The following is a 144,179-nucleotide window of genomic DNA, read 5'->3' as shown; positions in this document are numbered from 1 at the left end:
TCTTGCTCAACCAACTTGATTGCCTTCCACGATGAAACAACTACATGGATGGACAAGGGGAGAGCAGCAGATCTTGTCTACCTCAACTCCAAGGCTTTTGACACTGTCTCTAACAAGGTCCTCACAGGCAAGCTCAGGGGCTCAGAGACAGTGGATGAATGGACAGGGAGGTGGATTGAGAACTGGCTGAACAGCAGATCCCAGAGTCAAAATCAGTGGCACAGGCTCTGGTTGGAACCCAGGGCATCTCCCAAGGTTCGATACTGGGCCCAGTCTTGTTTAATTTATCCATCAATGACTTGGATGAAGGGGCAGAGGCCTCCTCAGCAATTTCACTGACAACACAAAGCTGGGAGCCCAGAGGGCTGTGCAGCCCTTCAGAAGGACCTCGGAAGCCTGGAGAGATGGGCACAGAGGAACCTTCTGAAATTCAGCCAAGGCAAGGGCAGGGTCCTGCAGCTGGGGAGGAACAACCCCAGGCATCAGCACAGCCTGGGGGTGACCTGCTGGGAAGCAGCTCTGTGGAGAAGGAGCTGGGGGTCCTGGTGGACAACAAGCTCTCCATGAGCCAGCAGTGATAACCTGGAGTGTAATTAGGAAGAAGATTTCCAGAAGGTCAAAGGAGATCCTGCCTCTCTGCTTAGTCCCCAGTGAAACCATACCTGGCATGCCATGTCCAGAGAAGGACTTCTCAGTTCATGAGGGACACAGAGTTCCTGGAGTGAGTTGAGGTATGAGCATCAAGATGATTAAGAGACTGGACTATGTCTTTAATTAAAGGAAAGGCTGAGGGAGCTGGGCCTGTTCAGCCTCAAGAAAAGACAACTGAGAGGGAAATTGAAATTGACATTGACTTCATCAATGTTTATGAGTATCTGAAGGAAGGGTGTCAATAAGATGAAGCCAGGCTCTGATCAGTGGTGTCCAGCAGTAGGACAAGAGGCAGAAACTGATGCACAAGAAAAATCCACTTGAACATGAGGAATAATATTTTACTGTGCAAGTGACCACATACTGACCAGAGAATGTATGGATTCTCCCTCACTGGAGATATTCCATACTTGTTTGGATGCAGTCCCATGTCAGATGCCCTGGGTTGACCCTGCTTGAACAGGGAAGTTGGACCAGATGACCCACAGTGGTCCTGTCCTACCTGACCCATTTTGCGATCCTGTGAAATTAGGAACCACTATTTATTCTTTCCTGTGTAAAGCCAATCAGAAATTAACATGGATGAAATTATATTTTATTTCTTAATAACTCTTTCACACTCAAATATATCTTGAATCTTTTTTCAAAATAACAGACTATACCCTATCACATGTGGGAGGCATGGAACCACCACAGACAGATCCAAGTAGACCAACCTGCTTACTGGTCATCTGGGAAGGTTATCCAAGCACTTGCCTACCTGAAAGTACATATATGTTAAGCCTCGTTTAATAAAATGCACAGTATGAAAATTATCACCCCACATTCTTTGCCATCTTTGAAAATATACAGTGATGACATAATACAAAGAGGCCTAAAGCTTCTGAAAAGATACTAATTTGAAATTACAGATTTACAGTTACAAACACAGAAGTATTAACCTAGCTTTTCTTTATAGACCTAGAGAAGATCTATCTTTTATGTGTCTTTTCTCTTCCCCACCCCCCCCACCACTGCTAGATTAGCTGAAATACATTTTTTTTTCCTTTTTTTCTTTCCTTTTCCTTCCCTTTGTTTTTCAGAGGCCTGCAAGGTTCTCTTTTTGTGTATCAGTTCAAGCTATAACCCTGCAGTTTGCATTTATCTTGGCCATAAAATGCAACAGTAATTTATATGCTCCCTTACCCCATGCTCCTCTGAGGCATGGCCAGCTGTCTAGCCAGCAGTTTAAAGAAAGAGCTGTAATGAGCACAAGTGTGCAGGGGGTAAGGAGAAAGCACACACAGCACACAGCCGTGCTCTTTCTTCTTTGACTGGTAGTGGTGATGTCTAAATGGCATTACAGCAAGCTGCCAGCACAGAGAGATTCTCTGTGCAGGCACTGCACATCTCCTTCTGTGGATTTCTCATTCCTTTCTTTCATTCTTCAGTAAAGAACAGATTAAAAGGATGAGACAAAGCTGTTATGTGATATGAAATGTGAGTTATGAGTGTAAAATCTTGCTTCCTCCTGCCTTTCCCCCCTTTATCAGGAGTAAGCTCTTTTCAGCAGCCAGACAAAGTCTGATAGTGATCTTGATGTACTTGACACAGGCTTTGATTTTTGCTTGCCTGAGCCCCAGTTTTTGGTGTAATACTGTTGTGACAATTTCTTCTATAGCCATGCAGTATGCTTATTTAAACTTTACCAACACTGTAGTGTTAGTGGAAAAAAAAGGAAATTAAAAATAAAGAAATTAAAAAATAAGTATTTTTCCTGTAAGTCACTTCTGTCAAGGTCATTTTTCCCTACTATTGTCTGTAAAAGGTTGTCATATGCACATGTAAAGAAAAGAATGTCATATACACACAGTCCATGTGTGTTGCAGAAATCCTTCAAAGAGTGCCAATACTTTCCCTAAAGTCCACTCCAAAAATAGAAATTTAGAGTCTGATCTCTATAAGTCCAGTGTGAATCCAGCAAAAAATCCCATGTCGTTGCACTAGGATCAGTAGAATTTGTTTAGCTTTACAGTGATGCAACAGATGAAAACCTGGCTCAGTGCAACATTACAAGTACTATGCAGCAAAATACTTTCTTTTCCTATAAAGATTCTATAAAATCAAACCACTGAATTTTTAACTGGAGGTTTTTAACTCTTCAAAATAGCAGGAGAAAAAGATGGGAAAATATGGGAAAAATATGAGAAAAATATATTTTCTTACTGTACAAATAATCTGTGAGTTAAGATCCAACAAAAGATGCTTTCACTGCAAAGTTCCAGATGTCCCTCAACTCCCACAAATATTGACAAGCTAGAGATTAGCTATTTAGCACTGCAGGACAGCAAACTAACTTCCTAAAAAGGCAGAGTCCCCAGAAAAGCTGGAAGGACATTAATTATGACAGAGGACTAGGTACAGATAAATTCTTTCCTATGTGGTGTTTTCAATTATTGTTCCCACATAAAAGTGCCTTGAGAAGGGAAACTCCTCTTCAGTCACTGCATTCAACCTGCTCAAATCCATGGTATACAAAGGCTTTTGAAATATCTGAACCAAAAATAATGAGGAACTAATCTAGACTGATCTAAGATTCATTAATCAGAGGAGTTATAAGTAGATAATGCATAAGTCTGTATATATTTTGAAGCAAAATTTAAATTGAGATCCCATCTGGAAGGTCTTGACTCCAAAGCTGTTTATTTTTAATAAATCCTGGCTAAGTAGTTAAATGTAATAAAGCCCTCCCTCAAGGTGCAATTTTCACTATGATTCAATAAAAATAAAACACAATCTCTTCTTTCATGGAGCCTATGAACATGTTTGTTTGATCATAAACCAGAGTGTCCTAGAAGGGTCAGAAATATAGGCAGGAAGTCACAAAATGAGAGTCTTGTGAAAAAGGCAAGTTAAAGTGTTTGAGGGAAAATAAATTGAAACAGATACCCACCAGGGGGGAGGTATTTGCAAAACAGTGAATGGAAAAAAGCTCAAGAAGACTAGTAGGAAAGTCAAAATTAGCAAAGAACTTGTAACCAGAAAATTGGTGGCAAAAGAGATCAATACACTTTATGAAACCATATGAAAAAGTCATCATTTCTCATATACAAGAAGTGACAGCTCTCTGTATAGTAGTGGTGTGACTGAACTCAAACATCAATATTAATTTCTTGGCAACTCGGGTAAAACAGAAAGTTGCTAACATGTCAGAGAAAGTTCAGACAACTTCCATAAATGAAGGATTAAGCAGCATGATCAAAAACACAGGTCTTGAGCTTTCATGTGTGGAAATCAATTTCATTATTTTCATAGACTTAAAATGCAGCAAGATCAGCTAAATACTGCTATGATTAACTGCAGGATGCAGGCACCAGGGAGACATCATAATTATGCAAGTCAAGGACTGATTATAAGTGACCCTTCCAGCCCCTCTTCATCATCTACAGAAGGCAGCAAGTTCAGGAAGTACATGGTGGTCTGAAGCATGGAGCGGCGCAGGATTCTTAGTCCACGAAGGTATAACTGGGAGTCAGAAGGTGGAAAGACGCCAAAATAAATGTAGACTGAATAACAGAAAAAAACTTCCCTGCTCTGAAATCTAAGTCTTGGAAAAATGTATCACCATCCATTGTATGATTTAAAACAAAAGAGTATAGCACACTACAAAATAAATATTTTTGCAATTTATATGATGGTTCTCTCTCTACATGTCTCATGATTGTTGTCTCTAAACAGCACTTGTTGTTTAGATCCCCACCTGATGCATTTGTGTGGCAGAACTGGGGGTGTGCAGCTTCCTGCTTTGGCTGTAACAGTCTGCTGGCCTGCCTTGGATTTCCAAGGGCCAAGTAAATTCCCCTACATTTTTCCTCAGTGAAATCATTGTTTTAGGGCCCCTTTCACACTTCTGTTCACAGTCTTATTGATAGAGGTCATTTCTATTAAACTGCCAGTACCTCTTTCCCAAACTGAGATGTATGGGAGAATCCCATACCGCCAATCCCTCTCTGCTGAGGGGAACTAATAAGTGTGTCGCATTCACCAGTATAACATGGGAGAAGTTTAATATAAAAGAAACACAGACCACATTTTTCATTCAGGAGGATGTGCATCCTGGATAAGCCAAAAGACTATAGACTTCCAAAGGCTGCTGGAAAAAATCACAATAGCTCTGAAGCTAATTTATATTTTTGAATTTCATCTGAGACAATTTACTTGTACAATTTATGGAAAGATGCTTGTATGAAAATGAAGAAAAATATTTCACACAGTTAAGGTTTTATTTACCTTATATAATCACTTTATTACTTTTCCCCGGAAAGCAATAAATGACAGGACAGAGCACTCGCTACAGCAGTGCAAGAAAGGAGAGACAGGATTAAAAGGAAGCTTTGTGGATACAGCAGCTTCATTAACGTTTCCTTCCTCCTTTAAAACTTGAACAAGCAAAGATAAGACTGAATTTCAAAACCAGACTGACATATTTTTTTCCTTTGAGTTCATTATCTACTTTTTCTCTCCATATCTGTTCTTAGATCCCATAGATTTCTAAAACTTAACATTTTCCTGAGTTTCCTCAGGCTCTTTCAATTCCAAAGAAATATTGATAAAACTGCTGGAAACACTTCTGGCTACTTTAGATGGATTCAGAGGTGCCTCAAGCTTTGTTCCTTCCTCACAGAATTTGCCTGTCTGATCACAACGAAGAAATAAAATAAATGAAAACTTTTAAGTGGCAGCTATTTAAAAATCCAACATTGTTCTAGGACAATCATATATTGTATTTTTTTTTCCTTCATATTTTACTTGTTTTCCTCATTTTAATCAGGATGAGTAGACAAAATATGTATTTAAATTAGTTTTTGGGGGATCACCATAACACATTGGACAGGAAGGTGGCAGTTTTAGTAATCATAGGAGATTTAGTTTTCCTTTACTTCGTAAACACAAGCGAAAAATTACTGTCTTCCTTGGAAAATTCTTGTTCATATTTTGAAGACTTTTGCACCATCAAGCACATTGATGCATTGGGAGATTTTTAAATAACTACTTTTTTAGAATCAGTACTCTTTATGAATACTTTTCATGCTAAAAAATTCAAGGAAGAATGAGAAAGCTTTTAGGTTTTCTTATTTTGATCCGAATTTTACTGGGTTTGGTTTTTAATTTATTTTTTTTAAATAGAAACTGATTTATAGGGAAGATGGCAGTCAGCTATGTAATGACACATAAAGTCTTTGAAAGGAAGCCCCTTTCATTCCCTACAAGAACTTAGTCAAAATGAGTAATTGGATGAAGAGCAGATGTCAAAACTAGAAACACCAAAGTTATGGCAGCAGGCAGAGAACAAAAGAGTTAGAGGTGTTTTTAAAACCATCAGCCACTTTTCAGATGGCCACCTTCTAAGTAACCTCCTGTCCCCTGATAATTGAGACAATCCACACAAAGACTCCTGACCAGTTTCTGAAACAAAAACCAACAAATGATGCAGAGCTGCCATTAGCCTTCCCTGATTGAAAGCAGATTGTGGCCTTGCTCTCCTCTTCCCAGTTTCCCCCTTCCCCTCCTTGGATTTTTCATCTTCTGCTGTGAGTCAGACCTTATTGGATCCTCCCCTTCAGGACAGCTTTTATGAGCACTGGGAGATCTTCACTTGTTCCCAATACTCTGCTGCACTTTCAGTTTTCAGTCTTTCTTCAATCCCTGTAAGTTTCGTTCAGTGGAAGCTGGGACCCTTGCATGCCAGATTTAAACTGCCAACAGGCTTGTTTCCACATGTAATTCTTTGGCTTAATTCTTTGATATATGTCTACGCCTATCGATGATTGCGGATTAGAAGGTGTAAACTGCTATGAAGAGGATTTCAGACTCCTGTGCTCTTAACAGAGCCCCCTCCTCTCACCAGATTTACACCACTGTTTGGTTTAAAATTCTGGAAGCACAAAAACAGGAGTTGAGCCTGGCAACTCAGTTACTGCTCTGGAGGTAAACAAAAGGAAGGAAGTGAACAAATCAGGGGGAGGCAGAGACAGATTAAGTTACCAGAGATTCTGACCTGAAGGCTCAAGAAATAAAGTCAGGGAAATCAGAGGCACTAGTTAGCTGGAAATTCCTTTGAATTCCTCTAATCCCTCAGGTCAATTTAAAGGGAAATGGTCTGACCATTCTGCATCTGTGAGTGATTGAAGGCAAGTAAGAAGCATTGTGTGATTTCCAGTTCAAGAAGTATATAGTACACACAGCTTTTATGAAAGCAAATACAACAAATCTCAGTTGACCTGGGCTGACTAATAAGCCCTGAGATGCCTCTAACATATGGGAAGCTGATGCTGGTACAGACTCCACAACATTATTGAAAAAAAAAAGAAAATTAAAAAAAAAGAAACTCCCAACCTTCCAAGTCTCTAAAGTGAAGGAATGAAAACAGGGAAATAATTTATTGCAAGAAGTGTTTTTGGCTGAAACACTCTAGTCCCCAAATCATCCTCAATATTTAGTCTGTTGTAATGTTGATGGAAAAAAAAGCCTAAAATCACATCCTACTGGGCCTCTCAGATTAAGCCTTCTGCTACACGTCTGTAAGTAGAAGCAGTCTTCCAAATCTTGTTTATGTAATGACACCGTACAATAAGAGCCTGGCTACAGAGGAAAGCTTTATTGGGTCTTCTAATAAATATTCTTAATGTGTAGCACTGGAAATGGTCCCATTTGGGCTTATAACATGCAGTGATTAAGGGCTAGACCATGCCTGTAAAAGGAATAGTTTGGCCATGGGTGTCAACTAACACAAAAGCGTGCTTTCCAGAGACAACACCTCTCCAGACTCACTACCTATTTCTCTATCATTCCCCTTAAATCCCAGAGATGCCATACATGGTGGCCCCACTTCTTCCCTTCCTACACTGCCCAGTCTGAGGAGGCTCATTTCCCAGGGCCTGGGGCTTAGGAAATACCCAACAGAGATTAACATTTATTGGAAGGGTCAGAAGAAAGGCTTGCCTCTTAAATCTGTATCAACACATGGAAAATAAAACATGTAGCTGCAAACTGGCAAAAACTGAAGGGAAAGGATCAGCCAGTTGCTGGAATACACATGTAGGTGTATGCAATCCTTGTAATTTTTTTTTTTTTAATGCTTGAAAAATAATATTAAGCTGAACTCACTTCACAAAAATATTCTACTCCTCCACGTTACCAATTTTTTGCCCCATCCCCTACAAACTTCTGAAACATCAGGTATGTCTGTAAAATTCTGCTCCTACATGGTCAGGTCTGCCTGACCATCTCCTTATTATTGCCTATCTTTTCAGATGAAGAAAATAGATCGTAATTTTCCCCAATTGTATTTATCTACAAAAGACTCTTCCTTCCACATTTATGTATGTCACTTCACTCTGCAATAGCAATTTATGGAGCATCATCATACAAATGCGTGAACTCTGTATAATGGCTGAGCCTGGATAGAGTTTGGGTGTGTTGAACAGAAGAAGATACTTGAAGAAATCCACATTTCCTTTACTTAACAATAAATTTCTGTGCTTTATTAAACATTAGTATGACCCTTACAATGCTTATAAATTTGAAGAAAGTAGAATATTATATCAGAGCTGCTCTGTAGCAGGTTGCCTGGCCCCCCTTCTAAGTACTTAATTTTTGATTCTTTAAGACAAGTATTGAATTGCTAGTAAGTCTTCTAGTTACTTGTGGGAAAAAATTCTTGATTCTTTTCCTGCAAGTTGAATGATTTTGACAAGACAGGACAAATAATAACACAAACAATATGAAGAGAATTTGTAACATTAATTTTAAAAGTTGTATTAGATAAACAGATGGATTTTTTTCCTGGGGTTCCAAAAACTGCACCATTGCACAAGTTCTTGGCAATGATCAAAATTATCCCCTTACTCCTTCATGCTGCTGTGTTTCCTACAAATCTGCTGACATTTTTGCAAACTGTTCCAAAGAAAACAAAACAGTATGTCTGCAAAGTTTTGCCTTTTTAAAAACTGGCTTCTAACTGTACCTCAGGATGGTATGCAGGAAGATACCTCATTGAAATAATTTTGAATCCAAGAAATTCACACACAAAAGGAAAAGACACATAGAACTCCACAAAAATAATAAGAAAAAAAGTGTAAAAAAAAAAAAGCATAAAAAAAAATTTGCAACCAGATAGTCCTAAGTGCCAATAATGGTCCGCAGCAAGATATTATCTCACATACAATTGGGAAAAAATATGAGATATTTCTGCACTGCAAGGATCTTAAAATATTTAATTTTACAAATAAAATTTACCTCTTTGCAAAACTATGAAATAAACATGTCTGTTTGAAAGTAACTTAATGTAATATGCAGGTGATATCAATTTTGGGAGAGAGAGAGCTTATCAACATGGAATAAAAAAATTAAAGGTATGCTTAATACAGTCTTATGTGTAGAAATGTGGAGAAATGTATTTTCCAGAAGATATGGACTTTTTTGAAAAAGTCTGTAAATACATGCAATAAAAGAAAAGGATCATGAAATATGCCACTGTCTTGATTCTTTCTCTCTTTTTGTACTTGGGAACATTGAATATGGGGTAAACATTAAATGCAATGAACTCCTGCAGATTGCTGAAATCAGAAACTAAGAGTGTGGAGAGTGAAATAAAATGGAAGAAGGAAAACAGAGCAGATGGCCACAGAGGTGGATGTGCTTGCAAATGGAAAGTTTTTAGACAGCAAGAAAAATCGGAAAAAGGCTTATACTAAAAGAGCAAGAGAGCTGGTTGATACTCAGGGGTCACTTCCTCCAGGCTCAAGAATGGTGCATCCCCAGGGAAGAAATTGAGCAAAAATGGCTGAGACCTGGGTGAAGAAGGAATTCCTGTTAGAGCACAGATGTAAACAGAAGATACACAAGGTGGAAGCAGAGATGAATATTGAGAGGTTGTCAGAGTATGCAGAAATGCAATGAGGAAGACCAAGGCCCATCTGGAGTTAAACCTATCATACACAGCAAGCAAGCCTTGTTCAAATACATCAATAACAAAACGAGTAGTAGAAAAAAATGTGGATTTAGTGAGAATACAGTAGGAACCCTTGAAACAGAGGTTGCAGATAAGGCAAAGATACTGAGCACCTGTGCTTCAAACTTCCCTGCCAAGGCAGTGATGAGGGAACCAGGGAGAAGGTCTACAGAAAGGCAGACTTTCCCATATTGAGAATTACAGATCAACTCCCTGCCCCATAGGGACATTCCAAAAATCACACCATAAGCCTCTGAGCATTGCCTTCTTGAGCTCCATCAGGCTTGGTGCTGCAGCCACTTCCTTCAACTTTTACCTGACATCCCACCTAAACCTGCCCTGTGTCAGTTTCATCCCTTTTCCTTGAGTCCTGTCACTGGTCACCACAGAGATCTGTATCTGCCCCTCCTGCTTGCCCTCATGACGAAGGAAGGTTTCCCCTCAGTCTCCTCTTCTCCAGGCTGAACAGACCAAGTGACCTCAGCCATTCCTCACACGGCTTCACCCCAAGGCCCTTCACCATACTCGTGGTCTCCTTTGACACTCTCTAACAGCTCAATGTCTTTTTTGTGTTGTGGCACCCAAAACTGCCCCCAGCACTTGAGGTAAGGCTGTCCCAGAGCAGAGCAGAGCAGGACAGTCCCCTCCCTTGCCTGGCTGTGATGCTGTGCCTGATGCACCCCAGGACCTTCCTGGGGAACCTCCTGGCTGCCAGGGCACTGCTGGCTCATGTTCCAGTTGTCACTGAGCAGGACCCCCAGGGCCCTTTCTGCAGTGGTGCTCTCCAGATATTTTTCCCTTGTTTGTACACCCAAACAGGGTTGCCCAATCCCAGGTGCAGACTCTGATACTTGCCTTCATTAAACTTCATATGTTGGTGACTGCCCTTGTAGTTCTCTGATTTGTTGAGATCTCTCTGCAGGGCCTTTCTGTTTTTGAGGGAGCCAGCATCTCCTCCCAGTTTAGTGTCATTGGCAAACTTACCTTGTATTCCTTGAAGTCCTAATCTATTATTTTATTTTATAAACCTTGAATTATGCACAGCATCAAAATCACTGTTAAAAACATTTGTTTAGAATTAGATTTATTCAAGTTCTGTGGAACTTCCTGTCTTTCAAAAAATATGGAAAACCAGAGGATCAGAGGTCACCAGCTAGTTTTTTTTCATCGATCTTGTTTAAAATACTTTAAAACATTTCAAATGCTTTAGACCTGATGGTTTGACTGCTTAAGATCCCTCAGAATTACTTAGATTATCACATCCACTCCTGCCATCAGATATACAATATATGATTGTGACATAACATTTATTGAGCACTTCTTCTACTTTATTACTGACAGTTGCATGCTGTAATTCTTGAGGAAGCCATGTGCAAGGCTGAGAGTTGGACTCCATGATCCTTGTGTGTTTCTTATAACTTGGAATATTCTTGGGTATTCTGTGATTTCTATGTGATAATGAATAATACAGTTTTTAGGCTTCATTTTGATCCTTGCAATCTCTAAACACAAATTATTTAATTTAAAAGACATTTCAGTCAATTTTTTAACAATTCTCTCTCCTACTTGCTGTGTATTTTAAATAATTTTTACATGTTGCTGAATATTTAATGATCAACTCTAAATGATACATCTACTTACCTCTTATTATTTTATAGAATAAACGGTCCTGCTTCTTGTGCTAATGCCAGATATGTAGTTTGGAGTACTAGGATACTTTCATATCAGGATTAAGTTACCACTCATATTATTCTTCTTTAAGACACACAGATATGTTATTTAAAGATGAGCATTGGCATTTAGTCATCTTTTTTTTCTTGCCCAGAAGAAATACATTGGCCTTTAAACATGTACCATCTTTTAAAACTCTGCTAAGCTGATGAGTCAGTTTCCATCTGTTGAATGTAGCTATTTTTAAATTAGCAAACTGTCAGTAATAACTTCTAGACCTGTTTGAGAAACTTACATCCTCACAGCACTAGAACCTAAATGTCAGTGATAGAACCTCAGAGATCATCTAACTACACACACACACACTTCTCACCATGGGTAGGGACACTAGACCACTAGACCAGGAAAACCAAACTGGACTAGAATCAAAACCCCATCACACCTGGCCTTGAACACTTACAGGGATGGGGAATCCAAAACTTCTCTGGGCAATGCCAGTGCATCACCACCCCACATTAAAGAATTTTTTCATTGAATCTAATTTAAGTCTACGACCCTCATTCAGTTTAAATCAGACTAAATTCTTCACCCCAGTAATGCAAGCTGGTTCCTTCTTTCACTATCTATATAGAAAATTCAGATGCTGCCATCTTGTTCTGGAAGGCAATTTGATGGCTTGTTGCATACCTCCTGGTGTCTGTTCTACAGCAGTGTGTCACAAGTCTGCTCCACAGCTATTCAGTATCACCTGAAACAAAGCAAGCAATGCTCTTTGTCAGAGATATCTCTTGGCTGTCCCCTCCCGCAAATCCAGTTGCAGTGACAAACCTCCTTCCTGCCCTACAGAAGCAGCAGATGAACCCTCTTTGAGAAATTATTCAGCTATTAAAGTAATTTTCAGTTTCATTTCTTCCTTGTTTTCTGGGTCTTCTAGACCTAGCACAATTGGTTACTTTTTCAATAGACATCATAAAATAGAACAAAAATTCTTCTTCCTTTATATAACATAATAGCCTATCATAGAAACATTAAGATTGGAAAAGACCTCTAGGATCATTAAGTCCAACCTAGCAGTAACATGTTCCCAGCCAAAACTGTATTCCCTTCCTAATTCATGTCTTATAAACAGTCTTTAGTTAATTTCCTTTGACATAGGAACATGAAATATCTCAATTAGAATAACTTGGATCTTCTTTTCTTCTGCTTCCTTTGGGACAATACATTATCTGATTCTTAATTTTATTAAGAAGGAATGAAAGTTTACCTGGCTCAAGACTAAATTAGCAATTTTGTTTAACATTTTAACCTATCTTTAAGAGTAAAACATTATACTATTTTAATTAAAAACTTTTTTGTAGTATTTAAAAAAATTAATGGAACTTCTGAAATAAGTTGTATCATTTGGAAAATGTTGATGAAGTGTCCGAAAACTAAATCTTAAACTAAAATATCTTCCCTTTGATTCAGGTGTCCTCCTAAAGGAATTCAACCTTTGTCATTGATTGAGTATTCCATCCTTACTCCCTGATATCATCATTGTTACCAGTGGAGAAAAATTAATATACATTCTATTTCTGTATATTTAATACCAAAGGCAAATATTGAAAAACATTACTAGCTAGAAAGCCACAGCAACAAACACCCTACAGCATAAAGATTATTGCAACAAGCTGTGTCTTTTCCTGAAACAGTCAAATTTTGATTGCCAGCAAGCAGTAAGAACAAGATGTGCAGAAGTCAACATTTTAACCAAATATGAAGAAAATTTGGTATCAACATGAACATTCCCGCATTTGTTTGCTATAGTTGTAAATAGATAAGAATTTAGTTAAAAAATAAGGATATAAATGTTAAGATGAAGTAAAATATTATCCTTGGGAGACTTTATGACTTCTCTGTTTAGACTTCATTCCTGATCTTCACAAAAGTAAATCAAGAAATTTTCAAGTTTTGCAATCTCCCTGATACTCATCCATAGCAGTCACATCTTGACATTTCATGGTGTGAACAAGCCAGTTCTCACACACTGACAATGAGGAACTACTGAGGATCAACTACTAGAAAACAGTCAGTCTTGGCTTTTTAATGAAGGACTCTTGCATCAACATAGCATGAACTAATTCAGACCAAAAAATGCTACCTTATAATAGTGTTGGTGTGCAAAAAAAGATTTTGCAGTGTCCCCACAGACAGGGCAGACAGGTAATTATTGCACGGAGACTAATGACAAATTCTTAGAAAAACTCTCCAAATTGGTTATTCAATCGCATACACTATTGAAGTGAATGTGATTTAACAAAAGACCTGAATGCTAACAATACTGCTATGAATGCCTCTAAATGGATCAAAAGTGACAATGAGGCTCAGAGCAAGGGTGAAGAAGTCAGAGGTTCAGACAGTATTTTCATTAATCCTTCTATCAAGGGTCAAAGGATCAAACCAGGACAGATTCATCCTACAGATGAAAGCAGGGTTGCACAGATGGTTCACCAGGAGGGCTTTAGTTTCCTTGACTTTGGGAAGATGGTCCATAAGTCATTGTTGGAGGGTGGTTTCTATGACATGAAAGGGGTTTACACACATTGCGTGACATTCATTAGCTTTAGAGAAAGATCTCTTCAGCTGTGACTGATTGGCAAGGAGAAGCTGCAACATTCTGGATAAAGTCCCTTAAAAGCAAGAAGGATAACATTATTCATAGCAGCATCATATAAAGGTAATAAGTTCAGTGAATGAACTCACTGTTACATGTTTGTGATTTCTGTGCACCACTGGAAACAGATTGGGAAACAATCAAGATGATGTATAAAAAGTAGTTTAAGATAAAAGCTGTGATTTAACTGACATAACAGACATTTGTTAGGAAGAATGATATGATTAGAAAGGTTGATTTAGAAGATATTGATATGTATCTCAAGAAGCAAGCAAGTCCCAGCTGTGGGAAAAAACAAACCTTCTAATGGTTCTGGTAGAGATCAAGGCAGAACATGGTAGCCCAACAATCAACACATTCATATGAATAAACTGCAGGATTTTAAAAAAAGCAGAACAAGCAAGGCAATTATGAAAGAAAATACATTAAATTATCAGAAAAATTGAAGATTGTTAATCTATAGGTCTGATGTGTCTTACCATTCTTTGTTTACACGGAAGCATTATGATCTGGGTACCATGAAGAAAATGTGGAAGGTTCAAAGGACACCAGTAAATGGTGCCAGACTCTTTTCATTCACTGCCCAAAGACAGGAGAATGGTCTTAAAATAAATCACAATAACTTCCACATCAACATGAGGAAGAACATTTTGTTCAGGGTGGCAGAGCACTGGAACAGATTGCCCAGGGAGTCTCCCTCTCTGGTGGCATTCAAAACCCACCCAGACCGATTCCTGTGTAACTTGCTGTCCTAGTGGTCCTGCCAAGATCCACTAAATGATCTACAGAATTCCCTTCCAACACTAACTATTCTATTATTCTGTGATTCTACCACTATGGACATTACTGAAGCACAGTGTAATATGATCAGTTTTAGGCAACAAAGATTCATGGAATCATTTAAGCTGGAAAGGACCACTCAAGGTCATCTAGTCAAGCATCAAAGGCTGTTAAAATTCCTGATGAGATGAGTCTTGAAATTCTCAAGGATGGACAATTCACTGCCTCTCAGAGTTTCTGTTTCAATACTTCACCATTCTCACTCTAGATATTCAATTAAAATTTCTATTGGTTCAATTTGTGATCGTTGTCTCTCATCTGTTCACAATGCACCTTAGAAGAATTTGTCTTCTCTACGTAGTGTTACATCATTGAAGACAGCAACCACTTCTGAAGGGCTCAGTACAGGAGACATGGAGCTCCTGGAGTTGGTCCAGCAGAAGAGTGTGAAAGTGATTAACAGACGGAAGCATCTCTCTTGTGAGGGAAGACTGAGGGGGCAGGGTCCATTCTACCTTGATAAGAGGTGACTGAGATGGGTCCACATCATTGTCTATGAGTATCTGAAGGAAGGGCGTCGAGGGGATGAGCTAGATTCTGCTTGGTGGTGCCAAGGAGTAGGACAGGAGGCAGAAACTGATGCACAGAAGTCCTACTCAAACATGAGGAAGAACTTTACTGTGCAGGTGACTGAGCCCTGGAACAGGTTTCCCAGAGGTTATGGATTCTCCCTGTCTGGAGATATTCAATAAAAGTCTGGACACAATCTTGCGCAGGGTGTTTTAGGCCTTGCTTGAGCAGGGAGGTTGGACCAGATGGCCCACTGTGGTCCCTTCCAATCTGACCCCTTCTGTGATTCTGTGAACTATTTCCCTCCAGTCTTTTCTTATCTTGGTTAAACATATCCAACTTCCTCAGATTCCACATAGGACGAGGCCTATATAGGCATAGGAGACACATATACATATGTGTGCATGTTAGAGTCTGGAGTGAGGTAGTGACATGTGGAAGAAAGGAAATCCAAAAAAAGGTCTTAAAGGAAAAAAAGGTTGAAGAGGTCAGAGGAGAGAAACTGGAAATAATCAATTGTCTAGAAAACATGATCCATGGGGAAGGATTAAAAGAACTGGCATTACATGTCTCAAAGATAAAATTGATAGTGGAATGTTTTAGCAGTGCTCAAATATGTTAGAAAAAGGTAGACAAAGAGGAGAATACCTTGTTCTCCACATCAATGGCAGTTAGAACAAGAGGCAATGCACTTAAATTGCATGAGGAAGAAAAGAATTAGATTAGGAAAAATTTCCTAGGGATAAGAAAGTTGAAGTACCTGAACCAATTGAGTGGGGAGATACTCAAATATTCATCACTGGAGTTTTTGAAAGAGATTTGTATGATTTGTCTTGTCATGACAGAACAACCTAGTATTCAAGTCCCATCTTCTGTGCTTTTATGTGCATGGCTGACTGAAGAACAGTTCTGAAGCCCAGAAACATGGCAGCTGAACAAGAATAAAGGAATTTAGTCTGATAAAGTGCATTAATCAAAGCAAATGTGTGTTGCTTTCAAGGTAGGGACTAGAAATAATTTGAGGGGAAATAAACCATCAAGGTTTACTTTCTAGCTTTATAAAAAATACAGAACATTTATGATGAAGGTCTCACTTCTATCTTTCTGTCAGAATAAGCAGATACCATAGGAGGAGCTCCATCTGCTTCCTCAAAGCATTGATGCTATTAGGATGAGGTGTCTGTACAAAAGAGTACCATATATGTGTGTGTGTGTGCAGAACAGAGAGATAGAGGTACTTCAGCAGGAACAGAGACACACTCACAAGAGATGCCAAATCCATTCTGGAGTAGAAGTCTGTAGCTGGAATGCCACAGGCTCTGTAGAGGGGCCAAGTATGATCAAAGGCACTAGCCAACTAGGGAGCAATTAAAATTCATGTGTGAGGATGTTAAAAAAAGCAGATATTTAGACACATCACCTGGCCATGGTACCACACCAGCCAATTCTGCCAAAGTAGGAATTGAACTTGCTGAGTTTCTATTAAGGCCAAAGAAGGCTTTGATAGGCTAGTACATCACTTGCCCATATGGCAGATGTGTGTGACTTTCATCTATCTACAGAAACAGTGCAAATGGCTGAGCCGGAAGGACTAACAAAAACAAACATAAAGGTAAGCGGAGAGGGAGTGGAAGAGAGTTGGCAAGAGAGAGAGAGATGATTAGAACTGCAATCCATATATCTGAAGAACCTCAAAAAACTATTTATTTCTGGCCACATCTATAGGCTTAGAAGAAAATGTCTTGTGATGAGCATATCACTCCTGGTAAAACATATGTATTTGAGCAAACTTGCATTTATCCAGTACAAATACATGGCAGGAATTGGTGTCGTGGTGGAGATTTCTCAATTTGCATAGAATTATTCACAACCTATGGAAAGAAAAAAGGTGTAAATCCCTTGAAACATCATCTCTTTATCAGAACTAGAGGAAAAGCAATCTTCTGCCATCAGAGGAATTATCCTTGCCCCACCTGAAATGTCCATTGAGTGCTTTATGCAATACAACAATGTACATTACAACAGGCTTCCAAATTCCCAAGGGAAATATCTGCTTTCTCAGAAATAATTACTTAGCAACACATTTTTATCAAATGCAGGCCAAAATATGCTTGGATAGCTTTCATCACACATTTTTGCATATGTTGGATGAGATTCAATATCTCTGACACCCTCATGGCCTTCACTCAAACTGTGAGCCCTCAGAGATGTCCCCTACTCCCTGGTCATCACTGAGGGGACTCAATTCACTGTTCACACCAAATATGAGCCCTGCTCAAGCACTGTGTAGAAGTGAAGTTTTCAAAGTTTGCCAACCAGAACACACACTGTGTGTGTGCGTCCCTTGTCTCAAGGGACTCTGACAACACAAAAAAAACCACTAGTGCTTTTTTTTTGTGTTGTCAGAGTCCCTTGAGACAAGGCATTACAACAAGATTTTTAAAATTTCTGCTTCTTTCACAGAAAGAAATATCAGAAGAATACAACATTAATATTGCTAAAGTAGAGATGATTTACTGATTTTGATTTTAGATGGATACTTCTTGGCCCCGTACACTAACTTAAAAACCTGAAAATTTGCATTTGACATGGGTTATTTGTATTAGAAAGTGACATAAATCATCTATTTAAAATGTGTTCTAAAAAAAACACATCAGAATTTGGTACTTCTCAGGTTAAGCTATTCCATATTCCACAGCATAAATATTGTGTCCATCAGTGCTCAATTTGTGTTTTTAAAAAATAATTTGTATTCTCTCAGGTTCTGGGGAAAAGCAAATTGTCTTAGTTGCTGACTGACCATCATTTTGTCTCACATTGGTCACACAATGATACAGAATGTTTTTAAAGTGCTGGTGTATACCTCAAGGCAAGAAACCATCACTGTCTTTCACTGCTGCTCTCCTCCTTCTACATCTGGTAAATATGATTATTGCAATCCACAGAATCCTAAAATTCTTGCACAATTAATTTTCAATAGCCCTTTTTTACCTGGATCTGAAATACAACTGTTAGTAGGCTCCTAGATGAGAGCCTAGAATCTTTCCTTGAGTTTCAACTAAAAAGGTAAACTTCTTTTTTCTTGTCTGGTTGCATTTCATAGATTATAAAGATGATGATGATGAGGGAACATGGCACAACTAGAAAAAAAAAAGTTTTGGATCTCTTCTGCATTTAAACTGATACATAAGAAAGGATAAACAATATGTAATTAGCACACTTAATCCTCTTAAAACTTTAAACTGTGCTTATAATTTAAATGCAAAGATAAACTTAATTTTTTGTATAACTTGTTAGAATTATATTAAAGTATGAGTTTAATTATTTGACTTTAAAAGCTCATTAAACCACAATGATTTTTATTTTATCCCCTAATTTTAACATGCTTGATGGAGGAGCTGGAGAAAAAAAGAAAGGTTTAAGTAAAATACTATGAAAATAGCGTAAATGAATGGCCAGTGTGAGGTGAAAAGTGAAAAGCCATAGAGAATGAGAAATAGACAGAAGTGGTATGTATAAGTAAAAATAGTTAAAAAATGATGAAGCTTCACTGTGATTTCTAGTTGTGGAGCAGAGCGTGGTTAGAGGTCAATTAGGCAGCCTGCATTCAGAAGTTCTTGATCAAAGTGACAAGAGGGCATGCCAGAGTAGTTACTCCAGGTATGGAATGATGGAGGACATCTGGAGGTTCATTCCTTGTTTAGTTACATTGCACCTCACTAATGTGATCTATTTCATTTTATTGTCCACAGCAAAACCCTAAAAGAGAGACATGACAGCATGATTCTCATTTGCACAGGGGGAGGGAAGACACAGAACATACACATAGATACTTTTAAAAGAAATTTTATTTAAGCCACCTGTATGATAAATATAATGGGAAGGTTATAGCTTCCAGGAAATAATGTGTGCTTTTGATAAATAAAACACTTGTCACTTCAACATTAAGCATCTGGACAGCTAATCACTAAAATCAAATGTCACAGTGGTGTCTGTAAATTAAAAGAATTTATGGTAACCAGATATTCCTTTGGATACACACATGCCAAGGTGTAAACATCTTCTTCAGTAAAGGTGCCTTAAATGCCACACATCTTACATAAAATTTGCAAAGATAAATGTTCTGTTAAAACAGGCATGTAAAAATATGGTTTTAGATGAAGATTCCTGCATTTGCCAATATTTAGTTAAGGTTTATGCCCAATGCCTTTTGTTTCTGTTGTAAAGGAAATCTTAGCATCAGCAAAATGAAATTTCTGGATGCTGTAAAGAGGTAGCTGGCAACACATTGGGCTTTTCTACTGCAGAACTTCACCTAAGAGCAATGAAAAAAATTGTCAGATTTTGATAATGCTTCTATTCCTGTATAAATTCTGTATAAATTTGTAACAATGTTTGCTCTAGGTTTTCAATACCACAGGTGACTCATCAAGGACATTTAGGCTCTAATTAAATTATGTAAAATAAACTTTCAAGAGTTATTAAGTGCTTCATATATTTTGATGCTCATAGACCACTAATACATCATGGAATTGTTAAAGGACTTTCTAGGACTGAGCATGTGCTTTCAAGAACTATTAATATTATTTGAAGACCATGCAAAGTTTTTTCCCTTTGTTTTGTATGACCTTGCAGTACCCAGAGTATAATAAAATGAACTCAAGAGAGCTAAAAATAGTGAGAAAATAAAAAGGAAAATATTTTTTCCACAAAAAAACCCCAAAAAATCCCACAAACAAACAAAAAAAAAACCCAAACAAACAAACAAACACTAAAAAAAAACAAACACTCCAAGCAAAGATTTCCTGCAGCTCCCATCAAAAGAGCCCTCATTATAGGACCCTTTTGCTTTTGATGTGAGTATGGACTCATCTGTTTTCAACAGCCAGTAAGATATTGATGCATTATTATGTAAATGAGCTCATTGCTGGTAATATTCTCTGACTCCTGCTCACTAGATGGCTAGTGAGCTGCTGTTTCTTTAGATATTTTGTCTAATGAGTTCATGTAGAAACGGAGATATAAAACATGCCTAAGATGTGGAAATAGGACGGACTGCTGAAAGTTTTTGTATTGTGATGATTTACAGGTATCTTGTTTGAGATTTGTTAATTCCTGCTTTACACTATCATTTTCCAGACAGGTGAGGCATGTAACTTCTACTGTAGGGAGTGGGAGTACATTTTCAGATTTCATGAGGACTAAGTTCAAAGCTAATTTATAAGACCCACACCTAGCAAACAACCTTTTCTATTTCTTCTAAACAGCCCTTGAGAGGTTATCCTTACAAAATGCAGAGATGCCTGGAGAAGTCCTTTTCCCTGAAATCCTTCTGGTCAGTATCACCTGAGATGCAAGTGTGATTGACATTGTGTGTCAGCACAAGGGCTAGGGAGCCCCATGCTGAGAGATTACAGAGTGAGATGAGAATAAAAGATTTGATATCAAGCTGGTGTCATGTCTCATCTGAAATCCATGAAACGACATCCTGACATGAACATCTGCTTATATAGCAACTTTTCCACCAACAGTTAGGACTTGCCTTTTTTAAATTTAGAAGTATTCTGTGTCTGTTCTGTTGGCTTTCTATCTGGTAATGTAGCAAATTTATTGGTAATAATGTTAATCAAAAATATATAAAATTAATTAAATTAATTCATTTTCAGAGGGAAAAGAATAAATCCAAATGGGCCTCCAGCTTGAAGAACCCAAGAATTTTGTGCAGAAACATAACTTCTGTTTCCCAATCTGAAAAATGGATCTATCTATCATAGCTAGGTCATTTTGATATCATGAGACAAAACCAAACCTCCTCATGTAGAGGAGGAGGAGGAATACATATGTTCATCAGAGCTATAGAAGGAAGCTCCATTTATTTTTTAAATATACATGTAACAAACTCAATTACCTTTTTAAAGTATTTTGACTTAAAACTACTGAACTCTGTCTGAAAGCATCAAACTAAATTTGAGTCCAATATTATTGTTTAAAACCAATTTATATTGAACAGAATTAGTTTTACACATTTGAACTGAAAGACTTTACTATGCCCAAATGGGATTTTTTTTTCCTTCCTTAATTTAACCTTTTGTTTGGTTGGGTTGGTTTGGGGGTTTTTTGGTTTCTTTTGTTTGTTTGTTTGTTTTTTGTTTGTTTGGTTGGTTTGGGTTTTTTGTGTGTGTGTTTTCGTTTTTGTTTTGGTTTTGTAGGTGTAGCAGTCTTGCTGCAACAGCTGTCTGGGAACAATCAAGTCTGCAGCAGCAGCATTCCTCAACAAGATACAAAATTATTTGGCCCTTGTTCCACCAGCACTTCAGAATGGGCTGTGACACCTATAGAGGAATGACTGGTGGGGTGCTTCATCCCTCCAAAATGCTGGGATTTTTATCCTAAGAGGAGTCTTCTGGTTGGGTGGTTGGTGCACTTTTCTCTCAAGAAATGATGGCTGGTGAGTGGGCAAAATGTGAGAGGACAGAAAGGAAAAATCCCAGCAGTATGCTACCAGGGTCTGTAAAACAGCCACCTAGGAAACTACAAGACTTGCAGAGGCTGTCAGGGGTTTAGGGAATAAAAAGTAATTTGATTACAGGTGCTCAAGTAGCATTCATTTTATTCCTATTAGCTGAGAAATGTCTCAAGGGATTGCATGCTAATCTTCTCTAAAGCAGATAAATGGCTTTATTAAAAGTAGTGTAATTTGTTCATAGCTCTGTAGCATCAAACTATTTTATGAAGACAGGGAAACTGTAAATACAAGACAAGAGAGAAGAAACTTCTTCTTCAAACCTTCTATAAATGACTGTATATAGAAGTATTTGGTGATTTATAATCCTGAAAAGTTTATAGGAACATATAGAAAAATATTGACGAACTGTGCCAGTATTTCCCTTTATTTGCCCAAAGGTTCAGACAGCCTAAAAATGCAATATGAAGCATCTTTATTTTTTAAGATTGAAAGGAATAAAAAACTTGAAACTATACCTTATTCTTTGGCTTATGCACTCTGAAAATAGAAAGGAATAAGGAAAAATGGAGAGGAGGGAAGGAAGGCAAGGGAGGGAGTAAGGAAGGAAGAAGTGTGGGAGGAAAAGAAAGAAAGAAAGAAAGAAAGAAAGAAAGAAAGAAAGAAAGAAAGAAAGAAAGAAAGAAAGAAAGAAAGAAAGAAAGAAAGAAAGAAAGAAAGAAAGAAAGAAAGAAAGAAAGAAAGAAAGAAAGAAAGAAAGAAAGAAAGAAAGAAAGAAAGAAAGAAAGAAAGAAAGAAAGAAAGAAAGAAAGAAAGAAAGAAAGAAAGAAAGAAAGAAAGAAAGAAAGAAAGAAAGAAAGAAAGAAAGAAAGAAAGAAAGAAAGAAAGAAAGAAAGAAAGAAAGAAAAAGAAAAGAGAAAGAGTCTTCTATAAACACAAAAAATCAAATCTCTTTTTAGTTATATATGATGAATTACATAATTTAGATGTAATTATCTAATCAATCAAACTAACTTTTTCAGGTTTTAATTATTTAAAATATTTTGGAAAGAAACTTAAGGAAAAAAATAGTCACATTTTTGTAACCATGTGCAGTATACAAACACCATATGATGCACAGCCAGAGACAAAGTACAACATACTCTGAATACAGAGCACTGACTCCAGTACATTTGCACTTGAGGATTGTTTTGAACTTAGATTAGCAAGGCATAAGACTCTGGTTAGTGTAGAACCTTAGACATGTGTGTGAAACTTCCATGAAAATAATGAAAACAAAACACATATGTCTAAAGTTAAAACTAGGTTTTAAAGGCCAGATGTAAAACCTCGCTAAAGTCAATGGAAGTCTTGACTCAATGGAACTCTGGATCAATGCCAAGAGTTTACTTTGTTAGTGTTTCCCCAAGGAATGTTTGGGGTGCAAAATAAGCATTTCTGTACTGTTTTATTGTAATAAGCAATTCCAAAGGAAAACTAAGAAGGTATCATTAGTGGGCAGCTTTGCATGGAATTTCCTTTCTTTTAAGGAAAATATAGGTTTCAATCTGCAAAAAATGTCATTTCATTAGTTTCAAATACCAGTTATACACAAAACACTATCTGATGGCTGAAGAATCTGAGCCAAGAACATAGATCAAGGCGAGATCTGTTGAAGCTGTTATTTTACAAAGGGTAAGTGGAGCAATGCCAAAACCACAAAGCTGCAATCAGGCTATGAACTTCTCTGAAGTTCAAGGTCACTTCAGCTGGGAGGTTTGACTAAACCCAGCCCTGCCAGTAGTTCATTTGTTTCTCACACAACGTTTGGAGGTCTAGTAAAAGCAATTTGCCGTTTTAGGGACCTAATCATAAGCATAATGTGCATTGGTCCTTGTGTGCCAGCACAGCTCAAGCACAGTGACCAAAAGCCTGTGGCTACCCCCACACATCTTGTGAGTCTGTGGATGGTTGCAATTACATGTGTCAGCACAGCTGCATATTCTTTTTTTAAATGCTTCCCTGTCTGCTGGCAGTGACTGTAAATTTAATGAGAGCACCTGCTGCCCTCTTGCCTAGTTAATTCATAGTGATCTGCCTGAACTAAAGGAAATTTCAAAAAAGCCTCTGTTCTTCAGTAATAAATTACCAGTCTATATCATGGCCTAAAGGGCCTTTGATTCATGTAATATTACACTTACACTAAGCTCTGCTGGCAGCAGGAACATTTAGTTTCCCTGAGTAGAATGGGGGAAGGGAAAAAAGACAGAGGGAAAGGAGAGGAAAGGAAGGGAAGTGGCTGGTGAGATTAAATAAAACGAGAAGATCAATTGCCTGAATATTGACAGCTGAGGGAGATCTTTGTCTTTGACCTCTCACCCTGAACCATGTACTCACTACAGGTAAAAGCCCTGACTGCTAAAAATTCTTCGTTGACAAGTTATGGTGTAGAGCAATTAAAAATCTTTTTCTCAAACAAAAAAAAAAAAGTAATGACTTCTTTATTCTAAATTTCTAGTTTACTTCACATTTATTAGCAAAATGAGTGTCATTCTAGTTAGTAACATTGTAAACTGAAAGCAGTAATGCCATCACCAATTATTGTTTTATGCATTTCTTTAAAACAGAAACAATAAATCTGGAAGCTTTGAGAAAAAAAAATCTGCAATAAAGAATTTATTGAGGTGGAGGAAGAAAGGCAGGCAGCTAAAGTGAATATAAAATACAGAATATTGCAAAGGGGAATAGATCAATTATATTCCCTTGGAAAAGCATGTGGTGCAAATGAAAAGTTACAGCCACACTAAAATATCTGAAACCAAAAACATAAACAGTATCCAAAAAAGATTTATGTGAAAGTAGAAATAGTGGAAGCGCAAAGCATTACAAATAGAGTATTGTGTATCCCAGAGGGAGATACTGACTCCATCAAAATTTGACTTTGAGGTATTGTGAGGTTCTGACTACCACAATTTGGATGACTAATTTATGTTGGAAGATTAAGCCATTTTGTTAGATAAGTGGTAGGCAGTATACAGCTCCTGTTCTCTTTACTCACACCAAAGAGTATCTCCACACGTACTAACTGAATACATGCACTTATGCCTCAAATTTAAGCATATGCAGAAAGATTTTCAGGACAGACTGAAGCCCAACTAAGTGTTCTGAAGCAAACACTGAGTATGGAACTATACTGGGTACAGAAATGTGATAGAAACACAGACATATTAAAATAAAAATGTTTAAAATTATTAAGTTTCTCAGCCTCATATTTCATGCACTGAAAACACCCACGATAAAAAAATAAATCCAAAGAAGAATTTTATCCATTAAACAAACTATTAATCCTAAATTTATCATATAGTTACATGATATTTCATTGTATACAGCTTGAAAGACATCTGACTACATAATTCATGTATGTTTCTCCATCTGTTTTCAAGACCCTTTTATAAAAATATGGTTTATAAATTTTCTTAAATAAAGGTCAAGTTTCTCACTTTTGGCACCATAAGAAACAAAAAAGCATGAAGCTCAGTTACATCTCAAGAATTGGCAACACTACAACTTTTTTGCCTTCTGCTGTTCATAGGTGCTTATATTATTAAAATGCAGGAATGAAATATTACCCGTCTGGTCTGGTAACATGCCAAATCTACTTTGCACTCAGAACACAAAGGTGCAAACATTGGTAGCAGAACACTGTCTCATTTTTCATAGCACTCAAACATCTCATTCTCTTGACTCAGAATGACAAGTGCTTTCTGCATACACAGAAAAAGAATGCGCATAAATATTCCAATATTTTCAGGCTACTCTAAACCATGCCCTAGACTTAAGATCCTTCCCTTCCCTTCCCTTCCCTTCCCTTCCCTTCCCTTCCCTTCCCTTCCCTTCCCTTCCCTTCCCTTCCCTCCCCTCCCCTCCTCTCCCCTCCCCTCCCCTCCCCTCCCTCATTGGAACATGACTGACATTGAGTCCTTTTTTGCCATACTCAGAAACGGTGGTAGCTGCATTTCAATTATAAAAGTACCATCATTCTGGAACTCTGGAAACCATTAATTAAGTAATCAAATTAGAAAGTAGAAACCAAGAATTAGTCACAGTACCTAAACAGTAAGCCAGTTAATAGGAACTTAATACAATGGAACAAAAGAATACTAAAACACTCATTAGGAAAACAGATTTTATCAACATCAGCATATATTTACTACACGTGGAAACACAAAGGATATGTTGAGATGTATTGCAAAAATCATTTTACTTTCAGAAGAAAATCAAGTCTGATATTTTCCACATGTTCCTCTTTTTACACAGTAAATATAAACCTCACTTCCTAGCATTTTCAAGAAGTAGAAACTATCCCTCTCTAAATAGGTGAAAAGAACGAGATCAAAAAGCAAAAAAACTATCTTCAAACACAGAAATTATTTGAAAGAGTTCAACTTCAAACTTTTCAGCATGGAAATTCAGTCTTTAGAGGACTAAAATTGACAACACTCTTTGCCACAATGAGTTTCCATGTGAAACCAATAATCAGGTACATATGTACACACATACAGACACAAATTTAATTTCTCTTTCTGGCAGAAACATCTCTCTTATGATGTATGTTGTCTTCACAGCACAAGGACCGATGTATGTAACAGTTGTGCTCTGTAGCACCGGCTGGGTTCTGACTTAATTTTTTAGAGTACTTCACAGACACAAAGTTATAACTTCTGATCTGAAAAAAAATTGTAGTCAAAACAAAATAGGTAATACCTCCTTCCTCCTCAAACTGCAGCGGGAATCTGTCCAAAGCATACATCCCCAGTCTGAAAATTTATGCTGTAAATTTCTCTGTAAACCATGTGCAGTTCATGTACTTGTGGACTCTGCTTTTAGAGATATATGCAATACTCAGCCATCCTGAAGAAGTTAATAACTAAAAGAAACCTCAGCAGACAAGAGAAAAAGGATATAGCATAAATCTCTACAAGGAAAATCATGCATCTGTTGGAGAATGAAAAATCCTCACAGGCACTCGTAGTTCATGTTGCAGGTCTTTATTCCAAGTATTTCCTCTTTTCCTAGTATTTCCTCTTAGAATTAGGATGCGCATGTATTAAGTTTTATTTCATTTCAAAGACAATGTATACATTTAAAAAACACTCCAAAACTTAAAAAAAATTAAAATCTTTAAATTGTTTTTTAAAACTTTTACCATTTGAATATTAATTTTCACAGACCAGAGTTTTGACCTAAAATAGAACTCGTATATTTAATGGGCCAAAATAATAAACTAGTATGGGTGAGGTTTTTTGCTGTTAATTTTTCATCCCTTGTATTAAACACAAAGAAATTTGGAATAGAATCTGCCAACTATATGATCTGGTCAAACAGAAATGCTTGGGGAAAAATTTGTAGATGGCTGCCTCTATCAGCAATCAAAGACCCTGACTTTTGCCAAAGAATACTTTTCCAGCTACATTTTTATGGATTTTTATTAATGATTTGGGGGAACTAAAGCCACTTTTTTGGGACTTAAAAAAAATTTTAAAAAAGCCTCTTTTCAGATTACTAAAATTGCTTCCCCAAAAGCAAGCGTTAGCATCTGAAAAATGTATCTAGTGCTGCTAAGCCATTTAGATGTCAAGAAAAGTATTCCTACATATTTTTCCGCCTGCAGTATATGAAAGAACGTTAGCGTTGGTGACCTTGGACTGCAATTCGAGCTTTCATTCATGTATCTTTGGCATTCTAAAAATTTACATCTACCACTGAAAATCCCACACCACCACTCTTCCAGGAGCATACCATGCTGCTGTAAGCTTTTAAAACAGACCCAGTGGTATCACATAAAACAATTGGAATCCAAAGAATGTTTTCACAATGTTATGAGAAAACATTTCGCTTGTGCAATGAACAATAGAAGCAGCAATCAAAGAAAATCATTATTGTCAACAATGAGAAATAATGTTTCTTAGCAACCAAGTTTCAATTACTCTTTGTTTGCTAACAATTACCAAGATATTTAAGGCTAGTAACTTTATTCCAGTATGGAATATACTATCAAACACCATGATAAAGAGCTCCTATTTTAACTGTTTCTATTTTTCAGTCAAGCATCTTGCAATTAATTTTATTAGTGTTTTAGAACTAATTTACTTTGAATGAGCTGTAACTACGATTTGTTATTGTCATGCAGTAAATGGAATTGTAATGTGTAATAATTATTTGTTTAAATAATAGAATCATTGGCATACAGATGATAATCCAAGCAAGAAAAAAATTATTACCATTAATAATAAGATTAAACAAAATTGTATCCAAGAATAGATCCCAGGAGAACCCTTCAGCTATTTTAGGCAAAGTAGAAATAATATTACTAATTAAGACAGAACACTGCCTGTCATAAAGATAGCTACAAACACTGCTTCCTAGTGAAACAATGAGACTTTATCGTATTGTTAAAAATTACCTGACTTCAATCCACTGTGCCTGTGGCTGTTAGCAAGTCTCTGAAAACAGTTACCATTATTAAATACCCGACTTGGTTTCTTACTACTCCCCATGATGATCAAAGATTTAAATTATATAATGTTTGAATTAAGTATACAGTTTTCAATTTCTTGCTTCTTTTTCCCAAAAGAGGTTTCAACCAGACATTCAAGCATGTAATTTTCCTCCTGATGTAGTGGCTGGAGTAAAATCCAGGTAACTCAGTACAGAAAGCAGCTGGTCCATTTATTCCATCTGCTATGCCTCTGTGTGTTAATGAAAGGAAGGGGTTCCCACTCTCCCATTTCTTCTTGAGCAACACAGTGTTTTATTTAAAAGTCAATTATTTGAGCAGCACTGCGTATGAAATCAGAAGAATAGTAGAAGTCAGGGTAGGAACAAGTGCTGATGTTGAACAGAGCTTGCAGGTCAACACATTCACCAGTCCTGGGTGGTCATGCTGGGCTGCAGCTCCCATTCTGGAGGATGCACAGACTCTTGGCCATTCAAGCTTCCCAAATAAAGCCCTGTTGACAGTAGAAACACATGGCACTTTGAGAGTGCTGGTAAGAGCAAAGCACAGGACACATTGTCCCAGGTGGCAGTGACCATGGACATCATTGCCCAGGGCAGCTGTTTCCTCTGGGAGCCGTAGTTCCCCCAGCCCACACTGCTGATGCTCTGCTGGTCAACCATTCTTTCTGCCCCTTGCCACAAAAATTACTCCTTTTTTCAATTCTGCAAATATGTCTGGTTCTCAAAGCTTCTTCTCTCTAACCTGAAGACCTATTAACTTATTTTACTTATTTTTTCACATAGTATTGGTGGCTGAGGCTTCTCTGGAACAGTCAGACATTACAAGAGCCATGCTAACAAACTGCACAAATTGGCAACACAGAAATTCAACTGCTGCAGTTCATATTTTTATACTGCAAGAGTGGATTAGACCTTATTCTACCTTGAGAAAACCATTATTTAAGATGGCCTCAGTCAAAAAGTATTTGGATTGCAAACTCTCCTTGCCCTTAATGCAAAAAAATATTTATGGCTTTTTTTTCTCCTTCAATAAGAACAAAATAATTAAAATGATAATACTTTGTGTATTGATTATTTTTTTTTAATTCATTAATAATCCCCTTAAGAATTAGATTTAAATTACAGTAAGTGAATTTAAGCACCTGCATGCCTGGCCAACACAGAAGACAAAATTTTGTGCTTCTTTGTCCTTCTTCCAGCATCTGAGAGAGGGAAGCCCATTGCTCAGTCAGTGGTGGTATTGTATCTCTTCTAATTGCTCTGCTCACATGCTTCAGTCAATCTGGAGCTAACAATTCTAATATCCATTTAATCCTTGTTTGAGAGCAAATTAAGAAGGCCTTTAATAGAACCAATTCAAGAGGTTTTTTGGCCCCCAGGAGTGCAGAGGGACTGAAATGCCTTCAGTATAGGCTGTCTATACAGGATCCAGCTAGACAATAATATTTTTAGACTAATATTGATTCAGAAAATCCATGTTGAGTAGTGTTAGTGCCATGGACTTGTGCTTGTAAGCTGTTTGCCATAGCAAGACAAAATTTTGTGACACATTTTCACAAAAATTTCTCCTAAGGGACATCTGAGGAAAGAGAAAGTAAGGGCTTTGGCCATGTAAGAAACTAAATGAAGGGCTGACTGGAGTCCATGTGTTTCCAATCCGCTCTGTCTATTGTCCCCTGATATGAACTAACTCGTTATGTAAATTCAGGCACTTACTGTTTCTCATGCAGCAAATCCACTGCATAATTACTTCAAGATTTGTAAGGAAAGAGTATTTCTCCCCCTTCTCAGAAACTGAACTGATTTAAGGTTTAGTTAACAGCATAGTCAGGTCTGAATTAGTACAATCTCATAACTCAGATCTGCAGCTTGTGGTTCAGAATAATAATACTGTTTAAGGAGGCACAAGGACTGCTTTTCATTTTAATGGGATTTTGGATCAGATGCTGAAGAGCTAAGAATCCCTGCTATCCCAATCACACTGACCATTCTCTGGCCTTCCTGCTGACTATTGTAGTAGTATTTTTGCTTTAACCTGCCTTCAATGTCTTTCAGCTGTTCCCTGAGCCCTACAGGGACTTGAACTTTTGACAATGAAGGAGATGTGCCAAGACAGGAGTAATTACTTTATTGACGTCACTTCAGCTTTCAACCCACTTTTACCCAAGCTGCTACTGTTTGAAACAGTAGGTCATTTGTAGCACATTATGCAAATCTTAGAACTAATCTTTTGCATAATACATAAGAGCTCAGTTTGTGCATTAACTAATTTATCTGACTACACAGAAGCTATGAATGCTGATTTTTATTAACCTCTTCATTAAGTCAAAATGTATCTGAAATGTGCACAACCACACACACACACACACACACACACACACACATATATATATATATATATATATATATATATACAGTCACAAAATGAAATTGCTTCAAAGGTAGGAACTTGATACATGGTCTTATCCACTAATAAATGAGGATTCCTTTCACATGAGATAAGCATAATCTGAAAGAAAATGCATTCTCCCTTTGCGATAAATGGATGAATTAATGCACACGTGCATATCCTTTCAATTTCAATAGATTTTGAAATTGTGTTTGTATATGATGCAAGTAGTCTGTATAGATTACCAGCTTTCATGCAACTATTCCCTCTATTAAGTCACTGCAAATTGGATGAAATCTCATCCATCTCATCTGTAGGGTCTTTCTAACATGGAGAAGTAGAAGCAGCCGAGAGATTTCTTTTTATTTTAGAGTTAGTTACTTAAATCTCCTGAAGAAAACCCAGTGTGTTATTGAAATATTTATCACAAATTATATTAAAATAAATTATTATTTCTAGGTGCTGTATTGTCAATAAACACAGATGTCACTCTACACTACACTCTGAACTCAGTTATGTCACTTTTGGATACCTACTCTATTGATACAGATGGGGGGAGTATGGCACATTTTGGAACTAGTGATAGACAGAACTTAAGAAAGCACAGGACTGTGCTGAACTGTGCTGTGCTGAGCTGCACATAATGTGAGGCCTTTGGGGCTGTACCATGCAGCAAAAGTTCCTTGGCTGCAGCATAAACTAAGCCTACACATTGCAAGAGAGAATTTTGCAAGCAGATTCCACTGGGTGTTGTTTATTGAACAACCTTCATGGCTTTGCCTTTACCTAAAAGGGCAGCAAGAAGTTCTCATTAGAACAGAGTTGCTTGCTTGTGAAGAAATTACTTGTGAAGAAATTACATATACTACCAAAAGGGAGAGCTTTCCCTTATGGACAGTATCTGCTTTGAACAGGGGGATGTGTGAAATTCTACCTGGGCTCCAACTGATGCTGCACCTGATGCAGGGTGTCCAGCAACTGAAGGGACTTAAGATTTGCTGTGTATCTATATTCCTCTTCCTATTAAAACAGTTATTACAGCATTTGTTGTTCGATTCGACCTTCCTTATTAAGATCTGGACAGAGTTCTGCGCCAAATCTCTTTGACACACTGATCCCACCATCCTGTGCTGAGCAGCTACTGTTGGAGAAGATCTCAGATCTTTCATTATTATGTTCCATTCTATTTTCAGGATAATTTGCCAAGGCTATGTGCAAAAAAATTCCCGCAGATGATTTTCACGGTACCAATTCAAAATCATAGTTATGATCAAAACACAGTAATAGTAAGGTTTTAAAAAGTAAGAAACAAACACATACAGACACACAGACACACAGACACACAGACACACAGACATACACACACACACACACAAATTGCAGCATCTCCTTTCTCATTCTGTTCATTCTCATCCTCCTTCAAGAGAAATAAATTCACATTTTTCCTATTTGTTTCCTTCCAGGCAAGCACTGAGAGATGAATACTTGCCTTCAGTCTCTCCCATAAGATGAATATTGACCTTGCAGTCACTTTGCCTAGAGCCTAAAAGGTCAACACACTTCAAGAGAGGTAATAAGTGATGCTCTCTCCTTGTATTCAACAGCAGTACCTAACAGCCTGCAACAGATGGAAAGAAAGTAGGGGGATGACAACTATCTTCCTAACTCCTGCAAGTTCTTAGATGCAGTTTATTAGTACTAATGACCAATGACCATGTGTTATGGATAAAAACAGATCACTCTTCTACTATGTAAGTAAAGAAAAAATATTATATTAGTATTGTAATACTCTGTGCAAAAACCACTCTGGGATTTGGCTATATGTCCCACTTTACAGCAGTGTATTTATTAAATTATTAAAATTTGTGGGTTGATAGCAGTCTCAAACAATTTATTGTAAATGTAAAATATTTTAAGTCTGAAACCACAAAAAATTTGATTTAATAATCCCCTAATCTTATACACAACTTCCTCTAGACTTTTTTCATTACGCCTCATAAATTATAATTTACTGTATATTATAGAAACATTAAAAAATAAACAATTCATGAGAATTTCACCAGATGCATTTATTTTGTTAAGTTAACCAGAAAGCATAACAAATTCATACATGACCTCTGAACTCTGAGCACAGGGCCTCAAATCCAGTCTACCATCAAGAATATCCATCTGCCAAAGATAACAACTAAATGTTTTATTTAACTTGAGCCAAGATATTTGCCCTAATGACTACAGTATGGAAAAAGCAAACAAACAGAAAACTAGCAGAATTCTTTCTACTCTATAAAAACACCATTGAAGTTCAAAGAGTTAAAGAAAAACAAAAATCAAACACTGTCTCCTCTATGATGCTTGTTTAGTAAGGATGTGTCACTGAAAGTAGAAGCAGACAGATTCAGTAAAATCTAAATGCAAATCATTTGTACTATATAATTAAGAGATGTCATTCCAGTGTCAACAACATCACTTTAGTCAAGCACCTTATTAAAAATAACACCCTGATTTGTTGTAGTTGTGTTTGTGGAATTGTTTGGGGGTTTGTTGTACTCTGTTGTTTTACACTGCACCTCAATGTACCACCACTTTTAAAATGCCCCAGAAGAAGCCATGGTGAGTTTTGCAAGATTCAGAAAATGCAAAATGTACCTCTTCGTTCTGGCAGAGAGAAGGTATTATAAAATAGTGATTCCCAAAGGATCCTGTTAGGCCAAATGATTCCTAACAATGATGACCATTGCCTGATAGTGGATAGTGCTCCTGATAAGTCTTGATGATTTGATAAAATTTCCCAGTATTTAAGCCACCACACTTTACTTATATTCACCCTGGATCTCTCTTCTTCTTTAGTAATTTCCCCCCTCTTATGTGTGACAATATATAACTGCATACGATATAATACACCAACTCCTGTCACTTTTTGTTTAATTTCTCTTTTTTGTAGTTACCAGCCATTTCTAGAAGACAGGCAAACTCCAGTTTAAACCCAGAGCTATTGCATCGTATGATGATTATAATTAACCTTGTTGACTTTAATGACAGGGAATCACTTAAACATCCCACTCCAGCAGAAATGATATGATAATCTTGTTGTACCTATGCCTATTCCCAACAAGATTAGGCAGTAAGGTAGTTTTGCCAGGAGACAGAAAGAGAGGTTTAAAGCCATAAAAAAGTGTTTGGAGTTGCACTATTTCAAGTGTGTAGCAAATGAAAACACTTTGGCATCATGTCCTCTGTTAAAGGCAGGCTGGTTTAATCTGGAGAAGACCCAAGGAGACCTTATTGCAGACTTCCTGAAAGGTCTAGAAAAAAGCTGGAGACTGATTTCTTCCAAGGGCACAGGGAAAAATGTCTCTAAACTGAAATAGGGTGGATTTAAATTAGATATGATGAAGAAGCTCTTTCCTGTGGAGATGGTGAGGCACTGGAACAGCTTGCCCATAGGAGTTGTGGATGCCCCAACCCTGGAAGTGTTCAAGGCCGGTGAGATGGGGCCTGGTCTAGTGGAAGGTGTCCCTGCCCAAAAGGATAAGTTGGAACCATGATTTTAAAATTCCAGTTCAACCCAAATCATGCTATGATTCAATGATTCTCTGACCATACATGGGAAGGCCACCTCATGATGGAACTCAGAGGATCAGAGCAAGCAGCCTTTTTCCTTTAACAGCAGCATGAGAACTGGACACAGTCCAAGAGGGTCACCACGTATTCTACAGCATACACATAATCTTCCAAGAAAAACCCACCAGATTTTCCCTTATAATTCTATCTATTCTGGTTTTTACCACTTCATTTTGTGCCCATGGAGCACAATAAAAAATCTGGCAAATGTCACAGATATGTTCACATTTGCTGCTATATTTTCAGTAAAGTCCTTTAAGGTACTCAGCTTTCTCTAGAAACTCCCTCAAGAAAGGCATGTGGGGAGAAGGCACATCTCTTTCTACCCATAAAAATTCATGTACATTTCTATATCATACAGATACTTCCAGTTTAATATTAATTTTAGCAGCTACAGAAAATATCTTAGCCAACAACTTATTCTCATTTGTCTTAATTAAAGAAAATATTAACCCATCCTTTCACTAAGAAAAACTCAAAAAATATAAGAAAAATGTGCACACATAGATTCTGAAGCCATTAATACGCCAACGCAAAATTATACAGGTTTTTAAGACAGTAGAAAAAATTTTACCTCTGTAAACAAGCAGTGCTATTAATAATGCGCAGTAATCCCACTGTAAGGTACATTGACTGCTACCTATAACATTAATAGTCTTCAGAAAATATTTTTCTGCTGTGTTTTTCCCCCTCCTATCAAAACTTCTTCACTCTGAAATGTAATATTCCACAAGATCTGTTCTTTTGAGTGATACAGTCTTGCTGCAGTGTACACCCCCAGCAGCAATCTGCAGCAGCTTTGGGTGGGTCTCCATGAGCCCTCAGAGCAACAAAACTGCTCTGTGGAGCTGTAGCTGATGGCAAGAACCTGAAACACACAAAACACACATTTCAGGGGGTTTTGTGCTCTCTTTCTGACTTTTTCTTTTGGAGACTATTTCTCCTGGGCTGTGGCTAGGATGCATGAAGTGGCTTTTCTAAGCATATTTCATTTTAGTTTCATCTGAAAGAAAACCATACTGAGCAAGCTGATGTCTGTGTGCTATGAACCAAAGTGCAGTAAGTAGAGACAACCTGGCCATCTGCTTCAAAAGCACACTCCTGATGAAAACTAAAAGCTCATGTAGGCACATTCAATGTTTCCTCAAAGGAATACTGAACCTGTCTTTTCTGATTTGTTAGGTCATTTTAGGGAACACTGTTGAATTTATATGAATCATGTATTTATAACGTCTGCCTTTGTATATATATTCCCTTTTAGGAAATGGTGTTTGTCTTTTGGGAGCCTATACATGGTATGAAGTCAGCCAGTTTTTTCCTTCCATGAAATACCACTCCAGGTTATTGTACTCTCTCAAAAGTTTTCATAAGTAATGGATCTATTCAGTTCTTTCTGAAGGTTCTGCCTTAGGGCAAAATAAGTTATTACAGGAAGCAAGTTTGGAGATGGTCGGACTCTTTCAGGTCTTTTCTGCACTGTGCTGAGATGTCCTTGGAACACAGCATACATACTGAAATCTTAGAAAAGTAGTATTTGATCATTATACTTAAGGAACTGTAATGTAATACATAGAAACAAAGAATCATAGTTACAGGGGTTTTTCTGTAACATTCCAGCATGTTGCTTGTAATCTTAATGATATTTTGAAAGAACACACTTGAAGCTATATAAATAAGGATAGATAAGGCTATATTCCAATTTGCCTTTGTTTTCTGTACAAACACATATGAAATATACTTCTCTAAAACAATTGCTTTATTCAAGGAATAAAAAGCTATGTTTCAGAACTTCTATGCAGAGTGCAGGCCTGATTTTATAATAACCTCTTAACTATTCTTCCATGGCTAGGAGGAAAATGGCTTTGAGTTTATGAATATGAAAATCTCTCATTATCACCTCTGTTTACAGAACTTGGAAATAATTTGAGGCAATAAAAATGTCCAGGTTAATCCTGGTTTTGAGTGGCAGAACACTGAGGCTGGAGCATGCACGGGATCCTGGAGGAGCCTCTGGAGGAGATCAGCCCTTGGTAACCAGTCCGAGCACATCACTCCTCACAAATGCAAGGGACCCAGGCTCCTGTGCCCACACCAGGTTTGCAGGAAAGGTTTTGAGTTGACTTTAGCTGATGTACAAGGACAAAAAGTCAAAGGAAGTTGGAGTCATAGAACCTTCACTCTTCCCCTGGCTAGGAGTAAAAATGTTGCTCCTCTTCAAAACCTGATAGATTACACCTGCCTCAGAGCTCTGAGTTTCCTTGCTGCCTTCAAACAGCAGCATCACCTCATGCACCCTAGCCTTGTTGTTTTCACTGATTGAAGGCTCTAATGAGGCTCATAAAATTGTAATATTGTATCTCATGTACTAATGCTTTAAATATTTTAAAACCAATTATGACAATAAAAGTAGCTGGATGTATTTTGAAACTATGATTGCAGCAAGAAATCAGTTTCTATTATGTATCACTCTTTCCCATTTTAGATTTTAGTTATGAATATTGACAGTTTATGCAACATAATAAAGTAATAAGTAAAGCATTTAGTAATGCTGAAGGAGAATGTAATCTAATAGAATAATATACAATATCTTCTTAAGAACTGTTTAATGATATCTTAAAATATCACAATTTTCAAATAGGACTCAGCTGAAATAATTTTTCATGCTAATCAAATACAAAATCATGTTATGGTATTATTGTGAAGGAAATAATCACTGCATTTCTAGTGAAAACAATTAAATACTCATGAAGGAAAAAGACTGGAGGCATTTTTCACCTATCTAAGAAATTATTAATTCCAACAATTCCTTCATAAGGAAGTCATCAAGTTACATATTAAAATCTTTATATAAACCTCTATGGCATAAGAAAGATTTTTGTGCCGCAAGTCTCGTCTATTTTTCTAAGTACACCAATAGGCCTAACCAAAGAGGAGTCATCACCCAAAAGCTGCTCTTGTACAAACTATATTTGTTTAAAAACTTAGTAACCCAATCTTTGTTTCTTGACAAATGTTTCACTCCTGTTGACCAGCAAGATGTTTTTAAATCAGGAGTACATCAGTATACAAAAATCTCTTTCGTTCTACTGGAAATGAGAAAATTGTAACATTTTAAGTGTTCCATTTGAACCACTCTGACACAAATAACAGGTTTTTGCCATGACGACAAAACACTTGGGCACCATGATTATAAGCCTATTAAAAAAAAAAAAAAGAAGACTAACAAAGAAAAAGTATCTAAGTATCTCTAGCCTTTTCCTGAGAAAAGGGAAGGCACTTATGTCCCTAGGTAGCTCAGAAGGCCACACTACGACATAAGGGTAGCCACCTGTGCAATATGCACATCACAGGACAAATATGAATATGCAAATAGTTGCTCCCAGTCAAAAATCTTGACATGATACAATGAACAAGTTTGTTCACATTAAATACTGTCAAGAAATTCCAAACAGCAAATGATGAAAAAAATCATCTGCAAATAATTTATTAATAAAATCAGATTATAAACACACCAAAACACTGTTGTGATATTTGCCTGTTTAGGATTGTAATCTAAATCTTTTTCACATTAGTAATATTCAAACCATGGCAGCTTTACATACAGTCATTTTGTTTACAATTGTTACAACTTCCATGTTCACTACAAGAGCATAAGAAATGCATAAATTTTGCTATACCTCTTGCTCATATTCTATTAGAGAAATTTCTAGCTATTTTTCAGCCCTAGACTAAAATTCCTGATGAGAACACCTTTCCAAGTTACAGATGCCGTTCACTAAAAGAACTATTCTATATAGGTATGTTCTGTAAAAGACATAGATGGCAAGATGGTGGTTTTTCCTGCTGTTTCTACCATTATTTTATCTGGAAGAATTTTGATTTATCAAGAAATACTTGGCCAACTTCTTCTGTAGTTAATGCTTGCAAATACTAAATACTATCAGAGTAATTTTGGCATAAATGGATGCAGAAGTGCTGAAGCATCAGCACAATTGAAGCTTGAGAAAAGCTATCATCGAGCTATAGTTGAATTTTTGTTCTGACCACATGAAATTGGTGGTTAATAGAGAAGTTTACATATGCTTAAAAAAAAAAGGGGGGCCCAATAGACAAAGCAGAAAGTACATTTTATATTGACAATAATTGGACTTGGATTTTTTTCTAGATTTTAAACTTTTTTATCTATTTTTTGTACTTTCTATAAACTGACAAACTCAATAGCCTTCAACTCCTCTGACCTCCAACTCATCTAGAAATGCAACCACACTGCTTCTCAGTGCAGTTATAAATAGGCTTCTGGGTTAGAAAAAATATTATTGTACATGAAGACCTGGCTGGATTACAACAGATTGATAAATCTGCTACTTGAACAGGAAAGAGAAGAGAATAGGTGGGTTGCCCATGGTGAGTTGCCTGTAAGGGAAAAGATGATGCCCCCATGAGCAATGAGCACCCACTGTGCTATCCCTATGGTAGCCCAGGGCCATAAGGAGCCACTGGCTCAGCAGCTCCTTTGTTGTCAGGGATCTTGTGTTTGCACCTGGTTTCTATGACATCCCTGCAGCTGCATCATTTCCGGGGCAGATTTTCTCCCTTCCACACTAGAATTTAGCCCCATATATTAATATTTCAATTTTTACATATGTATCTCTGTCAGACTAAAAACCCTGTATCTGCTAACATCGTATTAAAAATGTGCAAAAATACTGCAAAAGGACTTCAAAAAATACTTCAAATGAACCAGAAAAACACAGCAAAATAAAACCCATATTAATGAAACATTGCCTAAAAGCACCAGAGTGACCAGCCAGCACCACAGCAGCACACCACAAAGTATGCAAAACACCATGAGGAATCTGGTGTTTCAAGTGAAATCAAGCAGGAGCCATAAAAGTGTCTATGCTTAACAAGAAATTTCCTGCAGATTGTTGCCTATTGTAAGTCCTAGATCTGAAAATGCATTTTAAGTGTCCTTTCATCAGTCAAGTAAGGCTGGAAAAGGAAACTGTGAAAAATTTCACCAGTCTAGAGGGATGTGACAGCAGTGTAATGCACGAATTCAAAAAGGTGTGTCATTCAGTCAGGGCATCCTCACACTCCAACAGTGCTGCCTCTGCTACTCTGTATTATTTTGTTACTCTCTTTGTTACTGCCCACATTAGACTGACTTTCTGAGAAAATGGTCAGTTCTCACTTCTTGTCATTCCTGCTCTAGTGGTCTTTGCAGTTTTATTTCCAAGCCTGTCTGGGCACAAGCTTTAGAAGATCACTCTCACTACTCATGATTAGAATTAAAAGCTGTTTCTAGAACCTGTCACTGTGAATTTTTATTTTCAACATAATCCAAACAAGTATTTAAACCTGGAGACAACTTTCAATTTCAGCTGCGGTAATGAGTTAAAACCATCAGAAACTGGTTTCAAGGCAAAGTAATAATCTGTGTCATGAAGACCAAGGAGGACCAAGTATGTCCTCATATCTCAGATGTGTAATTTATTGCTGTTAAGATGGACCTTCTGTCTTGGACAAGATGAAAAAATCAATGTTAATCCACTCATACTTGTAATGAAAGGATGTAGGATGTGGCTGCATAAAGTATCACTGAGTAGTGCAGGACTGCAGCCTGAGTTTGAAGACAGATGTTATAGGCTTGCTATGGAAGCAATAGACCATAACAATGTATCTGATATGGAAAAATCAATCACACTGCTACTAGCTGGAAACTGCATCTCTTTGAGGAAAGAATATAAAGCACTTCAACCAGTTGTTAAAGAGAAGAGGTTTCATAATTGCTTAATCACTTTAGAGGTCAAACAAATTAAAATACCATTTGTCAGTATTTTCTCTGAGATTTGTTTTCAAGACAGGGTGGAAGAGGAGTTTTCTCAGTGTTCATTGTCTTTATTTGAATGGTGACACATGGGGATAATAAAAAACACTGCCAGCCTAGATGCATTATGAGGTTTTTCAGCTAGGAACTATGTAGGGTTTCTATTTGGAAAATATAAAATACTTTTAAAAAAATCTAGCACCACATCTCTTTTCTTTGGGCTGAGAAAGGGTTATCTCTGAGAATATGTATTTCCAAATAACAAAGAGTAGCTCCGAAGTCTCATGGGTTCCAGTGTACAATGAATCCTGATATCTACAGTCTCTTTATCTGCAACAATCTTGTTACCATAGCTGCTATTGTTTATTGTCAATTACCATTCCTTCTAAAAATAAAAAAAAATAGATAAACAAACAACACTTTTTACATAGCTGTTACACAGCTGCCATTTTAGTCATGGCAAGCCAAGCATCAGTGACAACATTTAGCTTGGATGACCTCCTCTGAGGGGGTGAAAATATCTTCAAAAAGAGCAAGAAAAGGACACTGCATTTAAAATCACACTTAATCAGCTAAGCGAGATAAACAACAGATCTTAGTCTATTTCTGAATTAAGCTTTTTGGATCACAGTACAAATAATAGTAATATCAATAGTGATGTTAGTAACGTGCAATTTAATAGAAGTAAACAGTTAGTGACACTGTTCAAGATGTTTTTCAGAATGTTCTTCTGTAATAGTACTGAGGCTGAATTACAAATTATGAGAGTAAATAACAGCTACTTAAATTATAGCAGTTCTGGGAATGGGTTGAAGGTCACAGAATCATAGAATCATTAAGGTTAAGAAAGACCTCCAAGGCCATTGAGCCCAAACTTGGATCAAACACCACCATATCAACCAAACCATCAGACATAGTGCCATAACCATAAAACATTTGTTTCTTGAACGCTACCAGGGATGGTGACTCTACCATTTCCCCGGACAGTCCATTCCAATGCTTAAACACCCTTTCTGTGGAGAAATTCTTCCTCAATGTCCAAACTGAACCTTTCCTGGCACAGCCTGAGGCTCTGTTGTCTTACCCTGTCACTAGATGCCTGCAAAAAGAGGCTAATTCCCACCTGGCTACAGCCTACTTCGGGGCAGTTGTAGAGAGTGATAAAGTGTCCCCTGAGCATTCTTTTCTCCAGCATAAACTCCCCCAACTCTCTCTGCTGCTCCTCATCAGACTTGTGCTTGAGACCCTTCCTCTACTCCCCTTCTTTGGAGTTGCTCCCTCAATGTCTTTCTTGTAGTGAGGGGCCCAAAACTGAACACAGAATTCAAGATCTGGCCTCACCAATGCCCAGTACAGGAGGACAGTCACAGCCTGCTCCTGCTGGCCACAACATTGCTAACACAGGCCAGGGTGCCACTGGCATTCTTGGCAACCTGGGCACAGCTGGCTCATGTTCCACCACTGTCAACCAACGCCCACAAGTCCTTTTCCACCAGGCAGTTTTCCAGCCACTCTGCCTTCAAGCCTGTAGCTCTGTATGAGGTTTTTGAGACCTTAGAGCAGGACTCAGCCCCTTTGCCTTTTTGAACCTTATTCAATTGACCTCAGCCCATCAATTAAGCCTTCCAGATCCCCTTGACAAATTTTCCCTCTGTCCACCAGACCAACACTTCCTCCCAACTTAGAGTCACCTGTGAACTCACTAAGGGTGCACCTGATCCCCTCATCAGTTGTTGATTAAGACAAGGCTGTCCCCAGTACTGGGGAGACAGCCTTGGAGAACATCCCTCGTGACTGGGCACCACCTGGCTGTAACTCCATTCAGCACCGCTCCCTGGACCTGGCCATCCAGCCCATCCGTAACCCAGTGAAGTGTGTGCCTGTCCAAGTTGTGGGTTTACAGATTTCCCAGGAGAATGATGTGGGTGGCAGCATTGAAGGCCTAGCTGAAGTCCAGAGAGATTACTGCCTGGTGGATTTCCTTGTCCACTGGGTGTTTCGCTGGGTCACTAAAGGACTTCAGGCTGGTCAAGAAGGTTACTTGCAGATGTCTGAGGATTGCCCAGCTCCCCCAGCTCCCCTTTTCACTAATGCAAAACATTTCAATACCCAAAAGCCAAAGCTGCTTTTGAATATGTTTTTATACAAAATTATGTTCTTGCACAACATAAAATCTTCTCCTGTTAAAATGTTTACATATGTAAACCTGGTAAATAATGAAAGAATGAGCCATTCAAAGTTGCCATTCTTTCTAGCTCCTGAAAATAGAGTATATCACCCTGGTAATGATTATACAATGAAAATCAATCTGAAAGATTAATTATTTATGGTTTATTATCTATTGTGTTCTTTCCACTTTGACTTTTTAGTCAAACAGTCAGAGAGGAGAACATTATTAGCTAATATAACATGAGCAACCAAAAGGAACTGTAACTAGCAAGTAGTCTTACAGAGCAGATCACATATCTTCACAGAGATCTTACTATCCAGTGCATGTCTGCAGTCAGCCAAAGGAACATAGATTAAATTATTTGTGACTCCCATCATGATTCAAAGAGGGAGATGGAAGATAAAATACTTCAATGTCTTACATTTCTAGCCCATTGCAAAAAAAAACATTATCATTTTGGCATCATTACATGAAACACTTAGACATGTTATATATATATGTGGGTACATGTCTCATTAAATAGAGGTTGTCATATTGTCTCCTGTGTGCACTGGATTTCTCCCCAGTAAGTTTATTGGCATTTTTCCCACTCTCACTTGTCTCAAATATATTCATGCACAGTGTAATGGAGTGTTTGAACTCAGACTAGATTTTTTCCCTATTTTTTGGCACTAATGTACACTCCTGGTAAAGTTAACTCCGAAAACGTTGGAAACAACAAAGTGCAAATAAACAACAATCAGTCTCCACTCCTCTTGTAAAGAGGGCTGAAAGCAAAGTAGGATGTGATATATGGTCCAGCTTTGTACCCTGAAGAAGGTGTCATTGCCACTGAAGTCGGTGGGAGCTGTGCATGCTTTTCCAAGGACAGAATCTGTGTACTCAAATACCTAATGTGTCTGGAGGGCTGAGGGGCTGACACTCTTTCAAGTGAAATGGGATAACCATGCTTTCTTTGAAAAAGTCAGCTAACCAAATGAACATCAACATTTAGGCACCAACTCTGAAGAAGAAAATAGGAGCATTTCATATAATGACACCTTTTTTCTATGTCTCTAAGAAGCAGGAAGGTAAACATTGGCACTTCTCTATAAAGTTGTTCAAATATCATTGAATTACAGTCTTTATTATCTGGAGTTGACTATGCAGCAGAAATATATAAAAATAAGCATGGATATTCCTGAGATGTTGTAAAGAATGGTCCTCCTTTTGACATTAGTTGAATTTGGATCAGGCACTGATACACCTAAAGGTGCCAGCTTTTCATTTATTTATTGCATTTCTTTTTTTACTTCTTTATATTTGCTTGCTAGGCAGGTTTTTCCTCAAGCTCTTACAAGCTTTATTTATTATTCATTTTCATCCCAGGAAAAGAAACTTGAAATATTTATCCACAGGATATTATTTTTTAAAAATACTTTCCGTGAGTGCCAGATATGCTAAATGGCTAAATCCTTTCTGAAACAGCCAGCATGATTATCTGCTCTGAAATCTCACTTTAAAAAGGTTAATAATTAAAACATTTTACTCTAAGCCAGGCAAACAGTTAATAGGATGAAATAGTTACTTGGACAGAAACTGTGAACTGAATTTCTTTCATTTCAGTAGGCTTTAGCTTTAATTTTGTTGGGTTTTGTTCTAGGTTTAAGAAAATTAATCATTTCTGGGAAATGCTAACCACAGTGACAGACCTTGCCATGCTGAATGTTTTACAAGGAAGCTGTTTGGAGCCATAAGCTGCCACCACGAGCAAACAACTGATGGCCAGCAGTGTTTTTGTTAGACTCTGACAAGGGAATCAATAAAAAGACATGGAAAAGGTTCAATCAGAACAGACACCACTAATACGAATGGCCTTTTGGGACCCACAGAAGCGTGGAACTGCTTTTCCATGTTAATTTCTCCTCACTACCCTTGGGGTTATCACCTTCTTTGGCCTCTGTTAATTAAAAACTGCCTCCTGTTAAAGTTCTTTGGCAGGCATTTGCCTTGTGTCAACTCATTTTGTTGGCTGCTGAGAGAGGAAATGAAGGGAAGGAGAATTCAGAAACTGCTGCATGAAATGCTGCCAAAATCCTTTCTTGCAACTGCCACTTGACACAAATCTGCAGATTTCTTTCTTCATCCCTTCAGATACTGTGGCATACTTACACATGATATTTAAAAATCAGATTTTGAATACTCATTATGCAACTCTCTCTTTTTATGAGGATATGGATATAGTAGTAGCCCTGATTATGACTGTGCAAAAAATTTATTTTTCAGATGGGTGGCCAAACAATGAATGGGAAAAAAAAAACACAAAAAAAAAAAGGATTTGATACTTTCACATAAAATTATGCACTATTTGTACTTTGTTTTCTATCCTGCAAATCTGCTCCTCTGCTCCCCTGCTCCCACTCCTCCCATACATCTCCATGCTTGCAAAATATTTTACCCTCAGGGAAACTTATAATTTCTGGACAGTTTGTAAGAAAAGTAAGGGCAATTAAACGACATAGTTTCCAAGAATGGGAGGGAAATGTAGTAGCTCTGTTTTACTTAACAGTTCAGTGGTTAGGACTTCTGTCCTGGATGGATTCAATCTCAACCTTGCCTGAAGGTATTTATATCCCTCTGTTCTGAGACCACAAAGGTATTCAAAGGGGAGAAGTCTTTCAAGTCATGGTATCAGTGTTCTCTCCTTGTCTATAAAAAAATTAAATACTCATTAGACTGAGGACCCAGCCACCACCACAGAGATTCATTTCCTCCTTCTAATTCAGTGAGTATTTTTTTATGTATGCAAAGGTGGAAGGTCTCCAGCCAAAGGGACCAAGGGAGCACTAGCCAGAGCACCCCATAACAATGCAGTTCAGGCACACCTACAAGGGAAGGGAACTGCAAGCTCAGATAGAGTTTTGAGGCACAGAGGAGGTGAAAGTTCCACTCTTGAAGCTTCCAAGGCTTCACTAGATAAGGCCATGGCTGACTTGCTGAATCTTGTCTCACCTTTCCCAGCTATTTGTATCAGGCTGGGAAAGATGACCACCTGAGGTCCCCAGGATCCCGAGGCTTCCTGTGTGCCTGCATCTCCATGGAAATGCCAAGCTGACTGACATTTTTGAAAGATTTCTCTGCTGGTACCTCAAAATTTCATCTTAAATGCTTTCTCTAGAACTTTCCTGGGCTATTTTTCCACCCAATTTCTCTCTGAGTTAAGAATTCAGAAAATCTGAACCCTCCTTTTCCAACACATAGCATTGTCATGACTTCTACACATAGCTATTCTTTAAAAGTTTAGCACAATATGTTTTTGATATCCAAAAGACAAATAATATATCCCCATTTGATATTTGATACATGAAAAGAATTTCAATGTCAGATTTAAACCATCTATGAACCTGATCTAATGGAAAAAAAATTTGTAGTTGACATCAGCTGTCCATGCCGTCCATATCATTTTGATGAGAGTGTCAAGAAGATAATTCTGGTAAATAATTATTCTCTTAAAAACTGGTTTTTTGCACAATAAACACCAACACTGTTTAAGTAGGATTCATTATTTGATTTCAGAGGCAAACATGAAATAGTTTATAGTTAGAAGGAGGACCTGTAATATCCAGGTGGCCACAACACAATGGCTGTCAGTCCTGCTTCTTATTTTATTGTAAGTAAAAATTTTAGTCATTAGGTATGAATCAGATCAGCCAAAATAAACACCTTCCTGAATCATGACTAGTTTTTAGTCTAGTGTTCCTTTTTTTATTAACTTCAGTAATTTTCAGCTTAAGACACATCACTTCCTCCCACCCAGAGATTTTTGATTAACTTACAGTGCTGAGTCCTTGATAAAGGTATGATCTAAACACTTCCCACACAGTTTTAACACTGACTATTAAGTGACATTTTCAAAGATAACTGCACACATTCATTCTGTAAAACCTTAATGTAAGGGCAGGATCAACAACTCGCCAAGTAAAATAAGTCCTATGTCAATGCTAGTGCTTTTATTTAAAAACAAGTGGTTCACATAACAAAGTTATTTCAGTTTCCCAGTTCCTCTTCTGTACACATATTTATGCCCATTTTTGGATATGTTGTGTTGGGGAAAATTAAGTAAGGTGAAGAAACAGTATAAACTTGTTTTAAATAGGTATAATCTATTTATAACCCCCAAACCTACCTGTGTCTTTCATTTTCCCAGGTATGGCTTCACTTCACCCATGGGGGAGTAAAGTATTCCACAATGTTTTTTTCTTATTTTCCTCCTTTTTATTTTCAGTGAAAATGAAAGAACTTCAGAAATAAATATTTTTTATTGGGCAGAATGAAGGACAATTGCTTTTTCAGTACCACTGTATGTTGTACATTCAGTGACTGCTGCTATTAAAAATATATTCAATCATGTAGCTGTGGTAAAATTTCATTTGGCCCTACTAGCTGGATTTCGACAAAAGTCTCATGAGGTCTTTCTAAAAGTGATTATAGCAAGCATCTATTACCTCAATCACACAGTGTCTGTGCCAGAAGAGAAAGGTCCAGTAGTCGGTTGCCATTTCCAAGATAAAACTGGGAGCCACAATTGCTCTTGCAAATGAAAAAAGTATTGTGGGAGTGACAAGAGAAAGGAAATAGCTTTGAGTAGAGAATCCCCTTCATCCATCAATAAAAGACAAATGATAGACTCTAGCAAAGTTGGTGAAGACTTGTCAAAATAGCAGAAGTAAGTGTTACAATTCTGTCATGGTATGTTTATGAAAAGGTTGGGAGGATGATGAGGAAAAGGATATGCATTTCCTGAAACATCCACCCTTGCAAGCCTTTACAGATGCAAGGCAGAAAGGCAAAACTCTGTGGCTCTTCTGATTACAAGGCTGGGGTTGCAGAAGCACTTCCACATTGTCCAAAACTGGCTTTGACACAAAGAGCAGAGCACAATACAATCCTAATACTCGAAGTATGATCATCTCCTTGTCCCATTTTATCCTGAACCTGAATTAAAAGATTCAAACATGTTAAAATAATCTGGCTTTAAACACCACGAGATTTGACTATCTGTCAAACCCTCTAACTCTACACTATCAGGGCTGAAACAAAACAGTAGCAACAGAAATGAGCCATGTATTCGTTATCATCTCAGTAAGCTTTGGATTTAGTTTGATCAGTAGCTAAAAGCTGATGCAGTGTTTATTTAAACAGAATTGCTGCAAACTCTTGATATGTTATATTCAGCCCATATATTTGTACAATAGAGACCACTGGGGAGTTTTTTTGCATCCTAAAACAACAAGTTATTATACTGCATTACAAAAGCATACACTCTGAGGAAATACGTAGGTCTAAAAATTACCTCTATGAAGCCAGAAAAATGCCTGAAAAAGCAGATGGTGAGATTTGACCGTGATAATATTCTACATTTTATAAATTCTAATATCACAATATCTACAGCATTGCAACCACACAGCATTGCAACAAGAACTATTTATCATTTAAAATAAATGTCTGCAGGCAGCTATATATTTTAAATGAATATTCTTAACCACAGCTTGCAAAAACAAGTAGCACATATCATCACCAATCACACATCAAACCAAGTTCAATGTTTGACATTGCATTCACTACAAGGTAAGTAAATCATTCCGATGTTAATAAACACACCAAAAGCTTTCCCTATTCAGAAAGGTAAATTAGGTTATATTATCTCTAAATATATGGCAGTAATGTATCGGATGGATCCTGTTTTACTTTTTTTCTTTAGAAGTTTAATATTTTATTACAGTAGAAGGGCGCACAGCAGCTAACTCACCCCCTTCTGACAACCAGTTTCTTTGTCTAATTTCCATTCGTTTCTTTGGCAGCTAAAACACCTTGAAATTACCTTCTGCAGCATGGAAGAATGATTTTTTTTCCCCCTAGCTCTGGCTGTCAGAGTGATTAGAATTTTAATTAGTAAAGCAGTAAGGAGGGAGGAAAATCAGGGAGAAAAGCACATGAAAGATTCACCAGAGTAGGGAAGACAAAGAGGCGTCAGGGGCAGCCTCACAGCTTGCTTGTTACAGCAGCAATTGCAGGGCCAAACTCAGGTCTGTAACACTAACACAGCACCATCCTTTAGACCTCTGACAATGTCAGGCTTCTGGGGCATGAGAAAACATTTTTATCAGTTGTCACTCAGAGCAAGACAAGGTTTTTAAAGCACTCCAACTAGGAGCTGCTCCACCACTGGGCTCATTTTGGCACTTTGATCTGCACTGCAGGACTCTAAGCTCAGAACTCAAGCCATTGAGACAGGATTGTCAGTTACACAGAATTTTACCATCCAGCTACTACACCAATTAATATTGTAATTTTTATTCAGTATCTGGGTTTTTTATAAAACAAAGGAAGCTTTTAAGTGCCAAAGGGCTGATGAAAGAAATAACAGAAATCCCTCTGTGAACAGCGCAGTATATTTTAAGCTGAATTTTTTTAAAAAAAATAATTTTAATGGCACAAGCACCATGACTCATTCTTCATCTGTCTGTGATCTGCTTGGGCATTTTACCTTGACATTGTGACTCTGATGCTGCAGCTGCAGCTCAGCACAGGAGGTAACATGGACAAGGAGCTCAAGCCTCTTAAAGGTGGAGGAGATGAACACTGCATTTGCATGTGGCTGCATCACACCTAGGCCCTGGGGAGACACAGAAATTCACCTTGAGAGACTTCACAGGCTACCTCCACCCTATCCTCATCCACCCCTGACATTGCTGGTACAGAGCAAAGGGCAACCTGCTAGAGGGACCCCTGCCTCTGGGGCTCTGCTCCTCACGAAGTCTGTCAGCCCTATTCCCTACTATTATTGCTATCAGTGCTGTCACTTGTATTATATCAACGCATTCAGCTGACAAGATCAGCAACACACTGTGCATGGCAAGGTACATGCACGTACTAAATGTAGGGATGAATGTGTGCTATTATCTATTCAACAGTAGGAGAGCCAAGGAACCGAGGTGCTGAGTGGCAGAATGGGAAATTGAATCCCATTCCAGTGCCTGAACAACAAATTTATTCTTTCTAAACTCATATCCTCTCAATCTAGTCCTTGTACACAAAGATATTTTAATCAGCTGAGAGCAAAATAATTTTCTGTCTCTACAGGGTCTGATCCTGAATTCTTCACTCACATGACTGATTTCCTTCCAGGGCATCCAAGCTTTCAGCAGATAACAACAGAGTAATAACAGAGCAGATTTAAAATGTTTTAAAAGAGGATTATCAATCTGTCCCACTGATCTCTCAAAACAATTGTGTTTGTGCTTCTATTTCAGCAGTTATTGCAAAGGTTAGTCATTCACAGCATGTCCACTAGGAACTGCTGGAAAACTTTGAATGCTTTTTTGATAGGGTTTTTGGTTGTGTTCCACAATCAGCCAAAGCACTATTCTACCTAGAATAGAAGACAAGATTTACAACAGCAAAGCCAGATTTTTGCAGAGGGTCATTGTGCAATCTCTAGCAAATTCTCCAGTAGTAGAAAAAAATTGTCTTGCTGATCTTTTGTCTGGTAAAATAACACATGACATGTTTGTAATTTATGGAAATCAATCTATAGAAAATTTTTGGGTTCAAGTAATTATATCTCAGTGCAAGATCTAAATAAAACTGATGAAAAGGTAATTAGGAAAGCAATATAACAATATAGATAAATGCCAAAAATGAGGTTCAAAGCACCAATCTTAACTATACAGCTGCAAATACTGGTAAGAAGCCAGTAATTACAGTTAAAGTCAATTGCCAGCTGTTTTAAAGCACATCATTTAAACGAGCATTGCAATTGCTATCTTCCAGTCTTGGCTGCTAAAACAGCAGACAAGAAAATTAAAATCCAGACATTTAAAAATAGCTCGCCATTTTTTCCTTTAATTGCTTGCCTGCTCTGAAATCATCTACATTTTATAGTATGTTTAGTGACAAGGAAGATTTTGTGCAATGCTTTTGCCACTAAGATGATCTCATTCTAAAATATCACTATGAAAACCATATGTGTTTACAAAAAAACATAGGGGCTAATGATTGACTTGCCTCTGGCACCCAGTGGACAAAAGAAGAAGAGATAATGGAAGTCATAAGAAATCACATCTTCCTCTCATCACTTAGCAGATCAACAAATACACCAGATGATTGGATGTTCCTGTGGAATTGGATCTTCCAACATGTGTCGTAGAATCGGATATATTTTATACTATTTTCAGTATTGAACTGAAGCCACCATCTCTCAGCTGTCACAACGCCAGTAGAAAAAAATCCCACTTTGAGAATTTAGCAGGAGAAGGAGTCTTATTAGCAGATGAAAGTACAACTTATTCCTGCAGAGGTGGATTCAGTCTGTACTTTTACAATGGCAGTGGTATTAAGAGTTCCAAAAATAAAAAGGAATTTCATTTACACATTTTCAGATGATCTGTTACTGCAGTAAATTGAACTTCATGCTGCCTTAAAAGTTCATTCTATGCTGTCTTGAATAAAGAGTTTAAATTGGGAAGCTCATCCAAAAAATCCCAATTTAGGTCTTAAAATGCATCACTGAACTGTAATACAAGGCACACCAGTGACCCAACAGCTGATAAGTGGTCATAATCATGTCTCTGTATATAGTCTGTGTGTGGAGTGACTTAACAATCACATTGACTTAAATTCCAACCCTCCCCTGGCCCTTCAGTCACAGAGTTGCATCACTGAAAGGATACCATCACAGGGTAAATGAATACTAGCAAGGTGGGAACCAGTCCTATTTAACACTGGAAAAACCAACAAATAGTACCAAAGCACTCTATTCAGAAATACCTTTTCACATCCCTGTCTCTAAGACACCCCAAGAAAGAAGGAATACATGATTGAAAAAGATGAAAACTGTGTGATGTCCCAGGAATATCAAATTTTAAAAGTTGCCTTAGGAATTTTTCTAAAAAAAATATGAATATCCTGAAGAGGGAAATCCCTCACACTTATGTCTTCTTCTGCACTAGCTTGTGCCTTCCCCAGCTTGACATATTTTTTCATTTCAGTCATAGGATTAAGGCATTCAAGGAGAGTTAAAGTTCAGTAAATGGAAACAGAAGATGTAACCCTAAAGGTTAAATAGTGATTCTTACTAGGATATCTTCAAAGCCTTGACAAAGACAGGGAGTACACAAGGATAAGAATTTGAGGGAGAGCTTCTGGATACATCCGGAGCAATAAAATGTGTTAAGACAAAGGGTGCTGAGCTGGTTCTGAGACTACACATGATTCTCCCAGAAAGATTCTAACATCATGCACAAAATAAGAAGTACCTAACCATCAAAATATTCTGAAATTCCAGACCTGGGAGGCAGGGGATAAAAAGAAGAAGGGGAAAAAATGAAAGCGGGGGGAAAGGATAAAGTCAAATAGAAGTGGCATTTCCACATCTGGATTTTTTTCTTTCTTACATGGTTTGAAGCTGATAAATCTGAATTCATCCTTTTAAAGGTACAGAGTAACCTAATAAGAGAAAGCAAAAAAAAAAAAAAAAAAAGGAAAATATTAATGACCTAAAAAAAAAATCTCTTTTCATGGTATTTCAGACTGAGGATTTTTACTCAAAATGAGGAATTATCCTCATTTTCCAGCAAAATTATCCTCATTTTTCCATGGAGGTATCTTCCCTAAACTCCCTTTATTGTGGATCTTTTCAAGACTATGTCTCCCCTCTGCTTGTATTCCTGTTTCCTTTTCAATGCAGTGAATCATTTTGACATGTTAGGAAAAAACACTGATGTCAGTATACAGGGGAGGTCTCCCAAAGCCTAATTGAAAATAACATAATTTAAAAAGAAAATTACTCATCTCTCATACTTATTCCTCTCTGCAAAGATACAGCCAGCATAAAATAACTCAAGTTGAGATCATGAGTTTTGCAATCCACTTTGTTGAAATACATCTTTACACAGCCTGTCAGAAGATAGGAGACAGATGTTCAATGTTTTCCACACTACTCTTCAAATAAACCACATGAGTTTTATGAGTGTTTCTCAGTGGGAAAGAAAGTGGCCTAGCCAAACAGCCTGAAAACTACAGAGCACTCGGATTTTGGGTTGGAAGCTAAACATAGACTCTCCTTTTTTCCTATCAGTTGAAAAAACTTGTCTGGAGAGGATCTGTCAGAGAGAGCTTTTGCTTTGCTTTTCCACCTCTGCTCTGTCTCACATGGGATCACCTGAAAAAACAGTGCCTGAGGGATCTATATTCAGTTTCCTAAACCAACCATAACACAAGCACAGTTCCTGGGCTACACATTTGACTCCTGTAATATAAAATGTGAGAGAAAATCCCCCAATGGCATTCAAATTAGATTCTTACAATTTTCAAGTGTCAAGTGCTTTTCATTTTATTTCTGAGAAAAGAGATGTTCTCACAAGGACTTTGTGTGTTGAACAACTATGCAAATTCTCTAACATTCTAGCATACAGTTACCCATATCAGACAAATATCTTTTTTAGAGAACAATAAACTTATACATATCTTACTTTGTGGTTAGATGCTGAAGTCTTTACTCAGGAAAAATGATTACTTAATTAGCACTCAAAATTTACAGAGATTGAGGCTGGAGGGATCATTTGAACTTCTTAAATTTCATCTACTTAGTTTTGAATTGAGCCCATTAACTTATATTTGGTTAGATCATAATTTATATTTGTTTTAACTGTGTTTCCTAGTAAGTTTTCACTGTGCATATAGTAATGTTGACAGTTCATGAATGCTCCCAAGAGTTTAACAGCCTCACCTTTAAAAACAGAAAACTAGATCTCACTCATTAAAAAATTTAACTAATCCGTCTTTGACTTTCAGCCACTGATCCTTGTTATCTTCTCTAATAGATGAAACAAAACTTAAAACTAAGTTTTCCCCCTCAGTTAGAGTACTTAAGCTGCATCATCAAGTCATCCCTCAGTCTCCTTGTGGTGAATTATCACATGAATCTATATTCCCCAAAAATATTTTTACTGCCTCTTTTCACATTTTTTCAATATTTAAAGAACTCTTTTAAAACATACATGCTCGAATTGGGCACTGTGTTTTAAGAGCAGTTTCACTTGCAGTGTTCCTTGCAGATAAAAATACATTTCTCCTCTCACTTGCTCCCAAGAACAAGAAATGCTTTTGGCAGTAGTATAGCATTGAGACCCCTATCAGAAATACTTACTGAGAAAAGTACTATTGGTCTTTATAAAAATATCCCATTGGTCTTTGCTTCTGCATTTGTGACTTCTCAGTTGGCTGTTTTCTAGCATTTGATCCCATAAGAGAATCTGATCTCTGTAAGGTGCAATTTTCCTTCTCTATAGCTGTCAATAAACTTCTGAACCACACTGACTCCACAGAAGAAGTGTGAAATAGAGAATGTGATGGCTGCTGCATAGGACAGTTATGATCTGACAATATTTCTGGAAGTAGTAGAAGAAATTAATAGCAGTTAATTTTTAACATAGTGCTTTGAAAGTGACACTCTAGAAGAAGGGAAGGGAACAATATATATTCCTTAAAAGGTCCCCTGAAATCTCCACATAAGCAGATATCATATTTAGACATATTTGTCTTCTGTATTTTTGTAATGTGCAATATAATCGACTCCAATCGACATGGCTTAATCCTTGAAGATGTCTCCATGGAGTCAACCCAGAGGCACCAAGTGCAGTTTTGAGGGGTATTTGCAAAGAAGTGACATCAATAAGGGTTTATATGGGAGATTTGCTCCTTTCTGTAGAGGCTACAGCAATCACACAATGACCATATATATAATTTATAATGTGCTGTGGACTTTGCCTTTTCACAAAAAATTCTGCACTGTCTTCACAACCAGCAGAATTTTCATTGTTCCTATGTTATATATGAATTATGAAACAGAGAGTCAAAGCTAATGCTATGTACATGTGGTGAAAGAGAAGCTGAGATTCATAAGGATTGGCCAGCAGGTAAGAGCAAAGGGCTAAGTAAATGAGGGAAACCATCTAAGGTAAAAGAAACAGAAAATGGAAAATTCTCATGGTCAGTCCCAAAGGCATAATACTGTTGACACATTAGAGGATGTGTGAGTTTGGATGCAATAGTTTGACAACTGTCTTTGTTGTCTTAAATAGCAGGATATTTTATTGGTAAGAAAAATGAGTTGGGTGAACCTTTCCTGAAATATTCATGTTTTCCTAATAAAAAAATGGAATGATGAATTTTCTTCTCTGAGATCAAGTCCTAAAGACTATATAGCCAGCACACTAGGGGTAGGAAGGACAGTGCTCATCCACTTGATACAGTGTCATGAGCAGAATGGGAGTTTCAGACAAACTTTTTTTTATCAGAAAAACCTTTCTGCTGAGACACAGAAAGAAAGGTGCAGAAAGAACTCCCTTGCTTTCTATAATCCTTCTCAGAGAGCAATCTTGGTGTCCCTGGATCTAATCTGAGCCCCAAACTCTCAATGCCTTAAGTCTAAGGAATTCCAGAGACGTGTTTGAACCTTTCTACAGCTTTCTCCCACAGGATTAAGGATGGCAAACTAGATATATTTACATTAAAATTTATTGTAATAGTGATTTGACAAAAATATCTTAATCAGAATTATTTACTACAGAGTGTAAGAGCTGTATCCACCAGTATCATATAATGTACCATTTTGAAGCAATATTGAAACAATTATATTAAAGCAATTTTATTAAAGCTAGAAAAAACTAATATTTTAAAGTAGAGATTGATGTTATGCATATACTAATGACTGTGGGCAAGTCACAGGAAATAATCTTGAAGGTTACACCCACTCAAGGAAGCAATCTGCAGACACACTCCAAGAAGTAGGTTAGAAAATCCTGCCTTTAAAAGGTGGGATTGAGTTTTATTGTACAAAGTGATTGAGTATCAGTCAGTCAGATGTCTCCAGGCCAGCTGTGCAAGCTCAGAAGCTTTAGATAAATTATTAATAGTTCTCTTATTTCTTCCTTGGTCCGTCTAATTTACCATATCTGCCACATCTTCACCTCACAATCAGAAGGTTTAACTTTGGGATTGATGAGTCAGATTGGTTTCAGCATTATTCAACTCCAAAAGCAGCATGATGTCTCCTTCTACATTCACCACTGGTAGCATTGCAATAGGGCATTGTTTGAGTTATTTTACCCTATTCTAAGCAGAGCATCTTGCTGCATGCAGAGTCATATTTTGTACTTGAGGAATTATTTTTTTTTTTGTAACACAGTGAGCTACATCCTCCTTAGGGAGAACAGAAGACTTTGCACAGCATTGTGAAGCAGCAGACAGCAGCACTGTGTGAACCCTGCAGCAAGCAGAAAACACTCTGGATCCTCTATCTTTTATTTGTCTTGAAGTTCTGGCAGCAGCTCAGTTCCTTCTAAATGGGGACCACAGTCAGTAATTGAATCTCAGTCTTATACCTTCATCCTAGAAGTACCAGCCTCCTGCTGATCCAATATGAAGACAACTGAACAAAAAATGTCATGTGCTTTTGGAGAATTTCAGAAATGCTACTCTTAACTGCAAGAGAAAAGCCACAAAGCTTCCATCCGAAAATGTGCTAAAAGAGTCTGTGTTGCACAACATATGATCAATAAGTGGGTCCCTTGATCCGTGTTGATAGGTTATCTCTGAGTTTTCTGTAATGAAAAACATATGAAAAGAAACTGAAAGAGACAGAGGAGCTGAGTTCTCCAAATCATTCCTGGTTGAGGGCATAGGATATCTCACAGGTATTTCATTTACAACTAAACCCCATTCATCCAAAAATAATTTCAAGGAAAAATTTGCAAATATTCATCAAGATGGCAGTGAAACAATACAAAGTATGGCTCATTATGAAATAAACGTGCATGTCCCAGTCTCTGGCACTCTTTGGGAAATTACAAATGTATAGCCACAGTGACAGCAAATGACTCATTGTTTTTGAGATCTATATAAAAAAATCAGGGGCCAGATGCTTGCCAAGAGGGTAAAGAATGCCAGATTTTTATGTAGCTCAAATATGAGTCACTGGCAGTTATATACTTATGTTTTCTATTTGATAATACAGACATACTGAGAGGGGGCCAAAGTAGATTTGGTAGGCATCAACACACAGCACACTGTCTCTAGAAGAGCAATGGAAGATTAGGTTTCATTCACCGAACTCCAATGTTAAAGCTTTTTGTTTCTGATTGATTTATCAATAAGATATGACAAAGATACTGTAGCACTTGCAAAGTACTGTGCATTCAACAGGATACAGGAAAGGGTCAATTGAACTGAATAAAGCAATATTTTTACATTGGCATAACACTGCAAGACATATATGGAAGATATTTAGCTTTTTCTCATACACCAAAAAAAACTGAGAGAAACACTTCCACTGATGTAGCACATTGCAGACCATTTTTCCTCCCTCCTCTGGCTAACATGCTTATTCTGAGCAAATGAATGTGTATGCAGCTTCCTTCACAATTTCAGTCATCAGCAAATGAAAAGGGTGAGTTGGACAACTTGACTGAGTAGGTGGGCTATGAGCAATTCCAGTTTATCAAAGCTGGCTTCATCTGCTCCCACTTCTTTTCTTCAATTCACTCCTCCATCTGTTTTATCAGTGAAGTCAACCTTCCCCCAGATGTCCTCATTTTCCTCCTTTCCATCTTCTCCAAATCTGCAGCTGCAACAATCCTTTTCTCATATTTTTCTTCTTACCAGCCACCCAGTTCTGTGGGTTCCAGCTCATCTAATCTGTACTGCCTCATTTTCTTTCTTGGTTTTAGGACTTAAAAAGGAGAATGCTTCTCCACCCAGCAGCAAAGTTAGGGGATCAGGCAGGCCTTGGGTGCTCTCTTTGGCTATCCAGACACCTCAGAAGTATTTTAGCTGCCAGTGATCCAAACCCCCAGTCTGCTGGTGACAGACTTCCACCAGCATGTAGCCTGGGGCTGAAGCTGGTGCAGGGTCTGAGCTACCATTGTAAAAGTACACCAGGATCTGCCAGGACACAGGAATGACTTATGCAAAAAGTGATGGCACCTTCACTTCCCTATTGTAGAAAAATCTTGCTCTGGGGCTTCAATGTGCATTTTATAGCAAGAAGAGGAAAAGAAGAGAGATTACATATCAAAGCAAACATTGGTTAAACGGTCAGTTTTATAGGCTATGAGGATAGCTAATTCAGTTTCCAAAAGAACAGCAGGTAGCAAGAAGAACTATAAACAATCACTGATGGTAGTTATTATTCAAACTGTAATCCTGGTCTTTACCACCCTTCAGAGCAGTACTCACAGGACATCATATTTTAAACCCTAAACTGCACCTATCTCCCACCTCTGATTCTGGCACCAAATAACCAACTCTCAGTAAGAAATTAAAAAATAAAGCCAACAACAAGCTGCCTAACTGAATTCTTGGGACAATGAAGTGTGAACAGGTGTGATGATGTGTTAAACAGCATGTGGCAAAAATGCCTATGCTTGCTAATGAGATGACAGTTGCTTGTTATGCAAACTGTCCTTGTAAAATCATCTTTGCCGGCTACCTATGCCCTTGGGCTCACATCCAATCAACCTGAGAGCTGCAACATGTCATTCAAAATGACATTCATCAGTATAGACAACTATATGAGACCTATATGCACAGAAACCCAAATACTTGCTACCATTAGGATAAATGGAGCATTTCATCAGAGTAAGTTTGGAATGTGAAAGCTGTCCTAGCTGAAAAAGATTGGGGACTGATGAGAATTGCAAGATCTGCTAGTGGGAAATAGAGACTAATTAAAATGAAATTTCCATTCAGTGTATTTCTATAGCTTGAAATAACACTCATCTTTTCAAATGCAGTAAGGGCTAAAAATTTTTTTATCAATTTTGATGAGCTAAAAGAGAAGTGGTACAATATGGGCTTGTCTGTGATTTTTCTCCCAGATTAGTCTTTTTTTTTTCTTTTTTCTTTTTATTTACTTCTTCAATTTTATTTTTTTTTATTTACTGCAGGGAGAAAGAAAAAAAGGCAGGGAAGAAAGAGTAATCATTCTATAATTATTCCTTGATTCTTTTTCATGAATAGTATTATGCCTTTTGCATCATACAGAAATGAGAAAGAAATTAAAATCTACTGCCAATACATATATTAACATATCAACAACTGAAAGGATTGAAATCAATGAAAGAGGATGATACATTAACCTTTAGAGAACTGGAGCTCAAGATGAAGACTGATGGAGTGCTACTGTGTTTGATCAGCTTGTTTAAGCCAGTATGCAATGTAAGTTAATTGGCTGTTTTAAAGTAGTGCACAGAGATTTTCATGGCTTAAAAAGACTTCATTTTCATAATTACTGCAGCAAACTTAAATTTTCCTTATATTGTTTCCATGTCCTCTTCCTATGAGTAACAATACAGAAGGTACTTTGTACTAAAACATATGCTTTAAATCACAATCACTTTTTAGGCTCGTTTTCTGTCTCTCTTTTTTTAACTTATTGTGAAATTTAGCTACTGTTAAAAAGGAAAGGGATGAGGAGAATTTACACAAATTAAATAGATTACTACATACAACCACACAAGTCCCAGCATACATGAACACTGGATAATTCAACAAAAAGACATTTCTGACAAAATGCTTCCTGGAAACGTTTTCTTCCCTAACAAGGAAGGAAGACAATTTATATTCAGTGGTAATGACAATAATATGCAAAAATACAATGTCTGCTGAATTGAAAATAGTTCCTCTTAGCTTTTGGCCAAAAGAAACTGAATATATCCAAATTAATTATGAGAAAGACTGAAGATGATATGCAGAAAAACAGACTTTTTCCTGAGTCTTTTGAAAATACTTCAGTTCTTTACAACAAATTTGTACCACTTCAACAAAAGCTTACTGATGCTAATGACTCATAACAGGAAATACATGTAAATAGATATCAAAGTATTATAGTAAAATATATTTCCTATTAATTTTGAAGACTAAATACTGTCACTGAAACAATGTGGTTTGCTTAACATTATATTCATTGCTTTCTGTGATAGTTCTGTTTTCTTGATTATAGGATGAAATAACTCATAGATTAGCCATTATTTACAGTGTTGTACAACTATGATTATTTTTAAAGGGAGGGAAATATTTAAACACATGCTTGCACTCAGAACAAAATATAATCCTATCTTTCTGAACTCGAGTTGACCTATATGGCTGTGCTGACACAACATAATTATGATGAACAACCTTGTTATACAATAAGGAAAGCTTCCTGTGGCTGTGTTGTTTTAGCAAATATCTGTACAATATCAATTGGGCAAATACCCTCCACAATGAAAAAAAAAAGTTATAATAATATTTCATTAGGATCAATAACTGTTTTATTATTCACAATGCATGAAATGCTAAGATTAACCTGTTTTGTAATAAATTTAGTGCTGTGTCACTTAATACAATATGATTTTTACAATATAGCTAATGTGCACAAAACATTGAAATATAGAATATTGGCACATATGAGATTTATGATAAATTTAAGATAGGAATGAATGTAGGCTAAGTCTTCATGTTGCTCAGCTGAGGTCAAGAAAATCAATATTGTTCATAATGTGTCTGTGACATGGAAGTTTAAATGAGAAACCTTTTGAATAAAAAGATACACTCCTCTATTTACCCTTACCTTTTTTTTTCCCCTAACAGACATATCTTTTGAAATCTAAGGTCTCTGAGAAAAATTACTAAGACATGTTAAATCTTTCTAATGGGTACAATATGGAGGCTATTAAGATCAATAAAAATTATTGTTTTAACTCCTTTAAAACTATTTCATTTTCAATTTACTTCAGATTCACTGTTTGACTCCTAGATTTAACCATAAAGCACCAGAAGAAATACAGATTTCAAATAAATTCAAATTTATATCACCAAAACACAAGTCGAAAGCAAAAACTTGGACAGGTGTGCTTAATTTTTTTTTCCTGTGGAACAATCCTACTTTTCCCACACGTGTCAAACAGATTGAAAAATGGGAAGAACGTAGCTTGTGTGATAGGTTGCAAGGCTATCTAGCACTAACACAACTGCTATCCAATATGACAAGTTTTCAAAATAAATTTCTTTTGTAACACCCTATGACTTTGCGGCTTTACTAGTACCTTAGATCTGTTGATGATAATACAATCAAACTGGAATTTTCTTAATAACTGGAATTTTCCTAATAATCTGCCAGAAGAAAATTAAGTTCTGAAAAACCTTGAATTTTTTATGAGAAAAATTTTCATTTAACATCTTACAGCAGTCCAAAAAAAGAGGAAGAATAACGGGATACCTTAGGAAAACAGAAAATCTAGGTTTCATTCCACTGCATGAAATATATAAAATCTGAAAGCTAAAAAACGTCAGAAATATCCTGGCATACACTGAAGGATCAGAAAGAACAACCATTAGTTCCATATCTGTAAGAAATATCATCAAAACACCTTCACTGGGAATAACCAGTTTAAACATCCTGTCAATGTTCTTACAGTTTTATAGGCCATACATCCAATTCAATCCACATATTTTATAAGAGTCTCCATAATTTCAAGAGTGCTAAACTTTTTATCTTTAAAATGATCCTAAAAATGAAGTCCACACAAAATCCTTAAAAAAGAGTAGAAAAAAATGACCACAAAAAGTGGTCACTACCATAAAACACCATTCTGGATAGTCTGTGATATTTCCTCTTACTTTTCTTCACAATTTTTTTTAATGTCCATGCCTTTTCTCTGTTTAGAATACAGTATCCTTATGACAGAGACTAGGTTATTTTATTTATCTGCTGTGCAGTCATATTGGTTACCAACACTTTTTAAATGTAGGAACAGAAGCTCATTTTACTGAAGTAAAATATTAATGAACAGTCAGGAACTTTCCAGTCAAGGATAACACTATTTTAGTTTCTTACCCATTCTGGCAAACATATTAAAATCCTGACTAAACTCAAAGGCAAGGGTACTTTCTAATTCTATGTATTGAAAAATTTCTTTCTCTGCATGCAGTGTATGCCTCTGACAGAGAATTATAATTTAGGAAGTTAAGTAGAACTCTATGGCATTCATTCTGCTGAAAGTATTCAGTACATCTTTGGTACATCTTTGCTCTGGTACATCTTTGCTCTGTTGACCTGAAAGCATCCTGGGAATTCTATGGTATGCTGTTGGTTTGGAAGCATAGTACAAACTCTCATTTGCTTTCACAACAACCTTGTAAGTCTTGCTTGAGCTTTATTAGAAACATCTACAAGTATACTGCACAGCACAGTATCAAATTTACAATTTGGGGTCATGCAGTAAAATCATAATAAAGTGATTGGTTTTGACAGTTTTTGTGGTTTCTTTCTCTACAAGGAAGCTCACACTTAAAGTACCTTGTATTTGTACTAATGTGGCTTGGGTTACTGCTTCTTGAATTTATGCTAGCCTGATAATAATATTCACAATTTTTTTTTTCACCACTCTTTTCAAGTAGTTTTTCAATTCTTTTATACCTCTTTTTTGTTCTTATACCTTCTTTTAGGTTTATGTCCAAGGCATGATCAGGCTCAGACTTGCCAAGTGGGTTTTGTTTGCTTTCAATTTGGATGAGAATGTTTCCACCAGTGGAGAAACAGAACTGTATTAATTAAGAGTGGAAATATTGTTTTTGTGCAGATGCAACCAATAGGTATAAAAGATGATAGATGTTTGGAAAAACATCTTTAGTGATGCTGTTCTCCTATGGCTCAGAAGTAATTTGGAGACACCACTTCCTTCTCAAAATACACATAATAAAATTTCAATAAAAAATAGTTTGATCCTCCCACAGATAGACACCATGACAAAAGAATGGCCATAAGACAAGTAGTCCTTGACAAATTTCCATGTCATTCCCTGATAAACATACATCCAAAAATGTATCTTCTTTTCTGTATCAGTGATTCTAGTTGGACTTGATTTATGTAGAAAATGGACAGCTTGTAAGACAGGCAACACCAACACCAGAACTCTCATCCATAGGCTAATAATTTAGTCCTCTGGTGTACAATTATGATTGGGACGTAAAACTGCAGATTAATAGATTTCTGAAACTGAAGTGTTGGCAATTGAAAGTATGAGCAGTTTTCATTCCCATCTCCTCTGACATAAAAAGATGATGATAAAGTGGATGAAAAGTTTGAACATTGTGTTTTCCCTTTTAAAAGAAAAATACTGTTTTCATCCTTAAAGTAAAATTAATTGAATATATTTTCTCATACCATTTTAAAACATGGGAAGAATTTCATTTTAGTTAAACTAAAAACTTCAAACCAAGAGTTAATAACATTGTCATAGAAATAAGTAACATTTATCAACAGATTTCCATTACTATTATGTGTTGGACTACAGTTAAATATGAAAGATGAAGGTGAGATTATAGTGCTTTTTTTCCTCTGTTTCTGTATTAAGATACCACAGAAATAGCTGGAATGTGAAAAAATATCAATCCAAAACACAGAGTGATACAATGCTCAAGAAAGTGTTATTTATTCCAAGATAGAAAGTGATACCTCACGATAAAGAGACTGAATTATGCAGTTATATGACAAGAGACTAAGCAAAGTGTTGGAACACTATTTTGAGGATGATTTTGGAGACAAAACAATCTGGTCTGAAGTGCTAAGAAATACACTTTATGTTATTGATTCCTTATTTCTTCAAGAAATGGAATTTAATATTTTTTAGGCTTAATTTGTTTTGCTTTTTCAAATCAACTTTGCATATTCAGAATTTTTTTCTCTCTCATCACTCCTTCCTCCCCAAAAAAATGTACTGTTTTACTTGAAATTTTGGATAGTTATTCAAGTGAAATAGTACTTTCAAGGCACATCTGGACACTGCATGTGATCTGAATAGCATTGTCAAGAACAAGGGCTCTGAGAGCAATGAGCTCAGAGGTCAACTAACATGAATGTTAATTTACCCTAAGAAAGGTTGTAGTGACTTTTCCTACCTCAGGGTAATTGAAAAATTGGGAAAAGAAAAACAGCTCAATACTTCATCATTTTGCAGAGAAGCTTATTATTCTCTGTACTGAAGTACCTGGTCATAAGATGTCTTTAAAAATCCATAAAAACACAATAAAAGAACAGAACAACTGCAGGCGGTATAGATAATCACAGTTCAGGTGATAAAGGATGTTTTTTCCTTTTAATGCATTTTTTAACATATCTAGTGATATTTGTGCTATTGTCATGGTGCCTGTCTCATCAGATGTACAAACCTTTAAAGATTATCATTCGCCACACAGAGCTATTTTAATTAAACAGCTAGTTTAATTAAACATAGTGTCTTTGAAAATGCTATGCTCCTTCTCAGGTTCTTTGAGGTAAGGGGCAGGATCACCATCTATTGAAAAGGAAGATGAGGACATGATGGTGTGTCAGAAAGCTGTGCTCTGTTTTGACATTTGAGGCTTATGTAGAGAGAGGCCTCATTTGAAAGCTTTAAAAAGTATAAGCAATCAAAAAATCCAAACATTTTTAAATTAAGTCTCTTTCATTGCAACATTACAAAAACAAACAAACAAACAAAAGAGTATTATTCTGCCTCTGTGACATACAATTCAAGACAAATAATGGTTTTGCCTTGTTGGAAATCTGTATGAAATCTTGTCATGGACTAAATCATGTGTGAAAAAAATAACTCTGTTACCCTGGGGTCAGTTTCAGTTTATAGTGAGCTCTCTCAATGCTTTCTAGGCAATGAAGCTGAAATGATGGCAAAGGAGGTTGTTCTCTGCAGGCAGTAGTTTTAGTGGAAAGAGGACTGCTTACTGAGGCAAGAGAAGCAAAACCCAGTGGCACTAAACAAATTCTTTCCAGTGTGGATTAACTCTCTGAAGAGAAACCCTTGGTCAAACCAGGATATTACAGAGATGCTATTAGAAAAAAATTAGGAAAAAAAAAATCAAATGCTCTATTTCAGAAAGTAGAAGCAAATGGGAAAAACAATTAATCCAATACAAGTAAATTTTTAAGGATTAGATTACCTCCGTGTCCTTGTAGCAAAACATACTTTTAATCCGACTTAGAAAAAATATTTTCTTTGTCAAAAGAGGATGAGGAAGATTTCTAAATGTACTTGCCTGGAAGTAGATTCTCTTAAGGATTCTGCCTTGCCCTGGAAATACTTTTAGAAAGTAATTGGAAGTTACTGTCCCCACAGCATATGCAGCTTCACACGAAATGTGGTAAATGAGCAAGACAACGCTACCATGCACATTGCATAAGGTCTTGACAAAGGTTGTTTTTCTTATAATAGACTAGATTAGACTAGATTAGATTAGATTAGATTAGATTAGAGCAATTTCTTACAATCTTTTGGGTAGGGCCAAATTTCTGTCATCAAGGACGAAGTTGTAAAATTAAGGGAAAAGGAAAGTCATGTACCACTTTTAACTGGTACTATCAAATGGAAACAAATAGAACTCAGAAATATTAATGCAAAGAAGAAACCTCTAAAAATTATTAGAAGATAAATAGCTACTGTAGGACATAGACTTTACATCAGAAACACAAGCACCATCAAATACTGACTCAAAGATTTTATTTAAGCCTAAAACCTGCTTGTCCCTTTCTTCATGCTACAAACAAAAAAGGAAAGCTGATTAGGGAAACTGATAAGAGGTACCAAAATTCCCTTCAGCATATTAATTCATGTATAGTATAGGCAAAGAAACATTTCCTAGGAATCATTTTCCTGGTCCATTTCTGAAATACATATCACACCCTTAAAACTCCAATGAAAAGGCTTTGCTTTTTAAATTGAGTTGTGAGGAAATAAATCTCTTTACTTATAAATAACCCAGCTGAATATTTAAGTTGAAAACAGTAATTCATATGCCATTGATGGATATGGTCCATAATAAATAGTCACTGATTGTGGAAAATTCTCAATTAGCATTGTGAATGTATTGATAAACTAATCAATCGGACTCTCACATATCTTTATAAACCACAATATCAACAATATCAACAGTACTTTACTGTTGAACTGTAACTCCAACAAAATTCAAAACCCATTGGAAACAAGAAAGTTTGTTGCAGTACTCTTAAGTATAATTAAAAAAATATTAAGGTGTTACAATGTATTCAAACTTTACCACTGAACCAGACAAATCATATTGCAAATCAGTTCTGTCTTAAAAAATCCTAGCTTCTTGGAACGTACCGGGGAAAAATGTGTTTTACAGAAACATCCTAAAACATCCTAAAAACCTATTCTTTCAATAATACCGTTATTATAACTTCTAGAAACATGTGGCAATAAATAAGACAATTTCTCTAAATTAGTCACTTGTTTCAGCCATAAACAAGTTACTCATTGACATTATTAAATAGGAATACAGGATATACTGATGCATAAGGGAACAAAAACATCTTCCAATATGAAATTTTCTAAATCTATCTCCAAATATTCTCTCCATTTTCAAATATCAGCAGATTACATTCTGTGATTATATATCATGTATTTCCATGCTTCACAAGTCACTGTAACTGCAGAAAAGATAAAGAAAAGGTCATATTTTACAAAAAGTTTGAAAAAACTGTCTTATACTTGTTTTCTGCAAAATTTGCTATTCACTTATGCTTATCTAATTGGCACCCTTGACAAAAAAATCCACAGCACACTTTAATTTTGTGCTCCCATTAGCATCAAAAACCATTGCAGAAAAATATTTGACTTACTAAAAGGGTAGAGTTTCACTGAAAACAGAGATGATTTGCTGGCTACAGCTTACAAAACCTGTCCTGGTTTTGGCTTCTCCAGCAGCTGTTATAGTACTGTATTTTGAATTTAGAATGAGAAAGTTGAAAACGCATCATTGGGTGGTATCTTGGGTTTATCTAAGTCATGTTTGCTCTAAGTCAAGGACTTTCGTGTGTTCACGCCTGTGTGTGTGCGTGCCTCATGCTCTGTCAGTGAGAAGGTACAAGAAAGAAATGGAGGGATCTGAGCTGGGACAGGTGACCCAAGATGACCAAATGGTTATTTCACACCACAGAACGTCATGTGCACTGTGCAAACTGGGGGGAGTTACCTGGAATGGCAGCCTCCCTTAGAGTCAGGCCTACAGCAGAAAATACTGAGCCAACTAAGCCTTTGGGTATGAGCCTTTGGGTAAGTCATGCAGCATCAAGAAGTTCTGAGAGGTACTGCAGAAAAAAATTGTCTGCACCATATTGCCCTGCAGTTACTATATGTGGGACAATGTCTCTTGCTTCATTCAACACCTCCCAGGTGTTCAGCATTTTGCAAGGTTCAATTCAAATTTCCATCTTGGTTATCAATCCCACGGTGTTTTTTGGAGGCTTAGAAGGAAATTTTTCAGCCATTTCTTTTCCAGTTATCTCCAAGCTGGTTAGCTGGAATGTGACTTTGATTTTCATATACAAAGTTTTTACAACAACCACCTCGTTTGGCAGAATGATTTTTAACCACTTTATCTCAAACAGATATAGGCTTGGTTTCCTGTTCTGATGTGTATAAAAGAACAGGATAAGCCATATCTTATATATCTCCACTTTCTGACTGTGTCTTCATACTCTCAAAAGCCCCTGGGCTTCTAGAATGCACTTAATTAATTCAGAAACTAATTCTTTACTACTATCACAATTAGGCATTTCATATATATACAATGAAATTAATTTGAATTTACAACAGAATTATCTAGACTGTACTTAAGTTGTCTAATAAATATACAAATGGTTAAAATAATCATATTAACCATTTGCATGAATGAGGAAGGCATATTTTGCACAATGAAAACATTGCAGTCAATGGATCCATTAACGCATTATACTCCATATTATGATTTGCATACTAATGCTTCTGCATGAGCATATCAAAAATAATGGAATTTAATTAAGAACTTAAAGTCAACAAAATAATTTTGCATTAATTAGTTATTTATCAGAGCCATAAACTAATATGAGATTCAAATATGCAGGCCTTTCCATTCCAATCTTGAAAGATAATTTTATATTTCTGATGAGAGGAAGAAACACAATGAACTTCAAGTTCCATAAGCAAAGTGGAACTACCTAAACAAGTTAGCACAAAGACACATTTCAGCTTAACTATTTGCCACCATCAGAGAATCAAAGCATAAAAATACAAGAGATTCAGAAAGCAACTAAATGAGTACAGAGAACCTGGGGAGACATGAGAAAAGCCTTCTGGCCAAAACCAACACTAAACTATGTCAGCTTTCTGTGGCCAGGAATGTAGAAATCAATGTTAGAATTTAGATGCAATCTGGTCAGGGGCATGGGACCAAATCAAGTGCAGAGAAGTTTAAGGACACCTTCCAGAGAATAGGAAATCTCTCCAAGTATGAACTAGTGAAAGCCTGAAGAACTCAATTACATGACAGCACTGTCCTGGAGAGTGCTCTGGTTGCCTGCAGGCAAAGGAGAAGAGAGGTTCTCACCTGACCTCTTGCTCTGGGACTTCTAGAGCAAGCCACATGCCTGGATGCTCACCAAAAATCCTTCGCTAAAATACATAAAAGGGCAGCATCCTTTGCTCCCCCAACAAGCCCTGCCGGAAGAATACAGCTGACAGAACTGTTTCTCCACCCCAAAAGAATCAAGCAGAGCATCTCAGGAAACAATGAAGTAGTGTAAGTTGGTTCAGTCTCCTCCTTAATGTTCTCAGACTGTCTGGTTGAATGTGGCTCGCTTAAAGTGTTTGAAAGGAATACAGTATTCCTAGAAGTTGGCTGATATTAAATGGCACTAAGGCCCAAAGACATGATATTGCAGGGGGAAGATAATTGAAGATAGTGATCAGAAGCTGTAAAGATCTTTGGAAAGAAGACTTGATCAACAACAAAAAAATATCACAGTTATAATGGAGAGTGAAGGAGAAGAATGTTTAGTGAAAAAAATAGTACCTGTTACTTCACATCACTGTTGGTGAATCTCTAATGATGGACTAGAGAAAGAGAATTTACCAGGAATAAAAGAGGACATACATGTAATACATACATTAGATACAGACACAGACACTCACACACACACACACACACACACATTTCACATATGTATGCATATATAAGTGTGTGTATATATATATATACACACATATATATATATATGGATGGATATGTCCATAGGTATCTAACACATACACTATAGACAGGATGAAAAGTATTAGCAAGGACACTAATATGGTATTTCAGGACATTTTGTAGAAAGCTTTATCTATTCTAAAAGATTTAATATATTTTTAATTTTTCAAGAAATTTTAAAAGAATAGTACCTAAACCAACCAAAAATTAGGGAAAATAAAGCAAGAATTAAAGGAAATGGTGACTTCATTTGTCTGCAATAAGATTAAGCTGTTAAAGAGTTTCCAAAGGAGGCCACAAGGACGGTAAAAGGCCATGGGGTGAAGCCGTGTGAGGAATGGCTGAGGTCACTTGCTGTGTTCAGCCTGAAGAAAGGGACACTGAGGGGAGACCTCACTGCAGTTACAGCTTCCTTGTGAGGGGAAGCAGAGAGGCAGGCACTGATCTCTGCTCTGTGGTGACAGTGACAGGATATGAGAGAATGACCTGAAGCTGTCTAAGAGGAGGTTTAGGTTGGGTATTAGGAAAGGTTCTTCACCCAGAGGGTGGCTGGGCACTGAAACAGCTCCCCAGGGAAGTGGGCACAGCACCAGCCTGACAGAGCTCAAGAGAGACTTGATCAAGGCTCTCAGGCATATGGTGTGACTCTTGCAGATGGTGCTGTGCAGGGCCAGGAGTTGGACTTGATATGAATCCCTTCCAACTTGGCAGATTTTGTGATTCTGTCACTAACACATTAATACCTATCTTAGGACAAAATTGTGGACAGTTCTGTCCTCAGGACAAAACATCCACAAGATATAAAAACAACTTGAAGCTTAAAACTGATAAAAAATGAGAAATGCCTACAAATGAGAGAATAAATTCAATTACTTCCACTTTATGCTTATGTACAAGCTCCCTCTTGCAAATACAATGAAACACTCATTCCTTACACCCTAGATGTTGTCTGACATCTAGGACAACTCTTTACTCCTAGTGCTTTGATCACTATTTGTGTTCCTTAACATCCCAAATTTTGGAAGAATTTCAATAATTTTTTTTTTTTTAATTCCTGCTAAATTTTAAAAATATATTAAACATATATTTTTTTTTTTCTTCTGTTAACCATATGCCATGCCTAACCATTCTGTAAAGCAGTTTTAAAATCCTGATTTTAGAGTGCTTTATTTTTGCTGAAACCTTTTTTCTGAACCTTGATCTGTCTTGGCTTGTAGCTCCTGCTTATGGGATTGACTGACTACTCAAGCAGAAAAAATGAAGGTCTAAAATCACTACTAGCAGTTTATTTGTAAAATACGCATTAAGAATACACATGTTCCTTGGGTCCTGGAAGAAATCTAATGGATTATCTGACCTTAGCCAAGAAGTTAGAACAGGTGAACCACTTGATCTTAAGCTGTGTGAAGCTGTGTAGCAGTGCATCCAACTTGTAATGTAATAGAGGTTCAATTATTTCTTCTCAATAGCAAAATTCTGTTTATCTTTCTCATTCAGACAATTAACGTACCCACTAACTTAAATAAAATCATCTAATACTGATTCTTCATTGAAAAAATTGAAACCCATGTGAAAAAGAATCACAGTTAATAGTGTGAATAGAATCTTACTTAATCAGTTTTATCTGGCATTGCTGTGAAACATCAACACATGGTTTTGTTCTAAATGCATTGCTACATACTTTATTGTAATAAATGTCAAGTGAAATTATTACTGTTATCTTACACCAAAGCATACAGCCACATGCTTTGCGCCCTGAAGGACTTATATATGAGACAGAAAATTGTGTAGGTAAAAAACAGCAAAGATTGATAAAAATTTAGAGCTCCAGTATAGAACAATGAATAAAATCTTCTTTATCTGCCCAAAGTGATGACTGCTGGTCATTATTGCTTCTTAATTCTTTGATTTTGAGGAAATTACTTACGGCATCTTCAATTCATTGCAGACTGACACACAAGGTGAGGTACAGTCATTTTTTTGGGTAAGCATATACCTTTTAGATTCTCATGGGAGTTTCCTCTTTCCCTGTTGTAAATAGAAAAACAAATGCACCATTCATATGTCCAGACAGATTAAAAAACTCACAGTCAATAGTAGCTAAAATATCAGCTCATAATTTTTAACCTACTGAATAGAAAATGAAACACTGCGCTAGACTTTTTTAATTCATATACATGATATATATTACACATGATGCTTTACACTACATGGTGTCCTCACAGCAGGGCAAGTAAAAAAATAGATTTATGATTAATATAATAAATCCCTTCTCAATTGCAATCAAGGGTGTATGGAATAAGAATTTGCTTTGCATTGTTATCAAAGGTAAAATAAATCCTTGATAAAATTGGTAATTGCTCAATAACGATCTGGCCACAGCCAAAAGGCAATGAATCTGCAGATTCACCTTTATTCTTACAAGAATAATTGTCCAGAAATTATAAAGTGTGATGCAAGACATTCCTTTCTCAAGAGATAATATAGCAGAGGAATCATCAATTAAACTTAGGGTTTCAAATCACTATTTTAATATACATTTAGGATAAAGCTCTCTTTGAATAGTAACACAAATGAAGTCAACACTAACAGGTATTTTTACACTTTCAGAGTCAGTGCTGTGAATACTGCAGTATAATTAACTAAATACACAATATTGCCAGAGTGATGTCACTTACAAATGTTGCTTGCATTTTCACTTTTGCTTCAATAGTTCACCTGAACATAAAACTAAGAAAATCTTGAAATTTAAATATACATTTACATTTAATTTGATGGATAATCCTCATGTAACTTCCATTTTGCTGTTATGTAACAACAAAATATTTATAAAAAATGAAACCAGAAGTCATTTCCATTTTAATGAATTTTTATTTGCAATTCATAAAGTAGCACATGAAAGTAAAGGCCTGGGAAAAATTAGCTTCACTTAAGTCCTAGACAGAAGCTAGGAAAGAAGATATAGAATAAGTTTTGCTCAAGAAGGGAAGAAAATTCTCTAAAATTCTACTAAATTCCATATGTTAAACAAAAAGTTGGTTAAAATCAATTTATTGAATATATTATGATAATACAGAAAATTTTCAAGGGATAAGCACTGAAAATCTTTAATATTGACTGAAAAAGAATTACCTGTTTGAGACAGCTCTATGGAGCTTTCTGTGGAGACACCTCCCAAAGCATGGACTCACCAAGTGGTGGTCACAATCGCTCCATTGAGGAGCTGAACAGGGGTCCTTTCCAGCCTGGCATGCACAACACTGTTGGCCAAAGCTCAGTCCTCTCAGCAGTGAAAAATCTACCTTGTTTTCTGAAATGAAGGAAAAGGTGAGAGTAAACAGAAAGTCTTTTGAAGATACTGGTCAAAATCACTGGGTTCCTTCAAGTCCCTCAAGATTAACACAAAATTAGTAACATCCTCCCCCACTGCTACTATGCCTCCATAACAGCCCTATGAATCTGCAAAATGGGGACCGTATAAAAATACATTGTTCAGAAAAATACAAAAAGAAAAACGAACACTAAGAAGCTGTAAGTAGGTATGAACTAGTCTTGTTGAAAAGATGTGTGCATTATTTCTGCTATTAAGAAATTTCACATTGTATCTCAAGTTATTTATTTTTATTTTCAAGTTATTTATTATAACTTAGGAGTCCACAAATAAGACTAAAGGTCTTTTTACACAGTGACACATTTATCACATTTACTAAACAAAGAACTAGTTTCCACTCATTTTAATATGGTATAATTAAACATAAACAGGATTTGGCAAGATTCCTCACCTAATAGTTTCAATTGGTGCTTCAAATTAATGTAACTCTGGGATTTACATCCCTATTTGTGTATTAATATTTCTAGTGATGGGACAGGGCAATTCCATATTCCGTATGTAACCAACTCCCAGTGAAGCCACAAAAGCTCACTGCTTCTAAGAGCAGTGGGAAAGAGCCAAGTGCCAGAACGAGCCCAGAACTAAATCCACATATTTTATATGTTACTTGAGTGCAGTAGCACTGGAAAAGAAAATGGGAATCTTTATAGTCAGGAATGTTACATGAAGCTTTGAAAACTTTCTACTTCTTTCAAGAATGACACAACAGAAAATTCAAATTCTACCTAGTTCTATGTCATTTTATAATAAAACCATATATTTTCTAGAAGCAGTCTTTGCAGTGTTGACAGCAGAATAACACCACTAAGCGTGCAGATGCTGACACTAGGAAAGACCCAAAGCTGAATTATATCAATGAGCCCTACAGAGCCTTCCAGGTACACTGCAAGCAAGCCTAAATTGATTTATGTTATTAGTCTTCTTCCAGCTGTTTGTACACAGGAAAATGTTTACTTAGAAAATTTCAATAACATTATTATTAATGGTCTTGAAAATTATGTAATTATGCAATTGCTCTCATATTTATATAGTATATAAATTCTATTAAAATACTGCTGAAATCATACTAAAGTGAAGACTTTAGGGGACTCTTCTGAACCTTCAAAAGGAAGTGTCTCTTTTTGCAGAAGAAAACTAATTTTATACCCTTGCATATATCCAGAACTTCATTCTGAACTCCAGTCATTTTTTTAAAAACACAGTATGGCTAAACATACAGTGGACATGCTTAAGTTACAATTCTTCTCTTTCCAGATTTTGATCATGAATTAAGTCTCACATGGGTACACCCATTCGTCCACAGAATAGAAAATGTTTTCTAAAATCTTTGCCATTTTTACCATTATGCTGCTTTTATATATATATAAGTAACAGAAATAAGCAATATAATGAAGCACACCAGAGTACTAAAACTTGAAACAGAGACAAAGAAAACAAACATATAGAAGAGAAAGCAAGTTGAAAGTGTGACCCTGATTGAAGTCAGTGAATGAAAGTCTTATTCTGATATAAAATAACTGTATTAGAGTGCAGGGACGTCTATGTAACAGGTTCAAATATCATAATTAGGGAGAAATTCATATCTTAGTCCTAAATGGAATTTTATCTGTAACTAAAAGAAAGTGAAAACTCTCTCTGTGTTCCCAGGAAAGGGTTCCTTTGGTGCTCAGACAAAAATATTTTCCCCAATTTTTTGTACCTTAATAATTCATTTCCCAGTGCAGCCAGCACAATTAATTCCAACTTTAAAACTACATTCAAAATTATTTTTGGTACAACCTGCTTTGACTGGCTAGAACTGCATATTTAAAAAAATAAAAAATGTACTCAATTATAACACCAGCTGTTATGTGTCCTCTCTGTGCATGCACACGCACAGATACATACACAGCAGACACACAAATTGCTCAAGTTGAAAAGAGCAAAAAAGACCTGTTTGGCAAAAATCAGCATGATGATTAGTAATGATATAAAATGTAGCTTCTTATTAAATACTTACATACAGAACCTTGTAAACCAATAAAATGTAAGGAGATCAGGTACAGCTGGGAAAACACAGGATATGTTGGAAACTTTGCCATGTTTTTATTCTTTGCTTGAAAAGATTTAATTAAAATGTATAGAAATATTTCTGCAATATTTAAAGTTATAAGAATTCTTTTAAGTATTTAAGAAATACAAATATCCTAGCTAATAAATACAACATTTTCAGTTCCCAATGCCATTACCTGAATTAATTTACTAGGCACACCTGGTATCTCGAGTACATGCTTTTATTTCATATTCAAAATGAACTTAAAAGAACAACTTTACTGTCAGAACACACATTTACAATTAATTTCATATTTCACTAGTCCAGCTGAAAAATTCATCTGAGTTGTAAAAGGTAGACAGCTTCCTTTCGCTGCTCAATCTTTCCTCCTACTTGAATTATTTAGAAAAGTCACTTCTTAAGGCACATGAGCTCAGATTATGATTTCTTCACAATTTTAGTTGTCTAGAAGAGTACATGCAGTCTTTCCTTCAGAGCAAGTTCCCAACTGATCTACTGGTTGTCACAAATCCATCTTGCATGGGTTCCAGCATTGAAATTCATAGCTGTGAAAAAATTCTCCACTTTGACCCAGGCTCCACTTTGACACAAGAATACAGACAAGAACTTACTCCTGAGTAACACAGCCTACCTTAGTGCTTACCTTCAAAGTCCATCGTTGAGGGTGGGAGCCTTTTGAATTACTTGAAAAGACTTGATAAGTTCTGGAACTTGTTCTAAAATCTTCAATATAATCACACAGACACTGTATTCAGTTTTTGACTCTTCTGTACAGAAAAAAAATGTCAATAAACCGGAGTTATCTTAGCAGAAAGCCACTGAGGTGGCTGGGGGTAAGGCACTTGTCCTGTGAGGAGAGGCAGGAGAGCCAGGCCTGGTACAGTCTGGAGAAGGGGCAGCTCCAGGGACACGTAAAAGCAGCCCCAGTGCACATAATGCTTGGTTGGGGAGCTGGAGCTGGGTTTTCCTCAGCAGGGCACAAAGGGAGGGTGGGGACATTAGAAGTAGGGATTTGCTATAATAAATATTTTCCTTAGACTATGTTAATAATAAAAATTTTTTGAAGTATTGGTTTGAACTAATTTTACTTCAGAAATATTTTTGTGACTTCTAAGGACCGTGAAAATAATTAATATAGTCTTCTAGATTCTGATTTATGAAAGATTTTTGATCATTAGACACTAAAAGTATCTGTAATGTTTTAAAATATGCACTTGTACATTTCATCACAGAGAAAGCAAAGCTTCTCTACGTGGCAGTCTAGGGGATATATACAATGACAGAATCCCTACTTGTTAGCTAACTGAAAATATTAGAACATAAAACTAAAATATAACAAAAATAATATGAAAAAGTTTAAAAAAATATAATACTTTTCATTGGAACAGACCTACAGTAATCTTGTAGTTCAACTGTCTGATCAATTCAAGGCTGAAAACATTAAATCATGGTATTAAGGACATTGTCTAAGTGAATCTTTGATAAAAAACAATTAGCAGTTTAAATTTGGGATGAATTTTAAGATGAATATCAAGAAAAACTCCATGGAAGAAAGATCATTTGGGCTGGACAAAACAGAGTGTATATCTCCATTGACGTCATTAGAAAATTGATTCTGAATCCAGTTAAGGCAGATTCATTTCTCTGGACAGGAGATGGCTGGGATCCTTCCACTTAAGATTTTAAACCCCATACCAGAAAAGTTTTTAGTTTTGTGTCTGTACCTCACACATTGGGGAATTTGAAACTAGAAAAATAAATCCTATGGTAACATGTGTTTGGGAAGTAAACAAACTCTTTTAAAGAAAGTTCATGGAAAATAAGGCAGACAAAAAAAAGGGACAGATATTTTTCGTGGAATCCATTTATATCAAAAATGCAAAATAACTTCACAATTTTGTCCTTCAAATCTGATAGGGTTGGAAACCACTAGCTTGACTTTCCAGAAATCTAACAATATTTATCTACAAGATTCCTAAAAAAATACTGATGTCTGTAACTTAAAGTATTGCCCTCTACCCTTACAAGTATAAGATTCAGACTTCTCTACTAAATAGTCTTTTGACTGCTTCTAAAAGCTTGTGCACACACCGCAGAAATGTCTTGTAATAAAAGATATTGTATTCACTGCATGTGACTGCTGTAGATTCAATCACAAGCCCATTTACAAATGTCTTCCCTGAGCAGCTGTAAAATTAGGTCAGCCGAGCACTCACGACAAGCTACATCAGTCATGCAGAACTTCAGCTGCCTCTTGCCACAAATCTGATTTACTCAGCTTCTTCATGTAGAAGCAGCATTTGATAAATAAGAGGTTTGGTGTTAACATGGCTTAAAATAGCCAGCCATAATTAATGTCAGCGTGTCATTAATAACACAGTTACTGATTACTCTTAAAAGTAGTGCTTTTAATACACTTAATCAAGATAAGGCCCATTAAAAGCTATCAGAATGTTCCCTCACTACTTTGGTTCAGCAGCAGACACTGCTAACTTAGAAGATCTTTTTCTTTTCAAACCATTGAAGTGTTAAGCACAAGACCTCTGGGTTTGATGACTGTGGCTGAAGCAATCAAAATTATAAATACGCACATTATCTGACCATGTTTACAAATGACTGCAGTGGTCTTTTTTAACACTGAGAGGCCACCATGTGTTGCAGTCACTGTTTGTGAATCTGTCTCCCTGATTAGTCAGTGCTCTCTGTAATAACCCTGGTAGCACTGAACATATGTCGTGGGAAAATCCTGTCAAGCAAAAAGCTAAGCTAATCTCATCTATCTTTGTCACTTTTAATACATATGCTTACTTTTTCAGCTTCTCTTTTTTTTTTTTTTTACAGGACAGTGGTAGATATAAAACATAGTACTTCTTCAAGCATTTTTTACACCTGAATAAAATATTGTTTTGAACTTAAAATAACATAAATTGAATCATTATAAAATGACTGGTCTTGTTGCCCAATTTAAATTCAAGGCATAAGCTAGGACCGATAATCATTAGCCATACTTAATTAAACAAGGCACATGTAACGAGACACTGAGCTAGAAAGCAAAATGTGGTTTGCTACATATACCAATATGGCCTAAGTATGTATCAAAGCATTTGTTGAAATTTATTATATCATGTCAGAAATTAAATGTTTGCATCTGAAAACTAGTTTATTTGTCTTTTCTCTTAATGCTGCAAACCTCAGAGAACCTTCAATGATTCAGTTATTGCTGATATGGGTGTAACCTAGAAATCAGATGCCGAGATAGCCAGAATGGAGACTTGTAATTAAATGCTGACACTTTTTTTTTTTTTTTGCATAGCTGAGATGCGTAGCATCTCAGATATAATTTATATTTTACATAGAAAAATTACATTTTTTAAGGTCAATAACATTTTTTTACACAGAAAACATTTTTCAGTAGTGCCTTTGTTGAAACATTGTCATAAATAATGCCACATCTTCTAACTTTCTAATAAGCAAAAAAGACAATTATACAGTAATGAATTGAATACACAAGTTGATTCATGTGTAATAGCCACTGCTATGTTATACTGAATCATCTGGTAGGGTCAACATTCTTCTGAATTAATTACAGCCATTTAGCAATAACAATAAGTGTAGTAGCCTACAATGTACTTTGCTCTGCCTGTGCTGCCTGCATGGAAATGTTGCCGTTTTGGATGGCTGTTATGCAATTCATTTCTAAACACACAGCTTACACTTTACTCCCCACTTATTATTCAAGTCATGCTTGCAATTCATGAGAGACTGAGCTAAGACCAACAGACCCATACTCAACACTGATTTTATAATGCAGCTCAAGCCAAATGTCAATAATGAGTGTATAAGGAAAAAAATCTAACATCCTCTGCTCCTCTAGTGCTGCTAAATTCCATAAGCAACTAAATGTACAACAGATGTTATATGTGATTAGAGTGCTTGCTCACTGCTAATGTTTGTCAGTAAAGCAAATCTTATGAAAAGTTAAGATACAAAACAAGTGCAGGGAATTGCTCATCTGTAAATCTCTCTCCCCTCCTCCCAACACGAGAGAGATCACATTTGATAGAGTTCCTTCCTTGTTTTACACTGGAAGTAGGAGGGGCTTGAATAGGAGTCTATCACTTAAATTATTCAAAATTATTATTAAAATAATTAAAATAGGTTTCTTTAATGAGCAAAACTTAAATTGAAAAATAAGACTAGGTCAAGATTTTTCAGAAAACTTTCCAAGTATGCTGTCAAACAAACAAAAATATATATACTTAGAACCATCTGGACACAGTCCTGTGCAATGTGCTCTAGGATGACCCTGCTTGAGCAGGGAGCAGGGAGCTTGGGCCAGATGACACACTGTGCTTCCTTCAAAAATAACCATTCTGTGACTCTGTGATTCTGTGAAATCCTACTTAGAATTTTAATAAAGTTACTCAAACAGGAATCATCACTTAATTTCTGATATTGTAAAGGCTAGAATTTGGTGAATGTCTTAGCATGCAGCATTACTCATCAGAGCTCTTTTGAAGATGCCATGCCCTAAGCCTCAGTTGTGCCAGAGTATCCATGCAGCATTTTGGTGTCATCTCACATCTTGAGTATCAGCTGGGATCCATAGTTCATACTGGAGATGACCTGCATGCAGTAGCTACAGAAAAGTTGAATCATTCAGTGGTCACAGACTACCCAGGCACACAGAGTTTAAGAAAATATGGGACCTTAATGTAAATAATGCCTGAGTGAAAACTGAATCTCTGTTCACAAAGCCCACTCTATCTTTTGTCCAGTAATATATTTATACAAATTTGTGCTTACATCTAACAGCTTTCAAAGAACCTCCCGTTTTCCAGCCACTACCCCATTGTATAAAATAGGCTTCACGGCTTTTTGGTTTTCTTCAAATGAAGGTAATTAGATGGGAATTATTCACAGGTATATTTATGTTATTCTGTTCATCTACTCCACTATGACAAAACCAAAATTCTTCCTCTATGCAGACAAGGACATGAACAGCCCATTAAAGAAAAAACAATAAAAACTACATAAGAATCAAGCAGGAAAATTGGAAATCGTGCAATATAATTAAGGCCCATTTTATATTTTTAGTCATATTTTTAGTTATATTCTTGTACATACAGAAACTAAGTAACTGAAGCCCACAGCAATAAAGCACAAGGACAGCATAAAATTAGGTTTAAACAACCTTACACAGTGTAGGCTGAGCCAAAGACACATGTTTTGTACGTATTTTTGCAAAAAGGCAGAATTTGACTGTTACAGTAGTTTATTCTTCATTACGGAAAAATTGTCTGTAATGAATGTCACATAAAGCAAACTGAACGCTCTTTAGGGGAGGATCCTCAGCCTAAATAATTGCTTAGAAAACTGTTTCCACAAAGACATTCTTGCTGCCTACTGTCAACTTTAGAGGCATATCTCAATCTGATTCCAGACACACTGAAAGGTCTCCCATATGTCAGTGATGTGTCAAAACTATAATTATTATTTTCAGAATATATTTTATACATCCATGTAGGTGCATTTCAAAATTTTATTTTAAGTTTAATGCCTACAACTAGTGATTCCTACCTGCTTGCCAAGGTTGTCTCATTGATCACTTGTACCTAAGAAATCATTCTGACATTACTGCATGCCTAAATGCTCCATTAAACTTTGTAGAGAAAATTGGAACTTTATTCTAAAAAGAGACACAATTTGGATAAAAATGAAATTGTTTCAACTAGATTATTTTTAGAAAAACTTGTGAAACAATTCAGGTTATTCCCTATATTATTTTGGAGTTACACATCATTTTAAACTCTAGCATCACAATTTCTTGTCACTATCACAAGGTTACGATGATTCTCTGTTCATGTAGAGGTGGGATTATAGTTCTCACAATTGCCCTATTCAGCCATGTATTAAGTAACCCAAAATGCCTTACAAAAATGCAGTCCAATCTAAAAATCAAAATATATTATTCTAATGAGAGAAATGTCTTGAAATTTTCAGAGATTATCCACTATTCATGTCTGCTTTTCCCGTGGGGAGGGCTAAAATGAATGCCAGTTAGAAATGGAATGAAGATTCATTCATTTGTGATCCCATGACTAAAGTACTTTGAAGAAGGACAGTTTTAAGTATGAATCATCAATATTTTTAAAAGTGCACATTATATATGCCCCATTACCCAATTTAATTACATTTAATTTATTTTATAGATTGACATCTTTTTCAGTGTCTCATTCTGTCATAGACTGTGACTTAAAGAAGTAATACAGTACCTCTAAGGCCTTTGTACACTGAAACCACTTTTTCCTTCATAAATGCGGTAGCTTCTCTCATCCTCACTAAAAGGTGGTCAGTTTCATCACCATAGAAGAAAAGGTTGGTATTGCCTGCTTTTGGCTGCCCTTAATACCACAACTATCTTAAAAAACATTTAATTTCAAGATGAATAGTCTACTTTTATTCAATTAAAGGTAACTGTTCAGACTTTTCATAAAAATTTTTTAGGCAAGCCTTCCAATATGACAGTACATAAATCGTTCATGTTGTCTTTGGAAACCTTGGTTGCATACCTAATTTCAAATCACTGACAGTTTCTTTAATAAAGTTTTTCTTTAAAGAGCAGACTGCTTATTTCTCAGAAAACCTTTTTGCAATTAAACTTTCTAAATAAATAAGAAATGTCTCCTAGTAGATAAGCATCATTTTTACTCTAATATCTTGTGACTGCATTTAGAAGGATTTTTACTATGAGAGGAGTTCATGGGAGAAGATATTAGGATCTAGCAGCTGCATGCAAAGTGGAGTTAAGGAAAGAGAAATTTTCAGCTTTATTTTGGGAAAGGAAAATTCATAAAAGAGGGAATATAGCATCATTCTTCAAATGATGCTATATTTCCTTTCCCCTGCCCTCACCCCAATGTCTGCTGCATTTTGGCTTTAAGAGCACCTCTATAGCTTTGCACATCATACACATCCTTGTTGAGGGCCATGTCAGACCAGAGCATTGCTTTTCAGGCTGAAAGGGTGCTAAACCTGATTCATACAAACAATGAGCTTCCTAGAACTTTCTCTCAGCCTCCAAGTCCACAAGCCACCACTTATAGCCCAACAATATCTCACAAGAAGAAGGAAAATACTTTTCTTAACCCAGCTTCTCCTAGTTTTCTCTCACCCTCATACATCAAGTGTGTATGATGACCTTTACTCACCTTCATTTCATTCCTTTTCCCCAAGCATTGCACACAAGTTGACAATTCACCACAGCATCAAAAGGAAAAGAAACAATTGGGTTTTTTGTTAGACTGGACAGTCAAAAGAGATGTTAATAGGAGGACTGAAGACAATTTGATACCTGTGACACATGCTATATATAGTTTTTACTCAAATGGCATGTTCCACACTTGTAAAAATATATTTCTGGGTGTTTTCCATTTTTTACAAAGTTTAAAAACATTTCATGTGAATATTTTGAAAGTTATCCGAAGTCAAACTGAAGATATTTAATGTAGAGTTTAAAATAATTGTCCAATAAATAGAAATTCAAAATATGCTCATATTCCTATACATGTTTTCAAACCACCGGCAATAGCTGCACCCAGGAAGTAAAAATGTTTCATTATTGGCTATGGAAAACTTAACACACAGCTGACAATGCAGTAAACACACTTCTTTCCCTTGCACTCCACTTACATTTAACAACTCAAACATTCCCCCTCTTATACTGGTCCTTTACAACAGGCAGCAAGACAGAATGAATCCTCTCATTTAAACCACCTTTATTCTTTTGATTTCAAAGTACTCTTCAAAGTATTTGCCTGACTCACCAACGTATTTAAGCTTAGATCAGTTACTCTGCCTGGGGGTTCAGAAGGAAGTGTTGGCAAGTAAGAATACATAGTAGGAAATGCCTTTGCTAAGGCATAAACCTTTGAAGTTTCTGATACACCGTTGCTTTCAGTTGTCCTTTCTTATCACACTCCTCTTATAAAAGAACTTTCTTGCTCTGGACACTTTCCAGACTCCAATGTCTCTGCTATCCAAATATTCTAAAATAGTTTTAAAAGTCATAAGGACTGTACTGAGCACAAATTGATTTGTAGATAATGATGTTTATTTTATATATTTTACATTTATATAAGCAATACACATTTAAAATATATGTTAGTATTTTGCTATCCTAGATTCTACCAAAATACAAGGAAATTTGGACATGAGTCCCTGGTGCATACAATAGAGTTGCCTTCATTGCCACTATAATAGGAAATGATTGGTCTGTTGCATGTATCTGTGATTTTTACCTATATTCTGCTTTTTTCCCTTCCTCTCTCATTCCAAGAAAACTTCTCCTGTTCCCCAGTAAGCTGGATACAATTTGAATTTAAGTTATCTCAAATCTCACCCTGAACTAAGAAACACAAACAAGATTTCCCACAGAATATTTTACCAGGGAGAAGATTCTTGTGAAGTGAAAGTCAGTGAACATAATTTTCAGACTCTAACAAAGGAGAAATTTCCACTTGCAGTAGGCTTAAAAAATTAATTAGGCCTTGACTATTTTTTCCTCTGCATTCTACATAAAAAGAGTATGGATGTTTTCATAGAGTCTGTTATGGCATCCTAGATAGAAGAATTTCTTTCCTTTCTTTCCCTGCATCAGATGCATCTTCATTAAACAGTATTCTTTTCTGAACATGTTATTACCTTTTCAGTCATGACAGAAACAGAGGCTACACTGTAAAGCTCTATTTTGTGTTTAACAAACCATATAACCAGACCTGTTATTGTGTGTTTCTCTGTCTTTGAATCTATTCATGTGGAGGCATCCTTGAATTTAAAATTAGAGTTGGAGAGGCATCTTTTATATTTATTAAAGGCTGTCTTTTCCTTTGGCTTTTTTCACACCCTGTTTTAACAAGGTATTAATTCCCAATGGAGAATTCAGCCACACACAGCAGAGATTAGGCTGCAAAATCTATGATAAGCCAAAAAATGCACTCAAAAAATTCAGGCTAAGCAGTCACCCAAGGAAGACATTATATTGTGGTTTGATGCAGTTATGTCACAAGAAACTGATGAGGAAAAGCTCAGAAGTACCATGCTAATACAAATCAAATTTCAAAATTGCTATCTTTGTTGGCTATAAGTACTTGTATCCACTAAAAGCTTCCCAGATGTTTAACTTCCTGAAAGTTTAGTAGAAGCAATGGTTCATTCCCTTGTCCATTACAAAAAAACCAACCCAAAACAACAAACAAACAAACAAACAGAAAACACAAAAAAAAAACCCCTACTAATGACATCCTTGATTTTTACAGGGAAATAGCATGTCTCCTCCTAAGACAGGCTGAGAGAATTTGGGCTACTTAAACCTGGAGAAAAGTTTCCTGGCAGATCATTTAGCACCTCCCAGTACCATAAGGGTGCTTACATGAAGACTGGAGAGAGTCTTTTTACAGGGGCATGTAGTGCCAGGATGACAGGGAAAGCTGAAAGCTGTAGGTGATATACAAGGAAGAAATTTTTTTTACTGAAGATTTTTTTTACTGTGAGAATGTTAAGGCTCTGGAACAGGTTGTGCAGAGAAGCTGTGGATGCCCCATGCCTGGAAGTGTCCAGGTTGGATGGGGCTGTGAGCATCCTGGTCCAGTGAGAGGTGCCCATAGCAAGGCAGTGGGAACCAGGTGATCCTTAAGGTCCCTTCCAGTCCAAGTTGCTCTATGAATCAATGATTTACAGCACAAGAGCAAATAGGAAATTCCAGGTTTCTATGCCCATTCTTAAATGTTACAAAATTCTACATCAGCCTGCTTGAAATCCGAGGGAAAAAACCTACCAGTTTAGCCCTATGGCAAGAGGAGCTAGAAAGATTAGGGAAATTTCATTTCATTCCTGTAGCTGAAGAGAGCTGTTGAAAGATAAAGAATATCCTAAGAGCTTAACTGCAACAGCTTATTGGCAGATTGGCATCACAGCATCATATTCTGTCACATAACTTTCCCCTTGCTTAAAAAACAGATATAATGTTATATTGACTGATTTAACTGTAACTATTTAAAGTATTTCTAACATTTTTTTTAAATCAGATTAAGAAATGTGAACTATAAAAAGCACTAAAATGTGTAAAGAGAACTGTGGTGCTTAAATACTGAATGAACTTATATGTCCTACAGAAGGAGAAAAAATAAAAAAAGATATCAGCTTTCTTTTTGTTCCAGATATCTGTTAGAGTAAATTAAAAAAAAAAAAAAAGAAAAAAAAGAAAAAAGAAAGAAAGAAAATCTTTACTGTTGTTTCTTGCTTTTGCTCTTTCTGATAAACACCAAAGGAATAATTATGGTCTATGCTTTTGAAAACCTCTTTAATTCAATATTCACTGTGCATAAAGTTTACTACAATCACTCTTGCACTCTTGGCTGATGGTGATTGTAATGAAGTTAGGGTGGTCTTGCCAACACACCTTGTCAACCTCAAACTCCCAACAAAGACAACAAAACTGCATGGACAAGATAATGCATTAAAGCATAATTTTTTACAAAGTTAAGACCAGAGTTAAGAGGCAGACTCTAGAAACTAAATGTTCTTGAAAGCGTATGCATGCTGTTGCCAATACTGATGGTTGTGCAGCAAGCTATTGCGGATTATTTTCCTTGAAATCAAAATAAGGATAATCCAAGAGTCATCTCCTGTCAACAAAAAACATGGTTTTTCTATCTCTACCTCAATAAAATAATATAATAAAATTTTAATCCTATGTATTAAAAATGTTCTGTTTCACCTAAATGGAAAGCAGTTCTGTTGAGTCTTATTATAATTTATACTTTAAAATTAACCATCTCCTCAAAAATATTTCAGGTTTTTTTCCTCCCTTCCAGAATTATTCAACTAACTGTATTCACCTTAATTTAATAATATTTGCCTTTAGTTTCTTTGGTTCCTTTCAATCCATAAAGTCTCATATTAAGGGTTTAATTCAGTCTTCCAAGTCATATTCAGTAGTGGTAATTACAATAGAATTATATTCTAAAGTACTGAAGGCAGGGAATGAGTTTCCTTGGTGGTTTTTTTCCCCATTTTTCTCTTTTATTCTTGTTAGCGTGATTGTCTGTGTGAAACAGCAGAAAGCTTTTCTAAAAGCCTCCCAGTTTTTGACCTGTCTTGAATCTGTCTCACTTGGCTACAGATGGCCTATCAAATCCATCAAGTCCTGATTGGAATAGATTACTAAATTGTTGGAGCACTGGGATTAGGCCCATCTGTCTGCAGGAAGCTCTGTAATCATGATGAGAGGTTATTGTTGCCTGGGAGATGAAAAGCAGCAAACCATGCTGTACTAAAGGATCAACCAAGGCTTTCCATAAAGTAAAGGAGATGGAAAAGCAATCCTATTATACTGAATCCTGTGAACACCAGCAGGGTGCTGTAAATATTCTTGAAATACTGCTTCAATGGACATACATCTTTTTAGGATGTTCTATGAGAAAGAGAGGTTTAAATACAAGCCAAATTTTTCCCTTTCATTGTAAGAGGATGTCATCACAGTTTAAGAGAGCTGGAAAGTTTGGTTTCCAGGCTGAATGCCAGCCTTATTTCTAGTAGTCTTGAAGTTGAGCAGCTGAACTAGGATAAAATTAAAGATTAGCCCTGCCCTACCCACTAAAGTCAAGTGTAACTAGACTCTAGAGACATTTGGCAACTGAATTGACCATATTTAATTAATTTCCTAATTTGAAATTTTCTGATTTCTTAAGTTAGATCTCTGAAAATACCAAAAATATAATAGCAGGTAATGCTGAGATTCTCCTGACTTCATTCTATTGCATTTTTTGGGTTTTCGTCTTGTTTCAGCTGTTGTTTGAAACAAACCAAAGTTCTTTGAAAGTTTTTCACTGAAAAACTTGAACTGCCCCAAGACTTTCAAACCAAGGAGGTATGAAAATATCTTTAAAAGTTTGCATGGAACATAAGGAACTCTAGTTCAAATTTCTGCTGTGCCTTCTTCACCAGAGAGTTCTGCAAGGAAAAGTCATGCTCTTGCACTCATCAGAAGGCATGAGTGGGTAAGTTTTCAGAGCGGGTTGCCAAAAACATTCTCCTCTTTCCTCTCCCCTACTCTCCGCTCCAACAGTCCCACCAGCCAGAGATACCTGATGACACTCCAACAAAAACTCTTATGTGATTGTGAGACTTCAATTCTCTCACACATTATTTTAGAAGTTCAGGGGGGGAAAAAAGAAAAAAAAAAAGAAAAAAAAAAGGTTGCTTTGGGGTTTTTTTTGTCACTTTTAGTTTAGTTAAGCTCTTTTTTTTCTTAATTTAGAGAATACTGTTTCCCAAAGAGATAGTGGGTATTCTACCATTCTTTCCAGCAGTACCAGGACCTAATCTCTACATAAAAAGTTACTCTGTTCGTGCTCTAAAATTATAACTTCGATAGACTCAAATATTTAACTGTATGATTCTTTTGGGTGACAGTATATATGTGTGTTATAAAGACTTGGTTTTTCTAAGAGAAAGAATAAGGTATATGAGATTTTGGGGTTTCTTTAAAATATAAAAGCAGAAGAGATTTGTGAATTTGCCTTTGAGATTACTTTAACAAAGACTGATTTTATGCCACTGCTTAGGACAAATTGTGTCCATAAATTTTAATGCTGAATTCTAAGAAAATGTAGAAAAAAAGGAAAACAAAGATACCCTTAACCTGTTCATTAAAATTTTATATAGTTCCTCAGATTCCTCACTCAAAATTTGATCTTAAAATCACATCTGCTCTACTATTATTTTTCCCTTTCCACAAGTTATCTATTTTTTGAATGCACTTAAAATTTCACAGTTTTATTTTTTTATCAAACACTCATGTTTGATATTTGTAGATTCAAAATATTAAGTATATAAAACCTATCCTCTAAGCTTTTAAATCCTCTTTTAAATTTTAAATTAGAACACCATTTCCCCATTTTGGAGTGAGGGATACACAGGGTGAAGAATAACCAATGAACCCTCACTAATGCTCTAGGCAAGAGTGTATTGAGGTGTTGACATAAGCTGTAGAAAAGCAGTACTTTAATTGTATCTTTTTTATGTGAATATAAGTAAAAGTTCTTTTTACTGAAAAAAAAATTGTGAGACCCACAGAGAAAAGAAAATTTTCAAATACCATGGCCGCTAAGGAAAACGTTACAAACTTTTGTAAGCAAAGCAGTTTTATTCTTCCCTCTGAATGTGCCTGTTTATTCAGGTCGTTTATCCTGATGCAGAAAGCATGTAGGATGGTCAGGAGGATGCTGAAAACAAATGTTTTGTTTTGAAATTGGGAATTTTTTGAATTGGGAAGTTTAGAAATACTGAAAAGCTTCCTTCTTTTAGGAAAAATGCTTTGCACTTTAACAGTGAGAGGATGGACCAAGAGGAAGGTAGGGGATAATTCTTGAAACACACAAAAAGGCTGAGGCAGCAGAAAAAATAGGAAGGTCTAGCAGTTAAACATCTTACTTCCTCAAGTTTTTCAAATGATTGCAGGCCAAGCTTCCAAACAAGAATTACTGCTGCTGGAAATTAGAATCTGTGAGTAACACTTTTCCTTCTTCACTTAGAGTACAGGAGCAACATGCAATTGTCCTCATTGAAGACAGTAAAATCTTATGTGTTTATATGCAATAGAAGTTTGGACATAAATATTAGAATTTTCTGGGTTCCAACAGTAACCGTAGGGCAGGTTCCCAAAGCCACTGCCTCCATTGTGTCCTCAGATCCTACTGCTCCAATCCACACACCTTCTGTCAGCCCTGTGGAAAAGGCTATGGACTTCTGCTCCTCAGTCACTTCAGTGACACTGTATTCCACAGTGCTGAAAATTAGGGATGAGCAAGAATTTCACCCCTTTCTGACTCATCTCCCACATGAAAATCACAGAGACAGCACACCAACAGGCTAGGCAGAGCACAGACCTCCGGCAAGCTTAGCTTTTCCTCAACTAACCAGGCTACAGGATGGTCAAACACATACTCTGGCACTTCAGGTTCTTGTGGGCCCCTATGAAGGCTGCACAAGTACTTACAGAACTCCTTAACCAAACTTACAAATGATATTTTACAAATATGTTCCTATTATCTGATTTAAGTGGATTTTCTCTTTCTGCTATGTCTTTTCAAGCACACCTCACCAATGTCCTTGGAAAAAGCCAACTAAGAAAAGGAACTGATTTTTTTTCTTAATATTTTATTTTCTAGTTGATGATATAACAATGATGTTGTTTTGCTTCTAGATTTCAAATTCTAAAATTTTGAAACTGATAGTCAAAACTGAACATGTAGTCCTTCTACACTGTGAAAGATTTCTACCTTATAATACCTAAGGTATTTCTACCTTAGGATAACTGTCATGGCATTATTTTCCCTACTTTGTTCAGTTAAAAAATTTTAGATATAGTTTCCTAATATATAGTAGATACACTATAAAACCACCTTATAAATAGTACTCTGCAAGTGTTTCTGATAAGAAGAAAAATCGAAGCAAAATGTCACATCCTAAATGTTTTGCAGAAATCCTTAAATAATACTTTAATGTCTGTGAAAAATCAAATATTGGTATATTCTTTTCTCCTACGCCTACTTCTCTTACAGTCCAATAACATGTATTGTACTTTGTCTTCTATGTGTACCTTTCATTTTGTCAGAGCCTTTAATCCCCCACTTTTTATAGAAACTGCTATAACCATACAGTAGTAGGTTAGGATTGATTGACAAGTGCATATAACTGTGGCTTCAGTAGTGGAGTATGTTTTATAGTTGCAAAAATGCACAACCTTGAAAATAAAGAAGTGGTGCCCTTTCTCTGGGATAAAAGGATCCTATCAAATTGGTTCATTTCCTTGGCAGAATTAAATAAAAGCCTTCCTTTAACAAAGAACACTTCCCAAAAGGCTGCTGGAGGAAGTCTCTTTAACTGGATAGCACTGCACCAATTAGAAAATCAAACTAGGTAAAAGCAGAATTTAGGTGAATGCTCCCCTTTTACCTTCATCCTATATTCAGTCATGTACGGAAAAGATAAAATAGAAAGAAATAACTATATTACATTTTGCCAGTAATTAGAAAAATTAAGATTTTTATGAAACTAATAAGTTGATGAATGGGAAATGTTGGATACTCCTAATTAAATATTCTGCCCCTCAGCCTCTGTCAATTCAGTTCCCATTGCTTCCAGAGACAATAACATTTAAATGTAATCCTGATTCTCTCACTCTGGATCAGCGACGATTCTGTTTTATTCAAATGCCTTACAGCTGGTGAGGGGCCATAAAAAGAAGAAAGAGATTCAAAGGCATGGTGCAAGTTCAGGTTTCCATGGCAGGGGAGGAGCTGTGGTTCAAACACCTCGTTCAGCACTGATACAGACACGTGCAATAGCAGGCTGCTCTCTCTGGTACCTGCGGGCCTTGCTGGCAGGCAGAGCTGCTCCAGCTCAGGGTGTAAATGTGTGAGGGCAACCAGGCATCATGCACAGACATACACCCTGGCTAACAGAATAGATCACACCCTCCAAGGGTTGCACTCCTGGACTTTTGCAAGAAAAAGCACATGGGAATGTAGAGCTAAGAACATTCCCTGTGCCCAAGTGGGCAAGGGAACTGTTCTTATTACCTCACCAGTACTGGCACCATTTACTGCTTCTTCTCAGTCACTTATAAAGCTCCTCAACCTCCCTCTCTTTAGAAACCTATATTATTCAGAAGAAGATTCATTCCTTATGTGTAGGGAATTGCTGAACTATTTTCCTGAGAGGAAGTTTCAACCCATTAGTGACATTAATGGCAAAAAATTATAGAAATCATATTTGTGGGAATAGAGTTGTACCTACATACAAGATAGATCTGGTTTTGTCCTAGTTTTTAATATTTGATCAGAGACACATCACAAATCTCTAGATATGGGTGTTTTCAGAACTCTGAGGCAGAGCAAACACCATTCCAGGTGCAGAACTTCAGCCTGCTGTCAGTGCAAAAGGGATTCACCACATGCCCCACCATCCTGCCTGGCTGGCTGCTCCTAAGCTCTCCTTCTCAGACATCAGTGCTCCCCAGGGCACCCCTCACACAACAAAACCATGTGCTGACCAAGAGGGCCCTCTTCAGTGTACGAGTCCTTCCATTGTCTCCAAAGGAATGAATGTCTATGGACAAACTGAATCAGCATCCATATGGACACGAACGCATGGGAGATGGACATATGGACAAACTGAAAAAACTGCTGGGCCAGCAACTAAAACGGAATATAGTTTCCTTACAATGAAGGCCCATTACATACATTTATTTTAGTAATAATTTTTCAATGAGTGCTTTCCTTAAATAACAAAATTCTTTTATTATCACTTTAATGAAATTTATATGTGTAAAAAAGAGTAGTTTTTTTGAAATGGTTAAAAAGTTGCTTAACCTTTTAGCTTTTCCACAATTATCAGCATATCAGGTGGGAAAAACTACATGTCTAGACTATGTAGTGTGGTTTCAGCCACAATTGCTGAGGAGAAAATAAGTTTGTGACATGTAAGGAAAAAAATATGGCGCAAAAACTGACTTATTAATAAGCTTAGGGGGAAAAAATACCAGAAAACAAGCCAATAACAATTCTTTTTATAACCATTTTCTAACCACTGGACTAATTCAAAATAACTTCTCTGGATCCAGTGTTTCAAAAGGCATTATACTCCAATTTATTAAAACACTCACTACATATAAAATGTGTACATTGTTCAATTGATTCAATTGATGGTTCAATTTATTAGTAAAAGTGTATTCATTAGTATTTTAAAATGTTATGTTTCCTACACAAGGTTCCTCTCCAACAGCTGAACAAATTTGTTCACCTCTCCCACCTCTCCCAAGCTGAACAAATGTGGTTTTAATAATCCACAAGTCCGTACGCATTTAACACAATAACTGTCTTAACACATTTAATTTAGATGTCAAATTTAGTCTCGTTTTAAAATGCTGCCTTCAAAACAATACATCCTGACCACTAAAATGTTCTTATTGTGAAGATGATTTCTTCTTCCAAACATTCACTGATAAAACAGATATTAAGGGAAATAGATCAGTCCTTGAGAAGCTAAATCACTGTTTACATACCAGGAGCTTCATTGCATATGGGGATTATGGTAATCATGTCAGCACTTTTTTTAGACACAACAGAATAAATAAATATAATCTTAGTTGAATCATGCTCCTAAATCAATCAATCAATTCAGCTTCTACATCCACTCCTATAATTTTGACAATATGATTTTAATCTATGATTCAATAGTGAAATTAAGGCATATTTTTAGTAACATCTCAGAAAACAAAAATGGAGGAGAATTTTTTTCTCTAACATTTGGATTGTTACAATTCTGTCTTTTGCATCTATCCCACTTTCTGCAAGAGACCATTTAAGCTTACATTCTGAAGTCTGTTTAATCATTGCAATTAAAAGTTGGAATAAGTTATGAGCAATAAAAAAGTAAATAATATCCAGTCTAAAAGTAGAACTAATTATAAAGCTGTTGCTTGATTAAGGTGTTTATACTGAAAAGTATTAAAGGGATTAGTCTAAAGCTTTACATACTGTAGCACAGAATTAATATGCAGGATTTAGACACTCAAATTAATTCAGGTGCACCAAACAATTATATGGAAAAGGAATACTCGACCCAGCTAATGGCCACACTAGTCCACCAAGCTGATTTATATTCATGTACTTATTGACCTCTCTGCACACTCACAAAAGGACAGTTCTAATGCTAATGTGTGCTTCCAAGGCTGTCTCCATCTACTGAATCTAATCACAGCCTGCTTCAGTGAGAAGACAACAAGATACCTCCCATGGTTAACATTTTGCTCCAATGAAATGTTTCCTAAAGGACAGAGAGACCTCTCTTAGGTCTCTGTGCACACAGTGGTCTAAATTATGGTCTTGGATGCAACAACAAATCACTGCCAGTGGGAGAAGCTTCAGAAGACACATTTGAGAGGAGGATCCATTACAGAGTATACACACATAATAAAAAATCAAACCAGCTAACAAAAAACTACACACACAAAAGCAAGCAAATGCACAAAACCCCCAAACAATCAAATAAACAAAATCCACAAAACCCAAACAGACAAACAAAAACAAACAAACAAACAAAAAACCCAAATCACACCAAACCAAGCAACTAAAAACCCCAACCTGCCTAACAAGGAAAAACCCCTAAAACCAAAACCCAATATACACTGGACAGTACAGGCAACAATGCATGGAGTGCTGTGAACAGAAGAAAAAATAGGAGAATGAGGTGTAAGAAATATATCTCTGGTATGCAACTCCTATCTACACACACCAAAGCAAATTGAAGCATTAAAATAAAGTAATAAGGTGCAAGGATACACTTAGTAACACAGCATTTTCAAAAGCTGAGTCATAAATGGGATCAGGCTGCTTTAAAAACAACCATCAGATGGATGTGTGATCTTGTGTAAAGATGTTTGCTGAACTCATAAGCAAATAACTGAGCCCTTATTGCTCTAGTATCTACTTTTCTGAGAACTTTCTTACCCTCGGAAAGCATCCTCAAGCTTCTCTCTAGATGATTTCCCCTTCTCTAATTTTTCTTCTTAAAAAAGGGGGTATTATGACAAAATCAGGGGTTATACCACTTATTTAAAGTTGTGAGAAATAACTTCAGTTTTTAGATTGCTTGTGCAGTAATGAAGTTCTGTTTACAGTTCTGTTTTCTATTGTTTATGTTCTTTTGTATTATTAGTTACCACCAAAGTGTAGTCCAAACACTTCAGACTAAGATATTCTTTGCAGAGCAAATCCAGCTTGTTTTGCTTATTATAGGCCTATGAATCTCTATTTTTCCTGTCCCACACTGAGTCACCAATATTTTTTTTCTTTTTTTTCTTTTCCTTTTATCAGCAACTTGGGTCCTCACTCTCTGCAAGATTTGGCTTCCCTGCCTCTCATCAGCAGTGTCTTGAAAATATGTGTTAACATTATATAATTCTTATAGTAATGCTCCCAGTCCCCTGGATTACGGTGCTGCATTCAGCTTCATCTATTTAATTCGAAACTGCTGAATATATCACATTCTGCACAGAGCAAAATAAGGCAAATGCTAAAGGTGGCAGCCTTCAGATTATCTTCCATTTACTGACTCATGTTGCTAGTAGATATAGGACAAGAACTATATGAAATTCTCTTTGGGAAAATTCTTTCAATTTTTTTTTTTTTTTGTGTTTCCAAGGAGTATCAGCTCTGGCAGAGCTTTTAATTCTTCTACTGTTCTGCCTGGGGTATTTTTTAAAATTACTTTTCATTCCTGATGCTATGTTTCCTTTTCCTAGTTTATGCATTCAAAGAAAGGTGTTAAAAGGAAAGGTCACAGAAGAGAGCTGTCAAAGACACCCAGCTATCTCTTGCCCAGACTGAAAGTTGAAGAGATTTAATTTATGGCTAGAGTGGTCTTGGTACCAAACACACATCTTGTCACTCCAACAAGTTTCATAGAAGGAAAGGTAGAGAGAGCTGGATATTCTTACACTGGAGAAGTCTATCTAATTGCAGTCTTCATCTACCTACAGGGGAATCTACAGAGCCAGGGCCTTCTCTGTCATGCACAAAAAAATAATCAGAGGAGGTGGTGTCAATCTGCAGCAGCAGGAGTTAGTATCAAAGCAACTAAAAGAATAAAGTGGATTTTTCTCCCATGACCATAAGTGGAGAATAAACACCTAAACTGGCGGTTTGGAGAAAGCTTAGAGATATACAAACTCATCTGGAACAGCCCTGATCTGTCTGGTCTATCCTTGAAGAGGAATTTTGGATCAGTAGACCTCTAGGACAATTTTTAACTTTAAATTATCCTGTAATAATCTAATAATTATACTTTTTCCAAATCCAAGATCTTCTATGACCATTATGTAAGTATAGAGGCATCAGAAGGGACCTCAAAAGTCATCTTCATCCTTTTCCTACCAATGTCCAGGACCTGCCATAAGTTTTCGGTTTAGATAATTGTCAGACTGAGCTCTAAATGTAAAAAGGGGGAAACATGTCCCCATGTTTATTCATGCTTATTCATATTCATCCATAGATTAACAACCATTCCAGCTACAGACCCCCATGGATTTTGTGGTTAACTATTTTTCCCTGAAATGTGATCCTTATCCCTTTTCTGCAATCTATCATTGTATTGTCTCACTAGAAAGGCAGAATCAGAATTTTGAGGAAGGAAACTCTTTTTGTTGAATCCAACACAGGTATACACAGGAATGTACAGAACTGCATTAATAAGAATAAAAATCCTAAATCGACTATCTATTCCTTTTACATATCAAAAAACCCCACTGAATATTGACCAAAATTCCCATTAAAACATCTCCATTTCACTTTTTGCTGTTTTTTCTACAGGCACCCTTGCTTAAAAGGTATTTTCTTAGGATCCTTTCTGACATAGCTGTGATGACTCTTGACACAAACACATAGCAGAGGATTTATCATTTTCTCTCTAAGATAGGCCACTTTTAGACACTCAAGTCTACACACATAAATCCATGGACCTCAAAGTCCTAAGGGAATTGGCTGATTGGAGAGTGCCAAGCCACTCTCCCTGATATTCAAAAACTCATGGCAGTCAGCAAAGTCCCAGCTGGCTGGAAAAAGGGAAATATTTCACCCATTGTTAAAAATGGTAGAAAAGAGGACCCTGGGAATTACTGACCTGTCAACCTCACCTCTTGTGTCTGGGAAGATTGTGGAACAGATCCTCCTACAGATGACACATGGAGGATGACAGGGAGGTAATTCAAAACAGCCAGAAGGGTTTCATGACGTTGCTTAAATTCAAAAACAAGTACTACAAGGAAAAAAATCTAATGTACATCAGATAATTTTTGGAGGTAATTTCATCATTTGATTGGTACACAATAACATTGTCTCTTGTCCTTAAGAGACTGCTTTCCTTCTTAGTGGATATAGCAACCTTTTCCATAAAGCATAGGACATTAGTGAGGCTGTTGCAGTGATACGGAATATCTGTGTGCCTTCCTCTACTAGAGATGCAATGTCAACCAACGCAAAAGTATCTGCTAAATCTATAATGCAGATTTGAGCAATGTGAATGAAAAATACTCCCCTTCCTCAAATTTTGTTGTCCAAGTGATACAAAAAAATGTTTAGATGATAAATTGCTTCAAGAATCCAAACAGAATTGCCACAATTCCAGGTGCAGTGCTCGCCTCAAGAAATTTTCATTTCAAGCCTCAAACAGTAGCTGTACAGATTCAGCAAGGATCTGGTAAAAATGAGTCTAACTTTTTTGACAGCAGAGTCCTTGCAGAGGCCAGATACAGCTGAGTTCCCTGATCAGGAAGAAAAGAAAGTTTGGAGGTTTGATTCACAGGTAGGAATTTGATATAAAGATTTATCTTGTGTTCCTGTCATCCAACACACCTAAGAAATCCTTAAATGACCTTGAAACATCTACAAACTAGGACACTTTGTTCTGTTGATACCTGCTGCATTGCAGTGTGTTGTACAAATCCTGATAGGACATAGAGATCACAGAACTGTCGCTGGTGCCACAGTCTTGTTTCTTTCTATCTATGAAATAAAATGATTCAGTGAACACCCAGATTCCCCAGCACAAACATGTAAATCATAGAAGAGCTCTATTCCCAGAAAATATCTGAAATTCATTCATTTAATTGAGAGCTGGAAGTTGCACAGTGCCTGATGGCTGGGACTGTTGAGTCTGAAACTGGTGTTAGCTCCACCAATAGGCTCTGAGCAGGGAAACACCATCCCCACCCTCCCCCTTCTGCCTAGGCAGATGTCTTAATTATCTGGGATACATTTACTAGGGGAATTCACGGATGGGCCTTTTCAAGGTCAGTGTGCCAGCCCACACAGATGTGGAAAATGCAGAAGAGTTCTTAGTTACTCCTAAAAAATGATATGTCATCTGAAAAAAACATCTTTGATACTGTCAACTATATGGGCAGCCCAGGGCTTTTCATTTATTGCCTCTTTTTTTCCATCTCATATAATTTTTTTATTTGTTTATTCATATGAACATGCATATACATGTAGAGAGAATTCTCTTATTCTATAATGTACTTCTGTCAATAGGATTAGTCAAACATTTATGAGGACAAATTAATTCTTGCTAAATTCCATGTGAATAATGTACTTATATTACTACATTTACATTTTACAAATTAGACAAAAAATATGAGGAGGGAGGCAACTATTACTATGTAAGTTCTCATTCTCTATTCAAGTAACTTGGACTCAAAAGAAACTAAACCCTGGAAGATTTTTTATTGGAATCTCATTTTTCATCATCATTTTTTCAGTCTCATTTTTGTCAAGGCAGAACAGAACAAATGGCTAATGTAAGACAAGGCAAAGTACTAAACTATAGGTCTTAGCTTATAGATTCTGTGCTCCTTGGAAGTCTCATCATTTTGTTAGTTTCCAGCTAACAAAATTCATCATATAAGAGATATGTGAGTCATATTTCAATTACTCACAGACTAGCTGTGTATCAGAAGCTAGAAAGTGCCCTATATTTTGACCATATATTCCAAATTTTCAACTGAATTTTGACTACATCTCTCCTTTACAGAAGAAGGAGATTAAGAACATAACACTGAATACATTTTGCAAAAATGTCATTTTCCCAAACGTTCAAGTGACAAGGTCTGCTGGACACAGAAAATTGGATCCAATATTTCTGAGGGAAAAAGTCTTAAGCCCCCTCCTAATTTTAGAGGTGTATGGATTCTATTCTTGGCTTTATGGAAATCAAAACTACAAAACACAAGCTCCTGGAGAAAAGAACATTAAAAAGCATACTAATTTGACTGGATAAGGTGCTGCTAGAATGCACAATCTTTTTTTAAAAATACTTTTAAATCCCTCTTCTCTTTTATTCTCTTCTCTCAACTTTGTTATCACTGCTTCACATAATAAACAGTTTAAAAAATGCCTTACAAGGGCACACCTATTGTCTATAATGCACAGTAAGCTTTCCCTAAGAACGGTTAACAGGGACCACCTAAGACAAGTATAAGAAACAGAATTATTACAAAACAAAACTTCTCCAAAATCCCTTTCAGTTTCCATGATTTTAACTGCAGGACCTCCTGACCCAAATGTCTCATCTCTGTGTTTAACCAAGCACTCTCAATTTTTCCCAATTCATTTTTCAATTGCTTTGAACATCTTCAGGCAATCTTTGTAATCTTTGTAATCTCCAGGCATTCATGTGCTGTGTGGAAAGAACTTTACACATTTACTGAAAAACAATTTCGTTTTTATTTTGAAAATACTGTCTTGCTATTTCATGTGATGCTCCCTTGTTTTCACATTGTGAGAAGAAATAGTAATTCCTCATTCATTTTTTCCATGCCACTCATGAGTGAATATTATGTTGTAATCTCTTCACTGTCACTCATTCCCTGGGCAGAGATTATTTTTAAACTCAGGAGTTACAGTTCTCATGGGGAAAAAATTTAATACCCATTGTGGATGCAACAAATATTTACTAAGTACCACTCAAAATCCATGACAGACACTTCTTCATATTTTGGTCTATTTCACTAGAACCTATCCCACTTGCCACACTCTTCACAAATAGTATAAATTAATTGGAAAGGGTTTTTAAAACATTTGCCTTTTTATTTTGCAAATGCAAACAAAGCACACCTAGTAAACTGTAAAAGAGAAGTGATACATAGCCATCATATTTTTACCTGGTCAATCCTTCTCTTAGACTGAGTCATCACCATCATTTCAGGCTAGAGAGCTGACTTTAGGGCATAGATTTTAATCCTAGACTTTCTATACCATTATTAACATAATAAAGGGAGCAAATTTATTTTCAAGGACATTTTGCATTCACCTGTCCCATAGGTAAATGAAAATCACTTGTGTCTATTGTTGATTAAGAAATAGTTGATCATTATACTAATGATTTTTTTCATGTCACTGTTGAATCAGAATTTTTTTTATTTTAAAATGGCCCATAAGGGACACCTATGCTAAAAAATCTGAGAGCATAACACATTAACATACACAGGAAAAAACATGGGTGTTTAAACATGAGCCTCTAAAATTAATTCTACAAGCAGACAGACCAGGGTAAAATAAATCACTATTGTTTTAATTTTTACTAAATTATTCTAGGCAGCATGAATCAAAAACTTCATATTTGTATTTGATTTTCTTTTCAAAGGGCATGAATAGCACTGTCTAGACTTACTATACTTTGATTCATAGTTGCTATAGCAACATGTGTAATTTATTAATCTTTGTATGTGAAATATTTCAAAAGGACAGATTACCTTTGTGTCAAAAATGCAGTTAGCTTTAAATATTTCCCTGTGATGAAGTAGACTGCTTATAAAACAGCAAATGTAGACAGAAAAAATTAGGTCTCCTGAAATGTCTAGTAGGTGCCCCAGAACTGAAAACCAATCTGAAGCTAAAAATAAATTGACAGAGGAAATTTATGAAATTCTATATAATATTTTAAATGGTTAAATTTCTTGACTTTATGGGGAAGTTTTTCCTAGAAATATTTCTGTTCCACTCTCTTGAGTAACATAAACCTAGACAAAGCAATGAGATGCAAGAATCACCCAAGAAAAACACATTGCTATGCAATCTTATAGAAGATACCACAATTACATACACTGAAGAGGAAAAAGTCTCTGCACATGAGGTTGCACCACTGGAGCACTTCCGTTTTCTGTGAAGGAAAAAGGGCTTTCTTAAATAAAGATAGTAGACTTCTGGAAGCTGACATTCGTGCAGTAACCTATTGTTTAAATCTGCCTGGATATTTCATCTCTAGGCAATGTCTTTCCTTTAGCAGACATACAAAATTCTATAGAGAGCACTGTGTACCAGTGTATAATAACACACTGAGTCAACAGGAGACCTTCAAGGACATTAGTGCAGTTTGAGACATTTGCACTGATAGGCAAGAGGCTGGGGAAATTGTCAAAAACATATATTCTGATACATAAATATTTATTTTCTATAAAATTAATTGAGAAATAAAGACAATTCCACATTAAGGCATTGTCAAGAATCACATAATAATAAATAGAAAAAATAAAATAAAATAATCCGGCCACCTTTGCATAACGTTTTGGAGACATTGTAAGTTAACATTTGTTAAGAATATTAGTAGGTTTCCTTTATTAGGAAATGTTTTGTCAGTGAATAAGAAGGAAAGTTGATAGAGTATCTTAGTAAAATTTGATGATAGTTATAAAGTTTGGCTCCTACTCAGTAACTTAGGAAATTAAAACCACTAAATCTAGGATTTTCTCTGCTGGGACTTAATCAGGTCCAATATGCAAACTGAGGATTTATAAAGGCTTTTCTGAAAGAAATAGGGAAATGTCAGCTACAATATCTTCCTAGTTCTACTGAATCTGTTAAGTCTGCCCAGAGAATATAATACTGCAGTTATCTCATTTACAATGTTATTGTATATGATTCATGACTATGGCATCAAATCTCAATCCAGGGTCTGTATTTTTTATAAAAAAATTATATGTCTATGAATTATTTTCTTTCTCATTTAAGAAAAATATCTAAAAATCTATTTACAGTATGTCAACTTAATGGAAAACTGAACATGTGAAAAGACAAGAGCTTGTGTGAAAATGGACAGTATCTTCAGACACCAATGAATATCTGCAATTAAGCTAATGTTCCTCACTTCTAATTAAGCAATATGAAGCATGAAATACATTCAATAAGTCTGGAATTATGTGGATATTGAGAGATTCTGATGGAGGCAAGTATAAATGAAGAAGATTTTTGTGAGAAATGGAACACCACACTCTGAAAACACTCCACAAACCACTCCCACAATCTGTTGTCCTTAGAGTAGAAATTGGGTTACAAATTTATTAAATGTCTACAAATTGAAAAAATAAGGTGTTTTCTGACCAAAACACATTGTGAAATTCCCTCCTTTTTTTTTTTTTTTTTTAGGGGGAGTGGAGGGAGGAAGTCTCAAAATCTTGAAACACTAGAGGTAATCGTTAAATTTAAATTATACTTCCTTGCCATTTTTCTGTCCTTTTGATTTACCAGTTTTGTGCTTATATTTCCTTCTAATTCAACCCCAAATATGCATAACCACAGTAAATCAGAGTTGATTCTGGAGATGTGATACTGTTTCTAAGCCTTTCGGAAGCATAGAGCATGGAAGAATATGCAGAGGATGCTGCCCATCCCATCAGAAATTAACACGTCCAGTTCATGCACAGTCTGGCCCTATAGATATCACAAAGCTTATCTTTGAAATGGTGTGCAAAAAATAGTGGTATGTATGGATTTCCTCAGTAATAAAATACATCCCACTTCTACATAAATACATGTGTATTTATGTAATAAATGTAATAGGCTATATTGCACATAAATACATAACATACTCTAGTGACTTTCTGTCATGGAGTGACTGCATCAGAATCCCTAGGGAACAACTAGAGATGTCATCTATCTGTGCTTCTGTAAGGCCTTTCACAATGCTCACTCACCATGTTCTTCCTGATTAACTCCATCTCAGATAGACCCAATACACTGGTGGATGAAAAATTGGACATGAGTGGACACTGGCAGCCCAGAAAGCCAGTCCAAATGTGGGCTGCAACCAAAGCAGTGTGGCCAGCAGGGCGAGGGAGGGGGTTCTGCCCTTTGGCTCTGGTGAGACCCCACCTGGAGTGCTGTGTTCAGCTCTGGGGCCCTCAGCACAAGAAAGATGTGGACCTCTTGGATTGAATCCAGAGGATGCCTGCAAAAGATTGTCTCTCCTTTAATAAAAGTCTGAAAGAATTGGACAAGAGAAGACTCCAGGGAGAACTACTGCAATCTTTCCATTATAAGCAGGGTCTGTAAGAAAGGTGGAGGGTGACTATTCACAAAGACCTATAGTGACAAGATAAAGGTCAAGTCTTAAATTGAATAAAGGATAGGTTTAGATTGGAAATGAGGAAAGGAGTTTTAACAAAGAGGTTGGTGAGGCACTTGAACAGGTTTCCCAGAGAAGCTGTGGATGCCCCATCATTGGGAACATTAAAGGCCAGGCTGTACAGGGCTTTGGGAATCTTGATCTAGTGAAAGATGACTCTGCCCAGAATGGGGTAGGACTGGATGACCTTTAAAGGTCCCTTCCAATCCAAGCCATTCTATAATTCTATAAACTGCTTCAGCTTTATTTGGGTTGGGAACCCTGGCTGTCTGATGTGAACTGGCAATGTGCAATATATGCTTGCATACAGTATTAACTACATAATCCAGGTGGATTTTGCATTAAATCACAGTCAATTTTACAATTTTATTAGTAGGAATCTTAACTGACAATTTGAACTGAGTTATTGAATAATGTCACTTATCATCTCAAGTATCAGAGACTACATATCAGATAAAAACATTCTGATGCATTTTTTTGTCCCAGAGTTGATGCAATGTAAGCATTCCTCCATCTTAAGGAATTCCATATTTTTTCATGCAGAAATACTTCTTTTTCAATTCTGTTTCTTTCTTCCACCCCACCAGCAACCATGCTGTGGGTGCACGAGGAGTTGAGAAGGGACTCACCTGGGAGGGGACAGCTGTCTCCAACTGATCCAAGGGGACATTCCAGACCAGATAAGCCATGCTCAGCATATGAAGCTGTGGAGAGAAGAGGAAAGGAGGGGACACTGTGATGGTGTTTGTCTTCCTGAGTAAGCATTACACATGATGGAGCCCAGATTTCCTGGAGGTGGGTGAGCACCTGCCTGCCCATGGGAAGAGGAGAATGAATTCTTTGTTTTGCTTCATCTTTTTGCACTGCTTTTTTATTACATATTGAACTGTCTTAAGCCTCAAGTTTTTTCACTCTTCCTCTTCTTATTCTCTCTTCCATCCTACTGTGGGGAAGTGAGGAAGTGGTGAGTAGGGCTTAGTTACTGGCTGGGGATAAACCACAACAAACAAGAAGTCAGTGAGGATGTGGAAAAGAAATTCTTATGATAGAAATAAGAACGAGTGAAGTGACATTTAGTCACTAAGTGACAACCTCCAAGGTCTGTAGTATATGCAATGTCTCCAAACTATGTGAGAATAAAGCCTTTTAAGACACCCAGCCTCTGTTAGAAAGTGTGGTTGAGAGCGATGGCATGCAAGGATTTAGATATTTTCTGAGACACTATTTGTCCTAACAGTTCATGCAGGGTGACTAGAGGTTGATGACAGATCTGTAGCAGAATCTCCTCATGCACAAATTCATAATGTTTAGTTTCATCTGGTCCTGATAAAGCTCTATAAGCAGCAATCAGACAAACTTGAGCATGAGTCCAATATTCAGGTTCCTGTTTGTCACAGGCCAGTACTGTATATTAGTCAGCATATTTTCATCAGCCGTAGAAAACAAATTTATTGATTAACACGTGGATGAAGACAAACACAAGCAAGATGGAAATGGTATTAGTAGACAAGGACCAAAAAGAAACCACCTTAGGTATGGAAAAATTCCTGGCTGTCATAGGTTTCCTTTCACTGATGAACTCTATCCAACTCAAAATATAAAAATGGTCTTAGATTCATTCTCAACACAAGACTTTTTTAGCAGTATGAATTTCATGATACCTGTGATAATCTACAAAATTCAGCTCTTCCTGATTCCACAGATCACAAGACTGAACACAAGACTGCTTCCCATATTTTTGCAATGGACCAAAGAAAATTATTTAATTGCAGAAGATTTGTTTTTTCCTGCTCCTTTTTTTTTCACTGAGGTTTAAGGAAATAATGTTATGGTACTCACATCTGCAAGAACTTTTATTCACTCAGGACTTATCACCACCATCATCTTCTGCTAGCCTGTAATTTCATCTGCAATTTTGCTGACTAACAAGCAATTAAAATACTCATCTTTAATACATACCTTTAAAATTCAAAAAACCCACAAGTTATTAGTATTAGCACCTACAATATGGAGTTATGATGACCTTGATAAAATGCTGTGAAAAATGAATGAATAATATCTGAGGGCTGAAAGATTAATTGCTACTCTTCTTTGCTCAATAAAGATATTTTAGATTCCCCATTTGTGAACAATGAAATAAAATGTGGCAAACAATAAAGTAAGGTCATAATTTTGATACCTCTTACTAACTCTACATTGTCTGGCTTGAAGCAGTTTATCACAAAGGATTTTTTCTAATACAGAAAAGAACCCTTATCAATAAATCAGTATTCAGTATCTCAAGAAAAGAGATTTCACAATAATGTATATATTTTACTAGAAAATAGAGAAGCTACAAAAAGTATAATTCAGAGGAAAATATTAACACTGACTTATTAAATGGCGTGCCTTAAATGCTCTATCTCAACATATAAAACCAGAAAATACAATTATTTAAGAAAAAAAAATCTGCTGTTCTATTCAACAGGTCACTGTGATGAAAATATTACAATATGACAGTAACAACCAGAAAGCAATTAACAGTTGTGTCACAAGTGCTCAGACTTCCTCCTTCACTTTCATCAACCACACTGTTCTAGGAAATCAGGACTGCAAGCAAACTGGACCATCACATGTCTGTTATCATCACCTGAATGGAGTATTAATAAAAACCCCTCACCATTTCACTTCAGAAAATAAATTCTGACTAAATCTGCTAGGATTACAAATACCGGTATGTCAAAACTGGCTTTACACTTTAGAGACAGACCTGCCAGTTAGGAAATTTAATGCTGAGATTTCATCACTTTTCTCATTCATAGCTGCATACTGTGAATTAGAATACAGTTCAATCAGATGGTTTGGGTTGAGGTAAATTTAGGATTATAATTAATGTTTGAATGCAATAACTGGAAGAATTCAACTTGTATTGCTTTGACAGGTTTTTTTTCTCCTCTTGCAAAGAAGCAAATCAATGCTTCTTACAAACTTCTTATATATTACACAGATTCTTGCAGAAATTATTATCACAACCAAACTACACTTTCTTAAATTTATTCCCTCTATAACTGCTGATCTTTATTGTTATAAAGTCTTTGGGGTATAAAATATTTGGGATATAAAATCTTTATTTTGAAGCCCTTTCTCTTCTCATTATAGCCAACATCTCTCAATAGCTCAGAGTGGGCTTTCACATCCTTAAGTTGTGCGGAGGTGACCGAAGCAAGCAGAAATGTCAGCTCCAGTGAATGGTGGGAATTAAACCCTTTGGAAGGGTAATGATGCCTCGGTCCCTGCTCCAAACAGATGCCTGACAGGGACTAGAGAAAGAGTCCTAAAGCTAGATGGTCTGAAAAATTTTAGACATAGATTTCTCATAGTCAGATTACACTTGTATTCAGGTTTTAGTGTTTATATAGTTACTAAAAATGAAAAGATGCAAATACTTACACTTGAAGTTACAAATATGCTACTTGGAATATTTGTAAACCTAACAAGGAAAAGTTTAAAGTGACCTTTTCTTCACTTGGCTTTCTTTATCTGCATAATAATATGAATAATCATTCCAAGATCAAGCCTTTCGTGTCCTAATGCCAAGACACATAAGACAAAATAGAAATTAAACATGAAAACAAATCAGCACTATAAAAGGAAACAAAACCCCAAACAAACAGGAGTTTATGATAATAAAGTTGAATAGTATGGAAATGATTGTGTTTGAGTCTAAAAAATTGCTGGGGGGAAAATATGCTTATGGATTAATTGTTGAACTTTTAAAACTGCAAGAGTTTCCTTCAGAATTGAAAGTCACAAGAACAAAAATGTCACTGACCTACCTAATTTTCTGTAGTGATAACATACTTTCCTGAGTCTGAATTTTAGAAAAACTCTGTTGGAGGCATCTTTTTCTTCTGTAATTCAGAAATGAAAGTAAACTAAGGAGCATCACACACACTTTTCATATATTTCTATTCTCCAGTCTCAAAATGCATTTAATTATAGCAGACTTGTGAAGCAGACTTGTAGTTTAGCTGAGTTTGGATTGCCCCTATGGAATTTACTCAAATACTTTCCTCTGACAAGCCTATTTTCTTTCAGTATCAGCAACTACAGTGCTTCCACACTGACCACAGAATAGTATAAAATATTTTAGCTGTCTCTGTCACTCCTTGTCTGAAGGATAGTACATTTTTCTAGTGCAGATCTTCACATTCTGGCATTGTGTTTAAGAGTTTCTCTCCTCTTTCTCACAAGCAACCTTGTGACAGTCCTTAATCCATGTCTTCCCCATCTTGAATATATTTGTATCTGACACCCCTTCTTCAAATTTGAATTCTCTAAGTCCTTTCCCATTATGCTCATCTGCCTACAAATAACGTGAAGTTTATAAACATTTTAAGTTTATAAACATTTAAAAGTTTATAAACTTTTAAATACTTTCTTTATATTATGTGCAAAAAGTATACTGTACAAGCAAAGAGCAAGCAAGCAATAAAGAAAGAGAAAGAGGGTAATAGGAGCTACTGATAGCCCTAAAGCTCATTTATAGTACCACTTCTAACACCTGTACTATGATATAAAATTCTGTTTAACAAAGCCGATTGGAAAGATAACAGCTTCACAACTTCAGGCATATAAAAGTTCTTAATATATATCTTACTTAAAGTCAAACTTAGGTGAGAGCAAGGACGATTGCCTCTGCTTCCACTTGTTTCTACCAGCCATAAGGTTAGGGAAGCAGAAGTAGCCAGAGCATGAACTTTTCTTAAATTATACATCCAGGCTCCAAGCACACTTTTATTGCATGTCCTGACCAGGCAGATTCTCACCAGTGTGTGGCCTCCTGTAGTCATTTGACAGTGTTTGGTGTGTCCTTGGCAAGTGCTCCTGTGTTGGTTTTGTACGGCCTCCTTTTGGTGGCCAGGGAGGAGGGGGTGGGGGATCCACAGAGGTGGCTTCTGTGAGAAGCTGCTGGAAGCTTCCACCCTGTCTGGCAGAGTCTATCTCTGATAGCTCTGAAGATGGACATGCTGCTGGCCAAAGCTGGGCCAGTTAGAGATTTTGTCAACACTTCTGTGATGACATATTTAAGAAGAAAATCAAAACAAAGGTGGTGGTGCAGTTTTAAGTCCAGCCAGAGAAGAGGAGGAGATGAGAACACATGAGGGAAACAAGATGGAGACACCCAGGCCAGTACAGAAAGGGCGAGGAGGTGCTCCAGGCACCGGAGCTGAGATTCCTCTACAGGCCATGGTGAGGCAGCTGTGCCCCTGCAGCCCATGGGGATCCATGTGGAATGCAGAGATCCACCCACAGCCTGTGGGGAAGGTGCCCAGACTGGAGTGGGTGGATACCTGGAGGAGGCTGTGATCGAGTGGGAGACCCTGTGGAGAGAGAGGGCCCTCATTCCAGACAGAAGCTGCCTGTCCTTGGAAGACTACACCTCATGGAAAAAGTAACCCATGATGCAGCAGTTTTGGGAGAACTGCTGCTCATGAGATTGGACCCACATCAGAGAGGTTCACAGAGAACTCTCTCCCATGTGAAGGGACCCAAACTACTTCTCTCCCTGCGCCATGGAAGAAAATCACAGGTGACGAACTGACCAAACCCTCATGCCCTCCCCACCCTGCTGGCCATGCTGCTTTGGATACAGGCCAGGACATGTTTACCTTTCTGGGCTGTGAGTGCCCATGGCTGTTTCATGTCAAGACTCTCATCCTCCATCACCCTAAGTCCTTCCAGCAGGGCTGCTCTCCATCTGTTCATCCCTCAGACTATGTGGATCCGGGGGTTGCCTTAACACAGGTGAAGCACCTTGCACTTGGTTTTGTTAAATGACATTATGTTCCCCTATCTCCACTTCTGGAGCCTCCAGGTCCCTCTGGATGGCATCCTGTCCTTTAAATGTGTCAGCTGCACATTCAGCTTGATGTCTTCTGAAAATTTGCTGAGTGCACTCAATACCTTAATCTATTAAATTAAAGGGGATATTAGGTAACAGTGGTCTCAAAATTGACCCCTGAGGTCAACACTTGTCATTTGTCAATGTACTTTTCCATTGGGATTCTGAGTCATTGACCACTGCCCTTTGGATGTGAATATCCCACCGTCTTCCTATTCATCTAACAGTCTACTCATCAAATCCATCTCTCTCCAATTTAGAGGTTACCCCATCTTTAATTTGGAGAAGGATTTTTAGTTGGGATCCTTCCCTTCACCCACTCCAGAAAAGACTAATCCATCTATCATAAAGCAGATATTTTGAGCACTTTTTTCCTCTTTCAATGTCATTTTGGACTCACAAATTAGGTGTCCCTTTTTTATAAATTCTGCAGTTCATATCTTTCCCTTTAATGACAGCCAGGTTCAACTCAAACACTGATGTCACTGCCAGAGTTCTTAAAAATAAAAGCAATGTTTCCTTCCACATTCAGGTTACTGCTATTATTTTAACACTCAAAATCTCACCCAAGAAACAGGAGACCAAGATTTGTCACTTCAGCATGAAGAATTTAAATGCATAGCACTCATATGCCCAGCTGACTGTCCTAATAATGGGAATATGCTGGTTTATGCAGTTTATGCAATATTTGCGAAATCAGAGAGAGAGGGAATACAGGTGGATGCTTCACTCCATAGTGCATGGCTGAAGACAGTTTGCTGGAATTTAAATATACCTAAATCCCTTGAAAAGTAGAATTTCAGAATAATTTCAATGAGGTTGGCATTGTTGAGAATATAAATTACAGCTGTTAACATTAGATAACTTTATATAAGTCCTTAGACCTTAGACTTTGACCAGTTTCCTTAAAAAAATGAGGAAAAAGTGACAAATATGTGTTTATGCATTTACAATGAAACAATGCAGCTCTGGCCTGCAGAGCACAGACCACTGAAAATTTATTCATAAATAAAAGTAATACTCACAGAATACATGCTGACTTTCATTTTTTGCTGAGTATTATTATCAGTATTCAGTCTCCTAAAAATCTCATTCCATAATATTGTGAGTATCTTGAAACCTAACAAGACTCTCCAAAATGAGCATTTTTCTAAAAAATACTTCAATAAATAAAAAGCATGTAAGGAAAGCCTAATGTGCACAAACTACAGTGAAGAGTAAAAGAAATAATGTACATATTTTTGTGTCCTATAAGCACAAACAATAGGGAACTATCCAGGTACCCTTTGCTTGTTTTAGCTAAATCTGAGATGTAAACCCAAAAGCTCATACTAAAGGATACGTACCTGTGTCATTCACTAGAGTGAATTCCCATAACAGCCAAGTTCCACTGCTTTGTACAGGAGGCAGAACTATATATGACAATGTTATCAGAAATTGGATTTTCAATTTCTTATGCTTTAATAGCAAATATAATTTGATGACAATTTCAATATGAAATGGGTGTAAGAAAACATCATGGTAATGCAAACACCGTCCTGTCACATCAGAGTGTTTTAACAGAGTATTTTACTAATTCCTTTACTATGCCCTGAAAAGCACAACATTGAACAAGACACACATTACAAACAACAGTTAAGGATTTTACTGGTATTCCTTCCAATTTGCTTTACTTCTGATCACACTTTGCCCAGGTTAAAATTTCTTAGTAAACAGTATTTTGAAAGAAATTCTCCATTGAGCTAATTGCACATGAAAATAAAAACAACAATAAACCCAAATCTAAAACCACCCAAAATACAAATATTTTAAATTTTTCAGGTACACACTTAGAAGAACACATTTATTCAACTCCCTAAATTCCATGATGCTTTTCTTCATAAGAACATGATATGTTTTGCAAAATCTTTTTAACAAAATATTGAAGCCTAACAGGATCTAAAACCAACAAAATTTCCGTAAAAAATTAAATTTAAATAGTGGTGCATTTCTGAAAGTTTCTCAATTTTCATTTTTTTCGCTTACAATAGAAGCTCTAACCCAGAACACTAATAAATCTGTGAGACAAGTGTCAGCTCATAAAATTCTGTTCTTGAAGCAAGAATTTGTGTTGCTTTAGAGGTTTTAAAGATAAGTTTTATTCATAAAGTATCAGGAATACTTTTACACAAAGACCTCTTCTTTGAATTTGAAATTTTCTCTCCTCTAGTCTTTCTGTTTTTGTCAAAAAAAAAAATCTGTTTATCTGTTATAGAGGTGAGATTTTGTGAAGGTATACATATCATACAGTGTGTACATGTCTATGTTGTTTTCCTCATCTAAACATTGGGAGCCAAAAATGGACACTTGAAGTCAGAAGTAAAAATTTGGAAAGCAGCAATTTGGAAAAAATTGTGGAAAAAAAATTTGGAAAGCAGGAGCAGGGAGGTCATTCTCCCCCTGTACTGAGTACTGGTGAGGCCACAGCTTGAGTGCTGTGTGCTGTGCTGAGCTCCCTAATTCAGGAGGGGTATTGAGATGCTGGTGTCCAGAGAAGGGCAGCAAGGCTGGTGAAGGGCCTGGAGCATAAGCCCTGGGAGGAGCAGCTGAGGGAGCTGGGGGTGTTTATCCTGTCTCAGTCAGGGGAGACCCTATCACTCTCTGCAGCTCCCTGAAAGGAAGGTTTAGCCAGGTGGGGATCAGCCTCTTCTCCCAGGCAGCCAGTGACAGGATGTGAGGACAGTAACTCTTAAGCTGTGCCAGAGGAGGTTTAGGCTGGACATTGGGAACAAGTTCTTCACAGAAAAAATGACTGGGCATTGGAATGGACTGCCCAGCGAGGTGCTGGAGTCACCAGCTGTAGAGATGTTTAATACTGGATGTGACACTCAGTGCCATGGTCTAATTGACAAGGTGGTGTTAGGTCATAAGTTGGACTCGATGATCACAGAGGTCTTTTCCAACCTAGTAGATTCTGTGATTCAGTCAAAGGAGGCAACTACCATGTTTTCCTGCTCATATGAAATCTCAGAATTCGGATCTCATGTAGTAAATTAATAGAGCTAAATTGTGTTCCTGTTTTGATCACGTTGGTGATCAAAATTCCTTGGTGATGACATAAGAAAACATATTAATGATGCAAACCAAATAAACACTGCCATTTTCTATGACCTGGTTCAGTTTTGAAGGGTTATATTTAACTTCCTTATCTCCTCCTCCTACAAAAAAAAAATAAAAAAACCCACAAAATTTAAAAAACTTTGGTTCTGTATACTGATATATAGGGTGACTGGAAAACCACAGATATTGGTTTAGACATCTTAAGTGGCAGAGATGTCATTACAATGGTACTGAATGGTGATGTATGTCATTAAACCGAGATGTTGCATGACATGTCTTTCAATTATTTGGTTGCACTGGAAATACTGCAGGAATTTCTTTTAAATAATGTAAAGCTAATGGCATGCCAATCAAATTCAATAGAATGTCACAAGAATGCAGATAGCAGGAAAAAAATTGCATCATTCAGTTTATTGTGTCCCCTCCCCCAGTAAAGAAGCATCTTTCACCAGGAACATGAAAACAAGGCAAGCTGGCACTTGCATCCAGCTTACATCCCCAAAATGGTCAAAATTCAAAAGAGGGTTTTTTTATAAATTTTGATGAACAGGTTCAAAGTGCAGCAAACACTCTCTTTAAGGCTCAGGGCACATGTCTGCCTCAGAGTTCACACACTTGCAGACTGATTGGAGGTACATAATTTGACAGGCCAATGTGTGGGGCACAGGTCTCTATTATGCAACATAGATAAGATACCAAGACAGATTTCCATGACTTGTAACTGAAAACACAGGAAATGAGGCAAATATTGAAAGGAAATGTTTTATATTTGCTTACATTGTAACTACATTAGAACTGGCACACAGGGAATTTTGTAAGACTTATTGCCCAGCAGGAATGAATTGTCTTTGACTATGCTACAAACTATTTTTATATTTCCAGTGATCATGAATCATTTCTAAACACCTCAATCATTATTTCTTCAATACTGATGTACTTTTAACTAGAAGATTCTGCTTGCAGAGATACAATTTTCAGGTAAGCAGAACCAATCAGGGCATTTTACACGGAAATAAAAAAAATACAAGTGAAATAAATGCATTCTCTAGTCTCATGCCAAGGAGCATCCTACAAAGGAATGAATGGAGACTGAATCATATGCAATTAGTTCTTCATTTACAGTAAGAAAGCAGAAAATGTATTGAGTTGGGAGCACAGACAGGTCAATGGAAGAGTCTTTTCTACAGGAATCCATATGTTACTTTCAAGCAAACTGTGTATCACTTAGCTTTACAAAGATTTGAAGAACACAAGAAAGGAAAATTGCAACTTCGGTGGGTTTTTATTTTTAGTGCCAGGGTGAGCAGTTTTCCCAACAGCAGGATTCCTAATTATGATTAGCTATTTGCAATTGTGGAGGATAAAGTATGTTAAGTGTCTGCATTTTCATCAGGATGAGAGGATGGGCTGTTGAGTTTTCTTCACAGGAAGCAATGGCCCTTTCAAGGGCTTATCATTGACTAAGTAGGAAAGAGGCTGTGCACTAGAAATGTTACAGGGTGGGCCTTCTTTTGACATCTTATACCAGAAAGTATGCTGTAGAGTACACTGCACAAAACACAAACCTTCTCTATCTTCTCTGTTACAAACACAATATAAATATGTGAACTGCTCAGATTAAAATTTTCCATATTTTAATTAAAATTATTCACACATTTTGGGAGCTAATACTGGTAATGATAAAAAGGAAAATGTTCCTACGTTGATGCAATGGATGTGAAAAAGGGAGAGTTGCAAAAATTTTCATTTTGTTTCTCAGGTTCAGAGAGGAAGGTAAAGAGATGAAAAAAGCTTGACTTATAAATCTACATGTACTTGATACTTCCTCAAGAATCTTAGCAATTTCATGTGACCCTGAGTTATTCTCCAGCCTCATCTTAGAACAAGAACAAAATAGCAAAAGCAAAATACTTACTACTTACTCTGATAACCTGGTCTATCACTTGCCTAACTCCATGTTTCATGTTTTCTACAGCTATTTACTGAAAATCCTGGGGGGGGGGGGGATTTTACCAGCAATGTCTTGCATTCTTGCAAGTAATCTCAAGATACAGTAAAACAAAATTATGGGGAAAAAATCCTCCAAAATAATAAATTTCCCTTTTATGCATGCAGAAAACTTACTCATGACAAGCATGAACCATTTTTACATATGTACATGCTTGTTAAAACTCAATAATAATTATAAGAACTTTAGGAATTATACCATTATTAAAACTTCTAACATTTAATTCACTAGTATACAATCAAATGCCATGGCTTATTTACATCTGTGCAATCAAAGCTGAGAATTAAGACAATCACTCAGAGCATAGTCAGTAGAAAAAAAAACCCAAAGTATAAAAATTGAACTATGTATGACCCAGAAAATAACTTTTGGTCTCTGTCACAGTGATATTTAGCCTGCATTGGGATATAATTCTGTACCATGGCTTCATAAAATCAAAAGAGTTAGGCAATGTTTTATGTATTGGACATTACCGTAATTCTGGATCTCAATAAAGAACTGGAAATGACAGAATCTTGCCTGATTGCTTTTTAATTTTTTTTAGTGATGTAAAGGTAACTCATTTTCCCAGAGAGAATCATCTTCATTTCCTGATTAAATGCAATCAGAGTGCTTTTGCTGGCAATCTGGTCTAATTTAAAAACTATCATACCAAGTGATCACTGTTAATAACTACTAGTATTATACAGCTTTGAAATGAAGGTCAAAAGCTATGGTTTGAAAGCCAAGACAGGATTACAGTTGCTGATGGAAAGAGCTCTTTACTCTTTGCTCAGAGCCCTGATATACAATCCAAATGGTCCTTATGACAAATGTGCATAGCAGATATTTTATTCACCCCTCAAACAAAAAACACTAGCAAAAGTGCAGTGGAGCAATATGGTTTCTCAGCCTTTCTACTTGCAGAATCTCAGATTATACTGCTTATGGAATTTAACAGAATTTCTTACTGTAGCTACATAGAATGACTATCAGAATTTGTGAAAGAGTACATCAAAATTGCATGTATACCCAACTGTCTTCAAGCCTATTATGGGCAAGGGAAAAGTATCATTAAAGTGCATTTCCACTGAAAATGCAAAGAACTAGCACCCAGGAGCCAAATGAACAGTAAGTAAAAGAAAAGTAGAGGAGGTACCACCCCTAGTTCAACCAATCAGACCTAGTTTTCTAGGGCAGTGGACCAGCCTAGTATCACATTAGACAGGCAGATTTCACACCGCTCATATGCCAGCAGTTCTCATCCTTTTGTCTTTTATGACACAAAGCAAAGATGGAAAGTTTCTCCTACAATCATTAAACATAAGTAGAAGTCAAAACACATTTTTTGTTCATTTTGTCATCAGCTGCAAGTTTTAATTACAAATGCAGGGGCAATGCCGAATGGCAAGAAAGGGGCCCTGTCATTCCTGCCCAAGATCCCCCATGGTTTCCCCACAGTCTCCAAGCACAGTATCCACTCTCTACAGGGTAAAAGAAGAGTATTCATGAAATCCCTCATTCTGCAGAGGTCTGCATAGTTCATGTAATTTAGGCTCAATCTTCTGATTGCATAACAGTAATACAGGGACTGAGACCCTTGAAACATTTTCACAATACCACTGTTCTGCACATATCAGTGGTGAGATCAGCGGCTGCTCTTTCTGTGGGAAATAGTGATTGCCATCAACACTGCTATGCAGAGGGTTGTGATGAGGCTGTACTCTCAGCCTGAGCTTCCCTGCTGCCCCATCTGATTCTGGTGATGTGTTTTCTCAAAAGGCACTCACCTTCAAGCAGCGTGGCAGCTGAGAGTGGGGAGTTACAAATACCATGTCTAATAATAATAAAATGATAGCCACACACACCAGCACAAAGACATTTTTAAGGAACCAGAATTCAATTTAAATAGATATGTTAGTTCACAGAAAAAGCATTTGTTACTTTTTATAAAGCCTAGTCAAAATAAGCCTGGTGTGGGGGCACTAAGATACATTCTTTTGTTCGCAAGTAACAAAGAGCTTTAACGCCTGCCTCAGTTTCAAATCTCTGTGCAGCCATAACAAAGTCACTGCTGTAGCACATCCATAATCTGTAGTGCATTTTGAGATTCTCAGATGAAAGACCCTATATAAGTGGAAACTATTATTATCTATATAGCAGATAGATCCCAGCTCTGCAGTAATATGCTGTTCTCCTCAGGGGGCTCAGGCATGTGAGCTGCTAAGTACTCTCCATTTCCATTGCAACTCCTTGCAGCTGAGAGCACTCAGCACCTAGGAGGATCAAGCACGGAACTGATTCTGGGCTTCAATCTCACAACCTTTACTTATGCAAAGCTCCCATCATGGTTTTTAAACTGTGATTTTGGCTGTGGAAAACGAGGTAGAAAGAGGAACACTGGAGGAAACAGAAACACTGGAGAAAAAAAAATAAAGCAAAATTCAATAGAACAGCCAAGATATAAATTATTTAAACCATTAAAAGGGTTATGGCAGTTTGAAGACTAGATTAGTGAGATTACTGTCCTGCCATCAGATGACTAAATAAAGCCCCCATCAACCAAGAGAGATTGTACCAGCAATAAAACTTGTAATTTCAACAAAGAAATACACATTTTTTAAATTACAAAATAATGAAATAGTTATTACATGAGTATTAAATGTAAAAATATAAATGAGAAATTCAAAATATTCATGTGCATAAACTGAAACATTTGCTTTGTTTTGCTCAGTGCACACACACAAAGCAGTAAATTTCTCACTAAGGGTTTTCCCCCTTCCCCCCTGCCCCCACTGGGAACAGCACCATTTCAAATCCTCAGTATTTCCACCTCTAATTGCTAGAAGGGTTCATTATCAGCTGTCTAAAGTGCAATACATCAACCTTGCAAAGCTGATATACAAAAGACTTTCACACATCTGATGGGCTGCTGTGCTAAATACATCTTAATTTGTGCTGCATCTGCTGTTTTCTAATTTGTTTGTCATGCTGTGAATGCTACAGATTATGCTACAGCAGCTCTCTGATTTTTTATTTTTAAAAACACAGCAGCTATTCAGGAAAGAAATGGCTGAGTGCCACCATTGTTCCTCTGATCCATGGAATGACATCAGTTTCCTCATATTAACCATTAAATACTTGATGATATATGTTTAATATATTACATGTACATGCTAATATATTACATGTACATGTTACCATTTATCTTAATATACAAACTGTATGTATGTATGATATTTACACCTTCCCTATCAAAATTCATTAGAATATAGATCTCTTCAAACCAGTTTATCTACATTTGAAAGAATGTCTAATTTAAGCCCCTTCATCTTCTGTATGTCCTCAATTTTTACTGGCAAGCCATTTTTCTGTTGAAAATCTGGAAGAGTGCTGCTAAAATCCTGAGTCTTTGTGATTCATATAGATAAATAAAGCCTGATGTCTTTTTTACACATTGAAGGATATTTCCTTGAACCCACATACAGTCCTCAGTGAAATGAGTTTGGCGTTGTCTGTTCAGTCCCTGCTGAGCTGAAAAGCAAATTGTGGAACAACATGTGTAATTCAGCATGATTCATAATACATCAAAGACTGCACAGAAGAAGCCTCAGCTTGAACTGGCAGGGAAATTAAATTTCTACTCTTCCCTTCTTAAAGCAGAGTCCTCCCAGGTGCAGTGAGCACTAACACTGGGCAGAGCACGGTGAACTCCTAGAGAAACAGCCTTTGCGGTCATCAGCCTTCATAATCATGAGAATCACACACACATCCCTTCTCCAAAAATGAGAATGAAACTTCAGGTGGTATTTTGCACACATCCTCGTGAAACTTCACAGGTTGCAAGGTTAGAAGGAACTCACTTGGCACCACATACACCTTCCAAGAGATCTTGATCTCTCCGAGGTCTTTCTTTTAGGGAGGCCAATCCACTACCAATCACACCCCCAGCAAAAAAAGCTCTCAAAGAGATTTAAAAACACATATCACCAAAAAGCAGAATCTTGTCATCGCCTAATTCCCATGTGATGTACACACAAAAAAATACCATAACCTAAGCCATAAATGTTGCTACAAATAATGTTCCTTACTTATTTATGTTTAGCTGTCAGTTTTCCCAGCTAGACAAAAAATGTGTTTTGTGCAGGGTAGGTGACATATAATAGAAAGGATAACTCCCTTTGTTTCAGCAAGCCCTGACTTTAGAGGAGCAGCTGGAATGCAAATTTCCTTTTGCTTTTGCAGTGTGATTCCTGATACTAAAGACATGGTGAGCTATTTACATAATCATAGAATCACAGAATCATAAGATCATTTAAGCTGGTAAAAACCTTCTAGACTGAGTCTCACTGTTAAGCCTGCACTGCCAAGGCCACCAGTAAACCATATCCTTTAGCTGCCCATGAAACCCATCTTTTAAATACCTCCAGGAATGGTGATGCAACCACTTCCCTGGGCAGCCTGTTCCAGTGTTTGCATCAGTCTCCATTTTCCAGTCAAATGCCAATCAGTCTCCAGTGTTAAGACAGGAACAGGCAGCAGCTATTACAGAGGCAGCTTTATGACTGGGGAAGCCATAGACAAATCAGTGCTACCATAAAGAAGTATGTTTAATCAATAAGGCATATTGTTACACTAGTGTGGAAGAAAAAACACCTTGTAGAGTAACAGCATTTGTAAAGGTTAATCAATTCAGCTAATTGTAAATGCTCTCAGTTGCCAGTCTTTAAAGAGTTCCTTCTCTTTGTAGCAGCTAATTCATTGGGATGTAGCAGTGCTAAGCTGGTAAGGAAGGAAAGGAAGAAAAGCAGTCAAATTTCTCATTACTCTCTGTGCTGTACTGTGCCTCTGTCTGTAACATCAATATATTTACCAGAGGGAGATAATCTTTTCTTTCTGCTAACACTGCCTTACCTCCTTCATTACACAATAAACAAAGCAAAAGGTCTATGCTTCACAGTCCAGGCAGATGAAAAGGAAATCAGGTTATTGATCTTTTTGTTCAGTTCTTTAAAGGCCAAATGTATGACTAACCATTCAAGTAGTTTTTGCACTGCTCTTTATTTCATGGCCATAAGGAAAGATTTTTTTAATTCTAAATAATTGTTTCCTGTAAAGAAAGGGACAGTCAGCATGATTGTTGAATTAGTTCTCTCATGAGTTCATGAGAAATAAAGATAGGTCCACACTATAATAAAGGAGATATGGGCTGATTTCAATTTTTTCTTTAGACCAATTTAAAATGAGTGATTCATATAGATCAGATGAGCCTATGAAGGCATGTTGATGGTCTCTGACACTTGTGAACTGTGTAATTGTTTACTGTTTATGAAAGAGTTTCTAGTTTTCTAAGGTGATGCCAGGTCTCTCGTCAACCTACATTCAATGTCACACTTCCGTACCTTGAGTTTGAAAACTAAAAGCTTTCATTTAGGCACCCACCTTAAATAATGCCAGAGTTATCCTATGGGCTTGAAAGCAGTGTTTGGTTTTGTCCCTGATGTATTTATGGCATTTTCAGTAACTAAAAGATATTAGCACCTTTTAACTTTACTTTTGCAAAGCCAGACAGAGGTCAGAGACTTCAGGTCTTCACAAAATCAATCATTATTGATTAAAGGTCAAAGCAAGTACTGAAAAAACTGTGTACACTCCCCACTAAACAAAGCACTGTCCTTCCCATAGCAAAAAGAGAACAGAGGGGGGAAATAGCGGCTTGTCTCATCCTTTCTGCCTTCTAAGCCCCAGCTGCCAACATGGTCCTTGTCCTTTCTGTGCCCCTGCCAGCTCCTCCTGGATCAGTGCAGCCAACTGACCCCAGTACCTGCTTGGATATCTCTCAAGAAGAAAAATCAGGATATTTTTTCTTGTATTTCAGAAATCTGAACACAGGCTGTATTTGTCAAAACTGCCAGGACCAGGCTCTGAGGATTGGTAGCAAGGATACACCCAGGAAACATACATATTCATACAAGGTAATTCAGCTAAGGCTATCATATCAACACTCCTACTTGGACGAGAATTTCATATGAAACTGATAGTTGTATGTTTGGTTTGGTTGTTTACAAGTAGATGGTCTGATAATTCAGCTCTCTTACTTTTTATAGAGAGGTCTCTCCCTGCTAAGCATATCATTAATATGTCAACTTTCAAGTCAAATGATTAAAACAAAAAAAGTGTTACATCAGCTGAAGAAACATCTGAAGTGCAAATTTCATTACTTCAATGGCAATTAGATATTTGCTGTGTTTAATAAGTTTGTATCTTTGTTACAAATTTCTAGCAGAAAAATCAAGTAACATGATGGGTTGGGACACAACAAAAGCAGGAAATGTCATTATGGAGGGTGTTTTATTAAGCAGAAATGCTCTTCTTAAAACCGTTGCTTCAGGTATCAGTTAATAAACCAGTTGTTTATTTCACACAAATAATTGCCACTTAAGTGTGCCACACAACTTCACAAGCATAAGGAATGGTAAGGAAAAACGTGCATCTGCATTCCAGCCCAGTCAACAGCATAAGTGTTGAAAGCCTAAGAGGTGCAGAACCTGTCAGGTGTGCTCTTCCTAAACCGCAAAGACCTTTTTCCTCTGTCACTATTAACCCGATCTAACCTTCTGGGTGCTGCTGCAATAACTTTAAGGAGAGCTTTACGGCTGTGTCTAGGCAGCTGCTCTAAGTTTCAAAGTCCTGTCTCTCACACAACAAACAAACCTGTTACTCTGTGAGGTTTGGGTTTATATTTTTTTTTTCTTCTCATCCTTGTATTCTTCACCACTCACATGTTGCAACCTCTTACACCTGCACTTCTGCCCTCTCTCTTTCTCCCCCCACTTCTTTTTCCTTTTTTAAAAGAAATAGTTTAATTTTCTTTACAGATGGTAAATTTTCACATCAGTTTAATAATCTCTTGAAGTTATACTGGAGTATTGCTCAACTCACTTCTAAATTAAAGCAATTATTAAAAAACTTTGAAGCACTTTAACAATTTTAAATCACTCAGCACACAGCAATTTAAAATTATTGGAGCAGTTTTATAAGCACTTGAATTTGGAGGTGATCAGAGACCTGAAAATGTGCAATATAGAGTAATTTAAAATTATTAGAGTACTTCACATTTTTTATAAGCTTTTCCGTTTAAAAGTAATCGGTTTCTGACTTGTGAGCTTGTGCATTGTAATGTAAGTGCTTCTTATTCTTAGAGAGATACAGCCTATTAAATCAAACTGCTTCAATAATTGTAAATTACTATGCATGGACATGCTCAAAAATCTAACTTTATTTCTTATATTAAAAATATTTTTCACTTCAAGTCTGTAAAAAAGACTTTTAAGTGACAGAATAGTAATTTAAATTTTTGAAGAAGGCTGATTTATATTATCCCAGGAATAAAAACAAATCAAAATACCTACATAAAAACACACAGATTATGTAAGAATATTTTTATGAGCCCATATTATGAATCTTTAATTACGTTCAAAATCAGCCTTCCTCATGTACAGCTTAATTTTTTAGTAAACACTAGATACGCATTAATTTCATGAATAAAAAAATTCAGCTCAAGCTTCATATAAAAAATTGTGAGAATAAATCTGTGTTTTTCTGGGTTGTTCACAGTTGTGATTAAATGTAATCCCATTAGAGATTTATACAACTTCTATGTACCTTTGCGCATCTTTAGGATATAATTTCTCAGTCTCTTCTATCAATAACAGAAGGATCTTATCTGGAAAATTGTCTCAAAACAAAATACTCATAAAGATTCAGTATAGGCATAAGAGATGGTCACAGTGTAGATATTGCTGCATATGTACAGCACAAAGGTATAAAATATACTTTACAAAAAAAAGATCTTTCAGGTGTTTTGCAGGAGTCTGTTCAGATTGGGTTTTTGCCAATGGAAATCTTCAAACATTAGGTACAGCAGAAAAAACAACAGAAGACTCTGCTTGCTAAAAACCTGGAAACAATGATAAGTTAACATTAACAGTGAAAGAGCTGAAATGCTCTTACTTCAAAGTGCTGCGAGTCAGAGTGTGCTGATCAGAAGAAAGCAAATAAGAGCACATTGAAGCAAGTTGTGCCAAGTAGCTTTCCATAAAATAAAACATCTCTAAGAGTTCAGTGAAAGGGCAACAGTAGCAAGACTACAGTGCTCTCTGGTAGATGAAAGCTTTAGACTTTAAAGTCAGATCTGAGAGTGCACGTATTTGTGTTTATATATTGTGACTTGTATTCCTTTCTATATCAAAATTGTAAGAATGAAAAGCTGGTTGATTGCTCCCATGAGCAACTAAATTTCAAGCAGGCAGATGGAATTAAACACTAATGCCAAAATAGCATCATAATTAATTATCATGTATCAGCAATAAATGCTGTATCTAGGCAATCCTTCATGATTCAATCTTTATAAAAAGTGAAGCAATGATTTAACATGCAATGTTTGCATATCAGACTGCAAACATGAAGGTCATGTGGAAACTTTTGAAGAATCCTTTTAAGCGATCAAAAAAAATGAGAAAGGACAGAAGGATAAACTAATTGTTCAGTCACGTTGTGTTTCTCAGAGAAGGCCATTCAGCTTAGACAGTTGAACTGTCATTTTTTTCTTAGCTTCTAGAAACCTTTTTTCTTACCTTCTAGAAGGTACTTGACAGTGTAACCTAACCCAGAGCCGGCAGTGAGCAAAAGCATTCAGTAAAGATCCAGTAAAATATGCAGCAAAGACCTAGAGAAGTGTATAACACAATGCACAATACTATGGAAAAAGCTGCCTGTCAGGGAATTTTCTTCCTCTGCTATTTTCTCAAAATAATAGCCTTGAGCCCCAAATTACAGGAAATTATATCCCTTTCTATGAAAATACTTATGCCACTGGATATATATTTGTTCACATTCTGTGTTCCTCTCAGAATCCTGTAGAGCCCTTCACATAATAAAGAATTACACAAGTTAATGCAAGCTAAGCTCTGTATAAAAAGTGGTTCCATTTATCTGTTTCAAATTTGAGTCTTCAATTCCACAATCATTGAAACAGCAGCTTTCCTGTTTTACAGGGTCAAGCTTCTTAATATTACTCATCTCTTAAAAATGTCAAGCTACTTTTCAATTTCCTTTCATCTACAGTTCGAGTCTGGAGTAAATGTCCCCTTTCTTCTGTTGTTCCCACAGATGCAACTTCAAAGACTACTTCAGAAAAGGTTTTGCAGGGTTTGTATTTTTCTAAAAGTTTTTTTGGAGGGACCTCTCTTTCAATTTTTCTGCACATCTCTAATAGCAACCCATACTAGAGCTCTTTACCAAAAGATGTTAAAATCTCTTTAGAGGACTCCTGCTGTTTGTTAATTCAGTAGCTATACTACTGAGCAGTTCTCACAGTCACCACATTAGCAGCCATCAGCTGTTGTAAGCATAAAACCTCAATTGCTTTTCCTCTGCAATATATATAAGGCCATGACCCAACACTATGTAGCAGCTCCTCAAGTCACCTATGGAAAATTTCCTTCTTTACAAGATGAGTGCCAATTATAGTAGTTTTCTTATCTCTTCTATTTTGTTCCCTTTTCCCTCATTTTAGTCCTTTTTCCAGTAAATAAGAGACACACTCCTTTACTCTGTGATGTTTCCATGTAATTCCATCTAACACTGGATTTTGGCTTTGATGCACATTCCATTTGGACAGCAGCATGGCAGTCAATAAACTTAGTGCAATCTGCTCTGATCTTCAAGCTAGAATTAAACTGTTTATTTTACTTTAATTTATCAGTTCATATTCTGCTGTTTAACTAGGAGTTATGATTATTCTGGTTTTTAAACATATTTTATTGACCGCAATCGACTCAAAGTTCTCCCCATCTTCGGCAAACAGAGGGAAGCTCCCTTGTGACTACTCACAGTGTTGTCAGAGGATTTTCTCAGCTGTTTCACTTTACAAGATCACTTGTCCCCAGTAATACATATATAATTCACATATAACTGAAATAGTTCCCCAAAAGCCATTCATCCCCAGAGGAAACTGCTCTTTAATTGTTTGTTATGCCCTCTCAGCAGGGAGGCTGGCTTACACCATACATGTGCATCATTTTATTTAAATGACATCCTACCTTGCTATAAAAGCTGCCAGAGCTATTTGATCTTCTTCCACTAAGGCTGGCAACTACAGAAAGCCCCCTGAGAACAAAGCAGCAGATGAAAAAGAAGTGCTGATGCTCCAGGCAAGCTCTTTTAGTCAGAGCTGTACCAGCAGCAACATGCAGCAGGAAAAAATACATGCTTCAAAGGTAATTACAGTGTGCTGCATCCTCCTGTCTTTATTTAAGAAACTGGGGATTGATTTCCATCCCTTAGCAAGGGGAACTGCACCACAACATCAGCCTAAATGACCAAGCATGAATTTCAGTCAAGAAAAAGAGGCCTCTCTCCTCCACTCTCTGCTGTTCTTTCTGCAAGGATCACACCTTGTGACAAATTTCACAAGGCTGATGTCCTGTTGCAGCACCTCTCCCAGACACTCTAGTGGTGACTTGGCCCTTCCTGGCATCATTTTCTCACTTCATTCCCCTGACCATGTCACTTGCAAGTTGCCACAAATTGGATTGGGACTTTTTTCCAGAAGGATTTGAGATTGGCAGTGCCGATATCCTGCTTAAACGGGCAAGATGGGGATGGAACTTAGAATGAGAGAATAGCATCTCACACAGTTATGCAAATGCACAGGCTGAGTAAAATTAGCTGTTTTGCTTGTCAGATGTTTACATAAAGCTTCTCCACTTCTAATGTTTGGGAAAATTTTTTCCTGAGTTTTGGGTTCATTTTCAAGCTCAAATGAAGCATTAAAAAATATTCCCACAAAAGAAAGTAGAATGGCTGAGTTTCTCTGGGTTTTGCATGTTAAACCTCAAAATCACTTCTAGGTTTCTCAAAAAGCCTTATGGGGGGGAAAAAAAATGGTTCACCACCCCTTCCCTGGACCCAAACTAAGTTTCAAGTCTGTGGCAAAAACAAGCTATGTTTAAGGGATTTTTAAGGTTTCAGTATAAGTTGTAGTCACAGGTTTATATTCAACCCTAATATAATAAGTAAGCACATTAATTTACAATATGTCATGTCACGCTTCTGATGAAAAACGTCATCAGTATGAGAAAGATTATAGAATTTTTACTTCGGAATACTTTTCAACTAAAAAAATGTCACTGGGTCTCTGGAGTCTGAGAACAAGAGTTTATACCTCTGGCATAGGGTTTAAAGGGCATGCCCTGCAGATCCTTCAGCAGGATTACCAAGCAAGCAAAGTCTTCATCTTCAGGGTCCAAATCATATTTTAATGGCTGTTGGAAATGCTACCAAAAAATTTCAAAGTGTATTTTTAGGCTTCTTCATTTAATTCACACACTATCAGTAAAGGTCAGAGCTATTTATCTCCATCTCTCATTTCAGTGTTGATTGGAAGAACTCCTTGCAGCCAGAGCAAGCACAGCACAATTCTGCTTGGGATAAAACTGGCAAGGGCACTGGGTTTTTAAGTGGCTGTTATCAATTCACCCTGTTAGCACCTGCTGCTGCTGCAGCTTATCCAAGAGCAGTACTGGCTCATTGGGTTTCCATCGTTCTGACTGGAAGTGCCAAGAAATATGGCATGGATCAAACGCCTCAACAGCAGCTGGAGATCTTAGAGGAGGATCAGAACAACCTTGATTCACACCAAGGTAACCAATTCAGAAAGACTGAAGAAAAAACAGAAAGGCAAAGGAAAGTGCATGTGTACCAGATGACTAATTCTTGCAAACCTCCAATTTTATAAAAGGATCAAATACATTTTGTATATTTATACACTCCCATTTCTTTCTTTACCAGCCAATGACAGCCTTCAGAGCACTGCATAGATTTGCCAAAAATAATTACTCTGGTCACTTAGCAAAGCAGAGGATCTGTCATCCAGAAACATATTGCCTAGCAACAGTTCTCTTACCCTTCCTCCCTCCCTCGCAATAAGCAAACACCGCCTGCCCTCCCCACACCCTCTCGTTTATATTGGCTTTCTGGCTGCTGGCCGACACAGCTGCTCACCTGGGTGTAAAACTGCTCCTGACAGGAGGAATCTGTGCTGTTTAAGTCCAAGTACACATGAGAAGATGACTAGTGTAGTTCAAGAAAACCCTGGCTGCCAGGAAAAGGTGCAGTTTCTGCCTGTGATAAAATTGTCTCACAGTTTGCTTAGAGAAAACCCACTTCAAATGAGATCACCAGTGTGGTAGCTCTTGGCATATTGTGGTCTGGCATGGTGAAGGAAGGAGTGGAAAAAAAACCCATCATAGCAGACAAGCAACCACCCACAGACTTAGGACACCCTATTTTCCACAAAAGTGTTTCATTAACATATATTTTATTATAACTGTAGAGTACAGAATTATAAACTACTTTCTACATTTTTTTGATACGAAAATATTTAGGCAGTGATTTATGGAAAAGAACCATACTGTTCCTCCTTCCCCCATGGAAGCCCTCCAGTTTTTTCCACACACAGAGACCACACCATTTGTCTTTTAGCTGATGGTTGTCATCAGTACCAAGGTTTTTTCTTATTTTTCTAACAGCAGTATCTTGGAAAATTGCACAGATCATTTTGCTAACAACTTTCTGTAACATTGTAGAAACAGTCTGGACATCCTAAAGCTGCATACAGAGATCAACATGAGAGAACTTTTGCACTCTGCTACACCTCCCATCTCAGCATGTTACACTAGGGAAGCCTTAGACATGACAGCTGCCCTAACTCTGAGTAGTGGCACAGCTGTTAAGTACCAGATTTTCCAAGAGCTGTATGCACATCAGTGACAATTATCTAGGATGATATTAATATCCTTTTTTTTTTCCTATGCCACATCTGCGCTGTTTCATAATGCAAAACTTACATTATATATAATATATATGGCTGTACTATATTTGTCACTGCTTGGCATGCCTATATTAGTAGAAATATTTGAAAAGTAATTTCAGGTTTAAAAAAATCTTTAAAAGTTCTCTTTCTAAACATTTTTTTTCAGTTATTCAGAAATATTCTCCTAAAAAATCTCAAACCAAAAATACATAGAAACTTACACGCACATTTTTTTTTAACTGGGCTAGTGCTTAATACCTAAATGCCATCACACAAAACAGGAGATACCAGGTATAAATCTTTGTTTAAACTACTGTCAGATGCCAGTCTTGAAATACACAACTTTGAGATGAACTTTTGTGTTGCCTTTGAATAACTTAATAACTAACACTCAGATCATCCAGCAAACAAAGATAAAGGGGGAAATGTTAATATTCCATATATTGAAATTTACTACAGTGATTACTGGAGATTTCTTTGAATAAAGACATGGTGCCCTTATAACTGTTTTCTATCATGTTTTATTCTATTTTCTATTATTCTATTTTGAAAATAGTTTCAAATTTTTGGGGAGGTCATCTAGTCATTTCAGTACAGTTGCTACTTTATTGCTTTTCAAATGATGTTTCAGTCTGATGCAAAATATCTCTCCTTAACATTCGTGTCCCTGCCCATTTGGCAGTGAGTTTATCTTTTGTTTTAAATGCTGTAAAAACTAATACTGTCCTTGTTCATGTGTCAACATCCTTGATTATTTCAGCTGCAGTATGAACAGATTCATGAGGTGTGTTTGATAGTTAAGTACTGATGAACAACCTGGAAATTGAAAAGAATACTTGCTTTTAAACAGATCTTGTCATTATAAGGAGACCCTTTTTTTCCTTTGTTTTTCATCCTCAACATGAAAATGGCAGTTCATTAATGAAAGAGGTGCAGCAAATCCCTGAAGTAGTCCCTGACAAGTTGCAATCAGTTCTAATATTGATTTAGGTCCTAAAATTTGAGGGTTTTTGCTTGTAGAATATTTGGAACACACATTTAAAATGAGAGCAGAACAAAAAGGAAAAGGTAAGTATTATAAGATTTTGTATAGCTTTTCAGATCTATTAATTGGTTATAAACTTATATTTTTGCTAATAAGCATCTTGTCACAGATTTAAAGATGCCTCTTAAATGTAAATTGATTGCTACAGAAATGTCCATACTGTACACAACATGTGCTACACTTCCAAAAATACAAATGCTCATTATAATACATTATCTTTGATGTTTGTAACATTAGGCTTGATCCAGCACCACTGAAACATATGGGAACTTTAATATTGATCCCTGCAGAAGCAGAAAGACACGAACACTTTTGAGCATATGTCCTGATAGAAAGTCTGAAACTCATTTTGAATGTAATGCAAAACAGAAAACAAGTTCAAGTGGAAGAAGTCAGTTTTTAAATGTTCAGAATGAAAAATAAACAGAGCACAGGAACATACATGCAATAAAGCAGAGTAAAGATTGGACAAACTGATTATGACTACTAGCAACAAAAAGTGTTTCCTAAAGATCTATATTTCAAGGAATTCTTAGTACCAAAAGCAAGCAAAACACAGATTATATAATACTTCTCTTCTGATATCACTGGAAATATTCACGAAGCCAAATCTTTTCCATTGTAGAGAAACTAGTCCCTCCTCACTTTTGCTGCTGGTTGTTTGCTGTCATGTCAGTGCATTGAAGTTTTTCCATCTGTCAGAATTAGAACCTAGAGAAAAAATATGGTATGCTTTAAGTAGCAGAAGTTTTTCATCCAGTATTGCTCTGCTGAGCCAGATCTTGAAAAACCTGTTCAAGATCAGACTACCCCACATTCAAATATTTTCATTATTAACCTACACTTCACCCATCTTTGACTCCAAGACTTCAACTTCAGAACACAGACTTTGCAGAGCTTAAAAGCAAAGCCAGGATTGCAGAAGTGTCCCAAATTGTTATGCAGCTCTGTAGTAAAGCCCACAGTAAGCACTGGCAGGAATTGATCTATTCATATCAGTGGAAAGAATCAATTTCCACCTGAGCTGATGGAGCAAAAGAATTGTTTGGTCTCTGCAAGGTCTACCAGCATCACATGTACCAATATTACATGATGGTGGAAAAATGTTTGAAAGTTTTAATCTTAAACAAAGTCTATTTTGAGCTGAGCATATCTGTACCCAGTCTCAAGGAATTAACTATTTGTTCTTGCTCTTTGTTCCAGTCTCAAGCTGTGACCAGCTGCTGATTTTGTTAGCTATTTTTCAGTTAATTTTCAAACTTTTTTATTGCAAAAGATATCTTTGGCTTATTGTTTTAAGTAAGCATTTGTTTTGAACTTCATACTTGGTTAAAATTGTAATGAGTCCACACAGTCAGTGAGAAGCAGCAGTGAAGGGAGGAAAGAACCTGCCAAAAATGAGAGGCTTAGGCCATATGGAGACATCAAAGGATAGCTCTGATGTGGATGCTGCCAGCATTGCTTCTTCCTCCCTGCTTGGCATTTCTGAAAACCACTTCATACTTCTGAAATTCTCCCCAGCCTTGCTGTGTAGCGCAGGGAACTATTGTCCAGTAAATGAGACATCACTGAGCTCTGTCTTTTCCAAAATGCCTGGAGTAAAAATATAAAAAGCAGACCTTGAGGTTCTCCCACAACTGGCACACAGCCAATTTTAATAGCAGACCCAGATGCCTGTATACTTGCACTGAAATTAACGAGACAAGGAAGGAAAGGGAACAAATGAGATAAAGGTATGTGTATAGAGCAGGGATGACCAATTAGAACAAAATTATGATTGCAGTAATATCTTTCTACAAGAAAATTGGTCCTTTTGTCATGCCTGAGGCTAGACATTTAAATTCTTGTTCATTTGATGTCCATGCCCTAATTGAAGGTTATGACCAACTTGTGAACAGCCATAACACCACATCACCAAAGGATATGGCTGAGCAACTGAGAAACTGTGTGTGGAAGAGAATGGAGAAGAGGAAGTCCAAATAGAAATTTCCACATAACTATTCATTCCCATCTGATTTCTGTGGGTAAAGAAACATGCTACAGTACATCCAGATCTTGGAAAAATTAGCTCAGAAATGTAAAATTGTGCATTCACAGCTGCAAGGTTCTTTTTGGCCTTCATGAGCTGAACAGACGAGTGTGGGAAACACCTCCCACACTAATTTTATGTCTGAATCCTAGTCTCCCACAGAACTGAACAATACCAAGTTATGTACCCCAGACGCCTTTTGGTTTAATTAGCTGGCAAAGAACAGTACAAATTCTGTGGGATTATATGTTTATGATGGGCAAAACATTTTGCTCAAATTGATTTTTGACAACTGACTGAATTTTTCAAGATCAAAAGCTCATTTTGCACACTACATTTGCTTAAAAAGGAAATTAAAATCTTAGCCATTTGCTTGCTATATAGCCTTTGCTCCTGCAGAGCGTGTAAGTACTCACTGCTTACATATCTACTACTGGTTCACTATGGTTTTCACTAAAGCTATTGACATCGATATTTAGTACTCACGTTAAAGTACTACAGGTAAGATTTGATTTCTTTTTCTAAGTTTTCAACAAATGTATTGTAATGACCTCTCTTCCCTTTGTGCATGGAGCATAGAAATGGGGGAGGTGAGGAGAGAGTCTCTCTTGTTAAGGTGTGTGTTAATTAAGCACACAACATTTAGCAGCTCAGCCTCTAGATACTGCTAGATTCACCATGACTGATGATTTTGAAATGAGTAAGTCAAAACATCTTGGAATAAAAAGAGTATATTGTGGTCTTTTGACCACTGCTTATTTCTGCAGACATGTGTATTTCTATCCAAGTATTTGGAGATAATTCCAGCACATGAATGCTCTTGGCATTGTTGAGAAGCAGCTAGTTACAACATCTCAAGAAATGCCTCTGATATAAACCATCCCCACATTGCAGAGGAGATTAAATCAAGGTATTAGGAATACCCCTTCACATTTTTGCAAAGAAAAATTCTGCTGTCACATTGAAATAGGGAAATTAAAGTTGTAATAAAAATTACATACACCTTTTCTTTAGCTTTTAAAAAACACTTAGCTATTCACTGTAATTGTTTTTACTCAAGCATGGACACAATATCTGGCATGGCTAAGTATTTCTTTGTCTGTGATGCAATAACAATCTAGACACAGGGAAAGAACACCATGGAAACTCTTTCTCTCTCAGTAGCCACAGAGCATCAACTCTAAATACAGAAGTAACAAAGAGAAGTCAGTGTCTTGACTATTTTAGTACTCAATTTATTTTTTTTTTCCATTTCATTATTTCAAATTCAGCAGTTTCCCAGGTCATTAGCAAGCTTTCAGTTTTGGCCAAATGCCTGTAGAATGGGAGCATCATCATGAATTAGAACCCCTCTTTAGTGAATTCTGCACACCTGTGGATAATTAGATGAATTTTTCTTAGCCCCATCCTAGATGACACTCACAGTAACAAGGGCTTCTGCACGCTACAAGGACTTCTTCCCTGTGGAGTACCTTGTCTGCAAATCCACTTTCCAATCAGAAAGTAGAAAAGCAGGCAAGCCCACAAACATGCATGTTGGGGTTGTCACTTCAGCCAGAGACAACCACTAACCTCTGTGAGGTAAGACATAATTCCTCAACATGATGAGACATGTAAATTGATGCTGAAATATAAAGTAATGTGGTTTGCATTTGGCTTTACATTTTGCTAGTGTGACATTCATTCCTTCACCTTCAAGTCCTGAAGAAAAGAGAAAAACTTTTTTTTTATCCAACCCCTCAATGCTGGACACCTGGGCATGATCTATTCCTCAGCTTATTGCAGAATTATTGTATGAAATAAACACTGCTTGTCTAAGTAACATATCTGAGGAACTTTCCCTAAACACTGTGACACTTCACAGCAAGGTGTTTAAAGACGTGTGGTCAGCTAACCTACAGATGAGCCAGTTAGAAACGCAGTGTCTGCTGCATGAACTATGGAGGTCTTCTTTTACACTCTAACTTCAAAACAAGCACTACACACCAACATTTCCATGCAAAATTATATCTTCCAATAGGCACAGCATGGGATGAAATATTCTCTCAGCTAAAGGTTAAAATATACACAGTGAAGTATCACAATTGCTATCCTATTTTGATCCAATTCTAATTATTAATCATTAAAACACTAATAAGGTGTTAAAGCAAGCAAGAGCTATTCTGCAAGGATGTTCATCAGCAAGTATTAAGGGCCCCTGGCTGAAGGAGAGGAAGGAGGTTGGAGGGTGTTAGTGATTTTTACTGCTTCTCTTGTGGGTTGGCTAGTTGTTTCTTTCCTTACCCCACAGGTTGTGGAGGAAAAAAATAGCTAGCATTTGTTGGACTGAAATCTGAAGGATCCCAGAAAGGAATGTGTCAAAGTGCAACTCCGTCCAAATATTCATATATTCAGGAAATGTTAGTCTTCAGACGCACACTACAGGGTCTGCATGGATGCTTTCTTTGGCAGCATTGTGTTGCATACTGCAATTTCTCATTAGCAACAAAACCTCAACCACAGTCTAGCTCAGGAAAACTGTAAATAAATTTTACATTAGACATTTTGTTTCTCTATTATTTTCACATGTTCCTAATATGGCTCCCTGCTGTGGGAACTGTTGGACAGAAATATGTCCAAGAAAGCAGAATACCTCCTTAACTTATTTCCCATAGAAAAATATTGGCTATATCTAATTGCAGCTATAATGAGAAATGATGGTTTCAAAATAATACCATGTAGTTTGAATGATAGTTTGCCACTGTGAGTGAGACAGGTAAATGTACTTTTGACAGTTCAATGAGGAGAAACTTTAGATTTAAAAGAAGTTTTACAAATATTCCATTTCTACTGCAATATTGCTGACATGATGTTGGTTAAGAATTCGTATCGTCTGTTACCTATTTATTTAACTCTTGAATTTCTAGCAGGAGTGTTTAATTGCATGTGGATTGTGGGCAGATTGGTACAACAGAGAGTTTAAGTTCCTACCATTTCCAACATTCCTGTCTTAACTCATGTTTCTGACCACTTCTAATCTTTAACAACCTAGAGGCTAAATTATTTTAGATTCTGATGTTTCAACTTAGAAACACATATTTAAACTAAATAAAATACCTCAGAGGAGTTAGTTCAACAAGTTGACATCTTTTTCTTGATAACATAATTGCATTGTTTGGCATTTTAGGGCAAGAGATTTCACAACTTATTTGTTATGAAGAGATAAAAATAGTCATTATTAATATATTAGCATAGCTGCTCTGCTATCTTCACATATATTACCATCACCTCAAGATCTAGCAATCCAAGCAGATGCCCCTTACATTCCCCACCCACCCCAACTCCCCCCAGCTAGTCAGTCAGCGTCTCTTGCTTTCCTCTTTCTTTTCCCATTACATCCATTTCTTTTTCCTCTTTTCCTTTTCTAAGGCACCTGAGGGAGGGGGGAAAGAAAATAAAGAAGAAGGAAAAAAGAAAGTACCAATCACTTCCATTCTGCAGAAGAGGACAAAATATTTCACACTAAAACTTCACAAAAACTTCCAAACTGACCTCTCCTTGGCAGTTACTTGATTAAATTATCTTTCTGTTCTGTGTCCATAACCCTTTATATGTTACACCTCCTATGATAAATTATGGGTTAAGAATACCTATAACAAACCTCAAGATTCCTTGGGAATGCTAAAATGGAAACTAACAATGATTATGTAGATTAATATTTAGAGCTGGACTCTCTTCTCTCAATATATGCTCTGAGCAGACCTGAAATTTTCAGTTATCATAATTCCTGCCAAGTAACACTGATCTTCAGTATTTCATCATTGAAAGGAATAGCCCTATTTTTTTTAGTTGAGAAGGCAGACTTTATATCAACGTAATTTTATCTGGTTTGTTATTAAATATTAATGGGGAAATTAAGTAAGGTTTAAGCACTGGGTTTTAAGATTTATTTTTCATTTTTTCTGTTATACCAAACCTTTATTAACATTCTGTGAAATAAGAAATCTACAGCATCACTAATAAAACCTTTGAAGTGGTAATCCTTCAGAACCCTTCCTTGTAATGGTTGAGCATTTGCAGTACTAAACCAATGAAATTCACACATACTGTAATGGAGTAGTGGAGCGATTATTACAACATTTTTTCCAAAGTACCATGGGCTTTGGATGATTAGAGAGTAGTCTTATGTTTTAAACTTTCTGCCGAAAGTGGGGCTTTAAGTTGAGTTGGATTGGGGATAGATTGCAGTATAATGTATGTTGACAGTTTAATAACATGGGTTGCTATCCTTAGTTTGCTTTATGATGTAATACATCTTTATAGGAGTCCTTGGAGATTTCTGCTATGATTTTCAAGGCAGAGAGAACTCAATAAACTAAAATACTCTGAGCAAGATTTCTATTTCCTGTATACTTTGGAAATTTTCCTGAAAAATAAATAGGTGCTACAACTTTTTAAAGTTTTTCGGACATGACTTTTTGTTTTTCTAGTCATGTAATAGATTTTAAAGGTACACTTCATCTAAAGTTATACATTTTTTAAAGGTTCCCTTCTATAATGAATGGTCTTATTTTTCAGATCTCTAGGGGAATTTTCTTTTCTGTAAAACAGAGTAATTGATTTTATTTTCCCCACTTTTCAATTCATATCATATATACATTCAGATGATTCAGTTTGCAAATATTTTCAAGTAAAGGGCACATATATTTGGACTAATTATCCCTCATGTTTTGACAATTAAATGCAAAACAGTGGTTAAGTATCAAGCAAGATAAGTCTAAATAACAAAATAAAATATAGGAATTATTTCAATATTTGACTGCTTTCATTTCATTCTTAGAGGTAATCAGGAAAAGCTAATTAGAATGGAAGGAAACTGTTGCTTTAGACTATATTTCAGTCTAAGTGAAAGAATATTCAATCCACTTTAACAGTAAACAAATTCAATTGCTAGTTTTCACAATATTCATGCCGAATTAGATTTCAGGAACTACTGAAGGCAAATTTTTTATTTGCTAATCTCTGTTCAAATTGTATAAAAAGAGATGTTAATTTTCAAAGTGTAATTGCTTTTCAGAATGGTGCCTGTAGACTATGCTGTTCAGAGGTTTTCTGTGTTTTCAAAGGTTACTGCTAACCTATGATTTGCTGTGATTATGATATTTGTCTAAATAGATGATTAGCTAAATAATATGGTATTCTTCCCTATACCAATTTGGCAGAACACACAGAAAAACTTTCAGGATACTTTTACAAAGCATTTTCAGAATGAACAATTCACATGAGCTAGGCTCCTCTATCCACACCAGTACTTATGACACATTCTTTCCACATGCATTGAGTAAACAAAAACTTGCTCATCTGAATGTTTGAAGTAGGTGCATAAATGTAGGCTGCAGGGCATAAATCTGTACTGTTTGTCAAACAAATGTTAGCACATACTTTCTTAAAGTATGCACAAGGTATACTTTCCTGTTAAAATAAACCTAATGTAGAATGAATAATTAGAAAATTCCTGAAGAGCACATGGAGAGACCACCAGTACAGAGAAGATCAAATGGTGTGATACAGATACTCCATAAAGACAAAAACCAGAAACTGGAGCATCCATCCATTTTACCTATTGTTTGATGCCTTCTTTTTTCACCATTCTTTTGTTGAATCTGGGTTAAGGCTACACACAGTGATTTCCCTGAAGCCACTCAAGCCAAAATCACTTTCATATTCACCACAGGAGAAACACTTATATCTTTTGCCATCAGTAGCCACACTGGCCTCTTGCCAAGAGCCTGAGGGCTATGCCTAATTGACATTCACGTCTACATACATTTTCATCCCCGGAAAATATAAACATACACACAACCATGACAATTGCTTAGGCTAGTACCACTGACAAGATAATCCTTACTGTTTAAATTCACTGAAAACCCATGGTTTGCTTCTACCCCCACTGCTACACTGCACTCCCACAGGCTGTATTTGAGCATCCTGCAGGCCACAAACCTCCACAGTGCCAGAAACACAGGGGAGCAGACATCTAACCATCCTTAGCAAATTGTGCACACAAATAGGTGACAAATGAGGTAGAAAACCTGGAGTTTTCAACCCCACCGGCCACTGTCAAAACAGAGTTTTGATAAAAATTTGATCCTGCAACCATAATTTTGGCAGCCTACTGCAGGTTCTTGGGTCTACTCCTTTTTTTAACTTGCTATGAAAATGAAAATCCTACCTGGCTCCCTGCTATTCACAAATGCGATGGTTCCTGATTGTGTTGTTAGGCTTGCTGAATGACAGGCAGACTTCATAATTATTCCTGTGACTTATCATATCTGTTACTCTGCCTGTGCATCCCAAGAGGTTTGCCAAAAGAACGTTTAATGTTCAAGCCAAATTTCACTGAGACAAAAGAATTACTTTAGCAGAGAAAATTATTGTTACTATTATTTTCACTTTACCTGAAATTTGCCTTATGCCTCCATGTGCACATACCCACCCTTTTATTGCTCTGTAAGATGTGTGCCTGTTTGTATGTGATCAATTTTCTCTTGACCAGCACACAGACAGCTCCACTGGGACTCTCTGGGGTTGAGATCACAGCTTACCACAGCTTCACCTACAAGGGTGTCTGGGAAGAGGCAGTAGCACATTGCACATTCTGCAAATCATTACAGTTGAGAAACTGCAGTGCTCAACTCACCAGCCATCACTGGGCTGCAGAGTGGAAGTCTCATTTTCCCTCTACATTATTATGAATATATAAACTCAAAGATCAGGTCTCAGTTTCTGGACCACTAAAATAAAAAATCATTATATTCAATAGAAGTATTAAAAAAGAAACAAACCAAGCCAACTCATGCCATCAGTCAATTAAAAATTATCCTCAGAAACAATATAGATATGTTGCAAATTCTTACTCTATTTCATCATGTTTATGGACATGGAGAAAAACAAATGTGTTGGTAACCTATGGGTTACCTTGAACTTCTACAGGAAATTTTTCTTTTAAATGATTTTGAAGAATAGTGTGAACTCAAATCCTACAAAGTCTGTTTAAAGCCTAATGCAAAGAGAAGTTAAGTGTTTAAAACCACGGACCAGCACATTTCATAACAAAAGCTGAATTTTGCTTGCCTGTCTTTTTTCTACCTCTTGCTGCAAGCACCACACATTTGCAGCTGAAACCACACAACTGCTAATATCAGTACTTGCTGAACCTACATCTAACATCTTCTGATATACTTGTGCCTAAGTAATTGAGGCATCAAACCCTTCCATATGCAATTACTTGGTAAATATGCTCAATCCTGTCCCTGGAGCTTTTTTGAAGATAACAGTGAATCAATGCCAGACACCTGACCCACTGATCTTCACTCTCTGTCTTCTACCACTAATAGCTGATAAATCTGCTTTGTTGAGAAGAAGCAAAAAAGAAATCAGGGCAGGACTTCTTCACGTGCAATATTTATTTGGGCAGCAAAAGCTATCACTGTCACTGAAACTGAGTGACAGCAAACCAGGGTACTATTTTGACCATTATACAGAACAAGTGCAGCAACCAGGGTGTATGTCTACAAGACTGAAAAATTCAATCAATTTCATTGTAAACTGAGGAATCCCCCAAGCAGGTTTATATGGGATCCGAGCTGGGAGTTTTCCCAGCTTCCAAATATTGTTTAGTTAATTGAATAAACTATCTAAAGAAAATATATAGATACCAAAGAACAGAGTAAAATGGCTACAGACAAATGTTTCTGTAGCACTTGAGTCACACAAAACAGTAGCGCAACAAAATGTTGATGCATCAAATATATAAATGATTAGATTACAATTATAAAAATAATTTCAAAGCATTAAAGACATAATTGGCAGAGTTCCTACCAGTTAAATCTAATCTCCAGTACACATCATCTGTAGCTTGGCTTGTCTTGTTAGGTAAACAAAATGTGTCTTGACTGTCATTGCCATAAAATATTAATGCACTGGAAGTCTCTAAACCTTGCTAAGCATAAGGCCTATTATCACACTTAAGAGCAAAGCAATCTAATAAATCGCTGGCAGTATAAAAACTAAGTCAGCTGGCAGAGACAGTCATCTCCCTAAGGGATAGTAAGAGACTAATCTTCAACTACAGCAGCTGCAGTTCCAGAGAAATTGTGTTTCCACTGCTCAGTAGAAATACATTTGTGCTGAATTCTGTTATTTGAACTCTAATGGAATCATTAGGGGTACCCATACATTATAAGCAATACAAAATGAACTAACCATCTATGATCTAGGTCTATTGTACGCATGATTTTTTCTATAGTTGTGCTTAGTCTTTGTTGCTTTTAGTTCCATCCAAATAAAAGCTGAACTGCATGATTCTGCTACACATTTTCTAACAACACCAAGCTCATACATAAATAATCTTCTGGGTTTACTGAGCACTGAGACAGTGTCCTTAATTGAAAACAACTTACTTGTTTGGCACTGTCATGAGGTCCTTCAAGCTGTATTTAACAATAAAGACAATATTGTCATATACTTTGCAACATAACAGATAACATCATGATTATGTTATTTTTATGGTGTACTTTGGGAACATACTGTATGATTCCAAAGAAACAAATCACCAGACATACAAGACTGCACACACAAAAAGTAGTTAACAGACAAAATCTCTGAGTCAGGATATTATCAAAATTATTCATTTTCTACATTTGGTATTAGTGGGGATTAATATGCCCTCAAAATGGATCAGAAAAAAATCCCTAAATATCAAGAATTGCATCTTTAGATGATACAAAAAGATTTCATAACAAGAAGGCATGCTGACAAAAGAATCTTAAAATATGTTACAGGCAAATGTTGGTTGTTCCTGCAAAAGATTTTGATATGAAAACAAAAAATTAATATATTTCATTTGATTGTACATTTTCCATTCAGTTTTAAGTGAATAAAAATAAATTAGTATATGAACTTTTGAGATTTTTAAATGTAATTCTTAAGAAATAATTTTTTTTCTTGACCACTGGAGTATATTTGATCTCACACAAATCTGTGGAATAGTTGAATTTGAAGAGGAAATGGGTAGTTCAAACCTTGCTTAAAGACAACTAAGTCAGGCTGCTCAGGGCTTCATCAAGTTAGGATTTGAAAATCTCCCAAAACGTAGATCCCACAACCTTACCAGTTAATTTGTTCCAGTATTTAATTGTCCGCATGGTGAACATTTTCCTCTGATATAGTCAGAAGTTCCTGTTTTCCAGCTCCTGACTCTCTTTCCTACCACTCTGCACCTACAGGTCTGACTACATTTTCCCTATTTCCTCCTATTTGGTAAGCGTAAGTTGCAAAATGGTGTCACTTCAATCTCATTTCTGAGACTGAACAAACCCAGATTCCTCAGTCTTTTTCTATGTACCAAATACTCCAATCCTCACCTCTTCTGGAGGACATCCACTGGACTCCTCCCACAGCACTCCAGGTGTGGTTTCATGAGCAATGAACACACAGGAGTAATTATCTCGTTGAACCCACTGGCTGCAATTTTGTTAATACTTCTGTACACCAAAACCCACAGTAGCTGTATCTGTGAGATTGAATGTCATTCAATACTGTGCCAGCATGGACTGATACAGTAAAAGTGACTGTCATCCAGTTATAAATTATCTCCATGGTATAGTGGGAAAGGCAGCTGGAAGAACAGAAACATGTGAACATGCAGTGAGAACTCTGAGACATTTATGTGGCTAAATATTTAACATTTCCAGTCACTGCCTGTTATATTTTGCCATTGTAAACCATGCCTTTCCCCCCTCTTTTTCAGAAACAGAAAATTGCCCTTGTATCCGGCAATTCTTGTATCTGTCTTTTTCTTTTTCCTACATCTATTTGCTTTTTTTTCTATGACATCCTCACCAGTTCATCAATTTTCAATGTTGAACATAATTTTAAGTTTTCTGGAAAGGCATAAAGACTGTAAAAAAGCTCTATTTACCTCCTAGGGATGTCAGCTCATAAAAACACATGAGAAACTGAGAAAGCTGGAGTTGTATAGATTCAAAATAAGATAGATGTATATAAAAGCATATTTGTAACAGAAAAACATACATCAAGCAGCTCCTGCCTGGCATTCTTCATAAGAATAAAGAGGTAAAGAAGACAGTGAAAGGCAGAAAATTTTAAATTGATAAAAGGAAACAATATTTTAACAAAACTCCAGAAATGCAGAAATCATTGATAGAACATATCGCTACGAATTAGTATCTTAGCAGGATGCCAAGATTAGGCATTACTATCATATTGGTTATGATTGCCTACATTTAAAAATCCTTCAGGTTTCAAAACTCAGTGCTCTACTCAGGAAAAAAACACAGTGTGCAAAGTTGCTTAAGCAAACCTAATTGGCTCCCTCGTGCATATGTATTTTGATACAATCTTCATGATTACCTACTACATGATTACTTGCTATTGCCTCAAATACTGGTAATTCCTAGTTTTGAAGTGTTTGCCTTTTCACCCCTAATAGCCCTTATAATTTCTTCCCTTTCTCCTACATTTAAAAATAAATTTTCAATACAGGAACCCACACAGAGCTTCAGGATGTTTAAACTGTTAATTTCAGCAGATGAGCAGTGTCTGAACTAATGACACAGCTGCCTCAGTGGGAGATTCTTTCACTGTTAAATCAATTAGCAAAGGCAGGACAGAAGGGACTGTCACTGAGTTTTGTCATTTTTCCTATCACCAAACTAGGTAAAACCTCTAGATCTATAGTCAAGAGCATAGGAGCATCTAGTCAGTCCTCTCAGCTGAAGGAACACTTTTTCCTGTGTTGCAGCCCCCCTACCCTGTGCCTGTCCATAGCTCTAGCACTTTCTTTTGCCTGTCCTGGCTCCTATGAAGTTTTGTATTACTTCCTTATACTTCCTTCTGACAACCTGCCCCTTAGACCAATTCTAGCCATTCCCCACAGAACAATAAAAGTGTTGCTTTCTGGGTAAGGAAAAATTTTCCAGGATCCCTATCCAGTTCTGAAACTTTGGGGTTTTGCTTATACTGTGAGCTGGATGCAGAGCCAAACATCTCCCTGAGGCTTTACTCTCAGGACACAGGCAGAGTCAAGGTGCCTGCACAGGAATGACTGCTGGGGTGACCATGCAGTCCAGGCATGCTGCCCAACATCACTCTTCCTGTAGCTGGGGTGGTATTCAGTGAACTTTCTTCTACCACAATAGCTGTGCTTTTCTAGGTATCTATTGAAATACATGGTCCACAAAAAGGCAGTAAAATGTAGATGAGGCAGTAAAATAATTTGCAATAAAACTGTGGATCCATGAATAACCTTCTCAACTATAGTCCAGCTGCAAGTCTTCATATATTTCCCGACAAGTAAAACCTGTGATTTGCAAGAGATGTTAATTTACTTATATAGATGCCTAGATAATGAAAACTGTCAAGCTATTAGGTAGTTTTTTACTGAAGAGGCATCTGAAAACAAATAGCAATTCTCTGCTTTCATCACTGAGAAGTTTCATCAAGGTTGAGACACATGAAGCTAGATCCTGATCTTGTTTTAAGAGACAAAAAAAGCTTAGCGACTTAGCAGATTCAGCACAGAAAAAAAATCAAAGTCTGGCTCATGAAGTCAAATCACTGAACCATTGCTTAATTACATTTGTTTAAAGTAATAGGAAAACAGTGGCACCTGCCTCCACAAGAAAACAGGAAGGCTAAAAGGATAGATTATTAATGTAACACTTTGCTAAAGTGCTATCTGCATTAGGCCAGCTAAATGGAATCAATTTGTCAGAGACTCTGACCTACTCATTAATATTTCCTTTCCATCAAATGAGAGAAACAACTCCCAGATATATTTTATTCCCCAGAGCACAAGGGATATAATCCTAAACTACCACACTCATTCTTGTTCAGGCTGTATTTTAAAACAGATTAGAATAGTAGTACCGACTTCTTTAGCTCTGAGATCACACTTATTTGGGGGTTAAATGTTAATGAGGGATAGCTGTTGAGCATTTATTCATTGGCATTCATAAGATATGCTCTGTAAAGAAAGAAATTGTCAAAAAGTGATTATTGTCTTGGTACTTTGTATATAGTCTCATTGATCACCCTCCTGAGTTTGTAACAGTTCAGAAAAGTATAAAAAAAATCATAAAGTTTATGAATTCCTGAAGTTACTGTCACTAGCACAGTTCAGACCTAGAAGATATTTTGTACCTAAGGTTCACCCAATGAATAAATAAACAGTCCCTTTAAAAATCTTTCAAAGGAGCACATTCAAGCTGATTCTGTACATCTTTGTTGAAAGCAAGGAACTGGACATTGAATTATAGAACAGTTTGGGTTGGAAGGGACCTTGGAGATCATCTAGCTCCAGTCCCCCCTCCATGGGCATGGATGCCACCCACCAGATCTGGTTGCTCAAGGCCCCACTAACCTGGCCTCAAACAGTTCCAGGGACAGGGTACTCAAAACTTCTCTGGGCAACCAGTGCCTCACCATTCTCACTGTGAAGAATTTCTCCCTAATATGTAATCCTCTCCTTTTTGAGTTTAAAACCTCTCCCACTTGTCCTATCACTATATACCTGTGCAAAAAGTAATCTTCCCATTTTATAAACCTCCTTGTCATACTGTAAGCTCTGCTTGGACCCTTTCTTCTCCAGCCTGAACAACACCATCTGTCTCAGTTTGTCTTCACAGGAGAGGTTTTCCAGCCCTCTGATCATCTTCATGACCCTCTAACAGTTTTACACCCTACAACATTCTAACAGTTTTACATTTTTATTATGTCAGGGATTCCAGAGCTGGATGCAACACTCCTGGTGGGATCTCATGAGAGCAGAGCAGAGGGACAGAATTCCCTCCTTTAGCCTCCTGGCCCTGTTACTTTGATGCAACCCAGGATACATTTGGCTTTCTGGGCTGTGGGTGCACAGAGTTGGCTCAGGACCTATCACGCAGGTTCTGTCATCCACCAGAACCTCTGGGATTTTATCCTCAGGGTTGTTCTCAGTGACTTCTCACAGTCTGTACTTATGAGATGCCCTAATCCAGGTGCAGCACCTTGCACCATGACTCATGGAATTTCATGAGATTCCTATAGGCCCACTCCCCTCTGGATGGATTCCCCTCCTTCTATTGTGTGAGCTGCATCTGGTTATTTTAAATACCATCATCTAATATTTTCTTCTCAAAAAGAAGTTGAAAATGTGTTTAATTCATTAGAACGTCTCCACTAAGTCTGGGCCTCATCACCAAAGGACCTTTTGAATATAAGCTGACGTATTTGGTGTAATTCATATGATTTAAAGTACTTTACCTTTAAAGGAGGGGAACGACTTCCTTCCACCACAACTATTCTATTCCATTTTATATTGCTGCACTGAGACCTGGTGTCTTGGCAGTGTCCCAGGCATGCAGCATTATGAACCCTATCCTTTCTTCAAATTATTTTTAGCTTCTGTTTCTGATATATCCTGCTTTCTAGACTGACATGGATATTATCCACTGAGCTATGTGTTGTGCTTAACTACGTGTTGAGCATAGCTCATTGATCTACAGCATCAGGACAGTATTACCAGACATAGTCACAGGAAATAAACTTACATTCTATCTTCTGCTCAGCTTTCTGCTTCATTACTCTTCAAGAAGATGCTTGTTCCTACTGGTAACTAAAACCTGTTACATTCATTGAGAATGGCCCTTCTGAAAAATAAACTTTGCTTTTTGGTGTAGTTCCTCCAAAAATTGACTGCCAATCCTGCATAAGGTTGAAAGTTTTAGAGTCAAATGTTTTGCTGTACACATCATTAAAAAATTAGTTTCTTTAAGTTTTACAGGTGACTTTTCATAGCAAACTTATAAGAATAAATAACTGTTTGGACTTCAAGCAAGTTCAGTTAATTATTTAACTTTATCACCAGTAGAGCAAATAGTTACAGTATAAGTCTACCATTTAATGCAATAGAATGAATTACAAAATAAACCAAGACATGCATTGTTCTGCTTGAGTGGTTCAGATGTTGCACACAGTATTTCAAGGTGGTGTAAAATTAGGAACCATTAACAATTTAAAAATTATTAATTAAACTCCCAAACTCTTTACACTAAGTATGTTTATTTCTGGAAATTTAGGACAAATTCCAGAGTCAAAAAACTGAGAATCAAAAAAAAAAAAAAAAGGAGTAGACTTGCAGCAAATCTACTAGAAATTCTGCAGGATTGTGGCAAAGGACCAGTAGGTAAATTGCAGAATGTAATGCATGTCACAGCAAAGGAAGTCACCAGCAGGTGGGAATGCTATTATTTCAATGGCAGGTATACTCCCATGTGATTTAGCAGCTGGTATAAATCATACTAGGTTAGAGCCAATTGTGTAGCTGTAAATAAAAAAAAAGGTAGGTAAACTGACCTGTTTGATGTATATCACAATAAGTTAACCTGTATAGTGATAACACTAGATGCAAGTAAATTCCATTTTTTCTGGCATTTACTTCCAGCTACATGATTATTTAGAGCCAGATACTGCAAATATATTGTTAAGATCACTCTGTCTGGGAAAGCCAGTGACTTGGACTGCTGGAATTAGGCTTGCTCTCATTTTTGTGCTGCTGATACTGAATGTGCCGTAACTTTACAGAACTCTGTTGTTCTATTGAAGCATTTTATTTTATAAATACCTTAAGTGATACTTACTAAATTTTGCACAAGAAACACCTTCCCCAAAGAAATGTGAAGAAGTCATTTGTTGACAATGTATTCATTGTCTCAGATGTTCTCTAATGCAAAAAATCTGTCATAGGAGCTTTCTGCAGAAAAAAAAGTATTTCAATTCAATATTCATATAATATACTTCCCAACATAAATCCACACAATTTTTTCATTAATTTTCCAAATTTAATTAAACAGCTTAAGGTGATGGTCTTCTGTCATTTTACTTTAAAGCTGTTCAGTGACATATATGAATCTCAGATGATAATGCAACACCCTCCTCCCCAATCTAATTTCAGTGCAAATAGTAGGCAATTTCAGGGCAAACAGCAGGAAAGCTGTGTAGATAAAGAATTTTGTCTTGTTTTCAGAATTACCTAAGCTGATGAGCCTGTTCTAGGATAAGAAATATTCTTCTTTACTTTTTCTAAAGACCTGCAATACTGGGTAATTTAATTATGTTGAGACAGAGCTTAATTGTGTGAAATGTTGAGCTGTCGCATATTTTCTGACCAATGACTGCACAGCAAGTCTAGTTTGTAAAGAAAAATGCACCATACCAAAATAGCCACATTGAAATTTTAGCTCGGTACTTTTTTGTTATTTCAAGTTATGGACATCATCATGCTAGATGAAAACATTTTTTGCTTATAAGGGTAGTTTCACAAAATGGTGGAATAGAGAAACAGTAGTAAGCCATTTGAAGGCAACTAGAATCAGATTTTTGAACTATTAGCACTGAAATTACAGTTACACAACAATTCAAAAGGGTCATATGAGAATTATTAAGTTTTCTGTAATTCATACAAAAAATATTATTTCCTGATTAAATAGTTGTCAGCTGCTGCACAGCTGTCTGAATATCTCAAAGTTGCTCAGACATTGTGGCTTAAATCCTACTTTTGGTGAAAGACTTGGTGAATCACTTTCTCTTCTATGAGTCATTGAGAAAACACCCAGGAACATGGGGATGAGAGATTAAAGATGAGTTAGACAAAAGGTTCTCTCCCCTCCCCCTCTACCCCTTTCAGAGTGGATCATTTCCTCAAGAAAATATGAGGACAAAATACAAGTCCAGGCTTTTTTCTTAGCTTGATTTCAGAACAGTAACAAATCAATTTCTACCAGTTTCACCACTCTTTTGTGCATGCTTAATACATATACATTATTCTTCCTCCTCTGCAGAAGATCAGAATCTAGGATATGAGTTTCCAAATAATCAGCAAAAAGAAATAAACTAATATTAGAAAATATTCATTGAACTCATATAATTATGAAAGGCAATTTGGCAATGAAGTGAGTCCTGCCATCACTAAGCAACACAAACAGATGGGTACCAAACAGCCTTCAATGGAAAGTTTTCCTTTGCAAACCATGACAAAGGATAAGCCTGTCTTTTGGATGGGAGTGCATAACAGAAAACACGTTTGGTTGGCAGCAAGATCTTAATGAACTGTTGAGTCATTTCAACTTATTCACTCCTCCTTGACTATCTGAAGTCTAGCATAGACCCTGTCACAACTGAAATCCTCAAAGTCTCCTATAAGTGTTTCTGGAATCCCCAATAACTCAGCCACAAACTTGCTAACAGGGTCCAATGCCATTGCTTGGGCTGACATATACTTATAATCATTGCTCACCTCAGCTCTAAAACTCACATTTGCATGAGAACTGCAACCGTAGAGAATCTTTTTGCTGATATA

At 36.7% G+C, this 144,179-nt stretch overlaps 1 long non-coding RNA gene across 1 annotated transcript; it reads right to left on the bottom strand.

Moving 5' to 3' along the window:
* Nucleotides 1-28,093: 28,093 nt before the first annotated feature.
* LOC143692064 (uncharacterized) lies at nt 28,094-124,022 on the bottom strand. Its single transcript, XR_013179945.1, has 6 exons — nt 123,893-124,022; nt 101,486-101,560; nt 74,479-74,602; nt 71,524-71,701; nt 70,319-70,419; nt 28,094-28,769 (listed from the first exon to the last, which is right to left on the bottom strand). It is a non-coding gene; the product is annotated as an uncharacterized LOC143692064 (long non-coding RNA).
* Nucleotides 124,023-144,179: the final 20,157 nt, after the last annotated feature.

The sequence above is a fragment of the Agelaius phoeniceus genome, chromosome Z (assembly GCF_051311805.1).
Source record: "Agelaius phoeniceus isolate bAgePho1 chromosome Z, bAgePho1.hap1, whole genome shotgun sequence".
NCBI classification, from domain to species: domain Eukaryota; kingdom Metazoa; phylum Chordata; class Aves; order Passeriformes; family Icteridae; genus Agelaius; species Agelaius phoeniceus.
Note: the sequence above shows the minus strand (reverse complement) of the source record. Positions and strands in the feature narration are given on the sequence as shown.